Source organism: Carcharodon carcharias, chromosome 7 (genome assembly GCF_017639515.1).
Source record: "Carcharodon carcharias isolate sCarCar2 chromosome 7, sCarCar2.pri, whole genome shotgun sequence".
Taxonomy (NCBI): Eukaryota; Metazoa; Chordata; class Chondrichthyes; order Lamniformes; family Lamnidae; genus Carcharodon; species Carcharodon carcharias.
In genome coordinates, this window is record NC_054473.1 from 7,179,943 (window position 1) to 7,323,639 (window position 143,697).

Here is a 143,697-nt window from a genome sequence, read left to right on the forward strand (position 1 = left end):
TCGCATGGATGCTCATCTCTCACCTGGATACAGGATGCCAATCTCTCACCTGCATGCCTATCTCTCACCTGGATGAGGGATACCTATCTCTCGCCTGGATGTGGGATTCCTATCTCTCACCTGGATGCCTATCTCTCACCTGGATAAAGGATGCCTATCTCTCACCTGGATACAGGATGCCTATCTCTCACCTGGCTGAGGGATGCCTATCTCTCACCTGGATGCGGAATGCCTATCTCTCACCAGGATGCCTTTCTCTCACCTGGATGCGGGATGCCTATCTCTCATCTGGATGCGGGATGCCTATCTCTCACATGGATGCGGGATGCCTATATCTCACCTGGATGCGGGTGCCTATCTCTCACCTGGATGCCTATCTCTCACCTTGCTGCGGTATGCCTATCTCTCACCTGAATGCCTATCTCTCACCTGGATACCGGATGCCGATCTCTCACCTGGATGAGGGATGCCTATCTCTCACCTGGATGAGGGCTGCCTATCTCTCACCTGGATGCCTACCTCTCTTTGGATGTGGGATGCCTATCTCTCACCTGGATTCCTATCTCTCACTCGGATGCGGGATGCCTATCTCTCACCTGCACACCGGATTGCTATCTCTCACCTGGATACTGGATGGCTATCTCTCACCTGGATGCCTATCTCTCACCTGGATGCGGGTTGCCTATCTCTCACCTGCATACAAGATGCCTATCTCTCACCTGGATACAGGATGCCTATCTCTCACCTGCTGCTGGATGCCTGTATCTCACCTGGACGCCTAGCTCTCACCTGGATGCAGGGTGCCTTATCTCTCACCTGATTGTGGGATGCCTATCTCTCACCTGGATGCCTATCGCTCACCTGGATACCGGATGCCGATCTCTCACCTGGATGCTGGATGCCTTTCTCTCACCTAGATACAGGATGCCTATCTCTCACCTGGATGCCTATCTCTCACCTGCTTGTGGGATGCCTATCTCTCACCTGGATGCCTATCGCTCACCTGGATACCAGATGCCGATCTCTCACCTAGATACAGGATGCCTATCTCTCACCTGGATTTGGGTTACCTATCTCTCACCTGGATGCATATCAACCTGGATGCGGGATGCCTATTTCTCACCTGGATATGGGATGCCTATCTCTCACCTGGATGCGGGATGCCTATATCACACCTGGATGCAGGTGACTATCTCTCACATGGATGTGGGATGCCTATCTCTCACCTGGATGCCTATTTCTCACCTGGATACAGGATGCCGATCTCTCACCTGGATGCGGGATGCCTATCTCTCACCTGGATCCCTATCTCTCACCTTGATTCAGGATGCCTATCTCTCACCTGGATACCAGATGCCTATCTGTCACCTGGATGTGGGATGCCTATCTCTCACCTGGATGCAGGATGCCAATCTCTCACCTGGTTGCGAGATGCCTATCTCTCACCTAGATGCAGGTGCCTATGTCTCACCTGGATGCCTATCTCTCACCTGGATGCAGAATGCCTATCTGTTAGCTGGATGCGGAATGCCTGTCTCTCACCAGGATACCGGATGCCTATCTCTCACCTGGATGCCTATCTCTCACCTGGATACAGGATGCCTATCTCTCACCTTGATGCCTATCTCTCAACTGGTTGCGGGATGCCTATCTCTCCCCTGGATACAGGATGCCTATCTCTCACCTGGATGCGGGATGCCTATCGATCACCTCGGTGCCTATCTCTCACCTAGATGCCTTTCTCCTACCTGGATACAGATTGCCTATCTCTCACCTAGATGCCTATCTCTCACCTGGATACAGGATGCCTTTTGCTCATCTGGATGCCTATCCCTCAACTGGATACAGGATGCCTATCTCACACCTGGATGCCTATCTCTCACCTGAATGCGGGTTGCCTATCTCTCACCTGCATACAGGATGCCTATCTCTCATCAGGATGTCTATCTCTCACCTGGATGCGGGATGCCTATCTCTCACCTGGATGCCTATCTCTCACCTGGATGCGGGATGCCTATCTGTTAGCTGGATTCGGAATGCCTATCTCTCACCTGGATGCCTATCTCTCTCTGGATGCGGGATGCCTATCTCTCACCTGGATGAGGGATGCCTATCTCTCACCTTGATGAGGGATGCCTATCTCTCACCGGGATGCAGAATGCCTATCTGTTAGCTGGATTTGGAATGCCTTTCTCTCACCTGGATGCCTATCTCTCACCTGGATACAGGATGCCTATCTCTCACCTGGATGCCTATCTCTCACCTGGATGCGGGATGCCTATCTCTCACCTGGATGCCTATCTCTCACCTGGATCCTGGATGCCTATCTCTCACCTGGATACCGGATGCCTATCTCTCACCTGGATGCCTATTTCTCACCTGGATGCAGGATGCCTATCTCTCACCTTGATGCCTATCTCTCACCTGGATTTGGGCTACCTATCTCTCACCTGGATGCATATCTCCAACCTGAATGCGGGATGCCTATTTCTCACCTGGATGCCCATCTCTCACCTGGATGCAGGTGCCTGTCTCTCACCTGGATGTGGGATGCCTATCTCTCACTTGGATGCCTATCACTCACCTGGATGCGGGATGCCTATCACTCACCTGGATGCGGGATGCCTATCTCTCACCTGGATACCAGATGCCTATCTGTCACCTGGATGTGGGATGCCTATCTCTCACCTGGATGCAGGATGCCAATCTCTCACCTGGTTGCGAGATGCCTATCTCTCACCTAGATGCAGGTGCCTATGTCTCACCTGGATACCAATCTCTCACCTGCATGAGGGATGCCTATCTCTCACCTGGATGCAGAATGCCTATCTGTTAGCTGGATGCGGAATGCCTGTCTCTCACCAGGATACCGGATGCCTATCTCTCACCTGGATGCCTATCTCTCACCTGGATACAGGATGCCTATCTCTCACCTTGATGCCTATCTCTCAACTGGTTGCGGGATGCCTATCTCTCCCCTGGATACAGGATGCCTATCTCTCACCTGGATGCGGGATGCCTATCGATAACCTGGGTGCCTATCTCTCACCTAGATGCCTTTCTCCTACCTGGATACAGATTGCCTATCTCTCACCTAGATGCCTATCTCTCACCTGGATACAGGATGCCTTTTGCTCATCTGGATGCCTATCCCTCAACTGGATACAGGATGCCTATCTCACACCTGGATGCCTATCTCTCACCTGAATGCGGGTTGCCTATCTCTCACCTGCATACAGGATGCCTATCTCTCATCAGGATGTCTATCTCTCACCTGGATGCGGGATGCCTATCTCTCACCTGGATGCCTATCTCTCACCTGGATGCGGGATGCCTATCTGTTAGCTGGATTTGGAATGCCTATCTCTCACCTGGATGCCTATCTCTCTCTGGATGCGGGATGCCTATCTCTCACCTGGATGAGGGATGCCTATCTCTCACCTTGATGAGGGATGCCTATCTCTCACCGGGATGCAGAATGCCTATCTGTTAGCTGGATTTGGAATGCCTTTCTCTCACCTGGATGCCTATCTCTCACCTGGATACAGGATGCCTATCTCTCACCTGGATGCCTATCTCTCACCTGGATGCGGGATGCCTATCTCTCACCTGGATGCCTATCTCTCACCTGGATCCTGGATGCCTATCTCTCACCTGGATACCGGATGCCTATCTCTCACCTGGATGCCTATTTCTCACCTGGATGCAGGATGCCTATCTCTCACCTTGATGCCTATCTCTCACCTGGATTTGGGCTACCTATCTCTCACCTGGATGCATATCTCCAACCTGAATGCGGGATGCCTATTTCTCACCTGGATGCCCATCTCTCACCTGGATGCAGGTGCCTGTCTCTCACCTGGATGTGGGATGCCTATCTCTCACTTGGATGCCTATCACTCACCTGGATGCGGGATGCCTATCACTCACCTGGATGCGGGATGCCTATCTCTCACCTGGATGCCTATCTCTCACCTGGATACTGGATGCCTATCTCTCACCTGGAAACAGGATCCCTATCTCTCACCTGGATGCCTATCTCTCACCTGGATACTGGATGCCTATCTCTCACCTGGATACAGTATCCCTATCTCTCACCTGGATCCCTATCTCTCACCTGGATGCAGAATGCCTATCTGTTATCTGGATTCGGAATGCCTTTCTGTCACCTGGATGCCTATCTCTCGCCTGGATACAGGATGCCTATCTCTCACCTGAATGCCTATCTCTCTCTGGATGCGGGATGCCTATCTCTCACCTGGATGAGGGATGCCTATCTCTCACCTTGATGATGGATGCCTATCTCTCACCTAGATACAGGATGCCTATCTCTCACCTGGATGCCTATCTCTCACCTGGATGCGGAATGCCTATCTCTCACCTGGATGCCTATCTCTCACATGGATCCTGGATGCCTATCTCTCACCTGGATACCAGAGGCCTATCTCTCACCTGGATGCCTATCTCTCACCTGGATACAGGATGCCTATCTTTCACCTTGATGCCTATTTCTCACCTGGATACAGGATGCCTATCTCTCACCTTGTTGCCTATCTCTCACCTGGATACCGGATGCCTATCTCTCACCTGGATGCCTATCTCTTACCTGGATACAGAATGGCTGTCTTTCACCTGGATGCGGGATGCCTATCTCTCACCTGGATGCAGAATGCCTATCTGTTAGCTGGATTCGGAATGCCTTTCCCTCACCTGGATGCCTATCTCTCACCTGGATACAGGATGCCTATCTCTCACCTGGATTCCTATCTCTCACCTGGATGCGGGATGCCTATCTCTCACCTGGATGCCTATCTCTCACCTGGATACCGGATGCCTATCTCTCACCTGGATGCCTATCTCTCACCTGGATACCAGATGCCTATCTCACCTGGATGCCTATCTCTCACCTGGATGCGGGATGCCTATCTCTCAACTGGATACCTATCTCTCACCTGGATGCGGGATGCCTATCTCTCACCTGGATGCGGGATGCCTATCTCTCACATGGATACCTTTCTCTCACCTGGATACTGGATGCCTATCTCTCACCTGGATGCCTATCTCTCACCTGGATACAGGATGCCTATCTCTCACCTGGATGCGGGATGCCTATCTCTCACCTGGATACCTACCTCTCACCTGGATGCAGGATGCCTATCTCTCACCTAGTAACAGGATGCCTATCTCTCACCTAGATGCCTATCTCTCACCTGGATACAGGATGCCTTTTGCTCATCTGGATGCCTATCTCTCACCTGGATGCCTATCTCTCACCTGGATCCGGGATGCCTATCTCTCACCTAGATACAGGATGCCTATCTCTCACCTAGATGCCTATCTCTCACCTGGATACAGGATGCCTTTTGCTCATCTGGATGCCTATCTCTCACCTGGATACAGGATGCCTTTTGCTCACCTGGATGCCTATCTCTCACCTGGATACAGGATGCCTATCTCTCAGCTGGATGCCTATCTCTCACCTGGATACAGGATGCCTATCTCTCACCTGGATGCCTATCGCTCACCTGAATACAGGATGCCTATCTCTCACCTGGATACAGTATGCCTATCTCTCACCTGGATGCCTATCTCTCACCTGGATACAGGATGCCTATCTCTCACCTGGATGCCTATCTCTCACCTGGATGCGGGTTGCCTATCTCTCACCTGGATACAGGATGCCTATCTCTCACCTGGATGTGGAATGCCTATCTCTCACCTGGATGCGGGATGCCCATCTCTCACCTGGATACCGCATGCCTATCTCTCACCTGGATACCGGATGGCTATCTCTCACCTAGATGCCTATTTCTCACCTGGATGCGGGTTGCCTATCTCTCACCTGGATACAGGATGCCTATCTCTCACCAGGATGCCTATCTCTCACCTGGATGCGGGATGCCTATCTCTCACCTGGATGCCTATCTCTTACCTGGATGCAGGATGCCTACCTCTCACCTGGATGCGGAATGCCTATCTCTCACCTGGATGCCTACCTCTCACCTGGATGTGGGATGCCTATCTCTTACCTGCATGCCTATCTCTCACCTGGATGAAGGATACCTATCTCTCGCCTGGATGTGGGATTCCTATCTCTCACCTGGATGCCTATCTCTCACCTGGATAGAGGATGCCTATCTCTCACCTGGATACAGGATGTCTATCTCTCACCTGGCTGAGGGATGCCTATCTCTCACCTGGATGCAGGATGCCTATCTCTCACCTGGATACAAGATGCCTATCTCTCACCTGGATGCCCATCTCTCACCTGGATACAGGATGCCTATCTCTCACCTGGATGCCCATCTCTCACCTGGATACAGGATGCCTATCTCTCACCTGGATACAAGATGCCTATCTCTCAGCTCGATGTGGGATGCCTATCTCTCACCTGCTTATTGCCTCCCCAACGTTTTGATGTCAATTTAGAGTCTCCTGCTGATCCTCGGCAAATTCAGCTCATCCAAGACTGCTGCTGCTGCTCTGTACTCAGATTAAATCCTGCTCAACCCTAAATCCTGTTGCTTGCTGACCTCCACCTGGACCAGCAACTCTTCAACTTTAAAATTCTCACCCTTGTTTTCAAACCTTTCCATGGCCTACCCTCAATCCCCCAATACTGCCCCACCTCCCCACCTTCCCTATTTTCCTGTCTCTGTAATCTCCTCCAGTCCCACAACACTGCGACGTCTCTGCCCCCCTCTAATGCTGGTCTCTAATCTGTCCCTGATTTTAATCGCTCTATCATCAGCAGCCATGCCTTCAGCTGCCAGGGACCTCAGCTCTGGAAGTCCCTCCATTCTCTGCCTCTCTACCTCTTAGTGTCCTAATATCTCTTTATATAGCTCAGTGGCAAATTTTGTTTTGATAATGCTCTTATGAAATGTTTTGGGACACATTGTTATGTTAAAGGTAATAAATGCCAAAATCTGTGTAGCCATCACACATACGGAATCTGACTGAAACAGGGCGGGCAACAGGTAGGGGAATATAAAGGTGCTAAATGGGTGGGCAGGGGAAGCAGTGGAGAGAGCAGAGATGGTGGGGAGGATGGTGGTATAGCGGTAATGTCACTGGACTAGTAAATCCAGAATCCCAGGCTGAGGGTCTGGGAAGAAGGGTTCAAATCCGACCATGGCAACTGGAGGAGCTTAAATTCAATTAATAAATCTGGAATATAAAACTAGTCTCACTAACGGTGCCCGTGACAACTATCATCAATTATTGTAAAAACCCATCTGGTTCACTAATGCCTCTTTAGGGAAGGGAATCTGCTGTTCTTACCTGGTCTGGCCTACATGTGACTCCAGACCCACAGCAAATGTGGTTGACTCTTAACTGCCCTCTGAAATGACTTAGCAAGACACTCAGTTCAGGGGAAATTAGGGATGGGCAACAAAAGCTGGCCCCTGGCCAGTAATGCCCACAACCCATGAAAGAAGAAAGATCTGTATGGGTATAAAGTGTGAAACCTTGAAGGAGATGTATTAATTGCAATGAGATAGGCAAGACTGGTTGGAAATGGCAGAGAGGAAGGCTCCTCCAATAGCACCTTCCAAACCCATGACCGCTACCATCTAGAAGGACAAGGGCAGCAGACACATGGGAGCACCACCACCTGGAAGTTCCCCTCCAAGTCACTCACCATCCTGACTTGGAAATATATCGCCCTTCCTTCACTGTCACTGGGTCAAAATCCTGGAGTGCCCAGCCCAGCAGTGGCTCCGGTTGTTACTGCAAAGCCTGGAGGAGCATCAGTCTGGAGCACAGGCATAAAATGCATGGAGCTTGCATGATGCGTAAGGACCTAGCTGAACCTGAATTGTCGTCTAACGCACCCACATGAAAAGGGACCTGGCAGCTGACTCCGGTGTGCTGCTGCAGCCCAGCACTATACGAATGTGAAGATGGGGGCAGCCGTGGGCAACATGTCACCACATCATTCTCGGGCTCAACCTCCACACAGCCAGAGGACCTGTCTCCTCTGCAATGATTGTGGGTCCTTCTTTAAACTTCTTTTGCATTCTATAATGGAAAGACATGCATTTCCATAGCACCTTTCCCCACCCTGGGGTCCAAGTGCTTTACAGCCAACAAAATGCTTCTGAAGCATATTCCCTGTTATAATGTAGGAAACAAGACAGCCAATTTGTGCACAGCAAGCTCCCACAAACTAATAATGACAATAATCAGATCATTTTGGTGATATGGGTTGAGAGATAAACGTTGGCCAGGACAGTAAGGAGAATTCCCCTGCTCTTCTTCCAGACAGCATCATGGGATCATTAATGTGCAGTTGAAAATTTAGGTGAATGTCAGTGTTTTTGGCTAGCCCCCTCCCCATTGGGATTGTAGAGTTTCTGAAGATTTGATTCTGCCAACAGTTCAAAGTTAGAGGCCTCAATGCTTTTGCAGTGGGTCGCTTGCTGACTTCTAACCAAATGCAGCACACCTCAGGAATATTTCAGCCACCTTGGAGAGGATGTCGATTCACCAGAAGAGCCACCAGGGGCTTGGTAGAAATGTCAACAGTGAGAGGATGTAGATTTAAGTTAATGGGCAAAAGAACCAGAGGCCAGATGATGAGATAGTTTTTACGCAGCGATTTATGACCTGGAATGCACTGCCTGAAAGGTGGAGGGATTTGAACACTAGACCTTAAAGAAAAGACAGAGTTAACTTGTTAATTAATTTATTGACGCCGTGTATTCAACTGTTTGTCCCTCATTTTCTCCAGGGGCTGCGTGTTATGTAATGATGTGATCTACGTCACCACCTCACGGAATCTTCCGGCACGGTTTCCACCATTGGGACAGTTGCTCAGCTGTTCATGGTGTTGAGGGGTGGACCCATTTGGGACATTGCTAACTTCCCCACGGGTCAAACCACATACCAAAGCTTAGCCTGGGGGGTATATGGCAGCTGCATCCTACTGTTTCCAATATAGCAACAGGAGATGGCCCCGCTAATTCATTCCACCATTCAATTAGGCCACGCTGATCAATATCTAAACTTCCTCAATCCAAATTGAGTTCCAATTTGGTTCCAAATCCCACAATACCTACAGGAAGGATATCAGTAAGATTGAGAGAGTGCAGAAAAGATTTACTAGGATGTTGCCGGGTCTTAAGGAGTTGAGTTACAGGGTAAGATTAAACAGGTTAGGACCTTATTCCTTGGAGAGTAGAAGAATGAGGGGAGATATGACAGAAGTTTACAAAATTATGAGGGGTATAGACAGAGTAAATGCGAGTAGGCTCTTTCCACTTAGATTAGGAGAAATAAACACGAGAGGACATGGCTTTAGGGTGAAAGGGAAAAGGTTTAGGGGGAACATTAGGGGGAACTTCTTCACTCAGAGAGTGGTGAGAGTGTGGAACAAGCTACCATCTGACGTGGTAAATGCGGGCTCACTCTTAAGTTTTAAGAATAAATTGGATAGATACATGGATGGGAGAGGTCTGGAAGGTTATGGACTAGGTGCAGGTCAATGGGACTAGCGGAATAATATTTCGGCACAGACTAGAAGGGCCAAATGGCCTGTTTTCTGTGCTGTAGTGTTCTATGGTTCTATGGTTCTAATACCCTTACCAACAAATATTGATCAATCTTAGTTTAAAATTTCCAATTGACCCCCATCTTTGTGGAGAGGGGGGGAAAGTTCCAGATTTCCTCTCCCCTTTGTGTGAAGAAGTGCTTCCTGACATCACCCCTGAATGGCCTGGCTCCAACTTTAGGATTACACCCTCTCAAAGAATAGAATGCTAAAGCACAGAAAAGACCACCCAGCCCATCATGCCTGTGCTGGTTCTTTGGAAGAGCTATCCAGTTAATACCACTCCCCTGCTCTTTATCCATAGGTGAGTTGTTGTGATCTGGAATGCGTTGCCTGAAATGGCGGTGAAAGCAGATTCAATAATAACTTTAAAAAGGGGATTGGATAAATGCATGAAGAAAAAGAATTGCAGGGATATGGGTTAAGCAGGACCTCAAAGGTAATAATCTTTGGATTATTACCTGAGCTACGTGCAAATTGGCATAAGGCAAATAAGATTAGAGAGATGAACATGTGGCTAAAGGGCTGGTGTGGGAGAAGTGGGTTCAGGTTCGTTGGGCACTGGCACCAATACTGGGGAAAGTGGGATCTGTACCATTGGGATGGTCTACACCCAAACCGTGTTGGGGCTGGTCTTCCAACAATAACTAGGGGAGTAAAGAGGGTTTTAACTAAATAGTGGGGCAAGGGATCAAATTTGGGAAGATGTGGTAAATCAAAGAGTAGAGACAAGACAAGAGAGAAAGGTAGAATGTGCGAAATGATAAACAGACCATGAAAGGAGAGATGCAAATCTGAGAGTAAATCAGGGGAAGAGGCTCAATGTTACAAAAATAATAACAGGACAAAACCAAAGGCTCTGTATCTGAATGACGTAACATTCAAAACAAAACAGATGAACTGCTGATAGTGCAAATGGAAATAAATAAGTACGATCTGATTGACAATACAGTGACATGGCTACTGGATGACATAGGTTGGCTCCTGAGTATTAAAGAGTATGTGACATCTAGGAAGGACAGGAAGATAGGAAAAGGTGGAGGGACGGCTCTGTTAATTAATGATGGTATTAGCACATTAGAGAGGGATGACCTAAGTTCAGGAAACCAGGATGTAGAAGTGGTTTGGATTCAGATGAGAAATGATAAAGGAAAGAGGCCACTTGTGGGAGTGGTTTACAGGCTCCCTATTTGTAACTACAGAATAGGATAGAGTGTAAAGGAAGAGATAATGGGAGCTTGCCAGAAAGGTATGGCAATAATCATGGGGGATTTTAATCTACATATAAACTGGAAAAATTAGATAGGCAAAGGTAGCATAGACGAGGAGTTCATAGAACATTTTCGGAGTAGTTTCTTAGAACAGCACATTCTGGAGCCAACAAGAAAGCAGGGCTATACCAGACCTGGCATGGCGCAATGAGATAGGATTAATTAATGACCTTTTAGTGAAGGCACCCCTAGGTAGCAGCAATCATATGATTGAATTTTACATTCAGTGAGGGAGAGATGAGTGGGTCCAAGACTAGTATTTTAAACTTAAATAAGGGCAATTATGAGGGCGTGAAAACAGAGTTAGCTAAAGTGAACTGGCAAATGGGGTTAAGGGATATGTCAATAGAGATTCTGTAGCAAACATTTAAAGGGATATTTCAGAATACACAGAATATAAAAATTCCAATGAGAAAGAAAACTTCCAAGGGGAGGGCCCAGCATCCGTGGGTAACTAAAGAAGTTAAAGACAGTGTCAAACTTAAAGAAAAAGCATATAATTACGCAAAGGCGGGTGGCAGGTCAGAAGATTGGAAAGAACACAAAGAACAGCAAAGAATGACAAAAGGATTAATAAGGAGAGAAAAGTTAGAGTACGAGAGAAAGTTAGTTAGAAATATAAAGAGGATAGTAAGAGTTTCTACAGACATTTAAATAAGAAAAGAGTTAACAAAGTGAAAGCTATAGAAAGTGAGTTTGGGGAATTAATAATGGAAAATAAAGAGATGGCAGATGAATTGAACAGGTATTTTGCATTAGTCTTCACAATAGAGGATACAAGTTACATCCCAGAAATAGCTGTAAATCAGGAAATGGAAGGGAGGGAGAAACTCAGGAAAATTATAATCACCAGGGAAATGGCATTGAGTAACTTGGTGGGGCTGTGGGCTGACCAGTCCCCAGGTCCAGATGGACTTCACCCTAAGGTCTTGAAAGAAGTGGCTAGTGAGATAGTTGATGCACTGGTTTTAATTTTCCAAAATTCCCTAGATTAGGGAAAGGTTCCATTAAATTGGAAAATAGCAAATATAACTTCTTTATTCAAAAACTGGGGATACAGAAAGCAGGAAACTACAGGCCAGTTTGCTTAACATCTGGATAAAAGCAAAATACCATGGATGCTGGAAACCTAAAGAGGTTAGATCTGAAGAAGTCATATGGACTTGAGACATTAACTCTGTTTCTCTCTCCACAGATGCTGCCAGACCTGCTGAACTTTTCCAGCATTTTCTGTTTATACCTTAGTTTAACGTCTGTCATGGGGAAAATGTTAGGAGCTATTAGCAAAGATGTTACTGCAGGGCACTTAGAAAAATTCAAGGCAATCAGGCAGAGTCAACATGGTTTTGTGAAAGGGAAATCATTTTTAACCACTTTATTGGAGTTCTCTGAAGGAGTCACGTGTGCTGTGGATAAAGGGGAGCCGGTGGATGTACTGTACTTAGATTTCCAGAAGGCATTTGATAAGGTGCCACATCAAAGATTATTGTGGAAAAGTAAAGCTCATGGTATAGGGGGTAAATATTGGTATGGATAGAAGATTCGCTGGCTAACAGGAAGCAGCGTTGGCATAAATGGGTCATTTCCTGGTTGGCAGGATGTGACGAGTGGTGGACCACAGGGATCAGTGCTGGGGCCTCAACTTTTTATAATTTCTATAAATGACTTGGATGAAGGGACCAAAGGAATAGTTGCTAAATTTGCTGATGACACAAAGATGGTTAGGGAAGTAAGTTGTGAAGAGGACATGGGGGGGCTACAAAGAGATTTAGGTAGGTTAAGTGAGTGGGCAAAGATCTGGCAAATGAAGTATAATGTGGGCAAATGTGATTAAAAGAGAAGCATATTATCTAAACGGTGACAGATTGAGGAGCTCTGAGATTCAGAGGGATCCGGGTGTCATAGTGCATGAATCACAAAAGGCTAATATGCAAGTACAGCAGGTAATTAGGAAAGCTAATAGAATGTTATCAGAAACAGAAATACCTGGAAAAACTCAGCAGGTCTGGCAGCATCGGTAGAGGAGAGCACAGTTGACGTTTCGAGTCCTCATGACCCTTCAACAGAACTAAGTAAAAATAGGAAAGGGGTGAAACATAAGCTGGTTTAAGGGATGGGAGGGGGGCGGGGGGCGGGTGTTGTTGGGACAAGCAGCCAGTAATAGGTGGAGGTAACCACCTCTGGAGTACTGTGTACAGTACTGGTCACCTTATTTAAAGAAAGATGTAAATGCATTATAAGCAATTCAGAGAAGGTTAATTAGACTAATACCAGGAATGGGCAGGTTGTCCTATGAGGAAAGGTTGGACAGGTTAAGCTTGTGTCCACTGGAGTTTAGAAGAGTGAGAGGCGACTTGATTGAAACATTTAAGATCCTGAGGGGTCTTGACAGGGTGGATGTGGAGAGGGTGTTTCCTCATGTGGGAGAATCTAGAACTAGGGATCATCCAATGTTTAAGATAATTAAAGAATTTGATAGCTTAAGAGAGAGAAAATATTTCCTCTAGTGGGGAGTATTATCCTAAACAAGGGATTAAATTGTACAGCTGTTTTCAGATCCAGAACAGGTTTGACGGGCTGAATGGACTTCTCCTGTTGCTATGTTGCAAACAGCAAAAAAGAAACAGGATGCAGCTGTGCTGTGTTACCCAGGCTGTGATTTGACCCGTGGGGCATGTCAGCTGTTCTCTTATGGAGCCAACCCTCAAGTCAATGAACAGCTGAGCAACTATCCCATCGGTGGAAAACATTTCAGAAGATTCCATGAGGTGGTGACATAGATTGCACCATCACATAACATGCGATCCCTGGAGAAAATGAGGGACAAATAGTTACAGCTGAATATATGGCATCAAAAAATTAATTAATAAGTTAATTGTCTTTTTTGGAGGCCTTTATGTTAAAATCCCTCCATGTCTTCCTATCCCTACAACATCCTCCAGCCCCACAACCCTCATTGCTCATTGTGGTGTCTTGCTCTGCATATTGGCTGCTTCAAAAGTGCTTTGTTGGTTGTGATGCACATTGGGAAAACCTGTGGAAGTGAACAACAGCTTGCATTCATATAGCACCTTTCAGGTAGAGAAAGGTCCCAAGGCGCCTCACAGGAGTGTTATCGAACAATTTTTGACGCAAGTCTCCCCACAGCCCAGCCCCAATCGTCCCTGGTGTCCACATTGTTGAACTGTGGTCACGAGGCGGCAACTACAATTGGTCAAGTTTGGCAGAGCTGCTGCCACCAATGTCACTTAAACCAGCAGAGCCAAGATGTCGAATAGCCTGGCATCAATTTTATTTCGTAATCACTCCTGCAAAATGGTCCTGGGATGTTTGACTACATTCAAGGAGCTATATAAATGCAAGTTGTTATTCCATCAGAGAGCAGTTGGGAAACCTCAAAAGCATCAGAGGAGAAAGGGAATGAATCCAACAAGTTAATCTGGGTGAATCTTAAGTTCTCAGACAGAATGTGAAGCTCTTAGTTGGAGCAGAATCTGATAATGACTAGTGAGTGCCTGCAATTCCAGTATTTTATCCACCCTGCCATGTTTAGATGGATCGATGGTGACAGCAGCAGTTGGAAAGTGGAAAGATATTTACTCGATCTTGAGGCTAGTCTGATGGTCTTTCCCGGAGGTGAAAGGTCAGTGTGTAACCCACGGTATCATCTGACCTCCTGAACCTGTAAACAGGAACAGTAGGAGATTCTTCAGCCCATTGAAGCTGTTCCACCATTTAAGTAGACCTTGGTTGATCTGTAACAAAACTCCATTTGCCCACCTGACTTCCATAACCTTGATACTCTTACCCAACCAGATTGATTCTTCTCAGTTTTAAGATTCTCAGTTTAAGGGGAGAGAGTTCCAGGTTCCCACACCCCCAAACTCCTCCGGGAAAGACCATCAGGCTGGCCTTAAGGTTGAGTAAATATCTTTCCACTTTCCAACTGCTGCTGTCACCATCGATCCATCTAAACATGGTATGGTGGATAAAATACTGGAATTGCAGGCACTCACTAGTCATTATCAGATTCTGCTACAACTAAGAGCTTCACGTTCTGTCTGAGTACTTAAGATTCACCCAAATTAACTTGTTGGATTCATTGCTTTTCTCTCCTGCCATCACCCCTGAGCAGCCTCACTCTAATTTTAAGGTTCTGCCCTCTTTGTTCTGGACTCTCCACACAACAGAGGAATCATTTCTATCTACCCTATCAAATCCCATTGTCATTTTAAATGCCTAAATCAGATTGTCCATCAATTTTCCAAACACAAGGGATAATAACCTGATTGATCTATGCACCCCGACATCCTAATTTAACCCTTTTAGCCCCAGTAACATTCTAGAGAATTCCCCTCCGAGGCCAGTCTCTCCTTCCTAAGGTGCGGTGCCCGGAACTGAACCCAGTTACTCCAGATAGGGTCTGCCCAAGTCTCTACAACTGAATCATCATTTCATTCCCGACTGAATTCCAAACCCACTGAGATAAAGGCCAACTTTGCATTGGCCTCTATGATTATTTTCTGGCTTTTAGTGATTTGTGTACATAGACACTCAAATTTCTCTGCTCCTCCACAGCTCCCAGTCTCTCACCATTAGGAACATATTCCCATTTATCTTTCTCATATCCACAATGAATGACCTCACACTTCCCCACAATGAACTCCATCAGCTATGACTTGGTCCACTCTGAATCCATCAGTGTCTCTTTCTAACTTCCTGCTCCCATTACACCACTCCCTGTAGCTCCTACATTAAAATCATCTACAAATGTGCAACTGTATGAAAGTTGTGATGAGAGGTCATCAGGTTAATGTGTTAACTCTGTTTTTCTCAATCCACAGTCGCTGCTGACTTCCGAATATTTCCAGTGTTTTCTGTTTTTATTTCAGGTTTCTAGCATCTGTTGTTTTTGCAACTGCAAGATTAGTTCAGTTAAGGAACTTACTCAGCTACAGAATGGTCAAAGGGGAAGAAACAAAGAACCAACAGTTCCTCATACTACACACTCATCACATGTTCTTTCAATATTTAGCAATTTGAGTACAAAAAACCCACTGACATGGTCCCAGAAATAGATTTGCTTTGTTTGAAAGGGCAAGTTTTAAAGGGATTAAGTCCTTCCAAAATTAAAGGGAACACTATCACACCCTTCAAGCCAAATATATCATCCTGACTTGGATATATGGTGGCCGTTCCTTCATTGTCAGTGGGCCAATACCCTGGAATTCACTCCATTAAGAACATTTTGTATTTATATAGCATCTTTTATAACATCAGGACATCCCAAAGAACCTCACAGCCAATGAGATACCCTTTCAGTGAAGTCAAGAATTACAGTGGTTCAAGGAAGCAGCCCAGGATAGCATCCCAGAGGTGAGGAAGGAATGTGATGTATGTCCAATTCGGAAGGGATCTTGGGTATGACAGCATTCTTGTCAGTAAGTGGGATAAGTGAATGTACCCATTGTACTGGACGAGGACCACACCTAAACCAACCGCCTATACAAGCACAGTATACAGTGTACAAAAAGACTGGCATTTCCATAACATCTTTCATTGCCTCAGGGAATCACAAAATGCTTCACAGACAATGAAGTACGTCTGGAGTGTAGTCACTGGTATAGTGGAAATTTTTAGGTCCAACCAAGAGGGCAGATGGTTTAACTTCTCATCCACCAAGATGGCACCTCCAACAGTGCGGCACCCTGTGAGTATTGCACTCAAAATGTCAGGCTGGGTTATGTGAAGTTTCTGGAGTGGGACTCGAACACAAAAGCTTCTGAGTCAGAGGTGAGAGAGTGAGCTGCCCACTGAGGCATGAGTGACACTCCACAAGATTGGTGCTGGGAACACCATCAGATTACTCATCGAGATCTTAACTGAACTTACGTGCTCGTGGGAGGAATACAGAAGCAGGTGCTGCTCAGTGACAGCAAACCAGAATGGCAGGTGCAAAAAACAACTGTGCATTGAAACACACAGTGGAAGTTCCTGCCAATGCTTCCTCCTGCTGCTACACTCACCTCAGGTTTGAACCGCAACACTCCAGCAGCTATCCTTCAGACATACTGCAATAGCTGTAAAGCAATTTGTGACATCCCAAGGCTGTGAAAGGTGTTATAGAAATGCAAGTCTTTCTTACGTCTGTGCTCATATAGGAGATTGGCTTGACATTAAGTGTATTATCCTCTCACAGTACAATGGGTTTAATTCCTTTTCACCCAGCAACTAGCGAAGGGGCTTGTATCTTCAGCTTTTTTTATTCGTTCATGGGATGTGGGCTTTGCTGGCTGGGCCAGCATTTATTGCCCATCCCTTGTTGCCCTTGAGAAGGTGGTGGTGAGCTGCCTTCTTGAACCGCTGCAGTCCATGTGGTGTAGGTACACCCACAGTGCTGTTAGGAAGAGAGTTCTAGGATTTTGACCCAGCGACAGTGAAGGAACGGCGATATATTTCCAAGTCAGGATGGTGAGTGACTTGAATGGGGACTTCCAGGTGGTGGTGTTCCCATCTACCTGCTGCCCTTGTCCTTCTAGATGATAGTTGCTGTGGGTTTGGAAGGTGCTGTCGAAGGAGCCTTGGTGATCAAACACAGTCACAAAGGTCTAGCATCGGGCAAATTCATGACTTGTAAGACACTGACGTTGCTTATTACTTTGACAGTCCCTGCAGTGCAACCACCCTGCCCCTCACACACCCACCCATGACCATTGCTGCCAAGGAGAATAAAAGCAGCAACACCACGTGAACATCTTACCTCCATGTCTCTGGATATGGTGCCGCGATCTGCTCCCCATGTAAGAAGGCTTATGTCAGATGACAATACAGAGAATGTTCATCAAAAGCATTCACCATTGTGGTGTGAAACCCTGGACTGACCACCTCCTCCACGCACTCTGACCGTTGTATTTACATTACTGCACACTTACTGTACCATATTGGTTTTGGTAAACTGTAGTCTTGTTTTAAAAGTCCTGCCCTTGGGTTTTCCCCAATATCACTAATTCCCATAGGCTAGCTCAAAACAACCTCCCATTCTATCCTTCAAAAACTCTTCAAATCCTCTGCTGCCTGTATCCTGACTTGCACCAAATCACCGTCAACTCCCACACTTGCTGACCTACAATACCTCCCAGTCTAGCAAAACCTCAATTGTAAAACACTCATCCTTGCTTTCCAATCCTTCCATCGCCTTGCCCCTCCTTATCTCCGTAACTTCCTCCAGCCCTACAACCTGTAACATAAAAGATTAACAGAATGGATAAGCTAATGTATGATGTAGATGATGATGTACCACTGAGATCGGTCAGTCATGTGTTAGATTCTCAAGAGCCAGGTTAGAACACCAAGCCTAAGAGCAACCTGTCTACTCTGCAATAAAACCAAAAATAGCTCGGCAGGTCTGACAGCATCTGTGGAGAGGAAGACAGAGTTAACATTTCAAGTCCATATGACTCTTTATCAGCATGATCTGAAGATGTTAAACTCAATTTAAATTCCGGAACAGGGCAAAAGAGATAAGCAGAAATCCTGTTGGAGAGAGGAGCAGTACTTCTTCAAGGTAGGCATTCCTGGAAGAGAAGTGGCAGTCAATTGAACACTAAGATAAAAGGAAAATACTGTGGATGCTGGGAACCTGTCTACTCTGTAATCTGTTTAAATGTAGTACTAATAAACAAGCGCTAAGCAAGTACCAGAGTATGTCTACCATGTGTCTAGTAATCACGTACCACACCTAGAGTCCACAGATAAGAAGAGCCAAACCAGAACACAATCCTCTGAGATGTCTGAGCACCTTGAGTCCATGGGCATCCCCAATTTTAACCGGCTGTGCCTTCAACCACCTGGGCCCTAAGTTCTGAAATTTTCTCCCATAAGGCCATAAGACATAGGAGCAGAAATTAGGCCATTCGGCCCATCGTGTCTGCTCCACCATTCAATCATGGCTGATAGGTTTCTCAACCCCATTCTCCCACATTCACCCCATAACCTTTGATCCCCTTACCAATCAAGAACCTATCTATCTCGGTCTTAAATACACTCAATGACCTGGCCTCCACTGCCTTCTGTGGCAATGAATTCCATAGATTCACCACTCTCTGGCTAAAGAAGTTTCTCTTCATCTCTGTTCTAAAAGGTCTTCCCTTTACTCTAAGGCTGTGCCCTCGGGTCCTAGTCTCTCCTACTGATGGAAATATCTTCCCCACGTCCACTCTATCCAGGCCTTTCAATATTCTGTAAGTTTCAAACAGATCCCCCCTCATCTTTCTATACTCCATCGAGTATAGACCCAGAGTCCTCAAACGTTCCTCATATGTTAAGCCTTTCATTCCTGGGATCGTTCTCGTGAACCTCCTCTGGACCCTCTCCAGGACCAGAACATCCTTCCTGAGGTACGGGGCCCAAAATTGCTCACAATATTCTAAATGTAGTCTGACCCGAGCCTTATAAAGCCTCAGCAGCACATTCCTGCTTTTATATTCTAGTCCTCTCGAAATAAATGCCCTAAACATCTCTGCCTCTCTAACGTTGAAAGGTGTGGGGCATAGTTCACTAGGTCTTATTGAGGTATTCATAGTCCTGGCTAGTTCAACAGTGTTACAATTTAAACAGCACTAATTTCTCCTCTCACCATCCGTCATTAAACAGAGAGGTGTTTTGATTTGTTTCCCTCTTTATAAGCAGTGGCGTATTTCCCAGCCCCTCAGTTTTTGTGTAATCCAATTTTCTATTAATAACCCCACAGCAAATTTGAGATAGGATGAACTAAAAAAGGGTTAGCTTATCACAAACATTCAAACTGCAAAAGGAGGGTCACAACATTGCCTCCAAGCTCAGACAGTAAAGAAGGGGACAGAGAAAAGGTTTTACAGCATAGAAACCACAGAGCAACTAAAAATTGGTTCACATGCGTTCCAACATCCAGAATCAAAGTCCAATGAGGTATTCCTTCACAGAGATCAGTGGGTTGAAAACTGATGCTGGATAATTCACTTTTCCGGCAGTGTTGATTTCACACGATTAGATAGGCATGCAGAGATGAATCAGCCTTGTAGGTCATTGCACAGAATTTCCAGCAGAGGCAGGGTAGGTGGGCTCCACCTGGGTCAGAGTTCCTTGTCTGTGAGGCTACTAGTTAGACCGTAAACAGCAGACTGAGCTATGCACTTCAGCAAGGCAATATTATTTGTTCCACAAGCCCATGTCACATGACTCCCGCCTCTCCACCAGGTCTTTGACAAAGGATGTGTATCCATCGTCTGGATTCCAAAGAAGATTGCGGGGCCTTTGCCTTAACAGACGATCTATCTCCTTCTGGCCAGCCTGGGCTATTAAATGCAATGGCCTTTGTATAGCTCTGTTTGAAGTTGGGCTGTACAGGGACTTTAGTGGTTCCTCAGAGATAACAGGGTGCGAGTTTTCCTGAAACTGCCAAGTAGCTTCTTTTGTTCAGGGATCACAGGCAGACATAGGTTCTGCCATTTTAAAGGTCTTTGTTCAGTTTTAAAATTTTAGAAATAGCAATGAGCATTTTATCTATATCTATTTTATAAAAATATACAGTGTGTGGCCTTAGTCCCTCACAATAGTAAGTATTTATCAACCAGTAGAAACTATATAGGTTTACAAGAATGTTGCCAGGGTTAGAAGACTGTAGCTACGAGGAGAGATTGGATAGGTTGGGGTTATTTTCCTTAGAACAAAGAAGGCTGAGAGGTGACTTGATTGAGGTGTACAAAATTATGAGGGGAATAGATAGAATGGACAGGGTAAAATTGTTTCCCTTGAGGGAGAATTCTAGAACCAGAGGACATAGATTCAAGATAAGTGGCAGAAGGTGTAGGGGGGACATGAGGAAGAACTTTTTTTACACAGAGGGTAATGGGTGCCTGGAATTCGCTGCCCAAGTTGGTGGTAGAGGCAGAAACTTTAAACTCTTTTAAAAAGTACCTGGATCTGCACCTTAAGTGCTGAAAGCTGCAGGGCTATGGGCCGGGTGCAGGAAGGTGGGATTAGAAAGGGCACCTGGGTGTCCTTGGGCTGACATGGACAAGATGGGCTGAATGGCCTCCTTCTGCGCTGTAACTTTATTATGGTTCTATATATAGAGTAAAGCTCTAAGCTAGGAGCTGCCCCCATGCTTGCTTCTACACACTGCTCTGTCCAACACTACACTGACCCTAGGTGCGGGTCATGTGTTCTCTTACCTCACTCTGTGGGCAGTACTGTACTCAGGCCCACATTAACCCTATATATGCCAGGCCCTTAAACTACTCTACCACTCCCTCTTCCTTAAAGACAATCCTTAAAACCTGTCTTTCACCTCTTTTTTTGGTCATCTGTTATTGTATCTTATGTGACTCAGTGCTCAATTTTGTTTGATAACACAACTGGGAAGTGTCTTGGGACAACCTACCAAGTTAAAGGTAGTACATCACCACCTTCTCAAAAGCAACTAGAGATGGGCAATAAACGCTGGCCTAGCCAGCGACACCCACACCCCACAAACGGATTAAAAAAATACAAATTCAAGTTATTGTTGTAATAAATTCGAACACAATACACGCACTGACCTTAATTGGAAAACAAAGCCCCACAGCTTTTGCACAGTTTAATTTCTCAACATCCAAGATAACTGCACAGGACGTTTTAATCCATTAACGCTGCACTCATTCCACTCAATAAATTCTAACCTCACCTTAAAACTTCCTTTTATTCAGAAGTGACTTTTGCCACAAATCCTATCTAGAGCAATCGTTGGGGTGAGCTCTTTCCAGGAGAGCTGGTGTGTGGCAGGCTTTGAGTCTTTGATTTGAATGACAACTCTTCAAAGTTGGCCTTCCCGTTATCCTAATAGGTCTCCCCCGTCACGCTAAGGAAGAAAATAAAAAAAACTTTGCATTTCTGAAGCGCTTTTCAAGACCTTGGTACATCACAAAGTGCTCTCCAGACATCTGAAGTGTAGTCACTGCTGTTATGTAGGAAACACAACAGCCGATTTGTGCACAGCAACCTCCCGCAAACAGCAATGACCCAGATAATCTGTTTTTTGAGAAATAAGCAGCAGCCGGGCAGGCGATGAAGAAATCCCAGCGGGATCTGTAACCTCCACCCAGGACAACCAGGCAGAGCCTCGGTTTAACATGGCATCCCAAAAAAACACTTGCTTTCAGGGAAGTATCAGCCTCGAGTACGGGGCTTGAGTCTCTGGAGAAGGCAGAGCTCAAACTTTGACTTCCAGGTCAAGAGGCCGAGTGTGAAAGACTCGTCAACTGACCCAACAAATGGAACATGAGGAGAAAGAATACCTCAAAAACGTTTGTCATTCCAAACATTCCCCCAGGATCAGTAATGGAAAGTGGGGGAAAGGGGTTGAATGTTCCAGTGTGATTAATGGATTGGGGAAAGAGGTTTAATTGCGCCTTTTGTCTCATTTATGACTCCCTGTGCTTGAACCCTATTTGCCCCATGGACTGGGTGAACTTGAGCCAAACCAGCTCAAAGTTACTGAGTTGGGAAAAATTTTCCAAAAACTTTTCCTGCCCCAATGTTAGATCTAGTGACGGGGGTAATGGGGATAGGGGTGAGGGGGTATAGATGAGGAGGGGATAAAGGGAGGGAGGAGGTAAATGGGGAGAGGGTAAAGGGGGTGGGGTAAAGGGGAGGGGGTTAAGTTGGTGAGGGGGTAAAGGGGCAAGGGCGTAAAGGGGAAAAGCGCGTAAAGGGGAAAAGCGCATAAAGGGGAAAAGCGCATAAAGGGGAAGGGGTAAAGGTGGGGTAGAAGGATAGGGGTAAATGGAGAGGGAGAAGGCGGTTAATTGGTTGGGGTAAGGGGGTGAATGGGGAGGGGGCAGGGGTAGAGGGGAGGAGGAGGGGTTAAAGGGGAATGAGGAGGGGGTAATGGGGAGAGGGGTAAAGGGGGAATGGGGAGGGGGGTAAAGGGTGGAATGGGGAAGGGGTAAAAAGGGAATGGGGAGGGGGAATGGGGATGGGGTAAAGGGAGAATGGGGATGGGGTAAAGGGAGAATGGGAATGTGGTAAAGGGGGAATGGGGATGGGGTAAAGGGTGGAGTGGGAGGGTAAGGTTTGGAATGGGGAGAGGGGTAAAGGGGGAATGAGGAAGGGGAATGGGGTAAAGGGAGAATGAGGATGGGGTAAAGGGAGAATGGGGAGGGGGTAAAGGTGGAAATGGGGAGGGGGGAATGGGGAGAGGGTAAAGGGGGAATGGGGAGGAAGGAATGGGGAGAGGGAGGAAGGAATGGAGAGGGGGTAAAGGGGGGAATGGGGAGGGTGTAAAGGGGGAATGGGGAGGAAGGAATGGGGAGAGGGAGGAAGGAATGGGGAGGGGGTAAAGGGGGGAATGGGGAGGGGGTAAAGGTGGAAATGGGGAGGGGGTAAAGGTGGAAATGGGGAGGGGGGAATGGGGAGAGGCTAAAGGGGGAATGGGGAGGAAGGAATGGGGAGAGGGAGGAAGGAATGGGGAGGGGGTAAAGGGGATAAAGAGGATAAAGTTACAAGTACGAAAATAAAAATCAAGTAGATTGAAAATGCAATTGCTAATCAAGTAAAGCAGTTGCCACTAGGGATCATAGGCACCAGCCCCACGAATAAACCTGCTGTCCAGCCAAGTGGCACAAGTATTCTGACCGATAATAATGCAGTCAAAATTTCAAAGTTTGTACCAAGCGATGGTATAGCTGCCACGAAGCATGGAGGCAATATGCCTTTGAAAACCTCCCCATTGCCTTGCCCAACACCTGGAGGCACCAACTCCACAAAACTAAAGCAAGCACTTGCAAAAGATGGCGAGGGAGATGCACCAGTAAGTTATAAAATTTACCGTTTTTAGCAGACCTAACAGGACATGCAGACGGGCAGGGGGGTTAAAGGGGGAATGGGGAGAGAGGTAAGGGCAGAATGGGGAGCGGAAAGGGGATGGGGAGGGGTGCAAAATGGGATGTGGAGGAGGATGGTAAAGGGGAATGGTAAAGTGGGATGGGGAGGAGGTAAAAGGGGCAATGGGGGTATAAAGCGGGGATGCGAAAGGGGGTTTTAGGGAGAATGAGGAGGGGGTAAGGGGGAATGAGGAGGAGGTAAGGGGGAATGGGGGGTAAAAGGGAATGGGGAGGGGGTAAAAGGGAGGATGGGGAGAGGGGGTAAAGGGGTTTGGGGGGTTAAAGGGGGGAATGGGGAGGGGGTAAATGGGAGGATGGGGAGGAGGTAAAGGGGGAATGGGGCGTAAGGGGTGGTGGGGTGGCAGGTAAAGAGGGAATGGAGAGGCGGTAAGAGGGGATGGGGAGGGGGTAAAGGGGGAATGGGGAAGGGTGTAAAGGGGGGAATGGGGAAGGGTGTAAAGGGGGGAATGGGGAAGGGTGTAAAGGGGGGAATGGGGAAGGGTGTAAAGGGGGGAATGGGGAAGGGTGTAAAGGGGGGAATGGGGAAGGGTGTAAAGGGGGAATGGGGAAGGGTGTAAAGGGGGGAATGGGGAGGGGCTAAATGGGGGATGAGGAGGGGTTAATGGGGGACTGGGGTGTAAAGGGGGATCGGGTGGTGGGTAAAGGGGGGATGGGGAGCGGGTAAAGCGGGGGTAAAGCAGGGATGGGGAGGGGGGTTAAGGGGGTTGCGGAGGAGATAAAGGGGGTTGAGGAGGTGGGTAAAGGGGGAATTGGTAAGAGGGGTTGGGGGGGTAATGGGGAATGGGGGTAAAGGGGGGGCTAAAAGAGGAATGGAGAGGGGGTAAAGAGGATGGGGAGTGGGGTAAAGGGGAGTTGGGCAGATAAAGGGGGATGGGGAATGGGGTAAAGGGGGAAGGAGGAGGGGGCAAAGGGGTGATGGGGAGGGGGTGATGGGGTAAAGGGGGTGATGGGGAGGGGTAAAGGGGGGATGGGGAGGGGGTCAAAGGGGGGATGGGGAGGGGGTCAAAGGGGGGATGGGGAGGGGGTCAAAGGGGGGATGGGGAGGGGGTCAAAGGGGGGATGGGGAGGGGGTCAAAGGGGGGATGGGGAGGGGTAAAGGGGATGATGGGGAGGGAGTAAAGGGGGTGATGGGGAGGGGGGTAAAGGGGTGGTGGGGAGGAGGTAAATGGGGGGATGGGGAGGAGGGTCAAAGCAGGGTGGGGGACAAAGGGGGAGTGGGAGGGGGCAAATGGAGTAGGGAGGGGTAAAAGGGGATGAGGAGGGGGTTAAAGGTGGGATGGGGAGGGGACAAAGTGGGGGGATGACGAGGGGGCAAAGGGAGGATGGGGATGGGGGCATAGGGGGACTGGGGAGGGGGGCATAGGGAGACTGGGGAGGGGGGCATAGGGAGACTGGGGAGGGGGGCATAGGGAGACTGGGGAGGGGGGCAAAGGGGGGGTTTGGGAGAGAGCAAAGGGGGGGATGGGGAGGGGGCAAAGGTAGGGATTGGGAGGGGGCAAAGGGGAGATGGGGTGGTCAAAGGTTGGGTGGGGAGATTGGTCAAAGGAGGGGATGGGGAGAGGGTCAAAGGAGAGGGATGGGGAGGGGGCAAAGGTGAGGATGGGGTGGGGGCAAAGGTGGGGCTGGGGTGGGGGCAAACGTGTGATGGGGACGGGGCAAAGGGGGTAATGGGGAGGAATGTTGAGGAGTAAAGGGGTAGATGGGGAGGGGGTAAAGAGGGGGAGGAGGCTAAGGGGGGATGGGAGGGAGTTAATGGGGGATGTGGTGGGGGTAAAAGGGGGGTGGGGAGGGGGGTAAAGGGGGATGGGGAGGAAGTTAATGGGGGATGGGGAGGAAGTTAATGGGGATGGGGAGGGGGTTAATGGGGGATGGGGAGGGGGTTAAAGGGGGATGGGGAGGGGGGTAAAAGGGGGATGGGGAGGGGGGTAAAAGGGGGATGGGGAGGGGGGTAAAGGGGGATGGGGAGGGGGTAAAGGGGGATGGGGAGGGGGTAAAGGGGGATGGGGAGGGGGTAAAGGGGGATGGGGAGGGGGCTAAAGGGGGATGGGGAGGGGGGGCTAAAGGGGGATGGGGAGGGGGTAAAGGGGGATGGGGAGGGGGTAAAGGGGGATGGGGAGGGGGGTAAAGGGGGATGGGGAGGGGGGTAAAGGGGGATGGGGAGGGGGTAAAGGGGGATGGGGAGGGGGTAAAGGGGGATGGGGAGGGGGTAAAGGGGGATGGGGAGGGGGGTAAAGGGGGATGGGGAGGGGGGGTAAAGGGGAATGGGGAGGGGGGGTAAAGGGGGATGGGGAGGGGGGTAAAGGGGGATGGGGGGTAAAGGAGGATGGGGAGTGGGTAAAGGGGGGGATGGGGAGGGGGTAAAGGGGGGATGGGGAGGGCGTAAAGGGGGGATGGGGAGGGCATAAAGGGGGATGGGGAGGAGGCAAAGGGGGGATGGGGAGGAGGCAAAGGGGGGATGGGGAGGTAGTTAATGGGGAATGTGGAGGGGGTAAAAGGGGGATGGGGAGGGGGGCAAAAGGGGATGGGGAGGGGGGGCAAAAGGGGATGGGGAGGGGGGGCAAAGGGGGGATGGGGAGGGGGGCAAAGGGGGGATGGGGAGGGGGGCAAAGGGGGGATGGGGAGGGGGGCAAAAGGGGATGGGGAGGGGGGGGAAAAGGGGGGATGGGGAGGGGGCAAATGGGGGATGGGGAGGGGGGCAAAGGGGGCAAAGGGGGGATGGGGAGGGGGGGCAAAGGGGGGATGGGGAGGGGGGGCAAAGGGGGGATGGGGAGGGGGGGCAAAGGGGGGATGGGGAGGGGGGCAAAGGGGGGATGGGGAGGGGGGCAAAGGGGGGATGGGGAGGGGGGGCAAAGGGGGGATGGGGAGGGGGGGCAAAGGGGGGATGGGGAGGGGGGGCAAAGGGGGGATGGGGAGGGGGGGCAAAGGGGGGATGGGGAAGGGGGGCAAAGGGGGGATGGGGAAGGGGGCAAAGGGGGGGATGGGGAGGGGGCAAAGGGGGGGATGGGGAAGGGGGGCAAAGGGGGGATGGGGAAGGGGGCAAAGGGTGGATGGGGAGGGGGGAGTGGGGATGGAGATGGGGGAGGGGGTGATGGGGTAAAGGGCTCCCTCCACCCCCCCCCCCCCCCCCCCCACCCACCCCCCCACCAGCACCCACCCACCCCCGGACGTCATAGCGGAAGTGATGTCAGAGGGAGGCGGTTGCGAGGGGGGGGAAGAGGCGAGGGGGGGCGGGGTCTGGCGACGCGATTTCCGGTTGGTCGCTGGGGGATTTTTTTTATATATTATATATATATATATATAGATTTGGGGGGGGGGGGGGGAGAAGGGGGGAAAAAAAATAAGCGGCGGCCCTGTAGGCCCGAGAGCCTGAGGCTGGAGTTGGAGACGATGCGGATCGGCCTGGGGGCCCCGAGGCAAGTGGAGTGAGTGAGAGAGAGAGAGAGAGCGAGCGAGCGAGCGAGCGAGGCACCGGCGCCCCCCCCCCCCCCCCCCCCCCCACCCCCACCACCACCACCACCACCCCCCCGCACCCCCACCCCGGGATGGCCCAGCCCCCCGAGGGCCCCGCCGTGCAGGCCTGGTCCCGGATCCCGGTGGTGGGGCCCCGGGCCCTGGAGGACGCCCTGACCGTGTTCAGCCCCCTGTCCCCGGACCCGCTGCAGCGCCAGTCGCAGCTGCTGAGCTTCGTGGAGGGGCTGCGGGAGGAGGGCTACCTGCCCACCGTGCTGCGGAGCCGCGACGTCTACGGCTACACCTCGTGTACCTGCCAGGTCCCCGGGGCCGGGGGGCCCGCCGCCGCCAACACCGCCAACACCGACCCGCCGCCGCCGACGCCGCCGCCGCGGCCGCCGCCGCCGCCGCCGCCGCCATTATCGTCGTCGTCGTCGTCCTGGTCGTCGTCCAGCGGCAGCTCGGCCCGGGCAGGAGGCGGCAACAAGACCCCCAGGAAGAGCCCCAAGTGGAACGGCTGGCTCCGGCCCCCGGCCTCGGGGGTCCGGCTGGGCCAGGAGAAGGGCGACAGCGGCCAGAGGAGGCACCGGTACCCCGAGAGGAGAGGCCCGGCCCAGCGGGAGAGCCGGAGGCCGAGGCCGAGGCCGAGGCCGTCGCAGTCGCCGCCGCCGCCGCCGCCGCCGCCGCCGCCGGAGGGGGAGCTGAGCGGCCGGGGGCGGCCGCCCGACCTGGGCGAGGCAGCGGGGCCGCTCAGCAGAAGCCGGCTGCAGCTCCTCCGCTCCAAGGTGATCAAAGTGGACGATTCGTCTTCGGACGAGGAAGTCAGGAGGAAAGCCCAAAAAATCCTGCGAGTGAACTTGTCTCCTGTGATTAAAATCAGACCCATATCCTACCCTCATCACTAGGACACTGGACAGCAAAACTCTACACAACATCCCTGCAAAAACAGGCATCTCATTAAAAACAAGACCCTCCTGTCTGTCTTTTTATACATCATTGACTTTTTAAAATGCACCTGCTCTGGTTTTGCTTTTTTTTTTAAAAAAAAAAAATCTCCAGTCACTTTTGACCGATCTGCAAACAAAAAAAAAACAACCAAGAAATGAACTTGCAATTTTTATTTTGGAGTCTGATTTTATTTTTCTCTCTCCCATCCCCATCTCCCCATCTCCCATCTCTCCTCCCCATCTCCCATCTCCATCTCCCCTCCCCATCTCCATCTCCCCTCCCCATCTCCCCTCCCCATCTCCATCTCCCATCTCCATCTCCCCTCCCCATCTCCCCTCCCCATCTCCCATCTCCATCTCCCCTCCCCATCTCCCATCTCCATCTCCCCTCCCCATCTCCCATCTCCCATCTCCCCTCCCCATCTCCCTCCCCATCTCCCATCTCCCATCTCCCATCTCCCATCTCCATCTCCATCTCCATCTCCATCTCCATCTCCCCCTCCCCTCCCCATCTCCATCTCCCCTCCCCATCTCCATCTCCATCTCCATCTCCCCATCTCCCCATCTCCATCTCCCCTCCCCATCTCCCCATCTCCATCTCCCCTCCCCATCTCCATCTCCCATCTCCATCTCCATCTCCCCTCCCCATCTCCCCATCTCCATCTCCCCTCCCCATCTCCCTCCCCATCTCCCATCCCCATCTCCCATCCCCATCTCCCTCCCCATCTCCCATCTCCCTCCCCATCTCCCATCCCCATCTCCATCTCCCTCCCCATCTCCATCTCCCTCCCCATCTCCCATCCCCATCTCCACCCCTATCTCCCATCTTCATCCTCCTCCTTCTTCCCCAAACCCTCCACCCTTTAAACCGTCTCCTGGGTCTAACACCTTTTTTTTCTCTCTCTCTCTTTTTGAACGTTGTTGTGCAATATGAGATGTGACTTTCACGCCTGTCCAAAAGCTCTGATTGACCACTTCACGGATTTCAGCCCATTTGCTCCCTCGCAGAGCTGGCACAGGCACCACGGGCTGAATGGCCCGCTCCTGTGCTGCGTAACCATTCTGTGATTCTGTTCTAGTTATGTTTTTTTTTCCTCTCTCTCTGAACACTGTGTTGAATGGGCCCAGCAACTTCAAAGTGCAGCTTCAATTGATCAGTGTTGCTTTTGGGTTGGTACCTATGCTGCTTTAGGAATGTTCCCTTATTTCCCACCAACCCCATCCTTGAGAATTTTACGTTGAGGATCCTCGAGGCAAGTATTTTGAGATCTTCTGAAAAATCAGTGGCCTGCTGTTTTGTGGATCAGTGCGTTACTGAGCTGGAAGCTTCGGGTTCAATTCCGTTTTTCCCCCCCCTCGCTTTCAGCTTGGCTCCACAGCTCTTGGTGTTGTGATTTGGACTCTGTGTCTGGGCAGATGCTGGGGGCTGATGCAGGGGTAGGGAGATATTGTCCAGTGTGTTTGCTACTCATCACTGTCAGAGTGTGTGTGTGTGTGTGTGTGTGTGTGTATGTATGTATGTGTATAGTTCGCTGTGCACTTGAAGAATGACTTCAGCCTGGTTAAGATTCCTCTCATCAGCACCCACCTCTGGAATTGTACACAACCTGTTGCCATGTTGGCAAGATAACAGGGAGGGTGTCCACAGACTGTATCACAGCAAAAATATTGCAATGAAGTATAGACTGCAAATGTGTTACAGAGCTGTTCGATTTCCAATACAACATCTATCCTAATTATGGGAAAGATTTGCCAGTGTGTTGGCAGCCTCTATAGACAGTGGTAGGAACCTGAGGCACTGATCACTTAGCAGAACTGGTGTGTAGCATGGAGACTACTGTAGACAGGCAGGAGGTAGAATAGTTGCATACTGAAATTTAAATGAATGCCTTGGCTCAATTTGTATTTTCATCGTGTGCGCGTGTGGGTTTTTTAGACAAAGTCTGTCCTCTGCTGTTGAAGTTCTCACTAAGTGTTTATCGACTGTTCACTGTATGTGTGATCCATGTTCTGTGTTGTGTGAGGCGAGGTAAATGTTTTCGAAATGGCCTTGTCTGAGTGACCAGTCAACATTTACACTGTTTCAACTGGGCAATTTCCATCTTCCTTGCTAAGCTGTGGCTTGGCTAGTGGCCGGCTGCTTCCTGGTGGCACTTTGTCTAGCAGGCAGTTCAGTCCAAAGAGCCTTCAAAGCCCAGACCAATCCTGTTCCCAGTTCGCCCATCTCCTGACTTCCTCTTTCTCCCCTTAAACTTGAGAGCACTTGAGCCCAACTGTACCCTCACAGTTGCTCACTGGATAAACTGACTGACATGCCAAGAGAAATTTGCAGGGCTATGAGGAAAGACCAGAGAGAAGTGGGACTAATCTTTCAAAGAGCCGGCACAGTTATGATGGGCTGAATGGCCTCCTGAGTTCTATGATTCCAAGAGTTGAAATTGGTCATTTTTAATTGCAAAAGAATTCTTTTGGAATCTTATTGCACATGAAAGGATGGGTTTTGGGAGGTTAGATGTCATGTTTAGAAGAAATAACCATTGAGTACTGTATTTTAAAGTAAATCCAATAACACAATTACATAACTCTCTTTAATATATTCCTTTATAAATAATGTGCTTTTTAAAATATAACTGTAGCCTTTCATATCTTTCACTGCAGGGCCTGAATTACTGTTAACAAACAGGTATATTCAAATCCCCACCGGGGCAGTTTGAGAATTTGTCCTTGAAGCTGTTGATTGACAATAAAAACCCATCTGGCTCACTTTGTGTCCCTTTCAGGAAGGAAAGCTGCCTCCTTACCTGATCTGGGCCTATATGTGACTCCAGTCCCTAGTTAACATGGTTGATGCCTAGCGCACCCTCTGAAGCCATTCAGCTTGTATCAAACCCACCACCAGCATTTCCAGAAGGTGGCCCAGCACCACCACCTCAGGGCAGCTGGAGACGGGGCAAGCAATACCACAGCCACCACGTACTGAGAACGGAACAGAATTAGTCAAATTTAAATGGATGAGTCATTCTGGTTAACTTGGAGTGTTGGATTTGACTCTCCAGCCTTATAACCACCACATTGACTTGTGCGTTTTTACTTTTGAGATCTCATTAACTGAATGTACCCCAAAAGTCATTTCTTGCCCGAGTAGAGCTTTTATTTGTATTGGAACCCGGCTTCGCCCTTTGTATAAATATTTGATGAGCAGCCTGTTCTTCCGCTGTAAACCAGGGCAGCAGAACCAGAAGCCAGAGCTCATTAACAGTTGAAAGCTTGTGGAATTCTTTTTGTTCCCATCTCCTTGTCTGCCTCAGCTCTTTTTCTGAAATCCTCATCCATGCTTTCGTGTTGAATTTCCTCCAAGAATGTGAGGGTCGATGAGAGGATGCCGGGGAGATTTACCAGAGCAGTTCTGAGGATGAGGGATTTTCGTTACAGGGTTAGGCTAGAGAAGCTGGGTGTTGCTCCAGGGAGATTTGATTGAGGTGTACAAGATTAAGACAAGTTGGGATAAAGTGGACAAGGAGAAGCTGTTCCCATTGGCTGGTACAGGGACTACAGACACAGATTTTAGATCTTGAGCAAGCGATGTAGAGGAGCAGGGTGCGAGGAAGCATTTGTTTACACAGCCAGTGGTAATGACCTAGAACTTACCGACTGAGGGTGATGGAAGCGGAGACGATGAATGATTTGAAAAGGAAACTGGATGGGCACTTGAGGGAAGTAAACTTACAGGGTTATGGAGATAGAGCAGGGGAATGGGACTGACTGGATTGCTTTACAGAGAGCCGGCATGGACTTGATGGCCAAATGGCTTCCTTCTGTGCCAAAATGACTATGGCTCAATGTCCTGTCTCTGCAACCTCCTCCAGCACTATAGCCTTCCAGGATCTTTGTGCACCTCCAATACTGACCTCTTATGCCTCCCAATTTTCATTCCTGCCCTTTGGAGGCTGTGCCTTCAGCTGCCTTGGCCCTAAACTGTGGATTTCCCTTTATAAACTGCTCAATTTATCTCTCCCTGCTTTAAAGCACTTATTAAAACCTACCTCGTTGACCAAAGTTTTTAGTCAACTGTTCTATTTAACTCCTTATGTGGCTCAATGTCAGATTCTGTCTGATTTATGCACCTGTGAACTGCTTGGATCATTTCACTATGTTCAAGGCGCTATATAAATGCAAGTTATTGTATACCCCACTGCAGCTTTATCTGAAGCATTTGAGACACAGAGGGTAAGGGAGTGGGTTCCTAAGTAACAAATATTCTCAACATGACACAAGTCCAGACTTCTAATATGACATTTTTTGTATGGGTTGAACTTGGATAAATGGTGTTATGTTCATGTGTTGTGAATAATCGAGGATAGTGGTGTTTGAAATGATTTTAATACTGAATCTGTTTCCCATAATGGTGCTTAACGAGCCGAGGATGGGCTTGGGTCTGGTTGCTGGGGTTTAGGATATCCTTAACCATTTCTCAGTGCCCCCTAGCAATGAATTTTGAACTTTGGAGTCAGGCCAGGCAGGATTTGGCAAACATTATCCTACATCGGATATATTGCCTTATTGGGCCCCTTGTAGAAACCAGTGTTGTGCAGTACATCAATCACGTGGCTAAATTGGGAACCTAGACATGACAAATTGCAGTCCAGAGTAGAAAATAAAAGAACTGATGATAGGCATCATTGATCATGTGAACTCAATTGTCACATTTGCACAGGGTGTGATCTTTAACCTATTTGTGCGTGTGTTGGTTAAATACAGGAAAAGCAGAGTGTGCGGGTGTGTTTATTGATCATTTTGGCTGCTTTACTCCCTTGGCCACTGAATGTTGAGGTGGTTCAGTAAATATCCACATGGGAAGTACAATGATCAGGATTGTGTTTGAGGCATTTTGTACTAAAATTAACGAATGAGGTTGAAATGGTGTCATTTGTGGAATGTCAGTGGTTTCTCTTGGACAGCACTGGGTTATATGAAATATTTTGTTTTGTATCACTGCTCTTTATTTCCAATGCCCCGTCAAGCTCTGGACAGATTGAGCTCTCTGACATAGTGCTGGTGCACGTAAACCTGAAAGGAAGCAGTCTCCCTCCATGGACTGTGTTCAGTTAGCTAATCTCTGCCATCGTCAAGTGAGGGGCTGCAGTTGATATCAACTGGACCCTAACTGGAATCAGATAAAAGGCTTGCCCCCTCCCCCTTCCAGTCTGATTTTAATGAGAAGATGTGTAGACATGGCTGAGGATTGAACTGAGCTTGCCTTTGATGCTTTCTCCGGCTAAGTAGTCCACCAACACCATGTGCCTGGAATTGCATGTTAAGAATGGCTACTCAGGTTGGACATAATATGACAAATAGTGCCCCCCCCCCCCCCAACTTCCCGGCCAAAAAAGAGTCCATAATCCACGAGGATTCCAACCCTTCAGGACACAAAAAATAAAATGGCTCCAATACCGAATTGATTTCTTTTCCAACTGAAAGATTTTGGCTATTGCGAGCAGTGAGAACAAAGCTGTCTCTTTATCAGGGCTGTTTCTACCACAGAGGTGGTCACTTTAGCATTGTGACCGACAGTGAAGGAGATGGTTCCATCTTTCAGTTCTGATTAAGAGAAGCTGCAGACTCTGAAATATGTGGAGCTGCCTCTACAGGTGTCCTCGGTACCTCCAGTGAGATTTGAAATTCAAAGTTTTATTGAAACAAAGCAAAAATAAGATGCAATATTGCTGGTGTATCTCTGACCATTTTAATGTCTGTCTATAGCTACACACTTGCTGGCTGCCTGATGTAAATGCTCATTGTATTAACCAATAATATTGAATATTGGTACATGTGTTTTTGGATCAACTAATTACTTGTGTTTTTATATATATAAAAATCAGCTGCCTTTCCAGCAGAAATCCCTTACTGTGAATTATGCAAATCTGTCAGGAAATTGGATTTGTTTTTATTCTCATTTTAAACACAATTGTCAAACTATTGTGCCAATATTTTGAACCTAATTTTTGCATTAACTCTTTCTCGTGAATCTTGGAATTTTTGTGCCAACCTGTCAAAATGTTTCAAGGATTCATCTTGGCTTTTTAATTGAGAGCATGGGAGTTTGGTAATCTGGGTATAGGAGTGTTTAAAATGCAAGGACTTTATTTCTACATAAGGTCCTCAGATTGAGACTCAGATTTATCTGACAATGTGGCGGGACTGAGTTTCACCTCCCCAGTTATTGTCTGCTCAGCCTATCTATCTATAGCCAGCATGACGCCAACTCTTCAGCATCCGCCTGAGTAGAATCTAGAGATGGAAGGGGTGCATGGGTAGAGTGGGGAGTGTAAATTTTCCAACCTCCCGAGCAAAATCAATTACTGACCACCTTATCCTCCAGGAGTCGGTGGGAGCACACCGTTGAAGGGGGAGAGAATTTGCAGGGCTATGGGGAAAGAGCAGGTGGAGAGAGATAAATTGGATAACTCAAAAAGCCAGCACAGGCACAATGGGCTCAATGGCCTCCTGTGCTGTCAGGTGCAATGAAGTTTAACTACTGGCTTGAATTACTATTGCTCATAAGGCAGTAGCTGAATGTTTGCCCCAACTGAAAGGTGGAGTTACTGTAGTAATCTTGATGTGCAATATTCTTGGGCCTACAGAGGGGAAGATTTCCTCAAATATTAACCCACAGAGCTTTTTTTATTGGCTATTTTCCTAACAAATATTGTCTTCAGAGACCATTTCAGAATGCGACACCAATGGGTTGAGGTTTTCTACCTTAGTACCCCAGTGGTAAGGCATTCATTATGGTTGAGGCCATGATGGGCAGTTGCTAAGTGAAGGCCAGGTGCTTTCTGCAGGAAGAAGCTGTTGAAAAGCTGGAAGAGCAACAATTCTATTTTTAATAAGGAGAGTTAAGGGTTAGGAAAAGGCTCCCGGTCCCAAAAATACCTGTCTGCCTCTCTCCTTGCAGAGACATGCATCATCATACTCTCCAAGTCCCTCCCTGGAATGTGAAATCAATCTTCCTTTGTGAAGAGCAGATTGGGTTTACATCCAATACCTTACATTGTGGTGAATTAACCTGCGCAGCAGGTGAAGGGCTGCAGCATATCTAGTGCAAATGGCTGACAGTCTAATATGGGCATCATGCCATGAGGGTCACTGTACAAATAGGTGACTTTCAGTGTCACATCCGTAAGTAGAGTCTGCGCAGTACCGTCAAATTGTCTATTATTAATTGGCATCTATGCATCTTTTTTTTGGAAAGTACACCAGGCTGCATTTCCTGTGAGAAGGGGTTGGAGGTATCTTAACAAGTGACAAGATGTTATTGTGAGAGGCACCTTGGGACCTTGTTACCTGTGGAGAGTCAGGGAAATGATACCCAGAGATTCGAAGATGGTCTCATGGAGATAGTTTGTTTGGCAAGTGGTTTTCTGGGATGAAAAAGGTTGTATGTGTTTTAGATTTTTAAAACGGTGGGGTGAGGGAGGGCAAGGAATTGGGCAATTGATTTATATATTTTTAACCTTTTCAAACTTAAAGATTTTCACACACCAAATTGAAAGCTAGGAATGAGTGATTTTGATATTTTGATCTGTTTGTATGTTTTACATTAATTTTCCAAATGACACTCCTGACTCTGAAGCGTACTGTGATTTTCACTGTTGGAGTTTACAGTGCGGACGGGAGTTATTTAAATAATAAAAACATTTTCAACAATTTGATAATATGAGTCTTTTTACATTTGTGTCTCGGATCGCTTGTTAAATTTTTGAGAAACCTTATAAAGGGGCAGTGTCTCCTCCCTTCCCATGAGTGCAGATTCTCAATGGAGAATGGGCTCCAAGGATGCTGGCTACCTTGCACTACCACATTCATGTGCGATAGTAGGATGGCAGCAGGCTCTTTGACCTCAGGGCATTGCAGTTGAGCTGGTCCATTACATTCATTGTGATCAGGAGAAGGAACCCAGACAATTTTTTTTTTCTAGTCTTCCTAACCTAAAGTCCATTGAGGCTAACCAGTGTACCACTTGTTTTCCCCTGCACTCTGTCACTGGCTGTAGCTGTCGCTGGCCAGGCCAGCATATAATTACCCTTGAGAAGGCAGCGGTGAACCACCACCTTCAATCGCAGCAGCTTTGATTTTAAAATTCTCGCCCTTGTTTTCAAATGTTTCAGGGCCTCGCTCACTCCCTCCCTATCTATTTAATCTTCCCCAGCCCTTTGAGATCTCGGCGGTCCTCCAACTGTGGCCACATCAGAGTCCCCAATTTTAATCGCTCCGCCATTGGTGGCCGTGCTTCCACTTGCCTGGGTCCCAACCTCTGGAATTCTCTCCCTAAACCCCTCTGCCTCTCTCTACCTCGCTTATGGTCAACTTCACTAATATCTCTGTGACTCGGTGTCAGATTTTGTTTGATACTGCTCCTGTGAAGAGCATTGGGATGTTTTACTCTATTACAAAGGTGCTACATAAATACAACTTGCCAGTATTGTTGGTGTAGGTACACCCACAGTGCTGATAGGAAGTTTCAGGATTCTGACCCAGCGACAGTGAAGGAACGGTGATCTGTTTCCAAGTCAGGATGGTGAGTGGCTTGAGGGGAGCTTTCAGGTGGTAGCATTCCCATGTGTCTGCTGCCCTTATCCTTCTAGGTGATCATGGCCACAGATTTGGAAGATGCTGTCAGAGGTTTGGATGCTATAATGCATCTTGTATATGGTACACACTGCAGCTATGGTGTGCAGATTGTGAAAGGAGTGGATATTAAAGACTCACTCCCATACTCTATAATATCCCACCCTGTGTAATCCACTGTCCAGTTTGCTGCTGTGCTCTTCAATGTCCTTTTTTTGCAAGTTTGATTTTGGAGGGTTGTTAGTTGCTGCATTTCCAGCTCTTGATTCAAGGTCATTGAAAGGCTTCAGAAAAAGCTTGGAAATCTCTATGGCAACCGGTGTTGCCTAGGCCCTAGAGAGAACAGGGCTGGAGGCTCTGTTAATTAGCTAAGAAGTTTCAGTCTCAGTCTACTTGTTTACATTTTGCACACAGACCAAAGTCCTCCTGATCACAACTCCTAGCCATGTTGGATCATGCAATAACAATAACAATGCATCTTTGCCTCTGATTCACTGTAAACAGACATGGCCTGCTGCAATGTTCCAGTGAAGCTCAACGCAAACTGGAGGAACAACACCTCATCTTCCGACTAGGCACTTTACAGCCTTCCGGACTGAATATTGAGTTCAACAACTTCAGATCATGAACTCTCTCCTCCATCCCCACCCCCTTTCCGATCCCCCTTTTTCCAATAATTTATAAATTTTTTAAATATATTTTTCTTTTCCCACCTATTTCCATTATTTTTAAATGTATTTCCATCCATTGTTTTATCTCCACCTTTTAGCCTATTTCGATCCCTTCCCCCCCCCCACCCACCTTCACTAGGGCTATCTGTTACTTGCTCGTCCTGCTTTCTACCCTTAATGTCACCATTAGTACATTCCATAGCTAATATCACAGCTGTCAACACCCCTTTGTCCTTTTGTCTATGACATCTTTGGCAATTTCTTCTTTGCCTCCACCTATCACTGGCCCCCTATCCAGCTCTACCTGTCCCACCTCCCCCCCTTCAACCAGCTTAAATGTCACCTCATTTCTATATTTCCTTAGTTCTGATTAAGTCATAAGGACTCGAAACTTTAACTGTGTTCCTCTCCGCAGATGCTGTCAGACCTGCTGAGTTTTTCCAGCTATTTTTGTTTTTGTTTCAGATTTCCAGCATCCATGGTATTTTCCTTTTATTTTATTATACTGGCCTTGTCTGTTGTGGCACAAAGCCTACCATTAGCATTCCTGAGAATGTTGAATTACAAGGACAGGTTGCGTGGACTGGACTTGTATTCTCTTGAATATAGGAGATTAAGGGGTGATCTAATTGAGGTGTTTAAGATGGTTAAAAAATTCGATAGGGTAGATAGGCTCCTTAGACAGCACCTTCCAAACCCACTACCACCTAGAAGGACAAGGGCAGCAGACACATGGGAACACCACCACCTGGAAGTTCCCCTCCAAGTCTCTCACCATCCTGACTTGGAAATATATCACCGTTCCTTCACTGTCGCTGGGTCAAAATCCTGGAACTCCCTCCCTAACAGCACTGTGGGTGTACCTACACCACATGGACTGCAGCAGTTCAAGAAGGCAGCTCACCACCACCTTCTCAAGGGCAATTAGGGATGGGCAATAAATGCTGGGCCAGCCAGCGACGCCCACATCCTGTAAATGAATTTGTTAAAAGATAGAGATCGGAAGAGCCCAAAACAAGGGGCACTAACCTTAAAATGAGAGCCAGTTTATTCTGAGGTGATGTCAGGAAGCACTTCCTCACAGTCAAGTAAGTGCAAATCTGCAACACTCTCCCCACAAAAAGCTGCTGAGGCTGGAGGGTCAATTGAAAATTTCAGAACTGAATTTGCTAGATTTTTTTTAGATAATGCAATTAAGGGTAATGTAGCCAAGACAGGTGGATGGAGTAGAGATACTGATCAGCCATTACAAATATCAAAGTTAATTAATTTAGGTAATTAGCATATTGTTACAAGAGGCCATCCTCATTAGAACGTGGAAATTGTGTTTGGGACTGAATGACAGAACAGGGATGAGGGGCTGAATGGCCTCCTGCTCCGATGTTCTTAAATCCAGTGTAAGTGTCACACCCAGTGCACCAGTTTTGCTGGACTTGCTCTGGGGATATTGTAAAATTCGGTAAAACCTGGGGAGTGATGTGAGTGAGGTGTGGCAGATGTGAGGCGGGAAGATTTTATGTGAGCACTAACGCCGGTGCCAACACCCAGAGACATTGCTGCCCTCCGGCTCCCATCCAGACTGGCATGTGCCATCTGACAACTGGAGGCCACAGACAGGAACCACAGGGTTGATCCCTGGCCGTCAGATTACTGGCAAGGGAGGGGGGGTGGGGGACGGACGGACAGGGGGCAATTGCAAATAAGGGAGAGGGGGGGAACAATAGCATTCCTTAGCAGTTTATCAAGAAACATGAAAGAAATCTAAAGACTCACCCACCTGTGCCTCCTCTAGGAGTCAAGCCCCCTTCCGGCAGGTCTGTATAGGTGCGATGGGTAAGGATGAATCTATCATCACTCCCTCGCTCAAGGTTAAAATTGCAATCTGGCCCCCTTGGCATCAAAGGGCCACATTTTGTATATTTAAATGATCCTGCTGCCATTTTGACCAACAGATCATGTTAAGTTCAGGACCCAGTGGATTGGAGAGTGTTAAATCACAGCCCACCCACTGCCCACCAGATTCCACCCAGACCTGGTTTCTGTCAGGCTGACCTTGGATGAGTTAAAATCAGGCCCAACTTGTCAATTCGACTTCAAAATTGCAGTAGCCTTTCAAAGAATAAAAGAAACTGGTAAGTAGCAAATGAAAGTTATCAACACTGTGAAATCTTTTAGAGGAGCATGTTTAGAGTTAGTGAAGAAATTTTAGCTTGCCCTGAACTCAGACGAGTGTCTAATTCGAAACAGAATTCCTCCTACACTCAATAGGATTTATTTGGTTAATAAAATACTTAAAATATTTGTGCATAATTACCTTGTTAATGATTTACTCAATGACTTACCCGGACACTCATTACTACTTGCAGCGTGATAGAGTTAGAGAGTCATTACAACACCAAAGGGGCCATTTGACCCATTGAATCCATGCAAACTCTAGGCAGAGCAATCCAGTCACTCCCATTTCCCCGCTCTATCTCCCGAGCCCTGCAAGTTTATTTTCCATAATCGCCCTTTCCTTTTGAAATCACTGATCACCTCTGCTTTTACCACCCCGTTGGCAACAAATTCAGATCACGACCACTCGCTGCATAAAAAATGTTCCTCATGTGACCTCCTGCATTTCTTGCCCAAAGCCTTAAATCTGTGTCCCCTAGTCCTCGTACAATCAGCCAATGGAAACTGCTTTTCTTTCTCTACCTTATCTAAATCTGTCTTCATCTTGTCCACCTCGATCAAATCTCCCCTCAATCTCCTTCACTCCAAGGAGAACAACCCCAACTTCTCCAACCGAACCTTGTAACTAAAATCCCCCATCATGGAATCACACTGTGCAGAAGAGGCCCTTCAGCCCATCGAGTCTGCACCGACACGTGAGAAACACCTGACCTACCTACCTAACCCCATTTACCAGCACTCGGCCCATAGCCTTGAATGTTATGACGTGCCAAGTGCTCATCCAGGTACTTTTTAAAGGATGTGAGGCAACCCGCCTCCACCACCCTCCCAGGCAGCGCATTCCAGACCGTCACCACCCTCTGGGTAAAAAGGTTTTTCCTCACATCCCCCCCTAAACCTCCTGCCCCTCATCTTGAACTTATGTCCCTTCGTGACTGACCCTTCAACTAAGGGGAACAGCTGCTCCCTATCCACCCTGTCCATGCTCCTCATAATCTTGTACACCTCGATCAGGTCGCCCCTCAGTCTTCTCTGCTCCAATGAAAACAACCCAAGTCTATCCAACCTCTCTTCATAACTTAAATGTTTCATCCCAGGCAACATCCTGGTGAATCTTCTCTGCACCCCCTCCAGTGCAATCACATCCTTCCTATAATGTGGCGACCAGAACTGCACACAGTACTCCAGCTGTGGCCTCACCAAGGTTCTATACAACTCCACCATGACCTCCCTACTTTTGTAATCTATGCCTCGATTGATAAAGGCAAGTATCCCATATGCCTTTTTCACCACAACACTAACATGCCCCTCCACCTTCAGAGATCTATAGACACACACGCTAAGGTCCCTTTGTTCCTCAGAACTTCCTAGTGTCATGCCATTCATTAAATACTTCCTTGTCAAATTACTCCTTCCAAAGTATATCACCTCATAATTCTCAGGGTTAGATTCCATCTGCCACTTATCTGCCCATTTGACCATCCCGTCTATATCTTCCTGTAGCCCAAGACACTCAACCTCACTGTTAACCACCCGGCCAATCTTTGTGTCATCCGCAAACTTACTAATCCTACCCCCCCACATAGTTATCTATGAAGTTTATATAAATGACGAATAATAGGGGACCCAGCACAGATTCCTGTGGTATGACACTGGCTTCCAGTCACTAAAGCAGCCTTCTGTCATCACCCTCTGTCTCCTACAACTAAGTCAATTTTGAATCCACCTTATCAAATTACCCTGTATCCCATGTGCATTTGCCTTCTTTATAAGTCTCCCATGTGGGACCTTGTCAAAGGCTTTGCTGAAATCCATATAAACTACATCAACTGCACTACCCTCATCTACACACCTGGTCACCCCCTCAAAACATTCAATCACATTTGTTAGGCATGACCTCCCTCTGACAAAGCCATGCTGAGTATCCCTGATCAAACCTTGCCTCTCCAAGTGGAGATAGATTCTCTCCTTCAGAATTTTCTCCAATAGTTTCCCTACCACTGACGTAGTTCCCTGACTTATCTCTATAACCCTTCTTAAATAGTGGAACCACATTAGCTGTTCTCCAGTCCTTTGGCACCTCTCCCGTGGCCAGAGAGGAATTAAAAATTTGGGTCAGAGCCCCTGTGATCTCCTCCCTTGCCTCCCTCAGCAGTCTGGGACACAAATCATCCAGACCTGGAGATTTGTCCACTTTTAAGCCTGCCAACACCTCCAATACCTTGTCACTCCCTATATCAATTTGCTCAAGAACCTCACAGTCTCTCTCCCCGAGTTCCATACCTTCATCCTCATTCTCTTGGGTGAAGATGAAGGTGAAGTACTTGTTCAACAATATCCCTGGACCCATTCTGATAAATCTCCTCTGCACCCTCTCAAGGACCCTCACATCCTTCCTAAAGTGTGGTGACCAGAAATGGACACAATAATCTAATTGGGGCCTAACCAGAGCTTTATAAAGGTTCAGCACAACCTCCCCATTCTTTTGTACTCAATTCCTCTATTTATGAAGCGCAGGATCCCATATGCTTTGCTAACCTCTCTCTAAATATGTCCTGCTCCCTTCGAAGATCGATGCACATGAACCCTCAGGTCCCTCTGCCCCTGCACACTGTTTGGAACATTTCATTACATACCTCTCTCCATTCCTCATGCCAAAATACATAGAAACATAGAAAATAGGAGCAGGACTAGGTCATTCAGCCCTTTCAGCCTGCTCCGCCATTTAATATGATCATGGCTGATCCTCTATCTCAATGCTGTACTCCCACTCTCTCCCCATACCCCTTGACTCCTTCAGAGTCCAGAAATCTATCAATTTCCGTCTTAAATATATTCAGTGATTTGGCCTCCACAGCCTCTGTGGTAGAGAATTCCACAGGTTCACCACCCTCTGAGTGAAGAGGTTTCTCCTCATCTCAGTCCTAAATGGTCGACCCCATATCCTGAAACTGTGACCCCTTGTTCTAGACCCCCCCAGCCAGAGGAAACATCATCCCTATCAGGATTTTATACATTTAAATGAGATCCTCTCTCATTCTTCTAAACTCCAGTGAATACAGGCCTAGTCAATCCAATCTCTCTTCATACGACAATCCAGCCATCCCAGGAATCAGTCTGGTGAACCTTCGCTGCACTCCCTCGATGTCAAGTGTATCTTTTCTTAGGTAAGGAGACCAAAACTGTACACAATACTCCAGGTGTGGTCTCACCAAGGCCCTGTACAGCTACAGTAAGACATCCTTGCTCCTGTACTCAAGTCCCCTCACTCTTCCCTATATTAAATTCAACCTGCCGTTTGCCTGCTCATTTTACTAGACTATCTATGCCTTGTTGCATTATCCTCACTGTTCTTTACCCCTCCAAGTTTGGCAAATTTTAAAATTTTACCCTGTATTCCAATATCCAAGTCATTTATTTATATATATATATATATATATATATATATATATATATATATACATATACCGATTAAACAGCAATCCAAACAGTTATGCTTTGTGCACCATTCTCCAGTCTGAAAAACAACCATTTACCACGACTCATTGTTTTCTGACCTTAAGTCAACTTTTATCCAGGTTGACGCTGACCCTCCTATTCCATGAGCCTTGATTTTGTTAACCAGGCTTCTATATCTTAGACAAAAACAAAAACAGAATTACCTGGAAAAACTCAGCAGGTCTGGCAGCATCGGCGGAGAAGAAAAGAGTTGACGTTTCGAGTCCTCATGACCCTTCGACAGAACTTGAGTTCGAGTCCAAGAAAGAGTTGAAATATAAGCTGGTTTAAGGTGTGTATGTGGGGGGGCGGAGAGAGAGAGAGAGGTGGGGGGGGGGGTGTGGTTGTAGGGACAAACAAGCAGTGATAGAAGCAGATCATCAAAAGATGTCAACGACAATCGTACAAAACACATAGGTGTTAAAGTTAAAGTTGGTGATATTATCTAAACGAATGTGCTAATTAAGAATGGATGGTAGGGCACTCAAGGTATAGCTCTAGTGGGGGTGTTTTTTTTTAAAATAATGGAAATAGGTGGGAAAAGGAAAATCTTTATAATTTTTTGGAAAAAAAAGGAAGGGGGAAACAGAAAGGGGGTGGGGATGGGGGAGGGAGCTCACGACCTAAAGTTGTTGAATTCAATATCCAGTCCGGAAGGCTGTAAAGTGCCTAGTCGGAAGATGAGGTGTTGTTCCTCCAGTTTGCGTTGGGCTTCACTGGAACAATGCAGCAAGCCAAGGACAGACATTTGGGCAAGAGAGCAGGGTGGAGTGTTAAAATGGCAAGCGACAGGGAGGTTTGGGTCATTCTTGCGGACAGACCGCAGGTGTTCTGCAAAGCGGTCGCCCAGTTTACGTTTGGTCTCTCCAATGTAGAGGAGACCACATTGGGAGCAACGAATGCAGTAGACTAAGTTGGGGGAAATGCAAGTGAAATGCTGCTTCACTTGAAAGGAGTGTTTGGGTCCTTGGACGGTGAGGAGAGAGGTAGTGAAGGGGCAGGTATTGCATCTTTTGCGTGGGCATGGGGTGGTGCCATAGGAGCGGGTTGAGGAGTAGGGGGTGATGGAGGAGTTGACCAGGGTGTCCCGGAGGGAGCGATCCCTACGGAATGCCGATAGGGGGGGTGAAGGGAAGATGTGTTTGGTGGTGGCATCATGCTGGAGTTGGCGGAAATGGCGGAGGATGATCCTTTGAATGCGGAGGCTGGTGGGGTGATAAGTGAGGACAAGGGGGACCCTATCATGTTTCTGGGAGGGAGGAGAAGGCGTGAGGGCGGATGCGCGGGAGATGGGCCGGACACGGTTGAGGGCCTTGTCAACGACCGTGGGTGGAAAACCTCGGTTAAGGAAGAAGGAGGACATGTCAGAGGAACTGTTTTTGAAGGTAGCATCATCGGAACAGATGCGACGGAGACGAAGGAACTGAGAGAATGGGATGGAGTCCTTACAGGAAGCGGGGTGTGAGGAGCTGTAGTCGAGATAGCTGTGGGAGTCGGTGGGTTTGTAATGGATATTGGTGGACAGTCTATCACCAGAGATTGAGAAAGAGAGGTCAAGGAAGGGAAGGGAAGTGTCAGAGATGGACCACGTGAAAATGATGGAGGGGTGGAGATTGGAAGCAAAATTAATAAATTTTTCCAAGTCCCGACGAGAGCATGAAGCGGCACCGAAATAATCATCGATGTACCGGAGAAAGAGTTGTGGAAGGGGGCCGGATTAGGACTGGAACAAGGACTGGAACTATATCTTAGTTTGTGAAACATTGCCTTAAAATCTCATAGACAACATCAGCCACATTCTCTTCATCAACCTTCTCTATTACTTCATCAAAAAATTCAATCTGATTAGTCGGGCACGATCTGCCTTTTATAAATCCGAGCTGATTCTCCTTAATTAATTCAAAACTCTCCAAGCGTCTGTTGATTTTCTTTTCCCTGATTATTGTTTCTAGGACATTACCCACCACTGATGTTAAACTGACCAGCCTGTAGTCACTCAGGCTTTCCTTACATCCTTTCTTCAATAAGGGTGTCACATTTGTCATTCTCCAATCCTCTGGCCGCTCCCCTGTATCTAGGGAAGGTTGGAAGATTAAGGCGAGTCCTTCCACTATCTCCACCCCCATTTCCCTTAGCAACCTGGGGTGCAAGCATCAATATCTGGGGGTTACCATTGACCAGAAACTGAACTGGACTAGCCATATAAATACTGTGGCTACAAGAGCAGGTCAGAGGCTGGGAATCCTGGGGTGAGTAACTCACCTCCTGACTCCCCAAAGCCTGTCCACCATCTACAAGGCACAAGTCAGGAGTGTGATGGAATACTCCCCACTTGCCTGGATGAGTGCAGCTCCCACAACACTCAAGAAGCTTGACACCATCCAGGACAAAGCAGCCTGCTTGATTGGCACCCCATCCACAAACATTCACTCCCTCCACCATCAACACACAGTAGCAGCAATGTGTACCATCTACAAGATGCGCTGCAGGAGTTCACCAAGACTCCTTAGACAGCACCTTCCAAACCCACGACCACTACCATCTAGAAGGACAAGGGCAGCAGATAGATGGGGACACCACCACCTGGAAGTTCCCCTCCAAGCCACTCACCATCCTGACTTGGAAATATATCGGCCGTTCCTTCACTGTCGCTGGGTCAAAATCCTGGAACTCCCTCCCTAACAGCACTGTGGGTGTACCTACACCACATGGACTGCAGCGGTTCAAGAAGGCAGCTCGCCAGCACCTTCTCAAGGGCAACTAGGGATGGGCAATAAATGCTGGCCCAGCCAGCGAAGCCCACATCCCATGAATGAATTTTAAAAAGCCATCGGGATTTGGTAATTTATTGACCCCGAACATAGCCAGCTTTCTCAGGACCACCTCCCTTTCAATTTTCACACGATCCATTGCTTCCACCATCTCTGTTTCTACCAATGTTTTGTCAGATTCCACTTCCTCAGTAAACACTGATACAAAGAGCTCATTACATATTCCAGCCTTACTCTGCACTTCCAAGCACTTATCACCCTCCTTGTCCCTAATAGCACTCACCCGGACTCCTATACTGTGCTTACTATTTACATGCTACGAGATAATTTTTGGATTCCCTTTTATGTTAACTCCCATTCTATTCTCATATTTTCTCGTTACTAGTTTTATTTTCCTCTTCACTTTCCCTCTCAGCTTATTGTATTTAACCTGTTCTTGCTTGGAGGTGTGCCCAACAGGCCTATGTGGTGCAACTAGTGTGTGTTTGAAGAGAGTTAGCATGCTTCCTGCTTTGTGAGTGTTAAGTGTGCTTCTCCTTCTCCCCCCATACTGTTGGCTAGCAGCAACGCGATAAAGAGAGCCAAGTGAGACCGTTGTTCACCTCCTTGTGGAGCCAAATGAGACCATTGTTCACCTCCTTGTGGAATGTACCTTTGCAAAGAAGGTCTGGAGAGAGATGCAGTGGTTTCTGTTGAGGTTCATCCCAAGCAGTTCTGTGACAGAGGACTCTGTGCTCTACGGGCTGTTCCCAGAGACACACACTGAGACAAACATCAACTGCAGCTGGAGGGTCATCAGCTCGGTGAAAGACACTCTTTGGTCTGCCCGAAACTTGTTGGTCTTCCAATGCAAAGAGTTGTCCCCGACCGAGTGTTGCAGACTGGCACATTCCAAGGTTCAGGACTACGTGCTGAGGGACGCACTAAAGCTTGGGGCAGCTGCCGCAAAGGCGCAGTGGGGAAGGGTCACTGTCTAAGACCTTTCTGCCATAGTGCACCGAGGGACTGGGAACTGTATAGACCCCTCGGGCTGTACAGCTCACAATGAATGTACGTAGTGAATACTAAATGTATCATAATTATATTGAAGCACCTCAGAGTGTGACATGATGTGTGTCAATAACTCCAATCCCATTGCACCGTCAGACTGTCTGTACTGACCATATTGAAATGACTGTAATATCCATTAATTGTATTGAAGCGCCTCGTGGTCCATGTGTAAAAGTTGAATCTGATTGCACTTTTTCTGATGGCCATTTGGAAATGTTTTGTAATGTTCTTCCAGATATTTTATGAATAAAGTATATTTTCCAAAAAAAAAAGAGAGCCAGATATGCAAGTCTCTCCCTGTCAGTACAGAGACTCACCATCGGTAAATCCTGAGCCAAGCTCCCTCAGGCCAACACACGGACACTGGGTGGCCTCAGGCTAAAGCTTCAGAGGAACTTGGAGGATATCAATCGATGTTTGAATTATTTAAAGTTTCTCAACATCACCTCACTATCTTACACATCTCTGGGATTTCCCTGCAGAAATGGTCCCCCATCTCCCTCTTGGAGGCCTGTACTTAGTACTGTAGGTATAACGTGTTTTGCTTCTCAACTCTAACCTTAAGGACATCCTCTCTTTTCGATACTACAATGTCTTTCCTGATCAGCACTGCTACCTCATCTCCTTTTGTTCCTTCCCTAGTTGTGAGTTTTTAGGATGCCTGACTGTAGAAGCCTGAAGCGGGCTCAGGCCTGGTCTAAATAACCTGAGGGGTAACCGAGGTCTCAATGTTGCTTACCCTTCCACATGAATGGTTGCGGGCCGGCCTACAGCTCTGGTAGTGATCCTCAGCTGGTAGGTGCTGAGTAAGAGAGGGGTGGGAGCAGGACAGGGTGTGGGAGGGGCAATTCCACAGCTCTCTCCACAGCTGTCTATACGTCCAGTGAAATCTATCGGAACCAGTCCCCAGGCAGTGGGGCAGAAATGAACCTTACCACCTCTATTCTTTGGGAAGAGCATGGCCTGATCCACACAGACCCTCAATTTGGTAAAGAAAGGCTTGAATTGCGCACCTCAAAGTGGTTCCCAGCCAGTGAGGTATTTATTTGAAGTGTAGTCACTGTTGTAATGTCAGAAATGCTGCAGTCAATTTGTGCACAGCAAGCTCCCACAGACAGCAGTGTGCCTGATCATCTGGTTAGTGGTGTTCAGTGGGGGATAAATATTGGTCTCAGGACGCCAGAGGGAGCTCCCCTCTTTGTTTTTGAATATTGCTCATGGAATCTCCTAAGTGTACCTGAGAGGGCAGACAGGGTGGTAGCTAACATTTCCTCCAAAAAACTGCATGTCCAACAATGCAGCATCCTGTCAGTCCCAGCCGTGGGAGCGCTCAGCTGGATGATGGGTCTCAAGCCTTCGACTTTCTGACTGAGGGGGTCAGAGTGGGGACCCACCCGAATGTGTTCCTGAGACACCCAAAGCCTTGGTACGGTAAAGAATTGATCAAACAGCCTGTCCCCCCTCACACAGGAAGGGAGTTACTTGGGACAAGGTACCAGAGGTGACCCAATCAAGAGAGATCAGTTTGTGTAGGGGAGGGGCTCTGTGTAGATGTAAAGGAACCGGGGAGATAAAGGTCAAGACCCATTCATTCCCACACTCGGAGTGAGTAAGAGCAGTTGACACTAGATAGTGCTGTTCAACTGGTAGAACAAGTAAATGATTAACTAGGAATGAGGAAACTGCAGTAATTTACGCCCCATAGCCTCACTTGATTGTCTCACTGCATAAAAACCAGGTTCAGCAGGTGATTCTGCCTCTGATATTGGCGAACTTTCCAACTCCATTAGACCCCGGTTCCCCCCAAAGAGCAAACATAACTGCCACTTGTCTGAATTTCTATCTTGCCTTCAGGACATAAAGCAGCGACTGAGAGAGCAGCTGTCAGAGCCAACATTCACTCCATTGTGAAACCTGTGGAAATCAGAACCCTTTGGATGTCAGGTAATAGAATAACAATATATAGAGCTGATTTCAGAGCTGGACTGACCCCTGGTTGCTGCTATTCTTCATATAGCAAGAGTTCTACACATCACCTGAAAAATTAATTATTGGGAAGGGAGAGTCGCTGACTGGGCCAGAATTTATTGCCCATCCCTAATTGCCCTTGAGAAGGTGGGGGTGAGCTGCCTTCTTGAACCGCTGCAGTCCATGTGGTGTAGGTACACCCACAGTGCTGTTAGGGAGGGAGTTCCAGGATTTTGACCCAGCGACAGTGAAGGAACGGCGATATATTTCCAAGTCAGGATGGTGAGTGGCTTGGAGGAGAACTTCCAGGTGGTGGTGTTCCCATCTATCTGCTGCCCTTGTCCTTCTAGCTGGTAGTGGTCATGGGCTTGGAAGGTGCTGTCGAAGGAGCCTTGGTGAATTCTGGTAGTGCATCTTGCAGATGGCACACACTGCTGCTACTGTGTGTCGGTGATGGAGAGAGTGAATGTTTAAGCTGGTGAACTGGGTGCCGATTAAATGGGCTGCTTTGTCCTGGATGGTGTCAAGCTTGAGTGTTGCTGGAGCTGCGCTCATCCAGGCAGGAGGAGGGTATTCCATCACACTCCCACCTGATCCACTTTTATGCTCGTCACTCTATGAAGTCTGATGTCAAGCTTTATTAAGCCATTATGGAACCCAGAACAAGGACAATGATCGGACACTGATTATAGCAATAGAAGGAATTTTACTCTGTATCTATCCCCGTGTTGTAACTGCCCTGGGAGTGTTTGATGGAGACAGTGTAGAGGGAACTTTACTCTGTATCTAACCCCGTGCTGTACCTGTCATGGGAGCGTTTGATGGGGACAGTGTAGAGGGAGCTTTACTCTGTATCTAACCCCGTGCTGTACCTGTCGTGGGAGTGTTTGATGGGGACAGTGTAGAGGGAGCTTTACTCTGTATCTAACCCCGTGCTGCCCTGCAGTGCTAAGGGGATTAAACCCATTACCTTCCTGTTCTGTGTCTCAGGTCACACACTCAAGGAAACAAATCTCTTGAATTCAAATGTTGAAAATATTTCTTCATATATTTGCTGATTGTTTTGTGTCCCACCTTGAACCTGCAGAGGACGGACATGGACCCCTTGCCAGCTCAGTCCACCATTGACAAGGATGAGGAAGAAAAGGAATTGTGCCACTCCAGGCCCATCACTGATTCGGGCACAATGCTCTTCATTTGTGTGTTGCCAACACAACAACCTCACGATGGCCATAGCGAGGTTGTCACGGTGGAATTGCCGGTCCACAGCACCGTGAGAAACCTGCGGTTATTGATCTGGATGAAGGCAATTAGTGCAAGTACGAAGCCTTCCTTCTACCAATTGTCCAATCCTGACTCCTATCAGCTGTTATACAAGAAAGAGTCCACTTGGTTTGAGATTTATGAGAACCAGCAGTTTCTGCTGACTCTGGACTTGGTGAAGTACTGGAAGAGTTTGGGTTCCAAGAAAGTTCAGGTTTATTTGAAACAGAGACCAAAGGAGACAAAAGAAGATGTCGAATTCCGGAAGCAATTGGCCTATCTGATTGGGTATGATATACGGAGTATCAACACCCACCAGTCGGGTGAGCTGGCCTCTGCTCGGAGGAAGCTAACTGCGGCTCGAAAGACCGAGATGCACAATCGGAACAATCGGGATTATGCAATGGAAATCTGGCTGGCTTCGAGCCCTCTTCCCAACACCCTCAAGAGCCAAATCAGCAAAGAGCTGGTGGTCACCATCTACTATAATGGTGCCAGTCATAAAATGAAGGTGGGCATTTATGACACACCAGACATGATCATTAACTCCTACGCACAGAAGATGGGCGAGAAACGATTGCCAATGGAAGTTAACGATGGTAGCTTAGTCCTAAAGGTCTGCGGAAGAGAAGAGTACATCACGGGAAACTGGTCACTGGTTGACTTCATCTGGGTCAGGCGCTGCATCAAGAATAAAGAGGAGCTCCGACTGGCATTGGTGCCCTCTCCATCCCTTGCAGACGATGAAGTTAATATTGAGGACTGGCCTTTGGTTGACCAATGCACAGGGCTCACTGTCACCCATGACAAACTGACTCTAAGAGGCAAAGATATTGAGCAGATTCAGGCCCTGTCACTCTGGGATTGCAGTCACTACTTTCGTGTCAAGATTGTGGGTTTGGACATTCCAATTTTACCGAGCAAAAGCCTCCCTAATGTATATGTGGAGGCAGCTGTGCATCACGCAGCTAAGGTTCTTTCTTCCACAAAGTCTCAACCGATGCCTCTCACTGAAGAGATTTTGTGGAATGCTTGGCTCGATTTTGACATCTTGGTGAAGAACCTTCCCCAGGGATCGAGGTTGAGTTTGTCTGTGTACGGACTGGACTCGGACATCTCTGCCTCAAAAGATGGGAAATCCACCCTGCAGAACACTAAAGATGGAGACCTGTACAGAGGTAGAACCAAGCTGCTCTACTTTGTCAATCTCCTTCTGATTGACCACCAATCGGTCCTTCAGCAAGGCGAGCACATCCTTCATATGTGGCCTTACTCAAGTCGTGAGGAAAATCTTATAACTCATGAGGTGGACAAACGCTCATCTAAGACTAACCCAGATATCGAGAGCTCTACAGCAATCTGTATCCTGTTGGACACGTACAATTACCCAGTGGTGTTACCAAGCGGCAGGAAGTCAAGGTCCAGTTGGATTGACCACTCGTCAGAAGATGAGAACACTCCAACAAAAAAGGATGTGAAGCATGAAGAGACTCCGGCCTCCCAGAGCGTTTCTCAGAAGGATATACTGAAACGATTCACAGAGCAGTGTGGCCAATACAGTCTCTCACTGCCCAAGTTCCTCAGCACAGTCCAGTGGGGTGATCTCAAAGCAGTGGAGGAGGTCCACTGGCTCTTTGAACACTGGAATCCTCTGGAACTGGATATTTCCACTGCACTGGAACTCCTCAGCATTAATATTGCTGATGAGAAAGTCAGGACTTTATCTGTTAAACGCCTGGAAGAGTTAGACAATGAACACCTGTTGAGATACCTCCTGCAGCTCGTACAGGTGACACCAGTTTCTCTTTTATACTTCTCTTTCCTCAGTGCTCAGGGACTTGTGCTAGGAAATGGCTCCAGGAGTAAGGATATAAAACCATAAGAAATATGAGCAGGAGGAGACCATTCAGCCACTCAAGCCTGTTCTATCACTCAATATGATCATGTCTGAGCTTTGACCTGGTCTCTACTTTCCTGCCCCATTCCCCCATATCGTCTGATTCCCTTAGAAACCAAAAACCTTTTGATCTCAAACTTGACCATATTCAACAACCGAGCATGCACAGCTCTCTGCGTTGGGTAAATGTTGGGAAGACTGAAGCCATTGTTTTTGGTCCCTGCTCTGAACTCCATTCCCTAGCTATCGACTCCATCCCTCTCCCTGTCAACAGTCTGAGATTAAGGCACCTTGGGATCACATTTGATCCTGAGCTCAGCTTCTGATCTCAGATTCAGGCCATCATTAAGACCACCTATTTCCACCTCCATAATCTAGCCCGACTGGGCTTCTGTCTCTGCTCATCGACTGTTGAAACCCTCACCCATGCCTTCATTACCTCGAGACTCGACTATTCCCACTATTCCGACACTCCAGCCTGGTCTCCCACATTCTCCTTCCGGATCCGAGGTCATCCAAAACTCTGCCACCAGTGTCTTAACTCACACTAAGAGCCATCCACACATCCCCCCACTGTGCTCACTGACCCACACTGGCACCTGGTCAAACAACGACTTGACTTTAAAATTCTCACCCTTGGGATTGAATCACCCCTATGGCTTGGCCCTTCCCAATCTCTGTAATCTCCTCCAGTCCCACAACCCTCCGAGCTCTCTGCACTCCTCCAATTCTGGCTCCTTGACCATCCCAGATTTTAATCTCTCCTCCATTGCCTTCAGCTGCCTGGGCCCCGAGCTCTGGATTTCCCCAACTAAACCTCTCCGCCTCGCTCCCTCACTCTCCTCCTTTAAGACAGACAATGGCGGCATTCTATCTCGAAGGTGACGATTTGTACTGTGCTGTCAACTCTGTGTTAATTAAGCATTGTCCTCTTTGTCCCCCCCTCCCCTCCCTCGCCCTGGCCCATCACATGGGTCTAAAAAGGGCAGCTGATGGATCCACGTTGTGGATTCACACGAACCCCTGATCCAGGGGAAGGGGGGTAAATCTGCCTCCTCCCACCCCCACAACCCCCACCCCCACTGGCCATTCCATTGCCCCTGAACAGTGTGTGTGGACATCAGGGTAGAGCTGAGACCTGGTGCCCGATCCCAGGCTTTGGGAAACGGCTGACCGATCGCGCTGGGTTTCTCAGTTGCTGTTCTGTTTTCTGTTTCTTCAGGCGTTGAAGTTTGAACCGTATCACGACAGCGCCTTGGTGAGATTCCTCATTCGATGCGCCCTGAGGGTGAGTGCCCAATCCGACACAGCGATCTCACTGTAATAACGTTCTCAGAGCAGCTCCTCACTCAGATCTCAAACGTTCAAAAAAAGCACTTGCATTTCGAGCCAGCCTTTCACCAACTCACCAGAACCCAATGCAGTACTTTTTTTGAAGTGTGGTCACTGTTGTAATGTAGGAAACGCAGCAGCCAATTTTCACATTACAAGATCCCACAAATAGCAATGGGCTAATGATCAGATAATCTATTTTAGTGACACTAATTGATGGAGAACTCCCCTGCTCTTCTTCCAAATCATGTCTGTGGGTTCTTTAAGGTCCACCTGAGCGGGCAGGCTGGGCTCATTCACAAGATGGCATCGCCAATAGTGCAGCACTCCCTCAGTACTGCCCTTCCATCATTATAGTGCTCCCTCAGTACTGCACCTCCAATATAGCAGCGCTCCCTCAGTGCTGATGCTCCAACAGTGCAACAATCCCTCTGTACTGACCCTCTGACAGTGCAGCACTCCCTCAGTACTGACACTCTGACTGTGCAGCACTGCCTCAGTACTGAACCTCTGACAGTGCAGCACTCCCTCAGTACTGACTCTCTGACAGTGCAACACTCCCTCAGTACTGACCTTCTGACAGTGCAGTACTCCCTCAGTACTGACACTCTGACAGTGCTGCAATCCCTCAGTACTGACTCTCTGACAGCGCTGCACTCCTTCAGTACTGACCCTCTGACAGTGCAGCACTCCCTCAGTACTGACTCTCTGACAGCGCTGCACTCCTTCAGTACTGACCCTCCAACAGTTCTTATGACTGATACAGTTGGTAAAGCAGAGCTATTTATAAGTCCCAGAGAGAAACTTTAAACAACTATCATAACCTATAATTTTAAGTGTTATGTTTGGGATGCGACTCTAAATTCAGGAATCAGACCACCAGCTCTTGAGGTTTTACATTAAATTAATTGAAACATTTTATTAATTTACACAGGTTAAAATATATACACATGGCTACAAATTACCACTATCATAACTTTTAACACATTCCCAAACTAATCTCCATTAAGGTAACAGCAACCCACAGACTTAACCAAACGTCAGGCAAAGCATTTTCACCTTACAAGTTCTAAATGAGGTTCTTTTCACTGTGCAGCCTGTTGGAGGCTTCCAGCTGCCTTTTGATCTCACATTGTCTCTGCCCTGCACACCCGAAAACTACTGAAGTTATACCTACCACCACTGATTGAATTCAAACTCTCATTGCCTCACCAGCTTCTTTGAACAATGAACCCCCTTTCATTGTACCAATTTTATTAGTAATATAAACATATTGCTCGGTAGCTGCTAGATAGGTGTCAATTTTCACCCCCTTCTTGAATGCTCTATTCAAAAAGTACAAATGCAGCTATCTCTCTTACATATCAAAACTAGTACCCGTCAAAGCATCCAGATTAGCTGGCTTTAATCCAATTAAGACACACCCACAGACTAAACCTCTATTTTAAAAGAAAAATATTTTCCAAAATATTAAATACAGTAATAGCTTCATGACATCCCCCTGTTTATCAGAAAATAAACCGTCAAAATTCTAAAAGACGGCTTCATTTTAATAACCCATCTCACACTATCTCCTATACTCATGACACTGTTACATTATCAGATGCATGCATTAACATAACAATATATACACAAGTTCTTGGTATCAACAGGAATTATTCCAGTTCAGTGTCTAGGTTTTTTTTTAATGTCCCAATTTCCTTTAAGTTTCAAACTCTTGATAATGCATCTACTAACAATTTTTCTCTTCCAGCAAAAGATATAATCTGTAGATTAAATGGTTGGAATAATAGACTCCATATGAAAAGCCTTGCACTTTTGTCTTGAAATTTGTCCAAAAACTTCAAAGGATTAAGGTCTGTGTAAACAATTGTTTCCGATGACTTGTTTGCAACATAAATTTCAAAACGCTGCAATGCTAACACCAAACTCAAAGCTATTTTTCAATCATTGAATATCTTCTCTGTTGTTCATTCAGCTTCCTTGAAAAATAGCCTATTGGGTATTCAATTCCAGTGTCATCTTCTTGTAACAGTACAGCCCCAATGCCCCTATCACTTGTGTCAATGGCCAACTTGAATTGTTTGGCATAATTGGGTACGGCCAACACTGGTGACGTAGTTAATACAGTTTTCAAACTACCAAATGCCTTCTGACACTTCAGTGTTCATTGAAACATCTTGTTCTTTTTTAATAGTTCAGTCAGTGGAGCAACTACTCGGCTAAAGTTTGGTGCAAATTTCCGGTAAAACCCAGAAATCTCAAAGCTTCTTGTTTTGTTGTAGGCACTGGGAAATCCATGATAGCCTTGACTTTCACATCTCTCGGAGCCACCTTACCATGTCCAATGGTATGGCCTAGATATGTAACTTGCGCTTTTGCAAATTCACTTTTAGCCAAGTTCATCACCTAATTAGCTTCTTGTAGTTGAGTAAATAATTCCTCCAGATGCTGTAAATGCTCCTCCCACGTCTGACTGGAAACAATTAGATCATCAATATAAACAGCACAATTGCTTAGATCAGCAATTACTTTGTTTGTCAGTGTTTGAAATGTGGCAGGTGCATTCTTCATATCAAATGGCATGACTTTAAACTGATATAGTCCACTTGACGTTACAAAATCTGATATCTTCTTTGCTCTTTGCAACAATGGTACCTGCCAATATCCGTTAGCAAGTCAATCTTTGTGATAAATTTCAATTGCCCCACTTTCTCAGTGCAATCCTTCAGCCGTGGTATGGGATATGAATCTGCTTTTGTCACCACATTCACCTTTCGATAGTCCCCACACGGTCTTTGTGTTCCATCCGGTTTCGGTACCAGTACAATGGGCAAACTCCAGTTACTGCAACTAGACTCAATGATATCATTTTGAAGCATGAAATCAATTATTTTTTGTACTTGTGATAACTTTGCCAGATTTAATCTATAAGGTTGTTGCCTTATTGAAGATGATATTTCTATACATACATCATGTAAAGCTAAATGTGTCTTCCCCAACTTATTTCCACAAATAGGTTTATGTGACTGCAATAGCTTTTCCAAATCACTTTGACATTTGCTTGGAAGGTAACTCAATATTTGCTTTTAAATTTTAAAGTACCCCCTCATTATCCAATCTGATTAGAGGAAAATCAGTTTCAGAGTCCTGCACTTCTGCCTCTTTCTCATCATCCACCATCACTAACATTTCTTTTTGTTCCTCTTCCCTGTCAAAGTACTTTTAAAGCATATTTACAAAACTGCTTCTTTCTTCTATCTGGAGTATTTATTAAATAATTTACTTCACTCAATTTCTTTTCAATCCTGTAAAGCCCACTAAACCTTGCATTTAAGGATCCCCTAGTACTGGTAACAAAACTAGTACTTTCTCTCCAGAAACAAAACTGTGAATTTTAGCCTTCTTATCTGCTTTCACTTTCATCACTTGCTGTGAGATCTTTAATTGTTCCCTAGCCAGCTCACATGCCCTGTTCAATGTTTCCCTGAGGTTTGGTATATAATGCAGGAGTGTAGTTTCTGAATTTTGACCCACCAATTTCTCATGAATCAATTTCAATGGTCCCCTTACCTCATGACCATAAACTAGTTCAAAAGGGCTAAAACCAGTCGATGCATTTGGAGCATCTCTAATAGCAAATAGCAAAAATAGAATTCCCATATCCCAATCCTGTGGATAATCCTGACGGTATGCTCTTATCACTGTTTTTAAAGTTTGACGCCACCTTTCCAAAGCTCCTTGTGACTCCGGATGAGAAGCTGTAGACTTCAACTGTTTTATCCCCAAACTGTTCATTACTTCCTTAAACAGCTGTGACATGAAAGTTGACCCCTGATCTGATTGTATTTCTTTAGCTAAACCATATCTTGTAAAAAAAAAATTAATTAACTCCTCCACAACCTTCTTAGTTATAGTATTTCTTAAAGGGATTGCTTCAGGAAACCTAGTAGATGCATCCTTTATTGTTAATAAATGCTGATTTCCACTTTTAGTCTTAGGGAGGGGTCCCACACAATCAATCATGACCCTGGTAAAAGGTTCTTCAAATGCTGCTATTGGGATTAAAGGCACCAGCTTAATCGCTACTTGTGGTTTTCCTGTTACTTGACTAGTATGACAGATTCTACAGAACTTGACTACATCCCTATGCAATCCTGGCCAAAGAAAAACCTCTGTATCTTTTCCTGTATTTTCCTAATTCCTAAATGCGCCCCCCACACCCCCAACCCACCCACACACACACCCCCACTGCACCGCCCCCCCCCCCCCAACCCCCCCCCCCCCCACCCACACAATTGAAATCTCATGAGCAATCCTCAGAATATCATTTCTAGACCCTATTGGGATAACAATCTCTTTCCAGCTTTCATTTGCTGAGACATAACCCGATGGCCACTTTCTCATTAATATATTCCCTCAAAGATAATAACATACTTGGATACATTTTACTTTGGTTTCTGAATAAGCTTTCTGATGTAACTGCTTTAATTGCAAATCATTTCTCTGTAACTCCACTAACCCCTTTGAGTTAAACACTTCAACTAAACTGTCCCGCATTCCTTCCTCCTGAACAATGTTATCGAACACAGTGCCAGCTACTTGGATTTCGACACCTTCTTCTTGCCTTTGAACTACCTGCTTATCTTGTTTATTTTGTTCTTCCCGATGGGCCTTAGCTCCACTTATAACACAATCAAGAAACAATCCAGGATGTTCCTTCTGTAGCACTTCTGTTGAAAACACTTCGACTGGCTTCTCAACTACCACAGGTATCACCCATATTTGTGATCCATTTATATCATTACCCAGATTAAATCAAACCTCTGCAATGGACAAATTTTCCACCACTCCAACTATAACTTCACCCAGTTTTTATCTGCTCTTTAAATTTACCTTCCGCAATGGAATAGATTTAGCATCTCCATGAGCCCCACTTTTTATTACCTTCTCCTGCAACACTCCGTCTGAACAAAAAATATCACTATCCCACAACATTAAGGATTGACTAGCCCCTGTGTCTCTTAACATTTTAACAGCTTTACCTACTCCACTCTCTACACATGGAAAGACTTTCCCTTCACATACAAACATTTCTGCAACCTACTCCCCAGAATTCTCTTGAGTAAACTATGAACACAATCCCACTTCTTTACCTTTCACTGATTCTCCCTGTTTCACCTGTACACAAACCACTGTGCCTGAACCTCAGAACCCACAGTACCTTTACTTCCAGGGCATTTTTGTACCCCAATAATTGCTACAGATTTTTCCTGCAACCTCCAACACACTGACTTCGTGTGCCCCACTTTATTACAATGAAAACACCTCAATTTTCGAATGTCACTTCTACCTTCAGCACCTTCCTTTTTATTCTGAGAAAAAACTTGCTGGGAATTTCCAGCTCCCCTTCTCTTCCCTGACTACCTACCTTCCTTTCAACTTCCCATTTTTTACCCTTTACAAAGTTGAAAGGGTGACTGAAAAAAGGTTTTTAGCTCTATGAACTAACTCATAATTATCAGCTATCTCTGCTGCTTGTCTTACAGAATCAACCCTCTGTTCCTCCACATGAGTTCTCACTACCGGAGGGATTGTATCTTAAAATTCTTCCAAAAGAATGACTTGCCCAAGAGCTGCATAGGTTATCTCTATTTTTAACGCCCTTATCCACTGGTCAAAATTACTTTGTTTTACTCTTTCAAACTCAATATAAGTTTTCTGAGGCTGTTTTCTCATATTCCTAAATTTCTGCCTGTATACCTCAGCAATAAACTCATTTGCGGTTAAAATAGTTTTGTTTCACCACATCATAATTCACCGACATTTCTTCTGAAAGCGAAGCATGTATCTCATGTGCCCTACCTAACAACTTAGACTGTAATAATGATGTCCAGTTTTCCTGTGGACATTTCATCTGTTTAGCTAGCTTCTCGAATGGAATAAAGAATGCTTCAATATCTTTTACCCCGAGCTTTGGAAGAGCTTGTGCAAGTTTAAACATCTCCCCACTGGGTTCTACCCTGGAGACAAATTCTTCCTTGCCTACTGAAGTTTCCTTTCTAACTGCCAACATTTTCAATTCTCCTTCACTTTCTCTTTCTCTTTTCTCCTTCTCCATCTTCACAATTTCTGATTCCATTTTAAAAGCCATTTCTCTGTCCTTTGCTTCTAATACAAGCTTTTTCATTTGCAACTGAAGTCTCACCACCTCCAGCTGTGACTCACCAGTGTCAGGTTTCACTTCCAGCTGTAGATGCTGTGCTATACTTCTAACTATATTTGATTCCCTAGTAACCCCTATTGTAACTTATCCGCAAATTCTGTTAACTTACTTTTGGTTATTTTCTCCAACCCAATCAGAGTTATCTCTTCTACTCCCAGACAAGTCTTAGCAATTGCCAAAGCCATCCTGCAGTCTCACCACTTCTAAAATACCTCACCAACTCCTGAATTCAAAGCTTCCCTCACACTCGTAAGCTTTAAGATTCACCAATTCCCAACTAAGCAAGGAATTGGAAATATAATTTATCCCTGTTGAGCACCCATTTGTTTTAACCGATGCAGTTGGTAAAGCTGAGTTATTTAAAAAACCCAGAGGGAAACTTTAAACAACTGTCATAACCTATAATTTTAAGTGTTATGTTTGAAATACAACTCTAAATTCAGGAATCAGATCATCAGTTCTCGAGGCTTTACAGTAAAATAATTGAAACATTTTATTAATTTACATAGGTTAAAATATATATACACACGGCGACAAGTTACTACAATTATAACTTTTAACAAATTCCCAAACTAATCTCCATTAAGGTAACAGCAACCCATAGACTTAACCAGACACCAGGCAAAGCATTTTCACCTACAAATTCAAAATGAGGTTCTTTTCACTGTGCAACCTGTTGGAGGCTTCCAGCTGCCTTTTGATCTCACATTGTCTCTGCCCTGTACACCCGAAAACTACTGAAGTTATACCTACCACAACTGATTGAATTCAAACTCTCATTGCCTCACCAGCCTCTTAGAACTTTGTCTTTTAAAAATGAAACCCCTTTAATAGCACCAATTTTATTAGGACTATAAATATATTGCTTGGCAGCTGCAGGAAAGATATCAATTTTCACCCCCTTCTTGAATGCTCTATTCAAAAAATGCAAATACACTCTACCCCTCTTACATGTCAAAACTAGTACCCATCAAAGCACCCAGGCTAGCTGGCTTTAATCCAATTAAGACACACCCGAAGACTCAACCTCTATTTTAAAAGAAAAATAATTTCCAAACTATTAAATACAGTAATAGTTTCATGAGACAGTGCAGTCCTCCCTCAGCACTGAACCTCTGACAGTGCAGCAGTCCCTCAGTACTAACCCTCTGACAGTGCAGCACTCACTCAGTACAGACCCTCCGAAAGTGCAGCACTCCCTCAGTACTGACCCTCTGACAGTGCAGCTCTTCCTCAGTACTGACCCTCTGACAGTGTAGCACTCCCTTGGTACTGACCCTCTGACAGTGCAGCACTCTCTCAGTACTGACCCTCTGACAGTGTAGCACTCTCTCAGTACTGAACCTCTGACAGTGCAGCACTCCCTCAGTACTGACCCTCTGACAGTGTAGCGCTCCCTTGGTACTGACCCTCTGACTGTGCAGCGCTCCCTTGGTACTGACCCTCTGACAGTGCAGCACTCTCTCAGTACTGACCCTCTGACAGTGCAGCACTCCCTCAGTACTGACCCTCTGACAGTGCAGCACTCCCTCGGTTCTGACCCTCTGACAGTGCGGCACTCCCTCAGTACTGACCCTCTGACAGTGCAGCGTTCCCTTGGTACTGACCTCTGACAGTGCAGCACTCTCTCAGTACTGACCCTCTGACAGTGCAGCACTCCCTCGGTTCTGACCCTCTGACAGAGCGGCACTCCCTCAGTACTGACACTCTGACAGTGCAGCACTCCCTCAGTACTGACCCTCTGACAGTGCAGCATTCCCTCGGTTCTGACCCTCTGACAGTGCGGCACTCCCTCAGTACTGACCCTCTGACAGTGCGGCACTCCCTCAGTACTGACCCTCTGACAGTGCGGCACTCCCTCAGTACTGACCCTCTGACAGGCAGCACTCCCTCAGTACTGACACTCTGAGAGTGCAGCACTCCCTCGGTTCTGACACTCTGACAGTGCAGCACTCCCTCGGTTCTGACCCTCTGACAGTGCGGCACTCCCTCAGTACTGACCCTCTGACAGTGCGGCACTCCCTCAGTACTGACACTCTGACAGTGCAGCACTCCCTCGGTTCTGACCCTCTGACAGTGCGGCACTCCCTCAGTACTGACCCTCTGACAGTGCAGCACTCCCTCAGTACTGACCTTCTGACAGTGCGGCACTCCCTCAATACTGCGCTGCAGTGTGACCCAGATTTTGTTCTCCAGTCAGTGGATTGAGACTTGAACCTACGACTTTGTCCCTGACCAGCGGGTACTGCACCAGGAGGCAGTGCCATTGTGGTATTGTCACTGGGCTAGCATTCCAGAGACCCAGGGTAATGCTCTGTGGACACGGGTTTGAATCCCTCCACGATGGTGACATTTGAATTCAATAAAAATCTGGAATTAAAAGTGTCTGGTCATGACCACGAAACCATTCTCGATTGTTGTAAAAACCCATTTTCTTCTCTAAGGTCCTTTAGGGAAGGAAATCTACTATCCTCAACCGGTCTGGGCCTACACGTGACTCCAGACCCACCGCAACGTGGTTGACTTTTAATTGCCCCCTGATCGAGGGCAATTAGGGATGGGCGATAAATACTGGCCTGGCCAGTGATGACCAAATCCCATAAATGAATTTTTAAAATATTGGGCTAAGGCTTTCAGAGAGGTTGAATTCACGGAGAGGTGGCGAGGTTTAAGAATCAGTGTATTTTCTTGTCCCCCTTCCCCCCTGTCCCCAACGTTTATAAATGCCCCATGTCCTCCGCAGAGTAAGCGAATTGGCCATTTTTTCTTCTGGTACCTGCGCAGTGAAGTGACCGGCTCTCCCTATTTCTGTGACCGTTTTGCGCTGATCCTGGAGGCTTATCTGATGGGCTGTGGAAAGTCCATGCTGGAGGGATTTCGCAAACAGGTTCAGCTGGTCCAAAGTCTTGGCCAAGTGGCCACTGAGATCAAGAAGGTCATCCCAGCAAAGAGCGACCTTCCACCCAATGGTGAGTGGCCTCCCCAGAGAGGCCGGAGGGCAGCTGGCCCAAACCGGAATCGGCAACTCGTCGGGATGGGGAGGAGTAAGGGAGGGCTGGAGAGGGAATGTGGTGGGGTGGATGTGTGGGGTTGGGGTGGGGAGGATAATGGGGAGGAGCAGGGGGGCAGCATAAAGTTTGGATGAGCGTTAGGTTGGCGAGAAAGGGAGGGGCGGGGTGTGAGCAGAGTGGGGAGGGGTTTTTCACCGACTCTAACTCTGCACCCCTGCCAATGAGGCCTTGAGGAAAAGGCCTCACCACCTGCTCTAGTTCCTGACTCACCTGCGGGGAACCAGGCCTCAGGTCTCAGGGGAGACAGTGGCCATAGTGGTAATGTCACAATGCATTGAAATAGGAGACGAATGAGGGGCTGGAAAGATGGAGGACTTTAGAGTCCTAGGACATTGGGACTAGTTGTTGAGGAGGTGGGACCTGTACATGAGACACAGGGATTGAACCACCAGGAGTGGGGAGGGTTGCAAGGAAATGCACTGATCCCTAAATCTCTCCGTATCTCCATTAATTCAGCCTTGCTGAATGCCATAGCCCAGCCCTTACCTCAGAGACAATGTCATGGGTTCAAGTCTCACTCCAGTGCCTGGATGGGTGCAGCTCCAACTCTTGAGTGGCTCAACTCCATCCAGGAGAAAGCAGTCCGCTTGACTGGCACCCCATCTACCACCTCCAACATCCCCTCCCTCCACCACCAACGCTCAGTGGCAGCAGTGTGTGTACCATGCACAAGATGCACTGCAGGAACTCACCAAGGCTCCAGGTGGTTGGTGCCTGAAATTGATCTCACTTTATGGGCATAAAACGGGTGTAATAAGGGCCCAGAGTGAGTGAGACACAGAGAGAGAGAGAGAGGGAGGCAGGAAATTTGTACTAGAGCTAGTGTAAGGCTGACATCTGGAAACGAGAAAGGCTTCAACATGTGTATTTTAACCAGGGATGTGTCAGGGAAGCTACAACAGAATATTCTGAGGAGGTAGGATGAATAGCTAGAGGCCATGCTCCATATTGGTACTGACAACATAGGCAGAAATGTTTTAGGGAGCTAGGAAAGGTATTAATAATGAGGGTGGAGCAGGCTTGAGGGGCCGAGTGGCCTACTCCTGCTCCTAATTCGTACGTTCGTACGAGCTCAAAGTTATAAATCCCCGGATTCCTCCCAGTGCCTTGTAATTATGAATATAGAATAGGATAAAGCAGACAAACGGGTGGCTGGAAAGACTTCAGATTCCGATGACATTGGGACCAGTTCTTGGGGAGGAGAGACCTGTACGTGGTCAAAATAGTGGCCATGGGATCATTCATATCCACCTCGGTTCAACTACTCACCCAAATGACGGCACCTCTGACAGTGCAGCACTCCCTCAGCGCTGCACTAGGAGTGCCAGCCCAGATTATGGGCACAAAGTCTCTGGAGTGCATCTCAAAGCCAAGATATTTTGATGGGTTGAGAAAGAGTACAGCCCATGGGCGGCCGCTGAGACTGGGAGCAGGGCGCAGGTATCAGAAGCATATTTGCAGATGCAAAACGTAGGGGAGGTGAGCGGGGACCCACAATTCCAATGAGCTGAGCGAAGTTGATGTGTCCTTCCTCATTGCAGCAACCAGCCTGGTACAGGAGATGCTGAGAGATGCCGATCTGCCCCAGGACTTCCTGGCTCCCTACGACCCTCGCATCAAGGCCGGCAGCATCCTGGTGAGGAGGCAAACCCACTAAGTGAACCAACGCTCGCGTCTGTTCAGCTACACAACGTGACGCAGAGCCACACAACACAGCCCACACCCCACCCGCAGCTGCTGCTCAGCCCCAATGCTCAAAGGGTTAATATCAGTCAGGATTCCTGCTCCTGATCGCTGCCGGTTAGGGGTCGGGAGCAGAGGGACAGGGACAGGCTCTGAGCACGCAAACCTGTTCCACCATTCAGTTAGCTTCGCGTTGGCGCAGTCAGTCACGCATCAAGGCATCTGTCACCTGCTGGATTCAGAGCCCAGTCAATCCAGGGCTGTGAAACCACTCCGGGATGTCAGTGATGCCTTACCTGGTTGACTGACTTTTGGGCTTCCTCAGTGTTCCCCGTTTGAGGCCGTCATCTCTCCTTGTCTGACCGACCGTGACTCCAGCGATACCTGGATATTAAAATTCTCATCCCAGTTTTCAAATCCCTTCATGTCCACACCCCTCCATCTCTCTGTAATCCCCTCCTGCGAGACCTCTGAGCTCCTCCAATTCCGGCCTCTTGAGCATCCCCGATTTCAATCGCTCCACCATTGGCGGCCGGGCCTTCAGCTGCCTGGGTCCCAGACTCTGGAACTCCCTCCCCAAACCCCTCCGCCTCTCTCTCCCTCACACTCACCCTGTAAAACCTACTTCACCGATCGAGCTTTGGGGTCACCAGGTTCTAATTCCTCGTTTTGTGGCTGGGTGTCCCATTTTGCTTGCTAACCCTCCCTGTGAAGCCCCTGGGGCGTTTTGCAATGTTCAAGGGGCGCTGCATAAATGCAAGTTGTTGTTGTTGTTGTTGTTGATGGCTACAATTCTTCTGCTCCTCAATAGATCGACCACTGTAAGGTCATGGCCTCCAAGAAGAAGCCACTGTGGCTGGAGTTCACCTGCGAAGATCCCAGTGGGATTCACTGCCAACCCGTGGGTATCATCTTCAAACATGGCGATGACCTGAGACAGGACATGCTGATTGTCCAGGTAAGAGCTGCCTTGACCATGGCTTCCCTGAGAAGCGAGAGAGTCCACGGCCAGAGAGCTGACTCCCCCGGCCACCGATCCTAATGTCAGGCGTGGACCCCGCTCGCTGACACTCCGGTCGTTGACATTAGTGCCCGCAGCGCATGTCCAGAGGGTGATGAGTGGACGCTGAGCCAGGGGTCACTGGGAGTTTTAGAGCTGGGCCCAGCTCCTTAGGATACCGCAGGAAACCACCAGAGGGCAGTGCCACATAGCAAACACCAACTGATGGGTACCGGGGTTCAGGGCTGTGCATTTGGTTCTGGGATGTGTATCAGGATTTGGACTGCTTATCAGAGTTTGGACTGTGTGTCAGGGTTCAGACTGAGTATCAGGGTTTGGGGCTGTGTATTAGAGTTTGGAGCTGTTTATTGGGGTTTGGGGCTGTATATTGAGGTTTGGGGCTGTATATTAGGGTTTGGGGCTGTATATCAGGGTTCAGATTGAGTATCGGGGTTTGGGCTGTAAATTGGGGTTTAGCGCTGTTTATTGGGGTTTGGGGCTGTATATTGAGGTTTGGGGCTGTATATTAGGGTTTGGGGCTGTATATCAGGGTTCAGATTGAGTATCGGGGTTTGGGCTGTAAATTGGGGTTTAGCGCTGTTTATTGGGGTTTGGGGCTGTATATCGGGGTTCGGACTGTGTATTGGGTTCGGGACTGTATATTGGGGTTTGGGGCTGTATGTTGGGGTTCTGGACTGTATATTGGGGTTTGGGGCTGTATATTGGGGTTTGGGGCTGTATCGGTTTCAGATTGTGTAAAGGGTAAAGTTCTTTGTATTGACTTTTGGGACGTGTATTGGGATTCAGGGCTGTGTATTAGTTTGGGGCTGTGTATCACAGCTAGGAGTTATGTATTGTAGGTTTGGGCCTGGGTATTGGGCTTCAGGACTGCAAATTGGGGATCACAGCTGTTTACTGAGGTTCAAGGTTGTTTTGGGGGTGTGGGGCTGTGAATTGGAGACTGGGGCCGTGTATTGGAGTCTGGAGCTGTGTATTGGCATTCAGGACTGTGTATTGATATTCAGAGCTGGGTATTGGGTCTTGAGGAGTATTGTGGTTCAGGGCTGTTTATTGGTGTTTGGTGCCGTGTATTTGGATTTGGGGCCATGTATTTGTGCTTGGGTCTGATACTGGTGTTCAGGGCTGTTTATTGGGGTTCAAGGCCATGTAATAGGGTTCAGGGCTGCGTATTGGGGTTCAGGGCCATGTATTGGTGTTCAGATCTGTGTATTGGGGTTTGAGGCTGTGTATTGAGGTTTGGGGCTGTTTATTAATGTTGTGGCTGTGTATTGGGGTTTGGGGACATGTATTAGGGTTCAGGGCAGTGTATTTGAACTGTGTATTGTTGTTCGGAGCTGTACATTGTGGTTCAGGGTGGTGTATTTGGATTTGGGTGTGTGTATTGGGATTCGGAGCTGCGTATGAAGGTCCAGGACTGTACATTGTCATTTGGGGTTGTGTATTGGGGTTTGGGACTGTACGTTGTCATTTGGGGCTGTTTATTGGGGTTCAGGCCTGTGTATTGGGGTTTGAGGTTGTGTATTGGGGTTTGAGGTTGTGTATTGGGGTTCAAGGCCATGTATTGGGGTTTGAGACTGTGTATTATGGTGCAGGACTGTGTATTGGTGTTTGGGGCTGTGTACTGGTATTCGGGCTGTGTGTTAGGGCTCGAGACTATGTATTAGCTTATGGAGCTGTGTATTGGCATTCGGGACTGTGCATTGGCTTTCAGGGCTGTGTAATGGCATTCGGGACTGTGTACTGGGGTTTGGGGCTGTGTTTTGTGATTCAGCAAGAGGACTTGGAGCAGCAGTTGAGGAACAAGGTCACTTTATCAACAACCAGTTAGAGTTTATGTTGCTATGGTCTCTGCCCCACTGTTCTCCCAAGGGTACTGACTAGTTCTGAGGTTATGATTCACCCATCCCCCACTCTCCCAGGTGGGTGTTTCACTCTATGAGCTCAGGCAGCAGCTGGCAATTTGACCATGGAGGCCATCGCAGACTGAGCCGCATCCTGACAGTTACTGCACTGTAACTTCCGGGCTCAGGGCTTGTGGGTTTGGAGTTTGGGGGGGGCGGGGTTGGTGAGGCAGGGAGGGTGATTGGGGATTACTGACCCCAGCAACAGCAAGGGAAGTGGTTGTGGTGTCTGTGCCCTCAGCACCAGCCCTTGTGAGTCAGTCTCTGGGGGTTTTGCTAAGGGAAAGTCCCACATCCTGTCCCAGTGTGAACATAACCCCTGGTTCATTTCTTTCACAGACGCTGGTGATTATGGATTCCATTTGGCAAGAAAATTCACTCAATTTGAACCTCGTACCTTATGGATGCATCGCCACAGGATATAATATTGGTACATTGAACCTCATACACAATCCCTGTCTCTACCTTTCTCTCTCCCCCTCTCTCTCTTTCCCCTTCTCTCTTTCCCCTTCTCTTTCTCCCTCTCTCTCTATCCCCTTCTCTCTCCTCACACGCAGTTTTCCCATCACATTCTCTCCCTCCCTGCCTTTCTCTCTCTCTCTCCCTATCTCTCTCGCTATCTCTCCCTCTTTCTCCCCCTCTCTCCCTTCCTCTCTCCTCTCACACACTCTCTCCATCATATTCCCTCTCCCTGCCTCTCTTTCCCTGTCTCCCTCCCCATTCTTCTCTCTCTCCCCCCTCTCTCTCTCTCTCTCTCTCTCTCTCTCTCTGTCACTAATTCCCATCACACTCATGCCATCACCCAGAAGACCGGGGTGGGGACAATGTGGGTGGGGACGATGTGGGTGGGGACGATGTGGGTGGGGACGATGTGGGTGGGGACGATGTGGGTGGGGATGATTTGGGTGGGGACGATGTGGGGGGGTTGGGATATTCACTGTCCCTGGGGCCCATACCTTTGTCTCAACCAACGTCACTTAAAAAAAATGACTGTTTGTGGGATCTTGCTGTGTGCAAACTGACTGCTGTGGCTCCCCATGTTACAACAGCAAATTACTACTTCAAAAAGAAAGTATTAAGTTGGCCGTCGGGCACTTTGGGATGTTGGTGGTGACAGAAACGCAAGTCCTGGCTATAACGTGGCAGATCCTTGTGTGATCCCACAGGGATGATTGAGGTGGTGAGGGATGCAACAACAATTGCGACCGTGCAGAGGTGCAAGGGTGGGAACACGGGGGCGTTTAAAAACGACGCTCTGTACGACTGGCTCAAATCCAAGCTGCAAGTCGAGGAATCGGTGAGTCCCTGTTGACCTCCTGTTGAACTCTTTCCCTCATTAACCGTTTGTGCCAGAGTTTGTTCCTAGAGGTGGACCTTACCACTTGGTGTCCATGTCATCACCAAGGCCGCCTTTTGTAAAACCTCCGTTAACAGGACCCGGCTTTGCTCCTCAATCAGCTCGTCCGCTGCAGGAACCCTCACCCATGCCTGCATCCTCCCTAGACTCGGCTGGTCCAATGCTTTCCCAGCTGCTCTCGCACTTTCCACTCTCTGGGTCGGTCACAACTCTGCTGCCCATGCCTTAACTCCAGTGACTGCCCCTCCCCTGTCACCCCCTGTCCTCATTGACCTACACTGGCTCCCGCACAAGCAGCGTCTTGGTTTTAAAATTCTCATCCTACCTTTCAAATCCCTCCGCGGCCTCCCCCCTACCTATCTCTGTAACCCCCTCCAGCCCCTACAACCCTCCCTATCTCTGTAACCTCCTCCAGCCCCACAACCCTCCCTATCTCTGTAACCTCCTCCAGACCCTGCAACCCTCCCTATCTCTGTAACCTCCTCCAGCCCCACAACCCTCCCTATCTCTGTAACCTCCTCCAGCCCCTACAACCCTCCCTATCTCTGTAACCTCCTCCAGCCCCACAACCCTCCCTATCTGTAACCTCCTCCAGCCCCTACAACCCTCCCTACCTCTGTAACCTCCTCCAACCCCTACAACCCTCCCTATCTCTGTAACCTCCTCCAGTCCCTACACCTCTCCCTACCTCTGTAACCTCCTCCAGCCCCACAACCCTCCCTATCTCTGTAACCTCCTCCAGCCCCTACAACCCTCCCTATCTCTGTAACCTCCTCCAGCCCCACAACCCTCCCTATCTCTGTAACCTCCTCCAGCCCCTACAACCCTCCCTATCTCTGTAACCTCCTCCAGCCCCACAACCCTCCCTATCTCTGTAACCTCCTCCAGCCCCACAACCCTCCCTATCTGTAACCTCCTCCAGCCCCTACAACCCTCCCTACCTCTGTAACCTCCTCCAACCCCTACAACCCTCCCTATCTCTGTAACCTCCTCCAGTCCCTACACCCCTCCCTACCTCTATAACCTCCTCCAGCCCCACAACCCTCCCTACCTCTGTAACCTCCTCCAGCCCCTACACCCCTCCCTATCTCTGTAACTTCCTCCAGCCCCTACACCCCTCCCTATCTCTGTAACCTCCTCCAGCCTCACAACCCTCCTTATCTCTGTAACCTCCTCCAGCCCCACAACCCTCCCTATCTCTGTAACCTCCTCCAGCCGCTACAACCCACCCTGTCTCTGTAACCTCCTCCAGCACCTACACCCCTCCCTATCTCTGTAACCCCCTACAGCCCCTACAACCCTCCCTATCTCTGTAACCCCCTCCAGCCTCACAACCCTCCCTACCTCTGTAACCTCCTCCAGCCCCACAACCCTCCCTACCTCTGTAACCTCCTCCAGCCCCACAACCCTCCCTACCTCTCTAACCTCCTCCAGCCCCACAACCCTCCCTATCTCTGTAACCTCCTCCAGCCCCACAACCCTCCGAGATCTCTGTAGTCCTCCAATTCAAATCTCTTAACCATCCCCGATTTTAATTGCTCCACCATTGGCGGCCGTGCCTTCAGCTGCTTGGGTCCCAAGCTCTGGAACTCCCTCCCCAAACCTCCCCACCACCTCCCCACCTCTCCACACCTCCATTTCCCTCCTTGAGGACAGTCCTTCACAGCTACTCCTCTGACAAAGATTTTAGTCACCTGACCTAATATCTCCTTATGTGTCTGTGTCCTAGTTTGTTTTAAAATGCCCTTGTGAAGCGCCTCGGAATGTTTCCTTATGCTCAAGGTTCTATATAAATGTAAGTTGTTGTTGTTGCTGCTGCTGTTGTCGCTATGTTTCCAGAGTCTCCAGAAGACGTTCCCAATTCTTGGAGTATCTCCTAATGGTCTACACTCATTCCAGGGGCGTGGGCACTGCCGGACAGCTCAGGATTTAACACTGGTTCCCCTGGGAAGGTGGGGTTGGGGTGGGAGGGCGTAAGGATGGGGCTGGGTTGCCAACTCTCTAGGGTTGGCCTGGAGTCCCCTGGGAATTGAAGACTGATCTCCGGGACCTGGATGGTGAGTGAAAAATCTGGAAAATCATCAGGAGCTTCAAAGCATTTGGTTTAATTTCCTTTCGACTCTGTTGTTAAATAGTTATTAACGTGTCGGAGCTGGGGAAAGCGGTGTTTGACCAGCAATCAAGAATCATCCAATCAGGTAATGAGAAGGCTGTTTGCTTTCTGATTGGCCACTGGGAAGGTGGAGCAATGTGGTTGGCTCTTAAATGCCCTCTGAACTCAGACAATTAGGGATGGGCAATAAATGCTGGCCCAGCCAGCGACGCCCACATCCCATAATTGAATAATTTTTAAAAACTCACAAAGATTGGCCTGCTGGGTGACCCCCTGGTGGGAGTTCAGGGGTGGGGCAAATGGACACAGGAGATCGTGTAATGGTTCCTCCAGGAATACGTCCAACTAGGGCTGGCAACACTAAGGTCCGGAAGGGGTACAGCGCAGAAGGAGGGAGAATGCTAAGGATGGAGGGAGAGAGTGCATGAAGAATAGGGAGGCAGGAAGTGTGATGAAGATGGAGGGAGAGAGAGTACGTGCGTGGAAAAGAGAGAAAGAGGGAGTGTTTCGAGTCCAATGTGTGCAGTGCTTCTCAGTGCTTTCTCATAGCAGGTCTTTACTGAACTGCTCTAAAATGGCAGCCTCCAGAGCGCTAACCTCATGGCAGAGGTCACATGACTACGGCAAGCCAGTTAGGACATATAGCACTGTTGCATTTCAAACCCAAACGGAGGGTGGAGGGAGGGAGGGAAAGTGATGAGGAGGAGGGAGGGAGTGTGGCGAGTAGAAAGAGAGAGAGCAAGTGTGTGTGGGGAAGAGGGAGGGAGAGAAGGCAAATGGTGAGGAGGGAGGGGAAGGGTGCGAAAATAAGAAACGGAGAAGTGTGCTCTGAAGATGATATCCTATGGGTGGAATACTGTGGATTCAGGTGGACACTCCAGGAGCCAATTCATTATGAGATGGACCCAGGAAGGAGCTGGAGGGACAAGATTGTAGCCAAGACTGCAGAGATCAACAATGATTATAGATTAGAATCGAATTCCCCAATTCAAACTCCTCCTTCCCTAAAACTGCCGGAACCAGTCGCACAGAATTCTCCCTGTTTGCTCCAGTCACCTCACCATGTGTGAGTCTAGAACAGTGGCCTGTAACCTGAGACTACAGAACCTCTTTAACATCTTGTTTGCAGCTTCCAACCTTTTCCAGTTGGATCATTAACATGAAAAAAACCGAAAGAAATTAATTCAAGAAAAGTAAGGCCTGTGTTTAGATTGTGGAGATAAAAGATTAACTGTTATGCTGCACTTTAGAGTCTTGAGTGATTATTTTAGTGAAAAGCACTGTGCTGTAAATAAACCTGGTTGAGTGGTATGGATACCCCAGGGCTGTAGATAATGCTTTGAGGTACAGGTTTTATGGATATTGTTTCGAATATAGCTGAGACCCTCTGACAGTGCAGCACTCCCTCAGTACTGACCCTCTGACAGTGCAGCGCTCCCTCAGTACTGACCCTCTGACAGTGCAGCATTCCCTCAGTACTGACCCTCTGACAGTGCAGCACTCCCTCATTACTGACCCTCTGACTGTACAGCTCTCTCTCTTTATGGACCCTCTGACAGTGCAGTACTCCCTCAGTACTGACCCTCTGACAGCGCAGCGCTCCCTCAGTACTGACCCTCTGACAGTGCAGTACTCCCTCAGTACTGACCCTCTGACAGTGCAGCACTCCCTCAGTACTGACCCTCTGACAGTGCAGTACTCCCTCAGTACTGACCCTCTGACAATGAAGTATTCCCTCAGTACTGACCCTCCGACAGTGCAGCACTCCCTCAGTACTGACCCTCCAACAGTGCAGCACTCCCTCAGTACTGACTCTCTGACAGTGTGGCACTCCCTCAGTACTGACCCTCCAACAGTGCAGCACTTCCTCAGTACTGACCCTCTGACAGTGCAGCACTCCTTCAGTACTGACCCTCTGACAGTGCGGCACTCCCTCAGTATTGACCCTCTGACAGTGCGGCACTCCCTCAGTACTGACCCTCCAACAGTGCAGCACTCCCTCAGTACTGACCCTCTGACAGTGTGGCACTCCCTCAGTACTGACCCTCCAACAGTGCAGCACTTCCTCAGTACTGATCCTCTGACAGTGCAACATTCCCTCAGTACTGACCCTTCAATGATGCAGCACTCCCTCAGTACTGACTCTCTGATGGTGCAGCGCTCCCTGAGGGTTGCCCTTCTGACAGTGCAGTTCTCCCTCAGTACTGACCCTCTGACAGTATAGCACTCCCTCAATACACACCCACCGACATGCAAAACTCCCTCAGTTCCAACCCTCTGATAACGTGCACTCCCTCAGTACTGACCCTCTGACAGTGCAGCACTCCCTCGATACTGACCCTCTGACAGTGCAGCACTCCCTCGGTACTGACACTCTGACAGTGCAGCACTCCCTCATTACTGACCCTCTGACAGTACAGCTCTCTCTCTTTATGGACCCTCTGACAGTGCAGTACTCCCTCAGTACTGACCCTCTGACAGCGCAGCGCTCCCTCAGTACTGACCCTCTGACAGTGCAGTACTCCCTCAGTACTGACCCTCTGACAGTGCAGCACTCCCTCAGTACTGACCCTCTGACAGTGCAGTACTCCCTCAGTACTGACCCTCTGACAATGAAGTATTCCCTCAGTACTGACCCTCCGACAGTGCAGCACTCCCTCAGTACTGACCCTCCAACAGTGCAGCACTCCCTCAGTACTGACTCTCTGACAGTGTGGCACTCCCTCAGTACTGACCCTCCAACAGTGCAGCACTTCCTCAGTACTGACCCTCTGACAGTGCAGCACTCCTTCAGTACTGACCCTCTGACAGTGCGGCACTCCCTCAGTATTGACCCTCTGACAGTGCGGCACTCCCTCAGTACTGACCCTCCAACAGTGCAGCACTCCCTCAGTACTGACCCTCTGACAGTGTGGCACTCCCTCAGTACTGACCCTCCAACAGTGCAGCACTTCCTCAGTACTGATCCTCTGACAGTGCAACATTCCCTCAGTACTGACCCTTCAATGATGCAGCACTCCCTCAGTACTGACTCTCTGATGGTGCAGCGCTCCCTGAGGGTTGCCCTTCTGACAGTGCAGTTCTCCCTCAGTACTGACCCTCTGACAGTATAGCACTCCCTCAATACACACCCACCGACATGCAAAACTCCCTCAGTTCCAACCCTCTGATAACGTGCACTCCCTCAGTACTGACCCTCTGACAGTGCAGCACTCCCTCGGTACTGACACTCTGACAGTGCAGCACTCCCTTAGTACTGAATTGGGAATGTCTACCTGGATTTTGGGTTTAAGTCTCTGGAGTGTGTCAGGAAGATATAATAATTCTCATAATGTTGTTTGAATTTATTGTAAGATAGTGGTATCTGTGTCCATATGTGTTTGTGTGTGTGTGTGTGTGTGTGTGTGTGTGTGTGACTTAACTGGATTGAAGGCAGCTGGTCTGAAGGCTTTGAATGTTTTAGGAGATAAGCTAGGTTTGAAATGTTAAGTAGGTAAACATGGGGATGTTTAGAATGTAAGGTGTAAAAGAACAGTTGCATTTTTAAATAAACCAGGCTAGATTGTTATCAAAGGAGGAGTGAAATACGTCACCTAGCCAGGTGAACTTTAGAAACAGTATGTTTATTTTTCCTAAAGAGTACTGGCAAAGCTTAGGGCTATGAGAGATTTTTATTATCAGAAAGATAAAGTCCAAAGACATTGTGAAACAATGAGAATTTGCATTCAAAGGGAAAAATATGTAAAAAGGAGGGAAGGCTGCGAGCAAGGGGAGATCTAACAAGCATGAAAAAGCCTTCAGCATTCTATGCCTCAAGCTGCTGCCTACAAAGAACTGAAGTTAAGAAAATTCACTTGGAATTTGACTTGTTCAGGGCATCATGTTTCTTTGACTGGGTCTTTTCAAATCCATTAAAATCTATGGGGAGAATTTTCTCCCTGTGGGGAGGGGGTGTGCTGAGAGGGAGTGGGCACAGGCGGGTACACAGCCAATCACTGAGCACTCCCTGTGCAGGCGGAGGGAGGGGGGGGAGAATCGGGGCCTGTACGACAGTGTCACATGAGCTGGGACACGTCAATGAATTTTAATAAAAAATGTGATTGCATTTAAAAACCCTTCGTGAAACTTCATCCCGCCCGTGGATGAGGTTCCATGAGAAATGCGAAGGCCGCCTGGGCTCTTAGCCTGCCCTCCCCCCCGCCAACCTTAAGGTTGGACAGACAGCCCTGTTAATTATTTTAATTGGTATTTACCTGGCCTTAATAGGCCTTTGACAGATCAGTGTGCACGCGGCTGACTCTGGTGCGCGCTGGTTGAACTGAAGACCTGAATGACGTGCGACGATGTTGGGACACACGCCCAGGGTCACCGCCTGTCATTTTATGCTCTGGTGAGCGGATCCTGGCCCCCACACATCAACGCGAAGATTCTGCCCTATGTGTCTTACTGTTGCTTTAATGAAAGTGTAACTGGGAGTTAGATTGATTAGGGGATAGTAGTAGTTTGTAGATCTATGTATGTACTTCAAATCATTTCTCTTATTAATAAATGTTTAATCTAGTTTTGTAAAAACTATAAGACTTGGTGATCTTATTACTACTGAATTCAAGGCACGCATCTCGAAATTTATACACATTGAAAATTAGTTGTGACAATTATTTCAAGTTTCCCTTTGGGATTTACCATCGGCTGTGCCAGAACAAGTGGAGGTAGGACCCATGTGCCAGTGAAGGAACGGTGATATATTTCCAAGTCAGGATGGTGAGTGACTTGGAGGGGAACTTCCAGGTGGTGGTGTTTCCATCTATCTGCTGCCCTTGTCCTTCTAGATGGTAGTGATCATGGGTTTGGAAGGCGCTGTCAAAGGAGCCTTGGTGAATTCCTGCAGTGCATCTTGTAGATGGTACACACTGCTGCTAATGTGCATTGGTGGTGGAGGGAGTGAATGTTTCACCTGGTGGAGTGCGCTGCCTGAGAGTGTGGTGAGGATAGGCTCAATCGAGACATTCAGGAGGGAATTAGATTGTTATCTGAAAAGGAAGAAAGTGCAGGGTTACGGCACTAAGGGAATTGCTCATTCAGACAGCTGGTGCACCATGATGGGCTGAATGGCCTCCTTCTTCACTGTAACAATTCTGTGATTCTGTGTCTAATGTTGAGTCACACAGACCTGGTGTAGTGCAAGCCCTCACCCCACTCACCTTGAGGATGGTGAACTCAACCCAGGCTGTGGGTTTGGTTGGGCGGGGGAGTGTAATTAAGCCTTTCTATTTCAGACACTAAGTTGAAATCCAGCTGTGTGTCTCTGTGCATCTGACCAATAACCGTTTGCTCTCTCTCCCTCCCTCCCTCCCTCTCTCCAGTATTATCAAGCGATGGAGACCTTTGTGACTTCGTGTGCAGGATACTGCGTCGCCACTTATGTTCTTGGAATTGGAGATCGTCACAATGATAACATCATGATTACGGAGCAAGGTATAACCTTTGTCCTGTTCATACAAAGGAGCATGGTAACTTTCGGAAAGGGAGGAGGTCATTCAGCCCCTCGAAGCTATCATGTTTCTGTTCTTTTTGATGTAAACATACACAAGGATTGGTGAAACAACAATGGGAGTTCTTTATTTGAAGATAAGACTATTTACAAATAATGTTCACTGTGATGCCAAGTATAATACACCTGATCTCCACCCCTGCTGCTTGCAGACTGCCTACAAATCATGGGATTCATATATCCCACCCTGTTGAGGTTGTAATGATTGACAGCAGTTTAAGATACTTCCTTAAAGGTATATGCACATCATGTCACTACATCCCCCTCTTTTCTAAGTGAAGGTTTATCTTTATAGGATCAGGCTCTTTACATGAAAGGAAAACAAAATAACATTACCTCTGAATGTACTTTAACACAGAGGAATAAATTAGGTTGGCTTATCCATCCAGTGTTAGTTCTGGTGGTCTTTGATGGCAGCTACGATATGTTTTCAGAACTGCTGGTTAGGGTCTCTCTGTTTGTGTTGCATCTTAGACCAGGTCCTAGTCACACTAGGGTAACTCGCTGTTTCTGAGTTGGGTATTGTTCTGTTTTGTCAGACTGACAACGCCATTTGGTGTCCGTATTTGGTGTGATTTTGATTCTGGGCTGACGATTTCTGCTGGATTCCGGCTGGTTGTACCTGAACTTTCTGTCCGACATTGAGGTTGGGTCATTTTTTTATCTGTGTGTGGGTTATGGGCATCTTTCATCCCGTGTCTTTCAATCAAGGCATCAGCTACTCATGGGAGTATTGATGAGTGATGACTGGGGAGGTTTGTCCGCACTTGTCAACCGCATAGTAATCCTGTTTTGGCTCCACTGTGTGAAGTTTGGAATGGATTTATGTATCCGGTTCAAATTGTTCCACATAGCCAGTTGCCTGATGATCTGCGTTGGAGAGTTAAGTATTCTTCTCTCAGTGTAAGCACAGGGCTCCCTGTGGTGCTCCCTGTGGTCTCTGATCCTCATTATTATCCAGTGACCAAGGACAGGTCCTTGTACACCGGTGGGCCTGTGATCACTGGACCTGTGGTGTCCACATCATAAGACACCAGGGTGTGTTTTTGTAGCGAGGCTTGAGTGTAATGGATCCCAGGGATGGAATCTCCAAGTCATTGTATGTGGTGAGTTTGGCAGTAGTTGGTCACTTGCCACTTCTATGGGTATGTATATGTCAGTGTGCGAGGTGGACCTGCTCCTGCACTGGTATCCAGTTTTTGCATAGAGGTTATGACCCTTCACCTGTGGGCATATAATTAGGATGATGGCAAAGGTTTCTGTTGGTACCACTGTGCCAGTACATCCCTTGATGTTCATCGTGTGGAATACATGCTCACTTTTTGTGTCGATGGTAAAAGCAAAATACTGCGGATGCTGGAAATCTGAAACAAAAACAAAAATAGCTGGAAAAACTCAGCAGGTCTGACAGCATCTGCGGAGAGGAACACAGTTAACGTTTCGAGTCCGTATGACTCTTCAACAGAACTAAGGAAAAATAGAAATGTGGTGAAATACAAGCTGGTTGGGGGTGTGGTGGGACAGGTAGAGCTGGATAGGGGGCCAGTGATAGGTCGAGGCAAAGAAGAGATTGCCAAAGATGTCATAGACAAAAGGACAAATAGGTGTTGACGGTGGTGATATTAGCTAAGGAATGTGCTAATGGGAACATTAAGGGTAGAAAGCAGGACAAGCTAGTGACAGATAGCCCTAGTGAGGGTGGGGTAGGGAGAAGGCATCAAAATGGGCTAAAACAATGAATGGAAATACATTTAAAAATAATAGAAATAGGTGGGAAAAGAAAAAAATATATATACTTTAAAAATATAAATTATTGAAAATATAAATTAATGGAGTTATATTTTATTTCGTTTCTATATTTCCTTAGTTCTGTTGAAGAGTCATACAGACTCGAAACATTAACTGTGTTTCTCTCCGCAGATGCTGTCAGACCTGCTGAGTTTTTCCAGCTATTTTTGTTTTTGTTTTGTGTTAATGGTCTGGTCATCCTCATCATCTGATTGTATAGCTTGGCTAGATATTTTGTGGATCTTGTCTTGATGCTGTTTGGTTGAATTCTGTGCCAATGTTGGCCTCTGCATTGGCGTTCCCAGTGTCCTCTGGTGCCAGATGCCTTGCATATATACCTTTGAAAGTTGGGCAATTTCTGGGTGCATGTATGAGGCCACATCATCCTCCCAGCTTACCAGGCTTGCCTGTTTGGCTATTGTTCCAATGTCAGTACAATCAGTCTGGATATGCCTTCGTAACTTGTGTCTGCTTTGTAGTGGGGCTTCCAGGCTGTAACCTTTGGGTTGGTTCATGATATCTTGTTGGAATGCTTTCATTGGGATAGATGCTATCACCAGCTCCATTATTCTGTCAGTGAGTCTGCTGCTGTAAAGTCACAATCCAGCCCCTTGTCTAATTATGAACTGATCAATGGTCTGTTGACCGAGAGACATGAATTCCAGACGGCGTATTCACAAGTTGAGTTTCTCTCATAACTGATCTTCGAGTATTGACCATATTTCATCAGGATTTTTCAGGTGGTCATCAGTCTGCGGAGGCCTTCATTGCCTATAAGCAATTTTAATTTTAACAGCTTGCTTACCTGGTTTAGAAATAGTCCTTTGGTAGTACAGAACTTGGATATCGCTGAGAAAAGATAAGTTGTCAAAGATTTTCATCTTGCTCTCATCAGGAAAACGCGCAAGGATACCAAACGAACAGGGAACGATAATTTATAGCTCATGAGAAGACAGTGCTGATTAATTAGCAAGTGGATTCTGATTGGTAGAGGCATTGCCATGGAGAATACACCAGTTAACCGATGACTTTGACCAAGGCATTGCCCTGGGGGATGAACCAGAGAATGGCTGTTGCCTATTTTGTTTAGTTGCAACAGGCGCAATGTGTGTAGCTGTCCTTTCTGTCTGCAAAGAAGAGGGCCTTGTGTATTAACACATGTAGCTTCCAGCACACATAAGTGTGCCACACTGTGAGTCCAACTGATAATCTTAAATTAACACAATGTCGAACATTAGATGTGATTCTGCTATTGGACAACATTAGTTGAAGAATCCTGAGTGTGCTGAGAATTATGCTGACAATCAGTTTAAGATTGTCAGTCAAGTTCCTTGCTACTCAATTTATCTGGGTTGCAGTACCTTTAGTGGCCACAGCCTTAGCTGTTCATAAGTTACTGCTTGGCTGCAATGGTGATGCTGTTGAGGTCTTTCTGATTTTTTCTGGGTTCAGCTCTAAGCTCCGCCCACAAAACAGTAATTTTGCTACAGATTTCAGAAATGAAAGCAAACAGTGAAAAAAACTTTTTTTTACAGGCTTCTTCTAGCTGTTAGGAGCTGTTACTGGATATTTTTTATTCATTCACGGGATGTGGGTGTCACTGGCTAGACCAGCATTTATTGCCCATCCCCAGTTGCCCTTGAGAAGATGGTGGTGAGCTGCCTTCTTGAACCGCTGCAGTCCATGTGGTGTAGGTACACCCACCGTGCTGTTAGGGAAGGAGTTCCAGGATTTTGACCCAGCGACAGTGAAGGAACGGCGATATATTTCCAAGTCAGGATGGTGAGTGACTTGGAATGCAACTTCCAGGTGGTGTTGTTCCCATCTATCTGCTGCCCTTGTCCTTCTATATGGTAGTGGGTTTGGAAGGTGCTGTCTAAGGAGCCTTGGTGAGTTCCTGCAGTGCATCTTGTAGATGGTACACACTGCTGCTTTTGTGCGTCGGTGGTGGAGGGAGTGAATGTTTGTGGATGGCGTGCTAATCAAGTGGGCTGCTTTGTCCTCGATGGTGTCGAGCTTCTTGAGTGTTGTGGGAGCTGCACTCATCCAGGCAAGTGGAGAGTATTCCATCACACTCCTGACTTGTGCCTTGTAGATGGTGGACAGGCTTTGGGGAGTCAGGGGTGAGTTACTTGTCACACAATTCCTAGCATCTGACTTGCTCTTGTAGCCACGGTATTTATATGGCTTGTCCAGTTCAGTTTCTGGTCAATGGTAACCCCCAGGACATTGATAGTTGGGGATTCAGTGATGGTAATGCCATTGAATGTCAAGAAGTGATGGTTGGGTTCTCTCTTGTTGGAGATGGTCATTGCTTGGCACTTGTGTGACGCGAATGTTACTTGCCACTTGTCAGCCCAAGCCTGGATATTATCCAGGTCTTGCTGCATTTGGACATGGACTGCTTCAGTATCTGAGGAGTCGCGAATGGTGTTGAACATTGTGTAATCATCAGCGAACATCCCCACTTCTGACCTTATGATGGAAGGAAGGTCATTGATGAAGCAGCTGAAGATGGTTGGGCCGAGGATACTACCCTGGGGAACTCCTGCAGTGATGTTCCTGGAGCTGAGATGACTGACCCCCAACAACCACAACCATCTTCCTTTGTGCTGGGTATGACTCCAACCAGCGGATGGTTTCCCCCCTGATTCTCATTGTCTCCAGTTTTGCTAAGGCTCCTTGATGTCACACTCAGTCAAATGCTGCCTTGATGTCAAGGGCAGTCACTCTCACCTCACCTCGGGAATTCAGCTCTTTTGTCCATGTTTGAACCAAGGCTGTAATGAGGTCAGGAGCTGAGTGGCCCTGGCGGAACCCAAACTGAGCACAGTGAGCAGGTTATTGCTAAGTAAGTGCCGTTCAATAGCACTGTTGATGACCCCTTCCATTGCTTTACTGATGATGGAGAGTAAACAGATGGGGCAGTAATTGGCCACATTGAATTTGTCCTGCTTGTTGTGTACTGGAAATACCTGGGCAATTTTCCACATTGCCGAGTAGATGCCAGTGTTGTAGCTGTACTGGAACAGCTTGGCTAGGGGCACGACAAGCTCCAGAGCACAAGTCTTCAGTACTATTGCCAGAATATTGTCAGGGCCCATATCCTCTGCAGTATCTAGTGTCTTCAGCCATTTCTTGATATCATGTCGAGTGTATTGAATTGGCTGAAGACTGGCAGCTGTGATGCTGGGGACCTCTGGCGGAGGCCTGTAGTATTGAGCTTTAGCAGTAATGAATTCTCCTATCTGTGGAGTTCCACTTAAAGTAAGACCATCTGAAGCCCGCTATTTAATTTTGGTTCCTGCTTGAGCTTTGCAGCCGGTAGACTTTCACTATCCATGCTCTCCCAAATTCAAGCACTCTTACTGGGACCTGATGTTTGCTGGCTGGAGTGATCTGCGATCCCAGAACAGATGTTATGATGTGTGTAAAATCCCTAAAGCTGCAGAATCTTTACAAGGTGATTCTTCATAGTAGTTCCACTTTCACACCAGTGCTTTTCTTCTGCTGGATGTGAAACAGTTGAGGCTTATATTCTGCTCAGTCAAATCTTCAAAACCACTCTGACACGCTATCACCATGTTATTTTCTTCTCTTTGACATAAATATACTAATCAAACACAAGGATTAGTGAAACAATAGTGTGGGTCCTTTATTTGAAGTTAAGACTATTTACAGATAATGTTCACTAGAAGGCTAAGTATGGTAGATCTGATCTCTGTCTGCTGCTTGCAGACTGCCTACAAGTCATGGGGCTAATTTAACACTTCCTGTCGAGGTAGCAATGATTGACAGTAGTTTAAGATAATCCCTTAAAGGTATTTGCACACATTATCATAACAGAAATTGTCCTGCCATTCAATTAGATCACAGATGATCTGTATCTTAACTCCATTTTCCCTCCATTTCTCTCTATCCTCTCATATACTTACCCAATAAAACCCTCATTCTTGAAAGCTTCAATTCACCCCCAGCATCCACAGCTTTCTGGGGGAGAGAATTCCAGATTTCCACTCCCCTTTGTGTGAAGAAGTGCTTCCTGACATCACCCCAGAACCACTTTGATTTTAATATTGTTCTGGACTCCACATCTACAGGATCTCTGCTTTCCAGAAACCTTCCCCTGTGAAGAAGAGGATTTGGATTTACTTCCCACTGGGTCAATCATGGGCAATTGTGCGGGAGAGAGGGAGCCAGTATTAGGGATGAGAACTCTGAAAGCCAGCTATTCCTGCCCCCGGACCTGCATTAAGACTCAGCATAGTGCTGGCAGCTCCCTTCTCCCCAGATCCCCAATCCCACCTTCTCTCTACATCGCTCATTCCCACCTTCTCTCCACATCGCTCAATCCCACCTTCTCCCCAAATCCCCAATCCCACCTTCTCTCCACATCACTCAATCCCACCTTCTCCCCAAATCCCCAATCCCACCTTCTCTCCACATCGCTCAATTCCACCTTCTCTCCACATCGCTCAATCCCACCTTCTCCCCAAATCCCCAATCCCACCTTCTCTCCACATCACTCAATCCCACCTTCTCCCCACATCTAAATTCTCTTGTTGATTGTAGGGGAGAATTAGCGTCTGTGGACAATCTGACAACCTCTTTTCTGTACTCCCTCTTTTCACAGGTAACTTATTCCACATTGATTTTGGCCACATTCTGGGCAACACGAAACGGATTCTGGGGGTAAACCGAGAGCGGGTCCCCTTTGTCCTGACGCCAGACTTTCTGTTTGTGATGGGGCGAGTGAACAAAAGACCCAGTCTCTACTTCCAGCGGTTTAAGGTGAGAGAATGGCTCTGGACATTGCTACTGCACAGCACAGATGGTCCAATGTGGCAGCTACAGCACACAGCCTCTCTGCTCTCCAGTCCGGGCTGGAACCGCTGCTCATTCCCATTTACAATCTGCACTCGGGAATCAGAAATACAGTTTCAAACTTTGTAGACAGCCCCAGGTTGGGAGATGTGGTTAACACTGAGGGAAAAATGTGACAGAAAGATATTAATGAACTTGGAGAATGGGTGTGTAACTGGCAAATGAATGTCAATGGAGACAAGTGTGAGGTGGTAAATTTTTGTAGGAAGAATAAGCAGGACACATACTCCTTGGGAGAGTACGTGCCCACAAATGGAGCACAGGAGCAGAGAGACCAGGGGGCTGGAGCCATACAAATTAACACAAACTAACAGTGCAGAATAATAAGGCCATAAAACAAACTAAATTGGATTCAATTTGGAGAGGGATGAAATTGGAAAATAGAGAAATCTTGTTGCCCTTGTCTAGAACTTTGGTTATATCACATGTGGAGAGCCGGTGTAGATACGATGGGCTGAATGGCCTCCTTCTGCATTGTAACATTCTGTGATTCCTCTCTGGCCTATCCAATACCAGACAGATATAGAGGCACTCGAAAAGGTACAAAGAAGATTTACAGAACTGAGAGGTTATGACTATAAGAAAAGACTGGACAGATTTGGGCTCTTTACTCTAGACTGAGGGGATGACCTTCTCAAGGTCTTTGTTTTATTTTATTCATTCATGGGATGTGGGCATCGCTGCCTAGGCCAGCATTTATTGACCATCCCTAACTGTCCGTGTTCAGAGGGCATTTTAAGAGTCAACCACGTTGCTGTGGATCTGTAGTCACATGTAGGCCCAGACCAGGTAAGGACGGTAGGTTTCCTTCTCTAAAGGACATTAGTGAACCAGATGGGTTTTTATGACAATCAACAATGGTTTCATGGTCATCATTAGACTTTTAATTCCAGATTTTTATTGGATTAAAATTTCACCATCTGCTATGACAATACCACAGTGCAACAGCCTCCCTTTTATGATTATTCTAGCAGTTTGATTGAATGATCTCAAGGAGTCTCATTGCAGAGATCGCTCCCTAAAGCCCTCACCGTCTCTCTGTCTAACTCTCCATCTTTCAGTCCCTTCATAAAACCAAACCTTTTTGACCAAGCTTTTGGTCACAACTGGGAGCGGAATTCTGGGACTGGACTAGCAACCTCAGAGGTGGAAAGTTCAAATCCCATCAGGTCACATTTGGAAAGTGATTTGAATAAATCTGACGACTTGTGGAAAGTGACATGGTGGGAATGGCACTGGGTTAGTAACTCAGAGACCCAGGCTAATGCGTGGGGACATGGGTTCAAACCCCAACATGGCTGCTGGTGGAATTTAAGTTATCCTCAGTACTGACCCTCTGACAGTGCAGCACTCCCTCAGTACTGACCCTCTGAAAATGCAGCACTCCCTTAGTACTGACCCTCTGACAATGCAGCACTCCCTCAGTACTGACCCTCTGACAGTGCAGCACTCCCTTAGTACTTACCCTCTGACAGTGCAGCATTCCCTCAGTAATGCTGCTCTGACATTGCTGCGCTCCCTCAGTACTGCAGTGGCAATGTTGACCTGGATTGTGAGCTCAAGTTTCCAGGATGGCACTAGAACCATCTGTCTGAGAGGCCTGAGAGAGTGCCACCCAATGAGTCACAACTGACTGCATTTCATGGAATTGCTATGGGGTTTTTCTCGATGGTAAAGATGCGACAGCATTCAAGGAACTGGTAAATCTGTAGATCTGAATGCCTCACTCTTTGATTCGCAGGATATTTGCATTCAGGCCTACATGAGCCTTCGTAGTCACTCCAACCTCCTGCTGACACTTTTCTCACTGATGATGTTAACTGGAATTCCTGAACTGAGCTGTATGAAGGACATCCTGTACCTGCGAGAAGCACTAGCTGTTGACAAAGAGGAGAAGACAGCGCATGAACACTTCCTGAACCAGATCAACATCTGTGAGAACCTGGGCTGGACTGTTCAAGCTAATTGGTGGATTCATATGTTTATGGGTATTAAACAGACATGAGCAGAAAGATGGGCTGAATGAAGATTGGATCATTCTGGCACAGAAGGAAGCTGATTGAGTCCATGTTGACCCTTACATTCCCCCTACAGTTCTTACCTAAAACCTTAAATCTGTGTCCCCAGTCCCTGGACCATCAGCCAATGGGAACAGCTTTTCTTCATCTAACTTATCTAAACCTGTTATCATCTTGTCCCCCTCTATCAAATCCTCCCTCAATCTCCTTCACTCCAACAACCCCAGCTTCTCCAGTCTAATCTTGTAGCTAAATACCCCCATCCCTGGAACAATTCTGGTAAATCTCCTCCACACCTTCTCGAGGACCCTCTCATGCTGCCTAAAGTGTGGAGATCAGGACTGGGTGCAATACACTTTATTTCCTACAATCCAGCCTTAAAATTTCACCCTTAACCACCCAAGCCCCCAGAAATAAGTCGCCTTGTTCCGGTGAGGAAGATGAAGAGAAAAATTCACTTGATGAAGACGTTATCCCTTTAATATAAGCACCAGCTTAATTTGGAAATTGACTTGTGCCTAATCCTGGTTCACTGCACAAGCTCCACGCACCTGGTGTCTCACTGGGATAGCACCCACAATTTCGGATGCCCATATGTGGCCCAGAGACAACAGGTGGGTCCTGGGGAGGGGACGGGAATCTATTGGCGGCACCTTGGATTGTCCGGCTCAGATGCTGGCTGAGACCTTTGGGAGAGTCCTGGGGCGGGGCAGTGGTCGTGATCTCGGGAGGGTGGGGAGGGCGGTGGTAGGGTTAGGCGAGAGAGAAATGAGAACAAACGTAGGCCGTTGGCAGCCCGCAGTTGTAACGTGGAAGCCGAGAGGGGCCATGATGAGGCCAGTGGGGAAAGTTCAAACTTGCCATTCAGGTGGGGTGGTTCCTTTAAGGGGGCACTGGCTCGGCAACCAGGTCCCGGGTGCACATGCATGGTGTGCGATGCAATTACGTAAGGTCGGATTCTGGAAGGGGGCCTCCAACCAGTTTTAGAACCTTCCATGTATGTAAATGGGGGTTGAATGCCTGATGAGATGTGTGCCACCGGTGCCCACAGGTAGCCTTCACCAATATGGCTGACGGTTCTGGGCGCACACTCTCCACCATATTGAACATGCCCCAAGTGCCACATAATCCAATTTCCAGGCCATTGGCACCTTCTTCCTTTGTTCTAGACCAGGTACTGGTTTCATAGAGAGATGTCAATGAACCCAGCAAGCCTGTACCGACTGTTTGAAAGATTTATCCAATTAGTCCCACTCCTCTTGCCCTAATTCTGCATTTTAGTTCCTTTTCAAGTATTTATCCAATCCCATTTTGAAGGTTCCTATTGAATCTGCTTCCACCGCTCTTTCAGGCAGCGCCTTCCAGATCACAACAACCCACTGTCTAAAAGAAATATTCTCCTCATCTCACCTCTGGTTCTTATGCCAATTTTCTTCAATCTGTGTCCCTCTGGTTACTGACCCTCCTGCCGCTGCAAACAGCTTCTCCTTATTTACTCTATCCAAACCCTTCATGATTTTGAGCACCTCTATCAAATCTCCCTTTAATCTTCACTCTGTAAGGAGAAAAATCCCAGCTTCTCCACATAACTGAAGTCCCTCAGCCCTCAAACCATTTGGTAAGTTTTCTCTGCACCCTCTCCAAGGCCTTGGCACTCGCCAGCTGGAGTATGATCAGTGACTGATAATGATTTAGTCTAACTCTCTGGCTTTTGTATTCTGTTCCTCTATTGATAAAGTGATTATTAAAGCTTACCATAACTTGGCATAACTGCCTCGTTTTTGTACTCGATGCTTCTATTGGCTTCTCAATTTGTCCTATCATTTTCAAAAATTGTGCACGAACACTCCCAGGCCTCTCTGTTCCTGCAGCATCTTTGAAATTATAGTTTTAGGTTATATAGCCTCTCGCTGCTCTTTCTTCCAACACTTCTCTGCATTTAATTATATCTCCCACATCTCCCCATTCTTTCATGGGATGAGAGAATGAGGAGACACGTGGAAACATGACTTGGAAATATATCGCCATTCCTTCACTGGGTCAAAATCCTGGAGCTCCCTCCCTAACAGCACTGTGGGTGTACCTACACCACAGGGACTGCAGCAATTCAAGAAGGCAGTTCACCACCACCTTCTCAAGGGCAATTAGGGATGGGCAATAAATGCTGGCCTAGCCAGCGACACCCACATCTCTTGAATGAATAAACAAAAGTGTTGGCATCACTGTCAAGGCCAGTGTTGCTGCCCATTCCTTGCTTGGCCATTTCAGAGTCAACCACAATGCTGTGGGTCTGGAGTCATGTGTAGGCCAGACCAGGTAAGGATGGCAGATTTCCTTCCTTAAAGGGCATCGGTGAACCGGATGGGTTTTTATGACAACAACATTAGTTTTATGGTCATTATTACTAAGACTAGCTTTCAATTCCACAATTTATTAATGGAATTTAAATTCCACTAGTTGCCATGGTGAGATTTGAACCCATGTCCCCACAGCATTAGCCTGGGCCTCTGGATTACCAGTAGTAGAGACATTATCACTACACCAACATCTCCACATTTAACCAGTCTGTGTCCTCCTGATGTCTATCACCATTCTCCTTATTGTTCACTACATTTCTGAGTTTTTTGTCATCTAAAAACTTGGAATTTATCTCCTGTATGTCCAAGTCCAAATCATGAATATACATTAAAAATAGCAGGGGCCCAAATAACAATGCCTAGGTGACACCACTGTATACTTCATAGAATCATAAAATGGTTCCAGCAATGAAGAAGGCTATTTGGCCCTTTGTGTCCATGCCAGATCTCTGCAGGAGTAATTCACCAAGTCCCACTACCCCACCTTTCACCATAGCCCTGCAAATCTTTTCTCTCCAGATATTGATCCAATTCCCTTTTGAAAACCACGATTGATCCTGCCACTTCACATTCAAGCAGCACATTCCAGATTCTAACCATTCGCTGCATGATAAAGCTTTACCTCAAGTCACTTTCATGTCTTTTGCCAATTACCTTAAATCAGTGTCCTCTGATTCTCGTCCTTTCCACCAATGGGAACGTTTTCTCCCTATCTACTCTGTCCAGATGTGGGGAATACCTCTATCAAATCTCCACTCAACCTCCATTTCACCAAGGAAAACAGTCCCAATATCTCCAATCTATCCACGTAACTGAAGTCCCTCATCCCCGGAACCATTCTCGTGAATCTTTTCTGCACTATCTCTAAAGCCTTCACATCTTTCCTAAAGCCCCCCAGCCTGAAAAATAATCAGTTCAATCCAGTTTATTGGTATAAATCGAAAGATATGGTTTAGTGTTGTCTGGCTTTAAGCCAGTATGAATCAACAGGGCACTGACTCTGCAAACCCCTCCCTTCAACTTTCACACATTATGTTCCACATTGAGTCCAGTCAACCCTTGGAGTCCCACAACGAGAAACCCAAAGGTTTAAGACTCGGGGCTCATTCTGTGAAGCCCCTTGGGCCAATTTACTTCATTAAGGGTGCTATATAAATGCAAGTTGTTGTTCATTAGCCCGGGTGCAGAATCTCAGGCAGTGAATTAATGGTGGACGAAAGGAATTACAGCTCTTCCTCCATTTAATTAATCATTACTCAGGATCCAAGTGGGAGAATAATACAGTTGTCATGACAACTGTGGGGGAGGAGAAGGGCCCGGGGGCGGGTGGGGGGGTGGTTTCCAAATACAAAACTAAGAGTTAGTCAGACACTCGGGGAGAGAGCAGAACCCAAGAGAGAGAGGGCACCGCAACTTGCCAGGTAGATGAACGGTTAGATTTCCTCGATGAAAGGAGGCAAAGGTTTATTTCTGTTGATTAAACTGCCTCACACTTTGCTCCAATTTTGCGGACGGTCATTCTTTGACTGAGAGTCGTGAGGGGGAAACCTGAGGCTAAAAAGAAGCGCAGCAAATCTCGGAAGTCTGAAATTCAAAATAAGAAAGGTACTGGGAATACAGAGCCAGGTCCAGCTCAGTCCTGAACGGGAGGGTTAAAGGAAACGAGGAGAGCATCGCATTCTCACCCTCCTCAGGAAAAGAGCAACAGCTTGCAGTTAGATCAGAGAGAAAGGCCCCAAGGCAACTGCCCAAGGGTGATGATGGATGCTGGGCCAGGGAAACAGATATTGGGACTGGGTGAGGCAATACGTAAGGAGCATCTTAAAGAGAGAGAGGGGGCGACGATTAAAGAAGAGAGGCCTGTATTTCAGTAGCATCTTTCATTACCCCAGATTGTCCTAAAGCATTTCCACAATGAGCGAATTACTTTTTGAAGTGCAGTCACTGTTGTATTGTAGAAAACTCAGTAGCCAATTTGCGCACAGCAAGATCCCAGAAACAGCACTGTGATATTTATCAGATAATCTGTTTTTTGTGATGTTGATTAAGGGATAAATATTGACCAAGGCACCAGGGAGAACTCCCATGAACTTCTTTGAAATAGTGACCATAGGATCTTCCACCTCAGAGGGGCAGACCTGCACTTTAACATCTCATCTGAGAGGCGCTACCTCTGAATGTGCAGCCCTCCTCCAGTACTGCACCAGAAGTATTAGTCTGCATTTTGTGCTCACAGCTCTGATGTGGGTCTCAAACTCCTGAACTTCTGGTTCAGAGTGGGGGGAGCTACCCAATGGAGCCCTGGATTGGGGAGGGAATTCCAGAGCCTTGGACACCAGTGCCTGAAGGCATGGCCACCAATGGTGGAGCAAAGGGAGTCGGGTGTTGGGGAGGGTTTCACAGGCCAGAGCTAGAGGAATGGAAAGGTCTGGAAGGAGGTGGATTATAATAGTGTAATGAATAACATTAGGGTGTAGAACTGTTGTTCCATAGGTATGGCAATCAGCAAGATGCTCAATCAGCAATGAGACAAACGACCATTAATTGGATTTTGGCGATATAGGTTGAGAGAGGAATGTTGACCAGGACAGAGTTTCAGACATTGAGTTTTGATGAAAGTTCCTGCCATGTCTTTCATTTAGACACTTGACATGTTTCCAGCTTGTCCAGTTCAGGACATGGACCGGGGCCTGTTACTGAGGCCGGATGTGCAATAAACACTCATGTCAGTGTGGGAATGTAAAAGTTGCTTCTAGTCCAGCCTCACTGGAGCATTCTGTATAGATACAACATTCAGTATAAGAGGAGACCCTAGAATGTCATTGCTCCAGTGTGCTTGTGAGTAATTCCCCTCTTGACTCCCCAAAGTCTGTCCACCATCTACAAGGCACAAGTCAGGAGTGTGATAATATTCTCCACTTGCCTGGATGAGTGCAGCTTCCACAACACTCGACAAGCTCGACACCTTCCAGGACAAAGCAGCCTGCTGGATGGAGAATAATACATTTGTCATGACAACTATGGGGTAGGAGAAGAGCCCAGGGGGGTTTCCAAATACAAAAAATAAGAAGTAGTCAGACACTTGGGGAGAGAGCACAACTCAAGAGAGAGGGTTTTTCACCCACCACCCTCAACATTAATTCCCTGCACCACTAATGCATAGTGGCAGCCGTGTGTATCATCTACAAGATGCACTGCAGCAACTCACTAAGCCTGCTTACACCCTTAGACAGCACCTTCCAAACCCATGACCTCAACCACTTAGAAGGACAAGGGCAGCAGATAGGGATGGGCAATAAATGCTGGCCCAACCAGTGAAGCCCACATCTCGTGAATGAATAAAAAAAGATACATGGGAACACCACCACAAAGTCACTCACCATCCTGACTTGGAAATATATCACCGTTCCTTCACTGTTGCTGGGTCAAAATCCTGGAACTCCCTCCCTAACAGCACTGTGGGTGTACCTACACCACATGGACTACAGCGGTTCAAGAGAGCAGCTCACCAACTCCTTCTCAAGGGCAATTAGGGATGGGCAATAAATGCTGGACCTAGCCAGCGACACCCACATCCCATGAATGCATGGGTTAAAAAGTTTTGAAATTAAATTCAGTAAGTTGAATAGTGAAAGCTGCTGGATCGTTGTAAGAACCCAACTCAATCATTAATGTTCTTTAGCAAAGGAACCAGCTGCTAGGGTTGCCAACTGTGATTCCTGGACGTTCCTTCACATGACTTTCCCCCACACTCCAGGCAACACATCCATCCTTGTAACATACTGACTTCCTTCACCAATTGGACAGCAAACAGATTCATTATCCAATTGGATGATGCTCGACTATCAGAAAATCAGCCTTTTTCCCACCCCCACCATTTTCAATATTTTTTACATCTGGTAAAGAGAAACATTCAAAGAAAATGACAAGAAAAATTATTTTTTAATGTCCCAATGGTTTTTCTTGGGAGTTGCACACAGCAGTGTCTTGGGGATTGCTCTTCAATTCCTGGAGAGTCCTGGAGGGTTGGAAATCCATACTGCTTCCCCTTACCTGGTTTGGACCAGCACATGACTCCAGGAAATTGATAGGGAGGTGATGGTGTAGTGGTATTGTCGCTGAACTAGTAATCGCGAGACCCAGGGTAATACTCTGGGGACCTGGGTTCAAATCCCGCTATGGTAGATAGTGAAATTTGAATTCAATAAAAATTTGGAATTAAAAGTCTAATGATGACCATGGAACCCATCTGGTTCACTAATGCCCTTTATGGAAGGAAATCTGGGCTACATGTGATCCCAGACCCACAGCATTGTGGTTGATTCTGAAATGCCCTAACAAGCCACTCAGTTGTAATAAACTGCTACAAAAGAATGGAACTGGATGCACTGCCTAGCATCAACCTAAGCACTGGAAATGACAACAGCAATTGTAGGCCTGTTGACCCTGCAAAAGGCCCTACAACTAGTGCCAAAATTGGGAGAGCTATCTCACTGACTAGTCAAGCAACAGCCTGATATAGTCATCCTCACAGAATCATACCTTACAGATAATGGGTATGTCCTGTCCCACTAGCAGGACAGAGGTGGTATACAGTGGGGAGGGAGTTGCCCTGGGAGTCCTCAATATTGAAAACAAAAACAGAATTACCTGGAAAAACTCAGCAGGTCTGGCAGCAACGGTGGAGAAGAAAAGAGTTGATGTTTTGAGTCCTCATGACCCTTCAACAGAACTAGGTGAATCCAAGGTAGGGGTGAAATATAAGCTGGTTTAAGGTGGGGGGGAGAGAAGTGGAGGGGGTTGGTGTGGTTGTAGGCAAAAGCAGTGATAGAAGCAGATCGTCAAAAGATGTCACAGACAAAAGAACACATAGGTGTTGAAGTTGGTGATATATATCTAAACGAATGAGCTAATTAAGAATGGATGGTAGAGCACTCAAGATATAGCTCTAGTGGGCGTGGGGGGAGCATAAAAGATTTAAAAGTATTTCAAAATAATGGAAATAGGCGGGAAAAGAAAAATCTATATAATTTATTGGAAAAAACAAAAGGAAGGGGGAAGAAACAGAAAGGGGCTGGGGATGGAGGAGGGAGCTCAAGACCTAAAGTTGTTGAATTCAATATTCAGTCCGGAAGGCTGTAAAGTGCCTAGTCGGAAGATGAGGTGTTGTTCCTCCAGTTTGCGCTGGGCTTCACTGGAACAATGCAGCAAGCCAAGGACAGACATGTGGGCAAGAGAGCAGGGTGGAGTGTTGAAATGGCAAGCGACAGGGAGGTTTGGATCATTCTTGCGGACAGACCGCAGGTGTTCTGCAAAGCGGTCGCCCAGTTTACGTTTGGTCTCTCCAATGTAGAGGAGACCACATTGGGAGCAACGAATGCAGTAGACTAAGTTGGGGGAAATGCAAGTGAAATGTTGCTTCACTTGGGCCCTTGGACGGTGAGGAGAAAGGAAGTGAAGGGGCAGGTGTTACATCTTTTGTGTGGGCATGGGGTGGTGCCATAGGAGGGGGTTGAGGAGTAGGGGGTGATGGAGGGTGGACCAGGGTGTCCTGGAGGGAACGATCCCTACGGAATGCCAACAGTGGGGGTGAAGGGAAGATGTGTTTGGTGGTGGCATCATGCTGGAGTTGGCGGAAATGGCGGAGGATGATCCTTTGAATGCGGAGGCTGATGGGGTGATAAGTGAGGACAAGGGGTACCCTATCATGTTTCTGGGAGGGAGGAGAAGGCGTGAGGGCGGATGCATGGGAGATGGGCCGGACACGGTTGAGGGCCCTGTCAACGACAGTGGGTGGAAAACCTCGGTTAAGGAAGAAGGAGGACATGTCAGAGGAACTGTTTTTGAAGGTAGCATCATCAGAACAGATGCGATGGAGGCGAAGGAACTGAGAGAATGGGATGGAGTCCTTACAGGAAGCGGGTGTGAGGAGCTGTAGTCGAGGTAGCTGTGGGAGTCGGTAGGCTTGTAATGGATATTAGTGGACAGTCAATCACCTGAGATTGAGACAGAGAGGTCAAGGAAGGGAAGGGAAGTGTCAGAGATGAACCATGTGAAAATGATGGATGGGTGGAAATTGGAAGCAAAATCAATAAATTTTTCCAAGTCCCGATGAGAGCATGAAGCAGCAACGAAGTAATCATCGATGTACCGGAGAAAGAGTTGTGGAAGGGGGCCGGAGTAGGACTGGAACAAGGAATGTTCCACATACCCCATAAAGGCATAGCTGGGGCCCATGCGGGTACCCATAGCCACACCTTTTATTTGGAGGAAGTGAGAGGAGTTGAAGGAGAAATTGTTCAGCGTGAGAACAAGTTCAGCCAGACGGAGGAGAGTAGTGGTGGATGGGGATTGTTCGGGCCTCTGTTCGAGGAAGAAGCTAAGGGCCCTCAGACCTCAATATTGACCCTGGACCGCGTGGCATCAGGCCAAACTATGGGCAAGGGAACCTCCTGCTGATTACTATGTACTGCCCTCCCTCAGCTGATGAATCAGTGCCCCTCCATGTTGTACTCTGGGTGAGGGACTTCAATGTCCATCACCAAGTGTGGCTCGGTAGCATGACTGCTGGCCAAGTCCTAAAGGAGATAGCTGCTAGACTGGGTCTGTGACAGGTGGTGAGGGAACCAACAAGAGGGAAAAACATACTTGACCTCATCCTCACCAACCTGTCTGCCACTGCATCTGTCCATGTCAGTATCAGTAGGAGTGACAGTCATTGTGGAGATGAAGTCCTGTCTTCACATTGAGGATACCCTCCATCATGTTGTGTGGCGCTACCACTGTGCTAAATGGCGAAACTCATTTTGAACAGATCTAGCAACTCAAGACAGGATATCCATGAGGTGCTGTGGGCCATCAGCAGCAGCAGAATTGTACTCGAACACAATCTGTAACCTCATGGCCTGGCATATCCCCCACTCTACCATTACCATCAAGCCAGGGGATCAACCCTGGTTCAATGAAGAGTGCAGGAGGGCATATCAGGAGCAGCACCAGGGATGCCTAAAAATGAGGTGTCAACCTGGTGAAGCTATAACACAGGACTACTTGTGTGCCAAACAGCATAAGCAGCACGTGATAGACAGACCTAAACGATCCCACAACTAATGGATCAGATCTAAGCTCTGCAATCCTGCCACATCCAGTCATGAATGGTGGTGGACAATTAAACAACTCACTGGAGGAGGAGGCTCCACAAATATCCCCATCCTCAATGATGGAGGAGCCCAGCACAGCAGTGCAAAAGATAAGGCTGAAGCATTCGCAACAATCGTCAGCCAGAAGTGCCGAGTGGATGATCCATCTCAGCCTCCTCCAGAGGTCCCCAGCATCACAGATGCCAGTCTTCAGCCAATTCAATACACTCCATGTGATATCAAGGAACGGCTGAAGACACTGGATAGTGCAAAGGCTATGGGCCCTGACAATATTCCAGCAATAGTACTGAAGACTTGTGCTCCAGAACTTGCCGCAGCCCTAGCCAAGCTGTTCCAGTACAGCTACAACCCTGACATCTACCCAGCTGTGTGGAAAATTGCCCAGGTATGTCCTGTACACAAAAAGCAGGACAAATCCAACCTGGCCAGTTACCGCCCCATCAGTCTACTCTCCATCATCAGTAAAGTAATGGAAGGGGTCATCAACAGTGCTATCAAGCGACACTTGCTTAGCAATAACCTGCTCACTGATGCCCAGTTTGGGCTCCGCCAGGTCACTCATTACAGCCTTGCTTCAAATATGAGCAAAAGAGCTAAATTCCTAACGTGAGGTGAGAGTAACTGTCCTTGACATCAAGGCAGCATTTAACCGAGTGTGGCAACAAGGAGCCCTAACAAAACTGGAGTCAATGGGAATCAGAGGAAAACCCTCCGCTGGTTGGAGTCATACCTAGCACAAAGGAAGATGGTTGTGGTTGTTGGAGGTCAGTCATCTCAGCTCCAGGACATCACTGCAGGAGTTCCTCAGTGTAGTGCCCTCAGCCCAACCATCTTCAGCTGCTTCACCAATGACTTTCCTTCCATCATAAGGTCAGAAGTGGGGATGTTCACTGATGATTGCACAATGTTCAGCACCATTTGTGACTCCTCAGATACTGAAGCAGCCCATGTCCAAATGCAGCAAGACCTGGACAATATCCAGGCTTGGGCTGACAAGTGGTAAGTAACATTCATGCCACACAAGTGCCAGGCAATGGCCATCTCCAACAAGAGAGAATCCAACCATCACCCCTTGATGTTCAATGGCATTACCATCACTGAATCCCCCACTATCAACATCCTGGGGGGTTACCATTGACCAAAAACTGAACTGGGCTAGCCATATAAATACTGTGGCTACAGAGCAGATCAGAGGTTAGGAATCGTGCGATGAGTAACTCACCTCCTGACTCCCCAAAGCCTGTCCACCATCTACAAGTCACAAGTCAGGAATGTGATGGGATACTCCCCACTTGCCTGGATGAGTGCAGCTCCCACAATACTCAAGAAGGTCAACACCACCCAGGACAAAGCAGCCCATTTGATTGGCACCACATCCACAAACATTCACTCCCTCCACCACCGACATACAGTGACAGCCGTGTGTACCATCTACAAGATGCACTACAGCAACTCACCAAGGCTCCTTAGACAGTACCTTCCAAACCCATGACCACTGCCATCTAAAGGACAAGGGCAGCAGATGCATGGGAACACCACCACCAGGAAGTTCCCCTCCAAGTCACTCACCATCCTGACTTGGAAATATATCACCGTTCCTTCACTGTCACTGGGTCAAAATCCTGGAACTCCCTCCCTAACAGCACAATGGGTGTACCTACACCACATGGACTGCAGCGGTTCAAGAAGGCAGCTCACCACCACCTTCTCAAGGACAACTAGGGATGGGCAATAAATGCTGGCCTAGCCAGCGACGCCCACATCCCATGAATAAATTAAAAAGAAGGACAATGAATATTCCCTTTGCCCAGGGCTGTCCACACCCTGCTGCAGAGTGTTGCTGTGCACTGAGCTCATTCCTTCAACAAACCCTGACTCAGAATGTACAGCCAAAATGTCAATTCTCAATACACATTCCCCAAACATACCACATCAGTCATTACTTCAATAACCTGACTAAACAAAAACAAGGGTCCAATTTAAGAAACAAAATGCGATTAACCACATCTGAGGTCTTCAAAGAGCTGATAGCAATCTTACACCTCACAGCCTATAGGTCTGGGGTTTTCAGTTGAACTGGTGATTGTAATAATTGCAAGGCACCAGCTAGCTGATTCATTAGCTCAGTTATTCCACAGGTAAGGCTTTCTCGATTCTGTTACCCCTTGGTTTCTTCGGATGACTTACTGAGATCCAATTCCATCAGTGCTGGGGTACAGGTCCAGTAGCTCTTAGTCACAGGTCCATGATCAATAGGGTATATCTCTACTGGTTGCTGGGGTACAGGTTCATTGTTGATGGAGTACAGGCCCACACAGTTCTGGGGTACAGGTCTACTGGTTCCTGGGATACAGGTTCTTGGTTGCTGGAGTACAGGCCCACACAGTTCTGGGGTACAGGTCTCCTAGTTACTGGGGTACAGGTTCTTGTTTGCTGGAGTACAGTTCCATGAGTCTGGGGTACAGGCCCAAGGCTGATGCAGTACAGGTTCATGTCCACTGGTTTCTGGATGACAGGTCCTTGGTTGGTGAGATACAGGTCCACTGGTTGCTGGGATACAGATCCTTGGTTGCTGGAGCTCTCCAATAACTCATCCATGTTGGGCACTCTTCAGACCTGTTTAACAAAGCTTGCTAAGTGTGGTTCTGTGCTCAGACAATATCCAAATACCCTTGAGCTGAAGCTAACTGAATAGTGATCCAGAGCTGAAACTCAGGCAGATCACCTCCACCTATCTTAGGGACACAGGGACAGAAGGAGGTTATTCGGCCCCTCCAGCCCATCATTCAATTAGATCATGGCTGATAGTTATCTTAACTCCATATACCTGCCTTAGCTCTAATCCTCAATCCCCTTACCCAACAAAAATCGATCAATCTCAATTTGGAAATTTTCAATTGGCTCCCAGCCTTGTGAAAAAGTGTGGTAGTTGTGGTTTTATTTAGTGTGTAATATGCCTTTAAGAATAATGCTTGTTAAGGAAGATCACATAATCTTTAGTAGCTGATAGGAGAGCAGTGTGGGCTACCTCTGCAGTTAGTGGTGTTGAGACAGAGTTTGAAGTGAAAGCACATGTGTAGTTTGTAAATAAACTAAAAGTTTACACCTAAGAAGTGGCTGCTGATCAATTCTATCAATAGCACCAACTCAGCCACCACTCACAACAAACTGGCAATGAGGATAAAACAAGTTCAACAGAAGAAATCAAGTGAAATTAAATCAGCAATGTACCTTGCACAGTAATTGTAAGTGGAAGTTCCATTCGAATCGAAGAAGTAATTCCCTCTCAGAATGCTGCAATTCATAAGACCTGATCCTTTCGATCCAGCCACAGATGATTGGTCTCATTACATTGAACGCCTCATGTTCTTTTTCCAAGCGAACGAGATTACAGGGGAAGAGAAGAGGCGAGCGATCCTCTTAAGTACACGTGGGAATAAAACCAGCGCCTCAGAAGCAAAAAATTTTGATGAATTGGTAGACCTGGTGAAGGGTCATTATCAGCCACAGCCCTCAGTAACGATGCAACAGCTTAAGTTTAACTAGAGAAATAGAGGCCCAGGGGAGACAGTTGCTTGTTACGTGGCAAGTTTGAACACTGTGAGTTTGGTACATCCCTAAATGACTTACTCAGAGATTGTTTGGTGTGTGGTGTGAACAAGGGCACTACTTAGAAGAGATTATTGTCCGGAGTGAATCTGAATTTCAAGAAGGCGCTAGAGATAGCGCTGGCCGTGGAGAGTACAGAAAGAGATTCAAAAGCCATACTCCACATCAGGCAGGAAACACCGTCCAAAAAGGACGTGAAGATGCAAGACTCTGTCGAGAAGCAGGAAGTCAGCCGGAAAATGAAAAAAGTGACTTAGCGGCGAGAACAATTAATAATTTCAATAGCAATGGAAACAAGCAGCCTTTTAACGATTGGCAGTTTAAATAAATCAAATATTATTGTCACAGAAATGGACATATAATGAGACAGTGCAAGGACAGATACACAAGCAGGCTTTTAAACAAAAGAAAAAAACCCAGTGAGATCTACAATGTAGAAGAGACTGAAACCAATTCAAATATTTATTCATTGTTTAATCTGAAAGTTGGAGAGATAGAACCAATGCTTGTAACAGTGAAAGTAAAGGGCAGACTTGTTACAATGGAAGTGGACTCAGGAACTTCCACAACAGTAATCGGAGAACATACCTTCGGATATCTGAATAATGGTGAACATCAATTAAATTTAGAAGAATCAACTTCCCAATTAAAAACATATACGGGTGAAGACATTCAAGTCAGAGGGATAAGCAGAGTAACTGTCCATTATGGAAGCCAATCGGTAAAGCGACCCTTGGTGGTGGTAGCAGGTGAGGGGCCAAGCTTCCTGGGGTGAAACTGGTTAAAGGAGGTTAAGTTAGGATGGGCTGAGATTTTCCAGTTGAGAGCAAGTGGGTTACCAGAGCAACTTCGAAAGTACGCCACAGTCTTCAAGGACAAACTTGGGGAGATCCAGGGGCTGCAGACAAAAACTCATGTGAATCCGGAGGCAACCCCCCGATCCATGAAGGCGAGACCAGTATCTTACACACTGCAAGAACAAGTCGACACCAAACTGGACAGACTAGAAAAACTGGGTGTTATACAACCTGTGCAGTTCTCAGAATGGGCGGTGCCCATAGTCCCCATCCTTAAACCCAACCAAAACATCCAAATTTGTAGAGACTATAAACTGACAGTTAACAAAGTAGCTAAGCTAGACTGATACCCCATACCAAAAATCAAAGACCTGTATGCTAAGCTAGCAGGCGGAACCACCTACACAAAGCTTGACATGAGTCATGCTTATCAACAACTACAGTTGGATAATGCCTCCCGGGAATTTGTCACAATTAATACCCATGAAGAATTGTACCAATGTACACAATTGCCTTTCGGCATCTCCTCAGCTCACGCCATATTCCAGAGAACAATGGAAAGTTTACTGCAGGGCCAGCCCCACATTGTTGTCTATTTAGATGATGTTTTGGTTACAGGATTCACTGAAAAAGAGCATTTAGGAAACTTAGAAGAAGTCTTAAAACATTTCTTGCAGGCTGGAGTGCATTAAAAAAAGAAAAGTGCACGTTCTAAGCGAGGGAGGTAATTTATTTGGGTCACTGGGTGGATTCACAGGGCCTCCACCCGGCTGAGGCGAAAGTGAGAGCCATAAGAGAGGCACTTGCATCAAAGAAACCTCAGAGCTCAAATCATCCCTAGGAATGATCAATTATTATGGATAGTTCTTACCCAATTTGTCTGCAGAACTGGCACCTTACCGACTCAAAAAGAACCAACGTTGGACTTGGGAGGTGCCTCAGAAAGAAGCTTTCATAAAGGTGAAAAAATTGTTGCACTCATCCAATCTATTGGTGCATTATGACCAGGTGAAAGAATTGGTGCTGACATGTGACACATCTCTCTATGCACTGGGAGCACTGCTCTCTCATCGGATAGACGATGGCATGGAACGGCCTATAGGTTATGTATCAAGAACACTTATCACAGCAGTAAAGAGATGCATGCAGATTGAAAAAGAAGGCCTGTTAATCATCAGCAAAATATTTACATTAGTAAGTAATGTCCAAAATCAATCTTTCTGGGGGTTTCCTTATGTGTGTAGAGCGTCTCAGTTCCACAACTTCAGATGCCTCGTCAGGAACTTCCTTTTCCGGAGTTGCCTGAACATCAGGTGTTTCAGTGGCACCTGCAGATCTGTATCCTCAACTCTCACAGGTACATCAGACACATCAGATACGTCTGTACTGGGTTGAGTTCTCTCAACAGGAAACGCTGACCCAGTCATGAACAATGGTGGAATCATTTCTTGGTGATTTCTTTCTCTCTTCCTTAGATGATCCACATGACTCTGTATGATTCGGCCTTTCACCTCCACATGGTAAGATAGAGGTCCAGTCACTGCACTTATTTCACCCGGTAACCACTTTGGTCCTTCTCCAAAGCTCTTCACGTAAACCATCTCTCCCACGGTAAATTTCCTCTCACGACTATGCCAGTTGTGTCTAGTTTTTTGGCTTCCCTGACTCCTTTCTACCTTCCCCTCTAGATTCAGCATTATTCAGCTCAATCTCATCCTGAGACAGCATTTCATCAATAATTCTGCAGGTGTGACACCTGTTGTTGTGTGAGGGGTGGTCCTGTAATGAAAGAGAAAGCGTGCTAGCTTGGTTGCTAAGGAATCACCAGTTAGCTTCTTCATGCCTGTCTTGAACGTTTGAACTGCCCTTTCAGCCAGTCTGTTTGAGGAAGGGTGGGTACGGTGCAGTTTTTACACGAGTGATACCGTTGAGACTGATAAACCGTTGAAATTCATCACTCATAGTTGCCGTGCCGTTATCAGAAACCGCTACTTCTGGGAGTCCGTTAATGGCAAAACTTTGACGTAACTTCTCAATTGTAGCAGAAGAGGTTGGCGACTGTGCCTCATATATCTCCATCCATTTCACCCACCGCGGGCAAGGTGTTGCTCCAGCCAGAAGTCCATTGACTTGTGGCAGGACCGGAAGATACCGGCAGCGGGCAGGCGGGTACACAAAATCCCGTCCATTATTCCCGTGAAAGGTCCCACATAGTCAATGTGTAATCATATCCATGGTCTTCCTGGCCACTCCCAAGGGTGTAACGGAGCTGTTGAAGGTAACTTTTGCAGTTGCTGACATTGCACACAATTCTTCAATAAACTCTCTATATCTCCATCCATCCCAGGCCACTATAGATATCTGCGAGCCAAGGTCTTCATTCGGGATATTCCTGGATGGGCACTGTGTAGTGCAATTAACAGCGGCTGTCTTCCCTTTGGAGGAACAATCACTCGTGCTCCCCATGATAAGATGCCATCCTGACTGGTTTTTTCATGTCTTCTGTTGAAGTACAGTTTCATTTCATCAGACACAGGCTCTTATGACCAACCATGAAGCACTTGTTCTCATAATTGAGATGGGACTGGGTCCCGACTTGTCCAGTCTCTGATCTGTTGAGCACATACCGGTGAGGAATCTAAGAAATTTAACAGTAAAACAGGTTCTTGTGGAACTGGGACTTGCTCATCATTTTCTTGTAAGGGCATCAACATTTGCAATTGCCTACCAGACCTACATCCGAGAGTATACTCATACGCTGCCAGGATTAAAGCCTTATTTGTGTTTCTGTGCCCTCTTTCTATGGGCCTTCTTCTTTCTAGCCCTGACATTAATATCGTCCTTCTTTTTGACTTCAATATTGACCTGACTACTCTCAGATGTAAGTTCGACTTGAGTGAACTCGGTGGCTGAGTCTCCCAGAATTTCCTCATCTGTCTGCTTCTTCAGGAAATTCTGTGACTTTTGCCTCCAAAGCCTCTTTGGCTTCATTTAGCTGATTCTTCAGCTCTTCCATCTCTTTTTTGTATTTATTTGCTGCCTCCTAGAAAATTGAACATTGTTGTATCTTCTCTGCCAGCTCATCCTTCAGTTTATTCAGGGAAGTGCTGAATTCTTTCTGTTTCTCTTCATACTTATCCAGAGGTACAAACTATGACCTGAGGGAATCTTGTCGTGTGTGAAGGTCTTTCAGCAGGTTTCCTTTTTCCTTTTGGAGGTTGCTTACCTCGTCTTGAACTCTGTCCTCAAGCAGGGTCTATTCCAGTTCCTTCTGCTGTTCTACCAGGTTTTGGTTCAATGCAGCCTGCATTTCTTCAGGTTGTTGAGTCTTTACACACTCCTTTTCCAAAACAGAAACACGTCCTGCTTCCTTTTGGCATCTCAGTGGCCACTTAAGGTTGATTTCCCTCAGCCAGTTTCTCCCTAGGAGGCTGGGTCCTCTGTCTCTCGATACCAACACTGGTAGCTTTATCGATTGGCTTCCATAATGGACAGTTACTCTGCTTATGCCTCTGACTAGGATGGCTTCACCCATGTATGTTTTGAATTGGGCAGTAGCTTTTCCTAAATTTAATTGATGTTCCCCATTATTCAGATATCTGAAGGTATGTTCTCCAAGTACTGTAGCGGAAACTCCTGTGTTCATTTCCATTTGAACTGGTCTGCCATTCACTTTCACTGTTACATATATTGGTTCTGTCTTTCCAACCTACAAATTAAACAACGAGTAAATATCTGAATTTGTTGCTTCAGACTCTTCTACATTGTAGATCTCACTGGGTTTTCTCTTTTGTTTAAAAATCGGCCTGACTCTTTCCTTGCTCTGTCTCATTATGTGTCCATTGCAATGACAATAAAAACATTCTATTTTTTGATTGCCCATTGTTAAAAGACTGATTGTTTCCACCTCTATTGAAATTATTCCTTGTTTTCGCTGCTAAGTCATTTCTTCTCATTTTCCAGCTAGTTTCCTGCTTCTTGGCAGAGTCTTGCATTTTCCCGCCCTTTTTGGCTGGGGCTTGCCACCCAATGTGGATGATGGGGCCATGTTGCGCTCCCTGTCTGGCTTTTGAATCCCTTGCTGCACTTTCCATGGCCGGTGCTACCTCTAGTGCCTTCTTGAAATCCAAATTCGCTTCGGACAACAATCTCTTCTGAATCGAGTCCTCATTCACACCTCACACTAAACAATCCCTGAGAATGTCATTTGGGATGTACCAAACTCACGATGTTCCATTAACTGTTTCAAACTTGCCACATAACAAGCAACTGTCTCCCCCGGGGCTCAATTTCTTTAGTTAAACTTGAACCGTTGCATGGTTACTGAGGGCTTTGGTTGATAATGGACCCTTCACGAGGTCCACCAATTCATCAAAATTTTTCAAATCGGGGCACTGGAAGCTGTCAAACTTCGAATCAAACCATAGGTTTTATTCCCACAAGTACTTAAGAGGATCGCTCGCCTCTTCTCATCTCCTGTAATCTCTCTCTCTTAGAAAAAGAACCCAAGCTGTTCAATGTAATGAGACCAATCATCTGTTGCTGGATCAAAAAGATCAATTCTTCCAAACTGTGGCATTCTGAGAGGGAGTTATTTCATCGATTAGAGCAGAGCTTCTACTTACAATTATTGTGCGAGGTACAGCCCGATCTCTTCTGCTAAACTTGTTTTATCCTCATCGCCAGTTTGTTAGATCCTGTAGATCCTCATCTCCAGTTTGTTGTGAGAGGTGGCCGCGTTGGTATTATTGTTAGAGTTGATCAGCAGGCACTTCTTATGTGGAAATTTTCAGTTTATTTACAAAGGTCCTCAGAAGCCACTAAACATGTGTTTTCACTTCAAAATCTATCTCTACATTACTAACTACTAATTGCTGAGCTAGCCCACACTACTCTTCTATTGGATACTAAGATCTTGTGATCTTCCTTAATAGCATTCTTCTTAAAGGTATATTACACATCAGAAAAAAACATAATTACCATACTCTGTAAATAAACTAAAAGTTCCCACCTCAGAAGTGTCTGCTGATGCACCAACTCAGCCACCACTCACAACAGAAAGCTTCTTTAACATTAGAAGCTATTAATGTCAAAGCGAAATAGGAACAGGAGGAGGACATTCAGTCCTTCGAGCATGTTCTGCCATTCAGTGAGATTGTGGCTAATCTGTATCGTAACTCCATCCAGCTGACTTGGCTCCATTTCCTTTCCCAGCAAAAATAATCTATCAACCTCAGATATAAAGTTATTAATTCAACATCACTCTGGAAGAGATCACTTGGCACATATCAGGAGCAGCAACTTTTCAGGGATGGCAGTTGGATTTTAACATAGAGAAGTGTGAGGTCATACATTTATGGAGGTCAAACAGTTACTAGGATTACACAATAAATGGGAATATACTTAGAGGGGTAGATAAAGTGAGACATTTTGGCGTACAAGTACACAGGTCCCTGAAGGCAGCAGTTCAAGTAGACAAGGTTGTAAAGAAGGCATATGGAATGCTCTCCTTCATTGGCAGAGGTATAGAACATAAAAGTAAGGATATAATCTTGGAAATGTATAAAACACTGGTGAGGCCACAACTGTAGTATTGTGTGCAGTTCTGGTCACCACATTACAGGAAGGATGTAATAGCTCTGGAGAGAGTGCAGAGGAGGTTTACAAGAATGTTGCCAGGGTTAGAAGAGTGTAGCTACGAGGAGCGATTGAATAGGTTGGGGTTATTTTCCTTAGAACAAAGAAGGCTGAGAGGTGACTTGATCGAGGTGTACAAAATTATGAGGGGAATAGAGTGGACAGGATAAAATTGTTTCCCTTGGTGGAGAATTCTAGAACCAGGGGACATAGATTCAAGATAAGTGGCAGAAGTTGTAGGGGGGACATGAGGAAGATGTTTTTTACACAGAGGGTAGTGGGTGTCTGGAATTCGCTGCCCAAGTTGGTGGTAGAGGCAGAAACTCTAAACCCTTTTAAAAAGTACCTGGATCTGCACCTAAAGTGCTGTAAGCTGCAGGGCTATGGGCCGGGTGCAGGAAGATGGGATTAGAAAGGGCACCTGCGTTTCCTTGGGCTGGCATGGACAAGCTGGGCCGAATGGCCTCCTTCTGTGCTGTAACTTTTTTATGGTTCTATGGCACTTGGGCCCATATTGTCTCTGCACCACACTGGGCGGGGTATTATTGACAGTTAAAATTTTATTGGTGCAATGAGCAATCACTGAGCCTCCTGACTTCTCCCAGTCTCTGGTGTGGCTGCTTTGGATTTGGATATGTAAATGCCGGACCGCCTGGTCTTCTCCTGCATTCACTGCAAGATTCTATGAACCATTAAAATGTTCAAACCCTTGCTAATCCTTTACTAACACAAACTTGGGAACCATCAATCAGTTCCTTCTGTAGATGATTAGGCAGCACTTGGTGTGAGGTGGAGACAGATACCAAAACTGAGAGGTTTTAACCATCAGTAAAGATTGAACGGGCTGAGGTTCTTTACTCTAAAAACACAGAGAAAGCTGAAGGGTGAACTGATAGAGGTCTTTAACATTATAAAAAGGGTTTGATATTGTAGATGTAGAGAAGATGCTTTCTTTTGTGGGTGAGTCCAGAACTTGGGGGCCATCAATATAAGTGTTACTAATAAATCCAATCAGGAGAAACTTCTTGACCCACAGAGTGTGGTGGTGAGAATGTAGAACTCACTACCACAGGGGTTGGGAGTGCTTGAGGTGAAGAACTGTCTTCTTCAGTTCTTTGCCTGAAGGCAAGTCCAACTCACAGCACCACAATCTCCACTAAGGCAAGGAGGAAGGCCCTGAATCCACCCCAGCCAGAACCAGGATCATACCCAATGCCATTGGCACCAGTCTAATCCACAATGGCCATCCAGCTAACTGGCATCTACCCTACCCAATTGCTGTGGCAACATATACTTTTACTTGCATGTTGCAGTCTGGACCTATGGATAGTGATGGTAGAGGCTCCAATGTTCTTTCCATCACATGACTGACCCATAATCCCTCCCTCTCTTACCACCTGCCATTGTCATGTGTTGGAAAGATTTGCCAGTTGACACTTAGCTTGTTTGGCTGCATTGCGAACACACCTTCCTTGGCCATCAAGTCCTGGGGTGGGACTTGAACCCAGAGCTTCTGGCTCAGAGGCAGGGACGCTACCCACTGTGCCACAGGACCTCCTCACTGAGAGAGATTACAGTATAGATTCAGAAGGATATGAACATACGAACAAGGAGCAGGAGTAGGCCATTCAGCCCATCGAGCCTGCACTGACATTTAATAAGGTCATGGCTGATCTGATAGTAACTGAAATCTGCATCCTACCTACTGCCGATAACATATCACACCCCTTGCTTACCAAGAATTGACCCACCTCTGCCTTAGAAATATTCAAAGACTCAGCTTCTACCAACTTTTCAGGAACAGAGTTCCAAAGATTCACGAACCACTGAGAGAAAAAAATTCTCCTCATCTGTTTTAAATGGGTGACTCCTCATTTTTAAACAGTGAACCCTAGTTCTAGATTCTCCCACAAGAGGAAACATCCTCCCCACATCCATCCTGTCAAGACCCCTCAGGATCTTATGTGTTTCAATCAAGTAAAATCAAGAATGATATCTGGACTCCAAGGGATGAATTACAAACAGGCATTACACAATCTAGAGTCCAATTCCCTGGAATTTGGAAGGTTAGATGTTGATTTGATCCAAGTTTTCAAGATACTAAGGGGAACTAGGGTAGGTAGAGAGAAAGTATTCCAGCTATTTGGGGAGTCTGGGTCTAGGGGGCAAAGTCTAAAAATTGGAGCCAGATTTAAGGAAACAGTGACCCAGCCTCCACAGCCTTCTCTGTGGGAGAGAATTCCACAGGTTGGCCACCCTCTGGGTGAAGAAATGTTTCCTTATCTCAGTCCTAATGGCCTGTCCTGTGTCCTGAGACTGTGGCCCCTGGTTCTAGACTCCCCAACCAGGGGAAACATCCCCCCTGCACCCAGTCTGTCTAGTCCTGTTAGAATTTTATACGTTTCAATCAGATTCCCTCTCATTCTTCTAAACTCCTATCAATACAGGCCCAGTCAAACCAATCTCTCCTCATATAACAGTCCTGCCATCCCCAGTATCAGCCTAGTGAACCTTCGCTGCTCTCCCTCTATGGCAAGTATATCCTTTCTTAGGTAGGGAGACCAAAACTGCACACAATACTCCAGGTGTGGTCTCACCAAGGTCCTGTATAACTGCAGTAAGACATCCTGATGTCTGAACTCAAACCCTCTTGCAATGAAGGCCAACATACCATTTGCCTTCCTAATTGTTTGCTGCAGCTGCCTGTTTACTTTCACTGACTGGTGTACAAGGACAGCCAGGTCCCCTTGAGAAAGGAATAGACTGCTGATAGGGTGAGAAAAAGAGGGGGTGGGAGGATGTTCATGTGCAGCTTGGACTTGATGGGCTGAATGGCCTGTTTCTGTGCTGTAACGTTCAATGTAAGATTCTGAGGTGAGAAGGCGTCATGAGCAAAACAAACCCTGTTGTCCATTGTTCTACTGAATGATCCCAACAAGTGCAGTCAAGCCACACACCCTCAGAAAGATCAGAGAAAGCAATGGTGCGTGTGCAGGAATATTATCGGGATAGAATGACTCCAGAGTTTTGACGGTTATTTTCAAATCCCCATCTCTTTAACCATCCTCCACTACCCTCCACCAGAGCCCCTTCAACCCTCCCTATCCTCATAACCCCCTCCCACCTCTACAACCCTCCCTATCCTCTTAAACCCCTCCCACTTCTACAACCCTCCCTATCCTCTTAAACCCCTCCCACCTCTACAACCCTCCCTATCCTCTTAAACCCCTCCCACCTCTACAACCCTCCCTATCCTCTTAAACCCCTCCCACCTCTACAACCCTCCCTATCCTCTTAAACCCCTCCCACTTCTACAACCCTCCCTATCCTCTTAAACCCCTCCCACCTCTACAACCCTCCCTATCCTCTTAAACCCCTCCCACCTCTACAACCCTCCCTATCCTCATAACCCCCTCCCACCTCTACAACCCTCCCTATCCTCTTAAACCCCTCCCACTTCTACAACCCTCCCTATCCTCTTAAACCCCTCCCACCTCTACAACCCTCCCTATCCTCTTAAACCCCTCCCACTTCTGCAACCCTCCCTATCCTCTTAAACCCCTCCCACCTCTACAACCCTCCCTATCCTCTTAAACCCCTCCCACTTCTGCAACCCTCCCTATCCTCTTAAACCCCTCCCACCTCTACAACCCTCCCTATCCTCATAACGCCCTCCCACCTCTACAACCCTCCCTATCCTCTTAAACCCCTCCCACCTCTACAACCCTCCCTATCCTCTTAAACCCCTCCCACCTCTACAACTCTCCCTATCCTCTTAAACCCCTCCCACCTCTACAACCCTCCCTATCCTCATAACCCCCTCCCACCTCTACAACCCTCCCTATCCTCATAACCCCCTCCCACCTCTACAACCCTCCCTATCCTCATAACCCCCTCTCACGTCTACAACCTTCCCTATCTCTGTAAACTCCTCCAGCCTCACAGCCCTCTGAGATCTCTGCACTCCTCCAATTCTGGCCTCTTGCGCACCATCGATTTGAATTTCTCCCCTATTGGCGGCTGTGCCTTTAGCTCCCTGGGCCCCGAGCTCTGGAATGCCCTCCCTACACCTCTCCGACTCTCTACTTTGCTTTCCTCCTTAAAACCCACCTCCTTGACCAAGCTTTTGACCTAATATTGCCTTATGTGGCTCATATACTTTGTTTTATAATACCCCTCTGAAGCACCCTGGGGGATTTCATTTTGTTAAAGGTGCTTTATAAATATAAGTTGTTGTTGTTGGTGGTGGTGGTTACATGATGAGGACAAGTTACATAGGCTTGGTCTTGTATTACCATGAGTTTAGATGATTGAGAGCTGGTCTGATCGAGGTGTTTAAAATTTTAAAAGGATTGATAAGGTTTCAAAAAACCCTTTCCTTTGGACTTTGGGGGGGTTTGCGGTGTATTGGGGGGGCGGTGTTGGGGGGGAGTGTTGGGGGGGCGGGGTTGGGGGGGCAGTGTTGTGGGGGGTGTTGGGGGGTGTGGTTTTGGGGGGGAGCAGTGTTGGGGGGAGTGTTGTTGGGGGGGAGCAATGTTGGGGGGAAGGTGTGTTGGGGGGGAGCGGTGTTGGGGGGAGTGGTGTTGGGGGGAACAGTGTTGGGGGTGGTGTTGGGGGGAGTGGTGTTGGGGGGGAGCAATGTTGGGGGGAAGGGGTGTTGGGGGGAGCGGTGTTGGGGGGAGTGGTGTTGAGGGGGGAGTGGTGTTGAGGGGGGAGCAGTGTTGGGGGGAAGCAATGATGGGGGGAGTGGTGTTGGGGGGGCTATGTTGTTGGGGGGGCGGTGTTGGGGTGAGCGGTGTTGGGGGTGAGCGGTGTTGGGGGTGAGCGGTGTTGCGTGGGGAGTGGTGTTGGGAGGGAGCAGAGTTGGGGGGGAGTGGTGTTGGGGGGGCTATGTTGTTGGGGGTGGCGGTGTTGGGGGGAGTGGTGTTGGGGGGGAAGCGGTGTTGGGACGGGGTGCGGTGTTGGGAGGGAGCAGTGTTGGCGGGGGCTATGTTGTTGGGGGTGGCGGTGTTATGGGGGGAGCGGTGTTTGGGGAGAGCGGTGTTGGAGGGGGCGCGGTGTTGTTGTGGGGGGTGGGGGGGGGATGGAGTCTAGAACAGAAGGGCTAAATCTTCAAATTGGAGCCAGGCCATTGAGGTGATGTCACAAAACAATTGTTTACACAAAGGGCAGTGGAAATCTGGAACTCCAACCCCCCCCCCCAAAAAACTGTTGAGGCTGGAGATCAACTGAAAATTTCAAAACAGAGATTTTTAACGGTGGGTAAGTGGGTAATGAAGGGAATATAGGGTAAAGGCAGATAAATAAGGCTGAAATGCAGATCAGACATGATCTGATTGAACAGGGAAACAGCCCCATAGTGCTGAATGTTCTCTTCCCATTCCTCTGTGACAGGCTCAAGGGGCTGAATGGCCTCCTCCTGTTCCCGTGTAACAAGCTCAAGGGGCTGAATGGCCTCCTCCTGTTCCCGTGTAACAAGCTCAAGGGGCTGAATGGCCTCCTCCTGTTCCTGTGTAACAGGCTCAAGGGGCTGAACGGTCTCTTCCTGTTCTTATATAACCAGCTGCAGGGGCTGACTGTCGTTCTCATTTCCCGCGTAACAATTGAGGGGCTGACTGGCCTCCTCCTGTTGCTATGCAATGGGCTCGATGGGCTGAATGACCTCCGTCCATTCCTATATCTGTACGTGCTGCATGCTGATGGAAGCCAAGACTGAGTTAAAGTTGAACAATCACAGGCAAACTATTTATAAACCACCAAAGAGATAGCACAGTCAGCCAAGTCCTCACAAGTATCAGCCTTGGATCAGTGGGTAGCACTGTCATCTCACATCTGTCATCATATTTCATTATACACTCAGAATCATGTATTGTCTGATAAGGATTGAGTTAATTTTTTAAATTCTTTCTTGAGATGTGGGCTTTGCTGACTAGGTTAGCGTTTATTGCCCATCCCTAGATGCCCTTGAGAAGGTGGTGGTGAGCTGCCTTCTTGAATCGCCGCAGATCCATATGGTGTAGGTACACCCACAGTGCTGTTAGGGAGGGAGTTCCAGGATTTTGACCCAGCGACAGCAAGTTAGAATGGTGAGTGGCTTGGAGAGGAACTTGCAGGTGGTGGTGTTCACATTCGTCTGCTGCCCTTGTCCTTCTAGATGGTGGAGGTCATGGGTTTGGAACATGATGTCAAAGGTGCCTTGGTAAGTTACTGCAGTGCATCTGTAGATGGTACACACTGCTGCCACTGTGTGTTGGTGGTGGAAGGAATGGATATTGAAGGTGGTGGGTGGGGTACCAATCGAGCGGGCTACTTTGTCCTGGACGGTGTCAAGCTTCTTGAGTGTTGTGGGAGTTGCATTCATCCAGGCAAATGGGGAATATTCCATCACACTCCTGACTTGTGCTTTGTACATGGTGGACAGGCAGAGAATCAGGAGGTGAGTTACTCGCTTCAGGATTCCTAGCATCTGACTTGCTCTTGTAGCCATAGTATTTATATGGCTAGTACAGTTCAGTTTCTTGTCAATGATAACCCCCAACTTGTTGATAGTGGAAGATTTAGTAATAGTAATGGCACTGAACAAGGGAAGATGGTTAGATTCTCTCTTCTTGAAATGACTATTGCCCGGCACTTGTGTGGTGTGAACGTTACTTTCCACTTGTCAGCCCAAACCTGGATATTGTCCAGGTCTTGTTGCATTTGGACATGAACTCCTTCAGTATCTAAGGAGTTGCGAATGGTGCTGAACATTGTGCAATCATCAGCGAACATCCCCATTTCTGACCTTATGATGGAGGGAAGGTCATTGATGAAGCAGCTGAAGATAGTTGGGCCTCAGACACTACCTTGAGGAACTCCTGCAGTGATGTCCTGGAGCTGAGATGACTGACCTCCAACAACCGCAACCATCTTCTTTTGTTCTAGGTATGACTCCAACCAGAAGAAAGTTTTCCCCCAGTTCCCATTGACTCCAGTTTTACTTGGGCTCCTTGATGCCACACTCAGTCAAATGCGGCCTTGATGTCAAGGGCAGTCACTCTCACCTCGCCTCAGGAGTTCAGCTCTTTTGTCTATGTTTGAACCAAGGCTGTAATGAGGTCAGGAGCTGAGTGGCCCTGGCAGAACCCAAACTGAGTCATTGAGTAGGTTATTGCTGAGTAAGTGCCGCTTGATAACCCCTGTTGATGACCCCTTCTATCACTTTAGTGATGATCAAGAGTAGACCGATTGGGTGGTAATTGGCCAGGTTGGATTTATCCTGATTTTTGTGGACAGGACATACCTAGACAATTTTCCACATAGCCGGGTAGATGTCTGTGTTGTAGCTGTACTGGAACAGCTTGGCTATGGGCGCGGCAAGTTCTGGAGCTAGTTTGCAAGTTGAATTCTTCAACACTATTGATAGAATATTGTCAGGGCCCATAGCCTTTGCAGTATCCAGTGCCTTCAGTCGTTTCTTAATATCATGTGGAGTGAATCGAATTGGCTGAAGACTGGCATCTGTGATGCTGGGGAGCTCTGAAGGAGGCCGAGATGGATCATCCACTCGGCACTTCTGGCTGAGGATTGTAGCAAATGCTTCAGCCTTATCTTTTGCACTGATGTGCTGGGCTCCTCCATCATTGAGGATGGGGATATTTGTGGAGCCTCCTCCTCCAGTGAGTTGCTTAATTGTCCACCAGCATTCACAACTGGATGTGGCAGGACTGCAGAGCTTAGATCTGACCCGTTGGTTTGGGATCGCTTAGCTCTGTGTATCACTTGCTTCTTTCTCTGTTTGGCACACAAGTAGTCCTGTGTTGTAGCTTCACCAGGTTGACACCTCATTTTTAGGTGTGCCTGGTGCTGCTCCTGGCATGCCCTCCTGCACTCTTCATTGAACCAGTGTTGATCCCCTGGCTTGATGGTAATGGTAGAGTGGGAGATATGCCGGGCCATGAGGTTTCAGATTGTGTTCAAATACAATTCTGCTGCTGCTGATGGCCCACAGCAGCTCATGGATGTCCAGTCTTGAGTTGCTAGATCTGTTCGAAATCTACCCCATCTAGCACGGTGGTAGTGCCACACAACATGATGGAGGGTAAACTCAATGTAAAGGTGGGACTTCATCTTCATAAAGACTGTGGTAGTCACTCCCACCAATACTGTCATGGACAGATTCATCTACAACAGGTAGATTAGTGAAGATGAGGTCAAGTATGTTTTTCCCTCTTGTTGGTTCCCTCACCACCTGCTGCAGACCCAGTCTAGCAGCTATGTCCTTTAGGACTCGGCCAGTTTGGTCAGTAGTGGTGCTACTGAGCCACTCTTGGTGATGGACATTGGAGTCCCCCAACTAGAGTACATTCTGCACCCTTGTCACCCTCAGTGCTTCCTCCAAGTGGTGTTCAACATGGAGGAGCACAGATTCATCAGCTGAGGTAGGGCGGTACGTGGTAATCAGCAGGAGGCTTCCTTGCCCATGTTTGACCTGATGCCATGAGACTTCATGGGGCCCAAAGTCGACGTGGAAGACTCCCAGGGCAATTCCCTCCCATCTGTATCCCACTGTGCCCACACCTCTGCTGGGTCTGTCCTGCTGGTGGGACAGGACATACCCAGGGATGGTGGTGGTGGTGTCTGAGACATTATCTTTAAGATGAGGATGACTATGTCAGGCTGTTGCTTGTCTAGTCTGTGAGACAGCTCTCCCAATTTTGGCACTAGCCCCCAGATGTTAGTAAGGGGGACTTTGCAGGGTTGACAGGGCTGAGATTGCCGTTGTCGTTTCTGGTGCCTAGGTTGATGCCAAGTGGTCCATCTGGTTTCATTCCTTTTTGTAGACTTTGTAGTGGTTTTGTTACAACTGAGTGGCTTGTTCAGCAATTTCAGAGGGCATTTAAGTAGCACAATGGCACTGCCTGACCTCCATTACCTACCCCCTCCATATCTCACTTACCTCCTCCAGCCCCAAAATCCTCCAAGATATCGGTGCTTCTCTCATTCTGCCCTCTTACATATCCTGATTTTAACCACTCCACAATCAATGTTCATGGCTTCTGCTGCCTGGGCCCCTACATCCCTACCTAAACCTCTCCATCTCTCTTTCCTCCTTTAAAACGTTGCTTAAAACCCACCTGTGTGACCAGGCTTTTCACCACCTGTTCTAATAATATCTTTACAGGGCTCATTGTCAAGTTTTATTTAATAACGTTGTGGCGAGGCACCTTTGGGCAGGTTTTACTGTGTTAATATTGTAAACAAGTACAAATTGTTGTTGTTATTAGGTGGACACACTTTCCAGCTCTCGATAGAACCTTCCAGAACTGGCCTACATGCAAATGAACAATGAAATACAGCAGAGGGGCAGCGAATCCCCATTGGATACAGTAGGCCCAGACTCGCAGAGTTGGGCCTCGAGAGAGGATCCAGACAGGAAGCAGGAGTTTGACAATGAACCCGAATACAAGAAGCAACTCTACAGGCAAGTGTAGGGGAGCTAGTGACATAGAAACATGACCTCATTCATTATTAGAGGGCTTTGATAGTGTTGTGGTGTCGGAGGCCCTGTCTGCCCTCTCAGGTGGATGTAAAGATCCCACAGCCACTATTTTGAAGAAGAGCAGGGGAGTTCTCCCCGGTGCCCTGGCCAATATTTATCCCTCAAACAACATCACTAAAACAGGATTGTACTGTCATTATCTCATTGCTGTATCTGGGATCTTGCTGTGCACAAATTGGCTGCCACATTTCCTACATGACAACGGTGACTATACTATTTCAACTATTTCAAGCGTTTTGGGACATTCCAAGGTTGGGAAAGGAGCTATTGAAAATTCATTCTTTTTTCTTTTCTGGGTGACTTTTATTAAGGGGATGGATACTCCCTTCCTGTAGGCTAGACCCTACCTATCGAAACGCAAACAAATGAAGCATTGACTGGCATGAGTCATAGTTTAGGGACCCCTCTCCCACTGTAAAATTGCACCGGTGTCCTACTGGAATTGAACTGGAACCTTGTTACCTCCTTCCCCCTAAACCCTATGGGATCTCGAACACCCAGTGACCATTCAAGAGCTCCTGCTAGACCTCACTCCTTCCAGCTTCGGTGTAAAGAATCTGGGATTCGGGGGAATGTGGCTATTTGGCTGCTTCACCCTCTCACCCCACCCCTGCTACCCCTGCTGCTGAGCTGCTGAGAATTACTGCAGCCCTTTAAAGGCTGCAGCACAGGTAGTTTCTCCCTCCCAGCCAGCGGTTAACCAACCGAAAAGGCGGGCTTTCTGTAATTCGAACCTGCCACTTGAGGCATTCTGGGAGATACTTTTGGTTTCACGGTGACAGTTGTTTGGAGAAACCTGTCCTCAAGTCACCAATGAGCGGAGAATCCAACCCAGACTCTCTATCAGGCACATCTCCCTCCCAATATAACAAAATTGTTTGCAATGCATTTTTATACGCGCCTGTGAGATCCTATATTTACACTGAGAATACAAGAGATAGGAGCAGGAGTAGACCTTTTGGCCCATCTAGCCTGCTCCACCATTCAATACAATCGTGGCTGATTATTAGTCTTAACTCCAATTTCCTGCCCAACTCCTCATACCCTCAATTCGCTGAGAAACCAAAAATCTCGGCCGTAAAAATATTCAACAATGAAGCATTCACAACCCTCTGGGTAGAAAATTCCAAAGATTCCCTTTGAGTGAAGAAATTTCTCCTCATCTCAGCCCTAAATGATTGGCCCCTTATCCTGAGACTGTGTCCCCGCGTTTTAGATTCCCCCGACCAGCAGAAACAATCTCTCAGCGTCCACCCAGTCAAACCCCCTCAGGACCTTGTAGGTTTTAGTGAGATCGCCTCTCATTCTTCCAAACTTCAGACGACAGCACAACGACTCGCTGCGTAGAATTTATTTTCTCCAGTATGGCCAACTCAACTTGACTCAATACCTTTCACCTCATCAGAATCTGCCAACCTGTGTCCAGAGGTGTGAGCATGTGGGGCATTTTCCCACCGGAAGGCTGATTTTTGGATACTAAAAAGACTGGATAATGTCAACTATAACCATAAGACCATAAGACATCAGAGCAGAAATTAGGCCATTCGGCCCATTGAATCTGCTCCGCCATTCAATCATGGCTGATAAGTTGCTCAACCCCATTCTCCCCGTAACCTTTGATCCCCTTACCAAGTCACCTTGCCGATCAGCCAATCATTTAGGACTGAGACAAAGAGAAATTTCTTCAATCAAAGGGTTATGAATCTTTGGAATTTTCTACCCAGAGGGTTGTGGATGTTTCGTATTATATTTACGGCTGAGATTTTCAGTCTCTCAGCGAATCGAGGGTATGGGGAGTGGGCAGGAAATTGGAGTTAAGACTAATGATCATCACAAGTCATCTCATCTTTTCCAGAACAATAAAACCAGAGGGTACGGCCTGTACTTGAAGGGGGGGAGTTCTGAACTAGTCAGGGGAAACAATATGTCAGTGAGAGTGTCGTCAATCAATAAAACAAGTTCCTTCTGTAAGAGGAAACACCTTCTCTGAATCTACTCTACCAAACTCTTTCACTGTCTTAACGATCCCTATTCAGTCTCCCTCAGCCTTGCCTTTTCTGGAGAAGCGAATCCAGCCTTTCCTGATAAATATAACCTCTCGGTCCCAGAGGGTGGATTCCGTTCACGTTTGACTTCCCTTTTTGTTTTCCCACAGGATTTTCAGCCCCCGGGTAGCCGAATCCTTTCTTCAACCAGAGCTCAGAAACCCGCTGGCAAACCCCTGGATTCAGCAGATCCTGGAGAGGATGGGAGGTGAGTGAAGGACGTTCCTCAGGGACTGTTTTTAAAGAAGTGCAGTCACAGGATGTGGGTGTCGCTGGTTGGGCCAGCATTTATTGCCCATCCCTAGTTGCCCTTGAGAAGGTGGTGGTGAGCTGCCTCCTTGAACCGTTGCAGTCCATGTGGTGTAGGTACACCCACAGTGCTGTTAGGGAGGTAGTTCCAGGATTTTGACTCAGCGACAGTGAACGGCCAATATATTTCCAAGTCAGGATGGTGAGTGACTTGGAGGGGAACTTCCGGGTGGTGGTGTTCCCATCTATCTGCTGCCCTTGTCCTTCTAGGTGAGTTTGGAAGGTGTTGTCTAAGGAGCCTTGGTGAATTCCTGCAGTGCATCTTGTAGATGGTACACACTGCTGCTACTGTGCATGGATTTGGAAGTTGCTGGGTAATAGCATCAGTCTCAGTACATTCCAGAGCCCTGTGACAGACACTCCGTTTATTATAGTTCACACCTTAATCGGTTATACAAATTGTAAAGATACAGATCGGAGAGCTTGGGATTTACTTTGAAATAGAGAATCACAACTGTCTTTACTGAAAAATATCTGACATACCATCCACCCCAACCCAGTTACTTTTGACACTATTTCTCTCTGGTTCATTTGCCCCAGCAGCTAAAGACAGGGACTGTCCAATCCTACACCATCCATGGAGAAACGTAGAGACAGTGAGGTGATAAAACACCAAATTCTATCCAGTCCACCTCCTACCATCCTTGTCCTGACATGTTAGAATGATTATTGAGAAGAGCTGGGGAGTTCTCTCCATGTCCTGGTTAGTATATATCCCTTTATCAACATCACTAAATATAGATTATTTTCTACACTACAACAGTGACTACACTTCAAAATTACTTCGTTGGCTGCAAGGCACTTTAGGGTTACCTAAGGTCGTGAAAATTGCCATAGAAACACAAATCCGCAGTTTTTTTGTTTTTATCTTTTTTCTGTTTGTTGACCAATCACAGTGATCAATCTCTATCAATGAGTCTACAACAGAACCAGACCTGAGGTGAGGAAATCCCCCAGTGGGGGAGAGATTTGGGAACCATAGGTCCAATCACCTGTTCCTCCATCGCACACTGCACTCAGCACCTCGTGTCCCAAATTACTCAGATACCGGATCCCAAAATGTTATTTTCTGATCGAGCCTCTAATTGACATTTGAATGAATCAATATTAACCTCTCCACTATAGACAACAGTCTCACTGACATATTGTTTCCCCAGATTAGTTTAGAGGCTCCCCCCCCACCACCACCCACTTCAAGTACAGGTACTGGATTTTACTGTTCTGGACAAGATGAGACGGCTTGTTACAGTCAACATTATCCAGTCCCTTTAGAATGCAAAAATCAACATTCCAGTGGGAAAATGCCCCACATGCTCACACCTCCGGACACAGGTGGGCAGATTGGGATGAGGTGAAAGGTATTGAGTCAAGTTGGGTTGGTCACATTGGAGAAAATAAATTTTTACGCAGCGAGTGGTTGTGATCTGGAACGCGCTGCCTGAAAGAGGGGGGGTGGAAGCAGATTCAAGAGGACCTTGTTAAAGGGAATTAGATCGAGAAATGAAAAAGCAAATTACAAGGCTCTAGGGGAAAGAGCAGGGGGAGTGGGATTGATTGGATAGCGCTTTCAAAGAGACAGCATTGGCACAATGGGCTGAATGGTCTCCTCCTGTGCTGTAAGATTTTCTTTTTATTTGGGGCCTGGATTTTACAGTCCCTCCCGCCCGGTGGGACATTATGGTCCTGCCGGACGAAATGGAGATTTAAGTAGCTCACCACACCCACCCCCCCTGCCCGGGGAGGGGTGGGGGGAGACACACCGATGTGGGGGCCATAAAACCCTGGCCATGGGGTCACCCAAGCTGAGATCAGCTAAATTGGTTCTAAGAAAAAGGATTGTGTTTACATATTGAGCTATTTCTGTTGGAGGTGTGAATGGCATACGGAACAGGGAATTTATTTTTAGGCATGGATTGACATAAGCCGATTGGTCCTCCATCTTGTGAGGTGTAGTTTGCTCCAAGCTGCTCAATGCTCAATTCTCTTGAGACAGCCTCACCTCTTGTCTCATTCGTTTTGCTCCCTCAGGGCAGGTGACTGCTGAAGATCTATGGCAAACCATCAGAGAAGATTCCAGAAGCCACTGGTCTCTGGCCTGTTCACAACAATTGCAGGTAAAAGAACGATACAGGGTACGAGAAAAAAGCTGCTCAGTCCATCAACCAGCTCCTTCTCCAAACCAATCAGAATCAACCTCATCTCCCGGGAATCTCCCCGACTACACCCACTGTATGAGAAACAAGACAATATCAGGAAGGTATTGAATGATGTGGGCACCATAACCATGCCTGATCCTGCCTCACCCCTCACAAACTTGTAAACAGGTCCCTGGGCAGTGACCAGAAACAAAGGCTGGACTTTAATGCCCTCCCCCTTGGTGAGTTTGGTCATGACGGGGCATTTAGTTAGGTGGGAGGGTGATGGGTGAGGACCCTGGTACCTTCCCACCTCCACCCCGATTAAATCAGTGGTGGGAAAGTTCCATCACCAATTGGACCCTCAGTGGGCAATTAATGCCCAATTTGGGGCTTCATCCCAACGCTGCTGCTATTAACCCAGCAGCAGGCAGGGGGGGCTCTCGCAGCGAGTACGAGACATAAACCTGTATGGAGTTGCCTCCGGGCTCCCAACGGGGGGTCCCTTGTTCAAAGGCAATGCCTGATTGAGGGTCCTGAGGTCAGGAAGATGGGGGATGGGGGGGGTGTTGCTGCTGGGAGCTACCCATTGCCCTTCCTGCTGAACCCCTTCCCCCCAAACCTTACACCGGGGACGCCCCTCCCCCCATCACACACCTGTGGGTGGGATCCAGCGATGATCCTAGGCCTTGGGTGGGTGCTCCCTTGCGGCACTGCCGTTCAGTAGAGCTGCTGGCTGCTGATTGGCCGACAGCTCTTGGAGGGCAGGATCTCAGCCCCTGGGCTCCTTGATTCCAGGCAAGGCCGGTCACTGGCCTGTCAAGTGCCTGGTTGGCACTTAATTCAGTGGAGGCCTTCCCCAAAGGGAAGCGACATGGGGATCTCGCTGGCTCTTCAACCGGCGGGCAAGACCCTCCTTGCCCCCCATCTAATACTGCCCAGAAACTCAGGGTAATTATCACAAAGCTACAGGTGCCAGCTGTGGCTCAGTGAGTACCACACTCTCTCTCTATCACCTTGGAGTCAGAAGGTTGCAGATTCGAGCCTTGGTCACTCCAGAGACTTGAGCCCATAATCCAAGCTGACATGCACAGTGCAGCACTAGGGGGAGTGCCACACTGTCGGAGGTGCTGTCTCTCAGGCGAGATGTTAAACTGAGGCCTTGTCTGCCTCAGGGGGAGGTAGAAGGTCCCCGGTCACTATTTGAAGAGCAGGGAAGTGTATATCCTTCAACCAACATCACTAAAGCAGATGATGTGGTCATTATCACATTACTGGAGTTCTATGATCGATTATGAATCCCTGGTATGAGCTTAGGTTCTCTCAGTAACACTTGCGCATTCAGCTGGCTTGAGTTCTGCTGAAGCCTAGAGAGGGCCTGAAAGGTGGAATTCATGGGGTAAAGCCACAGACTCTTTCAGACACTCCACCATAGGCTGGATGATTTGGCCATCGCTCTTCCACACAGGAGTGTATAGGCTCAAAGCAAGGGGAGTGCTGGGGATAGGTTAGGAAATTAATAACCCACAGAAGCTCAAATCCTATTGGTGCAAATTGAAACTTGGTTCAAAAAGGTCTGGGAATGAAAAGATGTTTCAATTGAAAATGACCATGAATCTGTTGGATTAACGTAAAAACACATCTGGTTCACAAATGTCCCTCTTCAGGAGAAATCTACCGTCATTACCCGGTCTGGCCTACATATTACTTCAGATTCACAGCCGTGTGGTTAACTCTTAACTGCCCCTCTGAAATTGAATCAAAAGCCCCTACCAGGGGGTCCAGAAGGCAGCTCACCACCAGCTACCGCTGGGGGCAACTAGTGATTGGCAGCAAATGCTGCCCTTTTGGGGGTGGAAAGGTACTTCCTGACATTCCAGGTGGGAATCGGCCGTTCTGTCCCTGCTGGGAGCCTGGGATGTTGGAGGATATTTTACTCGCTCCGGGCTGACTTGAATAAAAGTCTTTAGGCTGCTTTGACTAACGCCCCTGTTGCATTGCTCCCCATGTCAGGGTGAAGGCTGGGACAAGTGGGATGGAACAAGGGCCCTTAAACACTCGTGGCACGGGGTTGGCAGAATGCACAGAGCTGCACAGATACAGCAAGGACACGCCGCTGCAATGCTCAGCGCAAATCCGTTGCACGACTTGAACGACAGCGTGGGGCAGGAGGGGCCAAGGAGGTTCCTGGTACCAGGACTCATGACCATTCTGACCGGCTCCTGTGACAGGAACGACGAGGTACAGGTTGGGGCTTCCCAAAAGGATGGGGGTGGGGTAGGGAATTAACAATGTGGGGGAGGGGTGGGGGCTCAAATGAAATCAACTTCTTTGATGAAGCTAAAATAGATTGCATTACGGTGTCCGCTATGACTCGGGGTGAAGCACATTCTCCCTCGCTCAGGCCTGAGTCATATGATCGTAAGTGCAGTCACACTCCAGAGATTTGAACACAAAGTGTTTGAACGCTCCAGTGCAGTACTGAGGGAGTGCTGCATTGTCAGAGGGTCAGTACTGAGGGAGTGCTGCACTGTCAGAGGGTCAGTACTGAGGGAGTGCCACACTGTCAGAGGGTCAGTACTGAGGGAGTGCTGCACTGTCAGAGGGTCAGTACTGAGGGAGTGCCACACTGTCAGAGGGTCAGTATTGAGGGAATGCTGCACTGTCAGAGGGTCAGTACTGAGTGAGTGCTGCACTGTCAGAAGGTCAGTCCTGTGGGATTGCCACACTGTCGGAGGATCAGTACTGAGGGAGTGTTGCACTGTCAGAGGGTCAGTACTGAGGGAGTGCCGAACTGTCAGAGGGTCAGTACTGAGGGAGTGCCACATTGTTGGAGGGTCAGTACTGAGGGAGCGCTGCACTGTCAGAGGATCAGTACTGAGGGAGTGCTGCACTGTCAGAGGGTCAGTACTGAGGGAGTGCTGCACTGTCAGAGGGTCAGTATTGAAGGAGTGCCGCACTGTCAGAGGGTCAGTACTGAGGGAGTGCTGCACTGTCACAGGTCAGTACTGAGGGAGCGCTGCACTGTCAGAGGGTCAGTACTGAGGGAATGCTGCACTGTCAGATGTTCAGTACTGAGGGAGTGCTGCACTGTTAAGGGTCAGTACTGAGGGAGTGCCGCACTGTCAGAGGGTCAGTACTGAGGGAGTGCCGCACTGTCGGAGGGTCAGTACTGAGGGAATGCCGCACTGTCGGAGGGTCAGTACTGAAGGAATACCAATGAAACAGGGTCAGTGATGTGGGAGTGCCGCATTGTCGGAGGTTCAGTATTGAAGGAGTGCCGCACTGTCGGAGGTTCAGTACTGAGGGACTGCTGCACTGTCAGAGGGTCAGTATTGAAGGAGTGCTGCACTGTCGGAGGGTCAGTACTGACGGAGCGCTGCACTGTCGGAGGGTCAGTACTGAGGGAGTGCCACACTGTCGGAGGGTCAGTACTGAGGGAGCGCTGCACTGTCAGAGGGTCAGTACTGAGGGAGTGCCGCACTGTCGCAAGGTCAGTACTGAGGGAGTGCTGCACTGTCAGAGGGTCAGTATTGAAGGAGTGCCACATTGTCGGAGGGTCAGTACTGAGGGAGTGCTGCACTGTCAGAGGGTCAGTACTGAGGGAGTGCTGCACTTTCACAGGTCAGTACTGAGGGAGGGCTGCATTGTCAGAGGGTCAGTACTGAGGGAGTGCCACACTGTCAGAGATTCAGTACTGAGGGAGTGCTGCTTTGTCAGAGGGTCAGTACTGCCATGCTCCCTCAGTACAGCACTGGGCTGTCAGCCTGGATTATCCAGCCTGGAGTGGGAGTTGAGCCTATGACCTTCTGACTCTAAGGCGACAGTGTTCATCTGTGTGATAGAGAATGGAAAAACTGAAAATAAAACAGTCGGACTGCTGTACAATACCAATTGTTCACCGGCTTCCCTCTTGAGAGGGATCCTGCCTCCTTAATCATGCTGCACACGGACATGACTGTCGTCCATATTCATGCCTGGCTGAGTACAGCCTCATATTAATACAGTGACCGTCAGCCTGGCTCCTACCCTGTAACATAACAATGTCTGTGATTAAATTAACAACAACCTCATAGAATGAAGCAACTCTGCTGGACACCATTCAGCCCATCATGCCTCTGCTGGAAGTTTGGTAGAGGGTACGGTTCCAGGGTCAAGGGTCTTCAGCTATGTGGATAGATTGGAGAAGCTGGGACTGTTTTCCTTGGAGAAAAGAAGGTTGAGAGGAGATTTGATAGAGATATTCAGAATCATGAGGGGTCTGGACAGAGTAGATAAGGAGAAACTGTTCCCACTGGCGGAAGGATCGAGAGCGAGACAGCACAGATTTAAAGTGATTGGCAAAAGAAGCAATGGAGACATGAGGAGCGACACAGCGAGTGGTTAGGATCTGGAATGCGCTGCCTGAGAGTGTGGCAGAGGTAGGGTCACCCAAGGCTTTCAACAGTGAATTGGATAATTATCTGGAAAGAAAAGATTTGCAGGGCTGCAGGAAAGGGGTGGGGTTGTGAGACGAGGTGAGCCAGCAGGGAGACAATGGGCTGAATGGCCTCCTTCAATGCTGTAACCACTCTCATTCCATTCTATGAATTTCCTTTTGAAAGTTACTGTTGAATCTGAGATCTGACAGCACATTCCAGATCACAACAAATCGCTGTTTAAAATCGCCCCCCCCCCCCCCCGACCCTTTAGCAATTATCTTGAATCTGTGTCCTCTAGTTACAGACCCTCCTTCCACTGGAAACATCTTCTCTTCATTTAGTTCATCAAAACTAAAGGAATGTATAAAAGTCCAATAACATTACATGGCGGTTGAGTGAATACTACTTTTGCTTAAAGCAGCAATTTTTGAGATTGCTTGGAAATATTTAAGTCCCAGCAAGCGGCACACTTGGCTGGAAGGAAAGGCGTTGGTATCTTCTTTACACTGAGAGATGTTGAGTGACAGGAGATCTTTGCACCCAGCACCTGTGTGAAATGGTGTACACTTTGGATTGGCGGATTATCTTTCGGGACAATCCCTTAGCTCACTGACATTTCCTCCTTCAGCTCCAGGAATTCAATACGGAACCGAAATATGAGAAAATGACTCGACAATCATTGACACCGACTCCAGCTGGAATCAATTGGGATGGAAAAAACTATCGGTATGGAAGGGGAAAAGGGAAAGATTCCCATGATACAGATTGTGAAATGTTGTCAACCTTTAGGATGCATCCTGACTGCAGATAGGCTCCCAACCTCAAGGGCGACGGAATAATTTTCAACAGGCTTCCCAGTTGGTGCTGTGTTTGTCCTGGGAGTGTTTGATGTGGACAGTGTAGAGGGAGCTTTACTCTGTATCTAACCCCGTGCTGTACCTGTCCTGGGAGTGTTTGATAGGGACAGTGTAGAGGGAGCTTTACTCTGTGCCTAAACCTGTGCTGTACCTGTCCTGGGAGTGTTTGATGGGGACAGTGTAGAGGGAGCTTTACTCTGTATCTAACCCCGTGCTGTACCTGTCCTGGGAGTGTTTGATGGGGACAGTGTAGAGGGAGCTTTACTCTGTATCTAACCCCGTGCTGTACCTGTCCTGGGAGTGTTTGATGGAGGCAGTGTAGAGGGAGCTTTACTCTGTATCTAACCCCGTGCTGTACCTGTCCTGGGAGTGTTTGATGGGGACAGTGTAGAGGGAGCTTTACTCTGTATCTAACCCCATGCTGTACCTGTCCTGGGAGTGTTTGATGGGGACAGTGTAGGAGGAGCTTTACTCTGTATCTAACCCCGTGCTGTACCTGTCCTGGGAGTGTTTGATGGGGACGGTGTAGAGGGAGCTTTACTCTGTATCTAACCCCGTGCTTTACCTGCCCTGGGAGTGTTTGATGGGGACGGTGTAGAGGGAGCTTTACTCTGTATCTAACCCCGTGCTTTACCTGCCCTGGGAGTGTTTGATGTAACAGTTTAGAGAGAATTTTATCCTGTATCTAACCCTGTGCAGTACCTGTCCTGGGAGTGTTTGATGGGGACAGTGTAGAGGGGTCTTTACTCTGTATCTAACCCCGTGCTGTACCTGTCCTGGGAGTGTATGATGGGGACAGTGTAGAGGGAGCTTTACTTTGTATCTAACCCCGTGCTGTACCTGTCCTGGGAGTGTTTGATGGGGACAGTGTAGAGGGAGCTTTACTCTGTATCTAACCCCGTGCTGTACCTGTCCTGGGAGTGTTTGATGGGGACAGTGTAGAGGGGGCTTTACTCTGTATCTAACCCCGTGCTGTACCTGCCCTGGGAGTGTTTGATGGGGACAGTGTAGAGGGAGCTTTATTCTGTATCTAACCCCGTGCTGTACCTGTCCTGGGAGTGTTTGATGTGGACAGTGTAGAGGGAGCTTTATTCTGTATCTAACCCCGTGCTGTACCTGTCCTGGGAGTGTTTGATGGGGACGGTGTAGAGAGAGCTTTACTCTGTATCTAACCCCGTGCTGTACCTGTCCTGGGAGTGTTTGATGTGGACAGTGTAGAGGGAGCTTTACTCTGTATCTAACCCCGTGCTGTACCTGTCCTGGGAGTGTTTGATGGGGACGGTGTAGAGAGAGCTTTACTCTGTATCTAACCCCGTGCTGTACCTGTCCTGGGAGTGTTTGATGTGGACAGTGTAGAGGGAGCTTTACTCTGTATCTAACCCCGTGCTGTACCTGTCCTGGGAGTGTTTGATGTGGACAGTGTAGAGGTAGCTTTACTCTGTATCTAACCCCATGCTGTACCTGTCCTGGGAGTGTTTGATGTGGACAGTGTAGAGGGAGATTTACTCTGTATCCAACCCCGTGCTGTACCTGTCCTGGGAGTGTTTGATGGGGACGGTGTAGAGGGAGATTTACTCTGTAACTAACCCCGTGCTGTACCTGTCCTGGGAGTGTTTGATGGGGACAGTGTAGAGGGAGCTTTACTCTGTATCTAACCCCGTGCTGTACCTGTCCTGGGAGTGTTTGATGGGGACAGTGTAGAGGGAGATTTACTCTGTATCTAACCCCGTGCTGTACCTGTCCTGGGAGTGTTTGATGGGGACAGTGTAGAGGGAGCTTTACTCTGTATCTAACCCCGTGCTGTACCTGTCCTGGGAGTGTTTGATGGGAAGGTGTTTCCAGATTGTTTCCTATTTTTCTCACAATATTCTCTTCTCTAGTTTTCTAACGGACGGTGAGATTTCTACTATTCAACCTTCAGCTTGGTGGAGACACATAAAAGGGGAGAAACATTCGGAGCTCAAACCAGTCAAAAGGGCTCAATTGCCCTCACACTGCACCCACACTAGAAGCTCTGAGACACACAGGGTCTCGCTTCAACCCATCCAGTTAAAAACAATTGGCATCAGTTGCTTTGGTAGCCATTAGCACTGACTGCCTCTGCATTCCTGGAGAAGTAGCCTAGGTACAGCTTTAACAGTGACTGGCCCTTAACACAATGAATCTCAGAAGGATTGTGACTATCATCGCTGATACTGATGAGATTCCACTTTAGCAACAATCCGATTTTTCAGTTGCCTTATTTAGTTTAGGCTTCACAATTGTGCTAAAGTTTATTTGCATAATCACAATGTAACACCCACCCAAATCAGAATGGACACGAATCACTTCTGTATTATCATCATTCCATTATAAAGTGTTCCTGGATGTATTTGAGAACAGGAACCTGGTTCAGTTTTGTGAATTCAGTTGAAAATTAGTTTGTCAGCCAGAGTAGGCGTTTTGCATCATGCTGTTTAGCCCTCAGCCAGTGAGTAACCTGATTTAACATCACGGGAATAACTTTAGAAGACCATACTGAACCGTTCAACAGTTTCATTGGTAGACACCCAACGGTTTCTTCTTGAATTAAAGGTCTGCCTGACAGGATAAATCTTTTAACCCGTGTGGACTCATATGTGTGTCTCAGAAAGTGAGCAGAGTTTGAACAGTGTTCCCAAACCAGCATAATCTGCGGAACCTCACCTGAGGGAGCACAGCTGTCTCTTGTCCCAGCCTAAAACACACACCACCGTGGGCCTTTTTGAGAACTCACTTGTCTTCACCTTTTGGTGCCTGTCCATGCTGATTGCACACTCCCTGCTCTGATTTGATTCATCCACAATGTGAGTACTGCATTTCAGAGTGCTCACTGCAACCCCTGAATCAAGCTGCTTTCTCCAATATGAAGCACAGTTTGCAATGATAGTCGCTCCAGTTTTATACTCTGCTCAGTTAGCTACTGGACAGCGGCGAAAATAGGACAAAGATAACTTGTATTTCTATAGCGCCTTCTATAGCTTCAGGGTGTTCCAAAATGCTTTGCAGCCAATGAAGAGCTTTTGAAGTGTAGTCACTATTGCAATGTAGGAAATGCAGCAGCCAATTCGCACACAGCAAGATCCCACAGAAAACAATGAGATAAATGAAAGATCACCTGTTTTTGGTTGGTTGGGGATTAAATATTGGCCAAGGACAGTGGGGAGAACTCGTCAGCTCTTCTTCAAAATAATGGCCAGGTTTTCTTTTATCTCTATTCCCTATCTCGCAAAAAATTGGTCATCTGACCTAATATCTCCCAATGTGACTCGGTGTCATGCTTTGTTTTATAATGCTCCTGTGAAATGCTTTGGAAACATTTTATTATATTAAAGTCACTATATAAATATAATTTGTTGCTGTTCTCCAGCTGATATAACAGGTGTGGCCTCAGTTCAACACCTCACCAACAGTGCAGCACTCCCTCAGTACTGACCCTCCAATGCAGCTGCACTCCCTCAGTACTGACACTTCAACACTACAACATTCACTCTGTACTGACCCTCCGACAGTGCAGCACTCCCTCAGTACTGACAGTTCAGCACTATAGCACTCACTCACTACTGACCCTCCGACAGTGCAGTGCTCCCTCAGTAATGACCCTCTGACAGTGCAGCACTCCTTTAGGTGACCCTCCGACAGTGCAGCACTTCCTTAGTATTGACCCTCTGACAGTCAATTGCTGCCTCAGTATTGACTCTCCGACAGTGCAGCACTTCCTCAGTACTGACGCTCTGACGGTGAAACATTCCCTCAGTACTGACCCTCTGACAGTGCAGCACTCCCTCAATACTGACCCTCCAACAGTGCAGCACTCCCTCAGTACTGGCCCTCTGACAGTGTGGCACTCTCTCTGTACTGAACCTTCGACAGTGCAGCACTGCCTCAGTACTGACCCTCCGACAGTGCAGCATTCCCTCAGTACTGACCCTCCAACAGTGCAGCACTCCCTCAGTAGTGACCCTCCAACAGTGCAGCACTCCCTCAGTACCAACCCTCCGACAGTGCAGCACTACCTCAGTACTGACCCTCCGACAGTGCAGCACTCCCTCAGTACTGACCCTCCGACAGTGCAGCACTCCCTCAGTACTGACCCTCTGACAGTGCAGCACTCCCTCAGTACTGACCCTCTGACATGCAGAACTCCCTCAGTACTGACCCTCCAATGCAGCTGCACTCCTTCAGTACTGACACTTCAACACTACAGCCTTCACTCTGTACTGACCCTCCGACAGTGCAGCACTCCCTCAGTACTGACAGTTCAGCACTATAGCACTCACTCACTACTGACCCTCCGACAGTGCAGTGCTCCCTCAGTAATGACCCTCTGACAGTGCAGCCCTCCTTTAGGTGACCCTCTGACAGTGCAGCACTTTCTTAGTACTGACCCTCTGACAGTCAATTGCTGCCTCAGTATTGACTCTCCGACAGTGCAGCACTCCCTCAGTACTGACGCTCTGACGGTGAAACATTCCCTCAGTACTGACCCTCTGACAGTGCAGCACTCCCTCAGTACTGACCCTCTGACAGTGCAGCATTCCCTCAGTACTGACCCTCTGACAGTGCAGCTCTACCTCAGTACTGACCCTCTGACAGTGCAGCGCTGCCTCAGTACTGACCCTCCGACAGTGCAGCACTCCCTCAGTACTGACCCTCTGACAGTGCAGCACTCCCTCAGTACTGACCCTCTGACAGTGCAGCACTCCCTCAGTACTGACCCTCTGACAGTGCAGCACTCCCTCAGTACTGACCCTCTGACAGTGCAGCACTCCCTCAGTACTGACCCTCTGACAGTGCAGCGCTGCCTCAGTACTGACCCCCTGACAATGCAGCGCTGCCTCAGTACTGACCCTCTGTCAGTGCAGCACACCCTCAGTACTGACCCTCTGACAGTGCAGCACTCCCTCAGTACTGACCCTCTGACAGTGCAGCACTCCCTCAGTACTGACCCTCCAACAGTTTGCCCATAGGAATACAGTCCGTAACCTGCCTATGACAAGCCTGCCAATTCTCAGCCTGTGCAGCCTGTACCCCTGATGCCTGTCAGCACCTTGAGGAGCGAGCGAGAGAGAGAGAGAGCGGGGAAAACTTGGCTTGAGGTTTCTCTGGGAGGAACGGTCTGCCCCTTTAAAAACCACATTGACTACTGCTGTCTGTAATCTTAAATGTCCTCAGGGCTTAAAGGAAGCTCACTTTTTGGGAACATGCAAACTGACTGTAACCTGAAGCTGCAAACTCAGTAACTGGAATAAAAATAACCGGTGTCCTATCACACTGGGACTGAACTGTGTGGGTGTCTGACACACCAGCTCGTGAACAGCCTGGTAGAAATCCCAAACTTCACCAAAAGGTATTCAAACTTTTCTTTATTTTTAAGAAAAATATATTAGTTTGGACTCCTTGTTAAATCTTCCTAATTAGCTTGGATTATGTTTCAAACCAAACTATGCATCAGAGGGCTGAGCAAAGATTCAAGTTGAACCACTTAAACTGTTTATTTAACTGAAGGAAGAACAAACTTGCATTCATATAGCACCTTACACCACCTCAGAACATTCCAATGCGTTTCCCGTGAACTCACGTCTCTCGATCAGTCGTGCAGGCCTCCATAGGATCTATTAGGTCCACCTGAGGTGGGTGGGGAGGGGTGGTGGGTGGGGGTGCGGTGCAGACAGACCTTGGCTTTAATGTCTCACCCCAATTTGTGCTCAGGTCTCTGGAGTGGGACTTGAACCCATGACCCTCTGACTCAGAGGCAACAGTGTTCCCCACTCAGGGACACAGGTCAATGACCAAGCCAGAGCCACAGTGCAGGGCTGAGGCTGTGGGAGGGAAGAGGAGGTCATTGAGCAACGGTGATAGTGAGTTTGGGTTGAGAGAGAGGCTGGGGGGGCAAAAGTGAAGTCTGGGGGGCAGGAGGAGTTCCTGGCTGTGAAATCCTGGGAAAGAGTGAGATAGAGGACATTCCTCAGTTTCAACATGGGGAGGATGAGGACATATTTGGAGTTCACAAGGGTCAAGAGGGGAGACTTCAAAGGAGCACTGACCAGACTAGCCTCAAGGAAGTGAAAAGAAGCTAGACACTGACAATTGTCAGGGGCAAATTAATTAAAGCTGCAAGATTTGAGGGAACCAGAGGGGGAGATGAGGAGTGTTTTTTTTTACAGTGTGAGTTGTTGTGATCTGGGAGATGCTGCCTCTAAGGGCGGTGGATGCAGATTCAATCGGAACTTTCAAAAGAGAATGGAAGAAACACTCGAAAAGGAAACAGGTTCACAAGACCCAAAGGGAAAGAGCAGCTGAACGCAGCGAATCAGATAACGCTTTCAAAGAGCCAGCATTACACACGATGGGCCGAGTGGCTTCCTGGTGGTGCCGTTTCGTTCTGCGTTTCGGTAAACCCTTCTCATCGGAGATGATTTGTGGCGGAAAGGAGACAGGACAATGAAGTGGATTTCGTAAGGAAACAGACACTGGGATCGAGCTCTGTAAAAACATGTTAGCAGCTTTGGGGCTGGAACGGTCACTGCCGAGGGTCTGTAGCCCTGCATTCGGCTGGTTGGCTGGGAGTTTGCTGAATTCAGCAGGTGCTTTGCTGAGAGTTTGCTGCAGGGTTTACTGATGTGTAGCAGGCGGAAGGGGCGGGTGATGTCCCGGAACCCGAAGCCGGAGGAAGTTTCCCCGAAGTTTAGAAACTTTTCTGGAAGTCCGGAGTTGACGTTGCTCGTCCTGCCCTCACTCTCCGCCCCCCTCCCCTTTTTTGTTATTTTGACCCATTCCCCTCCGCTCCTTCCTGATTTCGAGCCCCCGGAGTAAGAGCTGGTTGACTGTGGAAGGCATCACAGAGACCGGCCGGCATCAGGACACCCAGACCTGGGGCAGGGGTCCCGAGAGATTCTCTCTCCCAGTCTCATTAACCCAGGGCACTGAGGCCAAAGGGTAGCCTCCCCACCCCCCATCCCCAGCTTCCTGAGTATAGGCTGGGGATTGAACCCTCCCTTCCCACACCAGGGGTTCCAGTGAATCACAGGTCTACACTAGAGTAAAACAAATTGGATTCAGAGCATCCAAATTATAGGAACGTTGAGACCATCCATTCTAGGGGTGAGTTAAACACCTTTAAAGAAAAAAAGATTTGCATTTCACATCCTCAGGAGATGCCAAACTCCTCGGCAGCCAATCAAGTACTTTTTGAAGTGTAGTCACTGTTGCAATTGAGGAAATGCAGCAGCCAATTTGTGCACAGCAAGCTCCCACAAACAGCAATGAGATTGTGACCAGATAATCTGAATTCAGGTGTTAGTTAAGGGTTTTATTGACCTCAGGACCCTGGAGTAGACTCCCCCTGCTCTTCTTTGAAACAGTGGTCGAGATTTTTTTCTCCCCAGTGTCCTGGGGCCAATATTTATCACTCAGCCAACATCACTAAAACAGATTATCTGGCCGTTAGCACATTGCATTTTATGGGATATTGCTGTGCACAGATTGACTCCTGAGTTTTTCTTTATTCATTCATGGGATGTGGGCTTTGCTGGCTGGGCCCAGCATTTATTGCCCATCCCTAATTGCCCTTGAGAAGGTGGGGGTGAGCTGCCTTCTTGAACCGCTGCAGTCCATGTGATGTAGGTACACCCCACAGTGCTGTTAGGGAGGGAGTTCCAGAATTCTGACCCAGCGACAGTGAAGGAACGGTGATATATTTCCAAGCCAGGATGGTGAGTGACTTGGCGGGGAACTTCCAGGTGGTGGTGTTCCCATCTATCTGCTGCCCTTGTCCTCGAAAATAGTGGTCATGGGTTTGGAAGGTGCTGACAAAGGAGCCTTAGTGAATTCCTGCAGCGCATCTTGTAGATGGTACACACTGCTGCTACTGTGCGTCGGTGGTGGAGGGAGTGAATGTTTGTGGATGAGGTGCCAATCAAGCGGGCTGCTTTGTCCTGGACGGTGTCGAGCTTCTTGAGTGTTGTTGGAGCTGCATTCATCCAGGCAAGTGGAGAGTATTCCATCACACTCCTGTCTTGTGCCTTGTAGGAAGTGGACAAGCCTTGGGGAGTCAGGAGGTGAGTTACTCATCACAGAATTCCCAGCCGCTGACCTGCTCTTGTAGTCACAGTATTTATATGGCAAGTCCAATTCAGTTTCTGGTCAATGGTAACCCCCAGGATGTTGATAGTAGGGGATTCAGTGATGGTAATGCCATTGAATGTCAAGGGGCGATGGTTGGATTCTCTCCTGTTGGAGATGGTCATTGCCTGACACTTGTGTGGAATGAATGTTACTTGCTAGTTGTCAGCCCAAACCTGGACATTATCCAGGTCTTGCTGCATTTGGACATGGACTGTTTCAGTATCTGAGGAGTTGCAAATGGTGCTAAACATTGTGCAATCATCAGCGAACATCCCCACTTCTGACTTTATGATGGAAGGAAGGTCACTGATGAAGCAGCTGAAGGTGTTTGGACCAAGGACATTACCCTGAGGAACTCCTGCAGTGATGTCCTGGAGCTGAGATGACTGACCTCCAACAACCACAACCATCTTCCTTTGTGCTGGGTATGACTCCAACCAGCGGAGAGTTTTCCCCCTGATTCTCATTGACTCCAGTTTTGCAAGGGCTCCTTGATGCCACACTCGGTCAAATGTTGTCCTGATGTTAAGGGCAGTCACTCTCCCCTCACCTCGGGTGTTCAGCTCTTCTGTCCATGTTTGAACCAAGGCTGTAGTGAGGTCAGAAGCTATGTGGCCCTGGCGGAACCCAAACTGGGCGTCAGTGAGCAGGTTTCGTAAATTACAGCAGTGGCTACGCTTCAAAAGCGCTTCATTGGCTGTAAAATGTGTGTTTTTTTAATTCATTCACATGATGTGGGAGTCCAGCATTTATTGCCCATCCCTAATTGCCCTTGAGAAGGTGTTGGTGAGCTGCCTTCTTGAACCGCTGCAGTCCGTGTGGTGTCGGTACACATTCCTTATTGACTCTCGAGCGGTTTGATACAGCTCATTAGCTGGCTGGGCTGTTTCACAGTCGACCACATCACCGTGGGTCTGCAGTCACATGTAGGCCAGACCGGGTAAGGTCGGCAGATTGTCCTGAAGAGTGCAAGGCAAAAAGCTTCAACAAAAATGTCTTTTTTTTCCAGCAATACTCAAGTTCTACCAAACGACTACATCTAATTAGTCCTCCTCCCCAGGGCTCAGCAAGGTTTTCTTTCTGATTATACACGGGAAAGCCTGGATAAGTGCGTGTGTCGCACAGTTTATGTGTATTGTACAGTTGGTGGTTTTCTATTTCATATTTTAACCGTCTGATGTTCTTTATTTTTAATTTGTTCCTTTTCCAAGAGTGAGATGGACGAAGGGAGGTTACAGAGAAGGAAAAGGGAACGGAGGTGGAGGGAAATGGAGCGGACGCAGCAGAACCTGCGAGTGAGAGGCGAGGGCAGGGAGATCGATGAGAAGGTCGCGAGGGGGCTGGAGCGAGGGAGGGAGAAAGTGGCTGTGGTGAAATGGAAGGAGGAATCGTCCCTGAAAGTCTGCACCCAGGTCCTCCTGCCCTATCTACTCGCTGGCTTAGGGATGGTACTGGCTGGACTGGTCCTCGGCATCGTTCAGGTTAGCGATTGGAGAACTGTTCAGGGTCTCTTTCTCTCTCTCTCTCTCTCTCTCTCGCTCCATCGGAACCTGCTTCTCGCCCTGTGCCCAGAGGGTCTCCAGGAAAAGGCTGCTGTAAATTGGCCTCGAACACCCAGAGAGGGGCAGAGGACGGTGTTAAGGACAAGCAGCAGGATTAGAGGACAGAGGATACTTGGAGCCAGGTGGGGCAAAGGGGGAATAGGTGGAAAGTAGGAGTGGGGAGGGGGGAATACATTGAGGGGGGAGGATTGCAGGGGAGGGGGTGGTGGAGAAGTTGGGAAGGTGGGGAAGAGAAACAAAAGAGAGAGAGAAGACCAGAGGAAATAAAGTTCCCAACACCTTGAGCTCAGTAAGAGAGGGTTTGTCCCATCCCTCCCTCGAGTGTCCCTCCCTCGAGTGTCCCAGTCCCAACCTCGAGAGTCCCAGTCCCTCCCTCGAGTGTCCCAGTCCCACCCTCGAGTGTCCCATCCCTCCCCCGAGTGTCCCAGTCCCTACCCCGAGTGAACCAGTCCCTCCCTCGAGTGTCCCATCCCTCCCCCGAGTGTCCCAGTCCCTACCCCGAGTGAACCAGTCCCTCCCTCGAGTGTCCCAGCCCCCCTCCCCTCCCTAACACACCCCTCTCCTCCCCCTCTCCTTTCCACTCCCCTCCTCCCCTACCACCTACACCACTCTACGCCCCTCTCCTACACCCCTCCCACCTCCTCCCCTAGCCCCCTCCCCTCCTTCCCTCCCCTCAACATCCCCTCCCCTCCCTTCGCCCCTCCCCTATCCCTCCTCCCCTCCCCTCGCACCCTCCCCTCTATCCCTCCTCCCCTCCCCTCGCATCCTCCCCTCCTCCCCTCTCCCCTCCCATCACTCCCAACTCCCCCTCCAGTACCCTCCCCTCCACTCCTCCCTCCGCTCCTCCTTCCCGGTCCCGCCTCCCTTCCCACTGTCCATCCCCTCGCCTCCCCCACACCCCTCCCACCTCCGCTCCACCCCTCCCACCTCCCCCACACCCCTCCCACCTCCCCCACACCCCTCCCACCTCCCCCACACCCCTCCCACCTCCCCCACACCCCTCCCACCTCCCCTCACCCCTCCCACCTCCGCTCCACCCCTCCCACCTCCCCCACACCCCTCCCACCTCCCCCACACCCCTCCCACCTCCGCTCCACCCCTCCCACCTCCCCCACACCCCTCCCACCTCCCCCACACCCCTCCCACCTCCCCCACACCCCTCCCACCTCCCCCACACCCCTCCCACCTCCGCTCCACCCCTCCCACCTCCCCCACACCCCTCCCACCTCCCCCACACCCCTCCCACCTCCCCCACACCCCTCCCACCTCCGCTCCACCCCTCCCACCTCCCCCACACCCCTCCCACCTCCCCCACACCCCTCCCACCTCCCCCACACCCCTCCCACCTCCCCCACACCCCTCCCACCTCCCCCACACCCCTCCCACCTCCCCCACACCCCTCCCACCTCCCCCACACCCCTCCCACCTCCCCCACACCCCTCCCACCTCCCCCACACCCCTCCCACCTCCGCTCCACCCCTCCCACCTCCCCCACACCCCTCCCACCTCCCCCACACCCCTCCCACCTCCGCTCCACCCCTCCCACCTCCCCCACACCCCTCCCACCTCCCCCACACCCCTCCCACCTCCGCTCCACCCCTCCCACCTCCCCCACACCCCTCCCACCTCCCCCACACCCCTCCCACCTCCCCCACACCCCTCCCACCTCCCCCACACCCCTCCCACCTCCGCTCCACCCCTCCCACCTCCCCCACACCCCTCCCACCTCCGCTCCACCCCTCCCACCTCCCCCACACCCCTCCCACCTCCCCCACACCCCTCCCACCTCCCCCACACCCCTCCCACCTCCGCTCCACCCCTCCCACCTCCGCTCCACCCCTCCCACCTCCCCCACACCCTCCCACCTCCCCCACACCCCTCCCACCTCCCCCACACCCCTCCCACCTCCGCTCCACCCCTCCCACCTCCCCCACACCCCTCCCACCTCCCCCACTCCCCTCCCACCTCCGCTCCACCCCTCCCACCTCCGCTCCACCCCTCCCACCTCCCCCACTCCCCTCCCACCTCCCCCACACCCCTCCCACCTCCCCCACACCCCTCCCACCTCCCCCACTCCCCTCCCACCTCCGCTCCACCCCTCCCACCTCCACTCCACCCCTCCCACCTCCCCCACTCCCCTCCCACCTCCGCTCCACCCCTCCCACCTCCCCCACACCCCTCCCACCTCCCCCACTCCCCTCCCACCTCCGCTCCACCCCTCCCACCTCCCCCACTCCCCTCCCACCTCCGCTCCACCCCTCCCACCTCCCCCACACCCCTCCCACCTCCCCCACACCCCTCCCACCTCCCCCACACCCCTCCCACCTCCCCCACACCCCTCCCACCTCCGCTCCACCCCTCCCACCTCCCCCACACCCCTCCCACCTCCCCCACACCCCTCCCACCTCCCCCACACCCCTCCCACCTCCGCTCCACCCCTCCCACCTCCCCCACACCCCTCCCACCTCCCCCACACCCCTCCCACCTCCCCCACACCCCTCCCACCTCCCCCACACCCCTCCCACCTCCGCTCCACCCCTCCCACCTCCCCCACACCCCTCCCACCTCCGCTCCACCCCTCCCACCTCCCCCACACCCCTCCCACCTCCCCCACACCCCTCCCACCTCCCCCACACCCCTCCCACCTCCCCCACACCCCTCCCACCTCCGCTCCACCCCTCCCACCTCCGCTCCACCCCTCCCACCTCCCCCACACCCCTCCCACCTCCCCCACACCCCTCCCACCTCCCCCACACCCCTCCCACCTCCGCTCCACCCCTCCCACCTCCGCTCCACCCCTCCCACCTCCGCTCCTCCCCTCCCACCTCCGCTCCTCCCCTCCCACCTCCGCTCCTCCCCTCCCACCTCCGCTCCACCCCTCCCACCTCCGCTCCTCCCCTCCCACCTCCGCTCCACCCCTCCCACCTCCGCTCCTCCCCTCCCACCTCCGCTCCTCCCCTCCCACCTCCGCTCCACCCCTCTCACCTCCCCCACACCCCTCCCACCTCCGCTCCTCCCCTCCCACCTCCGCTCCACCCCTCCCACCTCCGCTCCACCCCTCCCACCTCCGCTCCTCCCCTCCCACCTCCGCTCCACCCCTCTCACCTCCCCCACACCCCTCCCACCTCCGCTCCACCCCTCTCACCTCCGCTCCACCCCTCCCACCTCCGCTCCTCCCCTCCCCTCCCCCATCATCCTACCCACCCCTCCCCTCCTCCCATTCCCTCTCCCCTCCTCCTCCACTCCCCTCCTCCTCCACTCCCCTCCCACCTCCCCTCACCCTCCCCCTCCTCCCCTCCGCACCTCTCTCCTCCCCTCCCCATTCCCACCTCTCCCCCTCCCCGCCACTCCTCCCCACCCCTTCCCCTCAGCTCCTCCACATCCCCTCCCCTCCTCCACTACCCCCTCCCCTACCCTCGCCCCTCCCCTCTGCTACCCCTCCTCCCCCTCCCTCCCTCCCCTCGCACCCTCTCTCCTCCTCTTCCCTACTCTCCTTCCATTCCCTCCCCTCCCCTCTCCCCCTCCCCCCTCCACTCTCCCCTCCTCCCTCCGGTCCTCCTCCCCAGTTCCGCCTCCCCCTCCCACTGTCCATCCCCTCGCCTCCCCCTCCCCCACCAACTCCCCCTCCCTCCCTCCCCCATCCCCCCTCCACTCCACCTCCCCATCACCCTGCCCACCCCTCCTCCCACTCACCTCCCCCTCCACTCCCCTGCACTCCAGCTCTCCCCACCCCCCTCCTCCCCTCCCCCTTCATCCCCTGCCCGCCCTCCCCTTCCCTCCCCCCACCCGTCCCCTCCTCCACTCTCCCCTCCTCCACTCTCCCCTTCCTCCTTCCCCACATCCCCGCCCCCTCCCCACTTGACCGTCCCCTCCCCCTTCCATCTACCCCTCTCCCTCCCATCCCCTCCCCCTCCCCCTTCCATCTACCCCTTCGCCCTGCCCCCCTCATCCCCTTCCCACCCCACCCCTCCCGCCTCCCCATCCTCCCATCTCTCCTCCCGTCTCCTCCCTCCCCTCTCTTCTTCCCTTCCCTCACTTCCCCTCCCCTACCCTCCTCTCACTTCACCTCCCCTCCCCCCACCTCCCCTCCACTCCTCCATTCCCCTGCTCCCCTCTCCTCCCTCATCCCCTCCCCCCTCAACACGTCCCATCCCCTCCAGCCTCTTCCCCTCCCCCACTTCCCTCCTCCCCCTCCTCCCTCCTCCCCTCCCCCAACACTTCCCCTCCTCCCCTCCACTCCCCTCACTTCCCCTCCCCCTGTTCTCCACCCCTCACATCCCCACCTCCGCCTTCCCCTCTCCCCTCCTCTCTTCTGCTCCACTCCCCCTCCTCCACTCTCCCCTCCCCACCCCCTCACCCTACCCCGTCTCCCACTCCCCTCACTCTCCCTCCCCCTACACCCCTCCCCTTCCCACCCCTCCTGCCTCTGCCCACCCGCCTCTCCCCTCCCCCTCCCTCCTCCCATCACTTCCCCTCCCCATCTCTCCTCTTCCCCAACCCCGTCCTCCCTCCTCCACTCCCTCCTCCCCTCCCAATCCCTACCGTCCCCTCCTCCTCCCTGCGTCCCCCTCCCTATCCCCCTCCCCACTCCCCTCCCTCCTCCTCTCCCCCCTCGCCCTCCCCTCCGCCCCACTCCCTCTTCCCCCTCTCTTCTCCCCTCCTCCCATTCCCCTCTCTTCCCCTCTCCCTCTCTGCCCCTCTCTTCTCCCCTCCTCCCACCGCCCTTCCCCTCCCCACCCCTCCCTTCCCTTCCTTCCTACCCTCCTCCCCTCCTCCTTCCCGTGTCCCACCCCACCCCCTCCATCCACTAGGCCACCATTTCAACCCCAACCTGCAGTCCCCAACAATTTCTCTAGGGTCCCAGTCCCTCCCTCCCTCCTTCCAGTGTCCCCTTCCTCCCTCCCTCCCTCCAGTGTCTCAGACCCTCCCTCCTTTCCTCCAGTGTCCCAGTCCCTCATTCCCTCCCTTCAGTGTCCCAGTCCCTCTCTACCTCCAGTGTCCCAGTCCCTCCCTCCCTCCAGTGTCCCAGTCCCTCCCTCCCTCACTCGTGTCCCAGTCCCTCTCTACCTCCAGTGTCCCAGTCCCTCCCTCCCTCACTCGTGTCCCAGTCCCTCTCTACCTCCAGTGTCCCAGTCCTTCACTCCCTCCAGTGTCCCAGTCCCTCCCTCCCTCGCTCGTGTCCCAGTCCCTCTCTACCTCCAGTGTCCCAGTCCCTCTCCACCTCCAGTGTCCCAGTCCCTCCCTCCCTCCAGTGTCCCAGTCCCTCCCTCCCTCGCTCGTGTCCCTGTCCCTCCCTCCCTCGCTCGTGTCCCTGTCCCTCCCTCCCTCGCTCCAGTGTCCCAGTCCCTCCCTCCCTCGCTCCAGTGTCCCAGTCCCTCCCTCCCTCGCTCCAGTGTCCCAGTCCCTCCCTCCCTACCTCCAGTGTCCCAGTCCCCCTCTCCCTCCAGTGTCCCAGTCCCTCACTCCCTCCCTCCAGTGCCCCAGTCCCTCCCTCCATCCACTGTCCCAGTCCCTCCCTCCCTCCAATATCCTGTCCCAGTCCCTCCATCCAGTGTCCCAGTCCCTCCCTCCCTCCAGTGTCCCAGTCCCTCCTTCCCTCCCTCCAGTGTCCCAGTCCCTCGCTTCTTCCATCCAGTGTCCCAGTCCCTTTCCACCTCCAGTGTCCCAGTCCCTCTCCACCTCCAGTGTCCCAGTCCCTCCCTCCCTCGCTCCAGTGTCCCAGTCCCTTCCTCCCTCGTGTCCCAATCCCTCCCTCCATCGAGTGTCTCAGTCCCAGTCCCTCCCTCCAGTGTCCCAGTCCCTCCCTCCCTCCACTGTCCCAGTCCCTCCCTCCATCCATTGTCCCAGTCCGTCCCTCCCTCCAATGCCGAGTCCCAGTCCCTCCTTCCAGTATCCTGTCCCAGTCTCTCCATCCAGTGTTCCAGACCCTCCATCCAGTGTCCCAGTCCCTCCCTCCAGTGTCCCAGACCCTCCTTCCAGTGTCCCAGTCCCTCCCTCCCTCCCTCTAGTGTCCCAGTCCCTCCTTCTCTCCCTCGTGTCCCAGTCCCCCCTTCCCTCCCTCGTGTCCCAGTCCCTCACTCCCTCCCTCCAGTGTCCCAGTCCCTCACTCCCTCCATCCAGTGTCCCAGTCCCTCACTCCCTCCCTCCAGTGTCCCAGTCCCTCACTCCCTCCCTCCAGTACCCCAGTCCCTCCCTCCTTCCACTGTCCCAGCCCTTCCCTCCCTCCAATGTCCTGTCCCAGTCCCTCCCTCCATCATCCCAGTCCCTCCTTCCCTCCCTCCAGTGTCCCAGTCCCTCCTTCCCTCCCTCCAGTGTCCCAGTCCCTCCTTCCCTCCCTCCAGTGTCCCAGTCCTTCCTTCCCTCCCTCCAGTGTCCCAGTCCCTCCCCCCATCCACTGTCCCAGTCCTTCCCTCCCTCCAGTGTCCTGTCCCAGTCCCTCCCTCCATCATCCCAGTCCCTCCTTCCCTCCCTCCAGTGTCCCAGTCGCTCCCTCCCTCCAGTGTCCCAGTCGCTCCCTCCAGTGTCCCAGTCTCTCCCTCCCTCCAGTGTCCCAGTCCCTCCCTCCATCCACTGTCCCAGTCCCTCCCTCCCTCCAATGCCCAGTCCCTCCCTCCCTTCAATGTCCTGTCCCAGTCCCTCCATCCAGTATCCTGTCCCAGTCCCTCCATCCAGTGTTCCAGTCCCTCCATCCAGTGTTCCAGTCCCTCCCTCTCTCCGTGTCCCAGTCCCTCCTTCCCTCCCTCCAGTGTCCCAGTCCCTCCTTCCCTCCCTCCAGTGTCCCAGTCCCCCTTCCCTCCCTCCAGTGTCCCAGTCCCTTACTCCCTCCCTCCAGTGTCCCAGTCCCTCCCTCCCTCCAGTGTCTCAGTCCCTCCCTCCATCCACTGTCCCAGTCCCTCCCTCCCTTCAATGTCCTGTCCCAGTCCCTCCATCCAGTATCCTGTCCCAGTCCCTCCATCCAGTGTTCTAGTCCCTCCATCCAGTGTCCCAGTCCCCCTTCCCTCCCTCCAGTGTCCCAGTCCCTCACTCCCTCCCTCCAGTGTCCCAGTCCCTCACTCCCTCCCTCCAGTGTCCCAGTCCCTCATTCCCTCCCTCCAGTGTCCCAGTCCCTCACTCCCTCCCTCCAGTACCCCAGTCCCTCCCTCCCTCCAGTACGCCAGTCCCTCCCTCCATCCACTGTCCCAGTCCTTCCCTCCCTCCAATGTCCTGTCCCAGCCCCTCCTTCCCTCCCTCCAGTGTCCCAGTCCCTCCTTCCCTCCCTCCAGTGTCCCAGTCCCTCCTTCCCTCCCTCCAGTGTCCCAGTCCCTCGCTTCTTCCCTCCCGTGTCCCAGTCCTCGCTCCCTCCCTCCAGTGTCCCATTACCTCCCTCCACCCACTGTCTCAGTCCTTCCCTCCTTCCAATGTCCAGTCCCTCCCTCCCTCCAGTGTCCCAGTCCCTCCGTCCCTCCCTCCAGTGTCCCAGTCCCTCCCTCCCTCCAATGTCCTGTCCCAGTCCCTCCCTCCCTCCAGTGTCCCAGTCCCTCCGTCCCTCCCTCCAGTGCCCCAGTGCCTCCCTGCTTCCCTCCTGCGTCCCAGTCCCTCGCTCCCTCCCTCCTGCGTCCCAGTCCCTCGCTCCCTCCCTCCTGCGTCCCAGCCCCTCCCCCGGGTCCCAGCCCCTCCTCCCTCGTCCCAGCCCCTCCCTCACTCCCTCCCTCCCGTGTCCCGGCGCCTGCCTCCCTCCCTCCCTCTCTCCTGAGTCCTAGTGCCTCCCTCCCTCCTGCGTCCCAGCCCCTCCCCCCGGGTCCCAGCCCCTCCTCCCTCGTCCCAGCCCCTCCCTCACTCCCTCCCTCCCTCCCTCCCGTGTCCCAGCCCCTCCCCCCCACCCCACCTCCCTATCTCCCGTGTACTAATCTGCTTCCTCCTGCCCCAGTCCCTGTTGCTGACTCTGTGCCCAGTCGATGATGCTGCAGAACAGGCTGAGGTTCGAGAGCATTGGCCCTCAGCTCAGGGTGATGACAACTGATAAGCTAATCTGGTTCATAGCCCTGCAGCGTTGAGCGTAATGGAATTCTGTGAGTCATGAGGTAGCAGCGTTGTAGAGAGTAAGCAAGAAAATAAATAAAATAAGTGCAGCTCGATTTCACAGAGCGAGGAGCCCGTTGGTGCCTGAGCAGCATCTGTGTTTCTGACAGGTTTAACTCTGGCCTTTTGGAGGAGAGGATTCATTCACTTCCCCCGTTCGGTGTGACTCATCACTCCCGAGGACAGCTTATCCGGCCAGGAAGGCTCAGGGATGATCCGGAATGAGGGATTTGTCGGAGACCGAGATCCCGGGCTCCCTCTGGGGATAAGCTCCTGGAGCAGTGAATGAGCTGCACCGTCGCCAGGGGACAAATCCAACCCGGCCCACCCCCAACCCCCAACCCCCAATCCCCCAATCCCCCAATCCCCACCCCCCTCCCCAAACAAACTGGACGTTACAGCCCGGACCGCGTTCTCTCTTACCTCCGGAGCGCCGCTGGATCCTCCGCGCTGGGACAGAGACTCGGAGGCGTCGGACCCCCTTCCGAAAACGCTCCCCCCCACCACCTCCCCCCACGCCCCACCCCCCCCTCCCCACCAACGCCCGCCCACCGGTTATGGGTTAGCGCGGTGCAGCGCGCCGTCACTGCCACGAGAGGGCCATGGTTGTCACCCAGGTCGAGCTGGAGTTCTGGATTTCCGGGGACAAGCTTCGCCGGTTCACCTGCAAGCTCACCAGGTTCCCGTACGGGTTCTGGCCGGAGACCGGCCTGTCCATCGTCTCCCAGGTGCTGCTCCCCTGCCTGATCGCCGGGCTCGGCATGGTGGCCGCCGGATTGGTCATGGACGTCGTTCAAGTGCGTACCCACTAACCGACAGGACGGGCTGTCCGAGGCCAGGCCTGTGTCGGCCAAGACCAGGGTGCGACCTGTTTAGAAGGGTTTAAAAGGGGGGCTGGTTGGGTCGAGGGGAACTGGGGCGGTGGGGGTGGGGGTGGGGGGGGCGTGTGGACCCTTCTTGAGGGGGTTTGGTGGGGGTGGGGGTGGGGGGGGGTGTGGACCCTTCTTGAGGGGGTTTGGTGGGGGGGGTGGGGGGGGGGTGGATTTGGTTGCGGGGGGGGGGGGTGGACCCTTCCTGAGGGGGTTTGGTGGGGGGGGTGGGGGGGGGGGTGGATTTGGTTGCGGGGGGGGGGGGTGGACCCTTCCTGAGGGGGTTTGGTGGGGGGGGGGGGGTGGGGGTGTTGACCCTTCCTGAGGGGGTTTGGTGGGGGGGGGGGTGTGGTGTGTGGACCCTTCCTGGGGGGATTTGGTTGGGGGGGGGGGGGGGTGGGGGGGGGTGTTGACCCTTCTTGAGGGGGTTTGGTGGGGGTGGGGGTGGGGGGGGGGGGGTGGACCCTTCTTGAGGGGGTTTGGTGGGGGTGGGGGGTGGGGGGGGGGTGTGGACCCTTCTTGAGGGGGGTTTGGTGGGGGGGGGGTGTGGGTGTGTGGACCCTTCCTGGGGGGATTTGGTTGGGGGGGGGGTGTGGACCCTTCTTGAGGGGTTTGGTGGGGTGGGGGTGGGGGGGGGGGGGGTGGACCCTTCTTGAAGGGGGTTTGGTGGGGGGGGGGGGGGGGTGGATTTGGTTGCGGGGGGGGGGTTGAACCTTCCTGAGGGGGTTTGGTGGGGGGGGTGGGGGGGGGGGGTGGATTTGGTTGGGGGGGGGGTGGGGGGTGGACCCTTCCTGGGGGGGGGGGGGGGGGGTTTAGTGGGGGTGGGGGAGGGGGCAGAACATTAAAATTGGAGCCAGGCCATTGAGGGGGTGATGTCAGGAACCCCTCCCTCACACAAAGTGGGGGGTGGGGGTGGGGAAGGGCGGATAAGTCTGGGACCCTCTTCTCCCCCCCCCCCCCCCACCAAAACAGCTGTTGGGATTGTGGGGGGGGGGGGAACAATGTCCAAACTGAGCTGGGTTGGGTTGGAGGTGGTGAGGGGGGGGGGGGGGAGATATAGACCGGCCGTGATCTGAGTGGACGGTACAACAGGCTGGATGGGCTGAATGGCCTCCTCCTGCTCCTGGGACCATTGCGGGATCGTTGTTTTTTTTTTCTTTTAAAATCAGCTCCCGGGGCACAGAA

The 143,697-nt window shown here is 49.0% G+C and overlaps 4 protein-coding genes across 14 annotated transcripts in view; all 4 read left to right on the plus strand.

The window, feature by feature from the left end:
* Positions 1 to 27,283: 27,283 nt before the first annotated feature.
* On the plus strand, positions 27,284 to 28,364 carry LOC121279732 (coiled-coil domain-containing protein 71-like). Its single transcript, XM_041190989.1, has one exon. The coding sequence runs from the start codon at positions 27,290 to 27,292 to the stop codon at positions 28,100 to 28,102; it is 813 nt and encodes a 270-aa protein (XP_041046923.1). The 5' UTR covers positions 27,284 to 27,289; the 3' UTR covers positions 28,103 to 28,364.
* Positions 28,365 to 48,636: 20,272 nt separating this feature from the next.
* Positions 48,637 to 86,414, plus strand: si:rp71-17i16.5 (phosphatidylinositol 4,5-bisphosphate 3-kinase catalytic subunit gamma isoform). 2 transcript variants are annotated; one of them, XM_041191139.1, is made up of 11 exons: positions 48,638 to 48,881; positions 49,993 to 51,957; positions 53,288 to 53,353; positions 62,367 to 62,592; positions 64,236 to 64,330; positions 65,189 to 65,335; positions 67,639 to 67,729; positions 68,466 to 68,596; positions 76,133 to 76,244; positions 82,742 to 82,899; positions 84,734 to 86,414. In XM_041191139.1, the coding sequence occupies exons 2-11, from the start codon at positions 50,002 to 50,004 to the stop codon at positions 84,995 to 84,997; spliced, it is 3,246 nt and encodes a 1,081-aa protein (XP_041047073.1). In that variant the 5' UTR covers positions 48,638 to 48,881; positions 49,993 to 50,001; the 3' UTR covers positions 84,998 to 86,414. The 2 variants fall into 2 exon arrangements, with proteins under 2 accessions (XP_041047074.1, XP_041047073.1); XM_041191140.1 differs by lacking the exons at positions 62,367 to 62,592; positions 64,236 to 64,330 and having other exon boundaries at positions 48,637 to 48,881.
* A 27,470-nt stretch (positions 86,415 to 113,884) lies between these two features.
* On the plus strand, positions 113,885 to 125,966 carry LOC121279733. Its single transcript, XM_041190991.1, has 6 exons — positions 113,885 to 114,033; positions 116,267 to 116,364; positions 118,494 to 118,579; positions 120,614 to 120,841; positions 123,650 to 123,747; positions 125,759 to 125,966. Exons 1-6 carry the CDS (start codon positions 113,885 to 113,887, stop codon positions 125,964 to 125,966), a joined length of 867 nt encoding a protein of 288 aa, XP_041046925.1.
* Positions 125,967 to 129,162: 3,196 nt separating this feature from the next.
* LOC121280288 (solute carrier family 41 member 1) overlaps positions 129,163 to 143,697 on the plus strand; it is a 53,713-nt gene continuing 39,178 nt past the window's right edge. For 3 of the 10 annotated variants that reach the window (XM_041192113.1, XM_041192118.1, XM_041192119.1), the window contains exons 1-2: positions 131,574 to 131,611; positions 133,235 to 133,504. In XM_041192113.1, the coding sequence (XP_041048047.1) occupies positions 131,609 to 131,611; positions 133,235 to 133,504 (273 nt within the window). In that variant the 5' untranslated portion in view covers positions 131,574 to 131,608. The other 7 variants (XM_041192116.1, XM_041192114.1, XM_041192115.1 and 4 more) reach the window with 7 other exon arrangements.

Excerpts from the sequence above, each read along its gene's own strand:
- LOC121279732 (XM_041190989.1), top strand. The coding sequence starts at position 27,290 with ATGGCCCAGCCCCCCGAGGGCCCCGCCGTGCAGGCCTGGTCCCGGATC.
- si:rp71-17i16.5 (XM_041191139.1), top strand. The coding sequence starts at position 50,002 with ATGGACCCCTTGCCAGCTCAGTCCACCATTGACAAGGATGAGGAAGAA. Across the intron at positions 62,593-64,235 it reads GAGCGACCTTCCACCCAATG|CAACCAGCCTGGTACAGGAG; the intron begins GTGAGTGGCCTC and ends TCCTCATTGCAG. Across the intron at positions 65,336-67,638 it reads AGGACATGCTGATTGTCCAG|ACGCTGGTGATTATGGATTC; the intron begins GTAAGAGCTGCC and ends TTTCTTTCACAG.
- LOC121279733 (XM_041190991.1), top strand. The coding sequence starts at position 113,885 with ATGCAAATGAACAATGAAATACAGCAGAGGGGCAGCGAATCCCCATTG. Across the intron at positions 114,034-116,266 it reads TACAAGAAGCAACTCTACAG|GATTTTCAGCCCCCGGGTAG; the intron begins GCAAGTGTAGGG and ends GTTTTCCCACAG. Across the intron at positions 123,748-125,758 it reads TGGGATGGAAAAAACTATCG|TTTTCTAACGGACGGTGAGA; the intron begins GTATGGAAGGGG and ends TCTCTTCTCTAG.